The 144179-nt window shown below is 37.4% G+C and overlaps 1 long non-coding RNA gene and 1 other non-coding gene across 2 annotated transcripts; one reads left to right on the forward strand and one right to left on the reverse strand.

The window, feature by feature from the left end:
• Window positions 1-1862: 1862 nt before the first annotated feature.
• LOC141943182 (uncharacterized) lies at window positions 1863-78518 on the reverse strand. Its single transcript, XR_012628874.1, has 3 exons — window positions 78449-78518; window positions 76613-76693; window positions 1863-2045 (listed from the first exon to the last, which is right to left on the reverse strand). It is a non-coding gene; the product is annotated as an uncharacterized LOC141943182 (long non-coding RNA).
• Window positions 78519-141945: 63427 nt separating this feature from the next.
• On the forward strand, window positions 141946-142017 carry TRNAG-UCC (transfer RNA glycine (anticodon UCC)). The gene has a single exon. It is a non-coding gene; the product is annotated as a tRNA-Gly (tRNA).
• The last annotated feature ends 2162 nt before the right edge of the window (window positions 142018-144179 follow it).

The following is a 144179-nucleotide window of genomic DNA, read 5'->3' on the forward strand; positions in this document are numbered from 1 at the left end:
CCTTTCAAATGTCATTGTGCAGTGTTATGTGATGACGTGACTTTTGATCTACTTAGAGGAGAGGAATCATATTACCTCATTTACTATCTTCCTTATCCCTTGTCCTAACTGTGGCTGTATTTAGGCCCACTATAATTTCAGGTTAAGCAAATGGAATTGGCTAAAACCCTTTTGAAGACTGGCTTACCTATTCTGATGGAGAACATAATGAAAGCATCTGCCTACAGCTCCAATTGCACAACAAAACCATGAGGGTATGTCTGTGAGTTTAGAGCAATGAACAAAGATGCTTGGATGTTAGCGAGAAACCACACAGAACAATACTAAAAGTATCAGTGGTCTGCTTTCAACTAGATGACTGTCTGCAGTGCTGGTAACATTTTGCATGCAGAAATGGATAGCAAAATAGAATTCAGAAATGACATCAAAAACAATTAGAGGTTCAAAAGCTTTCTGTATGAGGAAGTATTGAAAACATTGGAACTCATTAGAAAGGTGAGAAATCAAAGGAGACCAGACTAATGTAATGACTGATATTGAGAAAATAAATCAGGAGCTCTCATTTAGTCTTTACAATAAAGTAATTTACAATAAAAGAACAAGGGGCATTCAATGAAACACACCAGATCTAACACCTATTAAAGAAAATATATTTTCTTTATTACCTTGTGAAAACCATTGTAACAAAATGTTACTGAGGCCGAGGGCTTAGCAGGATTCTAAGAGGTAAATGTCATATGGGAACATCTGCAGTAATGCTAGCTAGGAAGGCTCATTTTTGAAGGAAGGTAAGCCTTTCGCTCTTCATGACTTAAAGCCACAGGAAGAAACTTTTCACTTTGTGATGACAATTATTTAATTGAAAGATCTCATACAATTTCTCCCAAAGGACTCTGTGTTGCTCATTATGGTCTGACATGGGGTGGTACTCTCATGCTTCTGTGGAACAAATTTGCCATGGAGTTAGCTGTTCACTGAGTGATCAGGCCAATGTGTCTTAAGAAGTTATCACCTCTCAGATGGGAGTTACTGACCTTCAGGTTACATTCAGTAACTAAACTTTGTGTGCTCCTAGTCCAGCACAAAATGTGGTTTAAGAGAACCAATTTTCATGTTACATTTCAGCAAACATAAGGACAGGTTTAGTCTTCCTTGCAAGTTACTTCACTCAGATGAGTGTCAGCAACTTCCCCACACTGATTGATAGAGAAGTGCAAAGCTATTCGACCATTCCCCACCTTTCTAAAGCACTTTTTTCCCCAGTGGTTTATCAGTTTAAAAGTACTGAATCCTAACTCTAAATAATTCTGAGTTAAAAAAATCAAATGCAGACTTGTTAATAATATATATATGTTCACAGATATGTATGTAACTATGTATATACCACTGTGTGTTCATACATATATATGTGTGTGTGCATGTACATATATATATACACACACATATTTACACACAGAAGATATATCTTCATAAATTTACTTTCCTTTTAATTTCTTGTGGGCCATTAATAAATACCATGAATTTATATTATATTTCAACTTCAGTGTGAAAAGTCATCTTATGATCCATTGACTTTATTAGTAACTCCTCTGAACACAGGACTGCAGATGTCAGGTTTTATAGAGATAGGGTGTGCAACCTGAATTCAGTCATCTTTTTAAAAGATAAGACTGTCTCAGAGGAAGAAATTCTTGCAAAATTAGCAGTGTCAAGAAACAAATGTCAAGTGGTAGTTACATAGCTTGTTTGCTATGTGGTTTATTTTGAATGCCTGTCTTTTATTTTTTTTATTTTTCTAAGGTAAATCACTACATGCTGGCTGAGATGGGAAAACTGGGCTTTTTTGAGTAACAGTATGATAATAAACCTCCCTTTTTCCATTTTTTTATTCTACACACAGTTACCTACAGAATTTGTCCAACCAATAATACTCAGAAAAAATGCCACACTTATCAAGTCATAAATTACATGAAAGGAGACTCCTTGTTTTGAGTTCATTTTGGGTTGAAGTCCTTATTTCCTAGGTGGATGAAATTCAATGAGACCTAAAAAAAGAAAAAAACAAGTTGTTATTAAAACAAACAAACCTCAAGAAACAAAATAGTTTAACATTTAATCTCTCTTACCATAGCAAAAACACATGCCCAGAGCCCCTATGTCTCCCTTCTAACAATGCAAGGAGGTCTTGAAGGATGTTTACCATTCCCAGGAATACAGAGCAAGAAAAGATGTTATGTTTTCTCTCTGATCAGGGAGAGTGTGACCTGAGACTGTAATAATGACAATCTGGTTAGCTGGGAAGGAAAATGCGAGCAGTAAATCCTACAGATTTAGGCAAGTACAGCATTAAACTTTTTCTGGAACCCAGACAGAGGACACTGGATAGGGCAGATGTGCTGTGGAAGAGGGCAGTGTCAGTGTGCTGTGTCAGGGGACTGTTTGTGGAGAAGGAGCTGTAACCCCTGGCTGGGTTTATATGACCTGTGGGCACTCCTGACAGGGGGTCTGAGCTCAGGGAGGCCAAGGGCCAGGGGTGCTGAGGAGCTGCAGCCCCTGGGCTGGAGTGATGATTACAGGCAGGGGGCTGGTGCCCGGCTGTACCCCACCCTCCCTGCAAACAAAAGGCCAGCAAAGGCTGGGAGGAGACTGCCGGGCCCAGTGTGTTGCCTTTCAACTCCACATAGTCAAACATGTTGTGGCTTGTTGACGCCCGGGTGATGCCTGGTGCAGGCTGTGAGGAGGGGCTGCCGGCTCAGCATGGCTGCTCCCCCCATCTCCTGCCAAGCCCTGAGGGTGTCCCTGCACGGGCTGGGCTGGGCTGGGCTGGCCTGGGCGGCCTTGCTGCCCCCCTGCCCCGTACATCCCCCAGGGGACAGCTGCTGCTGCGGCTGTGGAAGAGCTTGAGTCCTCTCGGGCCTTGCTCTGGTCAGCTCCCTCCGGCCTGCTCACCCGCCTGGCAAGAGACTGCATCTTCTGCTCCTCACCTCACGCGCTGTTCTCCCCTGCTCAGGCAGGGCCCGATACATAAGATATGGTATAGTTTTTTGAGTTACAGCTTTTTATTAAAAAAAAAAAAAAAGTTCAGTGCATTCTGTTCCCTCTTTCTGTTTCCTGTTATAAAATAGGACTTAGTGAATTGGTACGCACTGTTTTTTAAAAATCACCATTCTCTATTTTGTCTGCACCGACATGCCTCCCTTTCCTCTCAAGTTCTCTGCTCACCCCTCATTTGTGTTTTATCAATTATTTCAAGTGTGCAGCATAGAAAATAGCAGAGTAGCCATGAATTTTTCTAGCTTGAATTTACATGTGTGCAGGCAGGGCACCATAACAGTATTACCTTCTGCACGAACACCTTGAAGACTGATTGTTAATGGCTAGGGGATACTTCAAAAACATTCCAAAAGCAAAATATCTCTGAGCATGACAGTCCAGCTAAAAGGGTGGATTTTCATAAGGCTCTGAACATCAACTCAGTGCTGAATTTAATAATTTTTACACATAGAATGACTGTGTGTTGGGGATGTTGATAGACCAAAAGCAAAGAAAACTGTGATGATTACTCTCAGCCCTAGTAGTTTGGGTCATTGTGGAATCATGCTGGATGCTTCTGAAGTGAAACGAAAGATGAACAGCACAACACATTTGAACTATTGAAGTTCCTGATCTTGCTTCTCATGAAATGAGATAATAGCTAGAGAATACAGCAGAAACAAGATTGGGACCTAGGAAAAGGAAATAATAATAATAAAAAAGCATTGGCACAATCCTGGGTGCTTTATGAGAACATGGGTCAATGAGGACTGAGGGCATTCTCAGTTAATTTATTTTCTAGAGAGGTTCAGGGTTTCTCAGGAGTAGCAATGTGAAGATTACCATGTTAGAGCTGGCTTTGGACTCTTCTGGTGGCCAGTGCTGAACAGTGGTAATGAAAAAAGATGCATACAAATCTGCAAGTGTTCAGACCCTTTGATACATGGAAAATATTTATTTTACTGTATTTTTATATTTCTTTTTTTTTACTAACAGTACTAGTATTATTTACTGGTTTCTGACCCAGAACATAAAGGTTTACAGCCTTTTCCCTTTGCTTACTTTTTAAAATAATTCTGCATATTTCTTCTCAGGCAAAGGCCACATCAGTGGAATGCATGATGATACAGTGTGAGCTAAGTTTATCACGACAAAAGATGCATCAGTTTGAAATATTAACCCAGTACCGCCTTGGAGGCAGTGAATAATTAGTTTAACCTGGCAACGAACAATATAAACTTAACCACAAAGATGGTTGGTGTTATCATGTTTTTGTAATGCAGTAAGGACACCAGGTTATCATGATTATAGCAGCAGGAGAGTTTGTAGAATGAGCTCATGTATAAATAGTTGCTCAAAACCACTGTGAACATTTATGAGGCTCATTATTTATCATTAATTATTTAACTGCAGGTCCCCATGTGGGCAGTGAAATCCTGCTGATTTACTACTTATCAGGAATAAATTACCACTTACAACTTGGGGTTTTCATGATTTTCCTTTTGTCATCATAAATGAACTTAACTAATAAGACTGTTTCCTTCTCCCTGTTAAACTGACTGCTGGCAAGAGGCTTTTTGGCTAGTGACCTAATATGAGACAAAATATAGGATAAGTGAAAAGCTGTGTGTTTTTATGAAGGCTCGCATTGTTTGCACTAGATCTGAGAGCTCAGCAAGGGATCAGTGTTTGCTTACATTTACAGTGTATTTGTACAGGACCAGATTTTTGAAACTGTTCAGCAGCCACAATTAAAGCCAGATTTTTGTCTGAGGAGTAGTTTCAAATTTGCCAGCTAACTGAAGTTATTTTAGTACCTAAATGAGGACCAATAACTAAATCCCATTTCAGCACCACTCTGATCCTCAAAATCCCAGCTCAGCGGCTGTCTAACCATTTAGGTGCCTCTGTTGCTGCCAGCGAGTCACTAAAAATGCATGTATTTCACAGAATCACAGAATCGTCTAGGTTGGAAAAGACCTTGAAGATCATTCAGTCCAACCATTAACCCAACATTGACAGTTCCCAACTACACCATATCCCTAAGCGCTATGTCGACTCTACTATATGCTATGTCGGCTCTACTCTATTTCTACTAGGAACCACATACAGAAGTAAATCCTAATATCCTGAGACAGGTTTCAGCCCTTCTTCATGCTTCAGCCTCATCAGGATTCAAAACCCACGTTGTCTTCAGTGGATCTTTTGGCAGGTTTTGTGACAAGGAAGGCATAACCTGATGGATGACGGTACTCTACAGTACTACACCTCAAACAACTGGCACCCAGAGATACACAGATGATTTGCCCATTTGCGCATGCGTGCCTGCATATGTGTGTATAGAAATTTGGTTTATCCCAAAGCCCAGAAGTTGGTACACTGCAGCCAAGAAGGCAGGTCTGCTTTGCTTAATTTGGCCTGGATGCTTCAGTACCTAGCTTAGGAGTGAACCCCATCAGGACTTGCATCCTACCCTGTAAGCACACCTGTGTTGTAGTAGAAGGGCCGCTATAGCTGTTAACATATCTCTACATGTGGCTGCAAACTTCTGCTAACCCAGGAGGGTGTTTGAACAACCAAAACCCACCCAAATCTCTGACCCTTCTCATACAGGCTCCTTTAATATGACTACAACCACCTGTGATGGGTTCTTTGATGTATGAAGTACACAGGTTTTATAAAAAGGCTCAATTTTGTTTCTGTAGAACACAAGGGTATGTTTTATCTGATCCAAATATTGTGTTTAAAATTGTGGTGTCATCTACATTTATTTCTTTATATATATATATATAAAGCATGTATTCACACCATATACACAGTATATATATATTTTCACCTGTACATACATTATATATTTTTAACCTATTTATACCTACACAGACAGACACAGACACACACACATATAATGTAGTGGTTAAAATGAGGTGTTATATGATTCTATGCCATTCTGGTCCCTCAGATTTCAACCTTTTCCAGGCATGGGTGGAATACATTTTGTATTTCATTCCAGATTTTCATGTTTGGCTTCACAATTCCTGTGTCAACTACTTCCTATCCTGACGTAATGTTCAAAAAACTTAGGTCACAAACTCATCTCAAGAAATTTCTCATATTGTCTAGAATTTAAGAAATCAAGGAGTAAAACAGATGATGCATTTTAATAGTGTTATTCACATATAAATTTAAAAAGGTGCTTTTTTAGTTTAATAGATGTTGTTAATAATAAATCAAATATTCTCCAGCTGACTCAGTAACATGTTACAACACTAAGGAATGAAATGCCAACTCTGCAAAAATTAGTGCATACTTATTTAGGATAATTTATGGGATACTTGGAAGCTATGTTGTTCAGAATTTTTTTTTTTTTCATTTGTGTATGATGCTTTTAAATCTAATTTGATTATATACCTGTTGGAGGAAGTGGCAAGATTTAGGTAATTGCACTAAAAATGTCATCCTTGGGACTAATTATGTGTATAAAATTGTATGCTGGTTTGGGGCTTTGTCAAAAAAGTGCCCATAATGTATTACTAGGCTCATCTCTAAAAATATTGTGAACATTAGCAGTATTTTCAAAGGAAAAATATGTCACTACACTGTACTGGAAGACAAGATTTTTACAAGCAGACTTTAATATAGCATTTGTGATAATTCTGTTGCTGAACTGAATCTATTTTCTTGCTGTTGATCAGAAAGTTTTGGCCCCCTCCCCTTTCTTCTGCTAAATTCAGAATGCATACACAGCTAAGAGGAAGCATAACCTGCTATATGTAACTTTAGACACTTGTAAATGCAGGGGTTTTAGCCCTTTCTGCATGCTGATGTGGGTACCTCTTTCTTATTACCTGTGAAGACACACACAGGCCATCCCTGTAGAGTTTCTCCTCCCACCACAGTCAAATTGATGTGAAAGGTCTTGCCAGTGGGTTATTTAAATCCTGATATTCTGTTCTTGCTTGTCAAGAATGCTGGGTATAAATCTCTTGGCACTTATCATTCTACACTGCCCACTAACATTTTCTAGTACTTCTGTCTGTCCTCATGACATTTCCTGGAGAGCTTAAACTGAAAGTGCTAATTATTAATTTAGGGCTAGATTCTGGCTCCTACAGCCAGAGGCATGCTGGAGGGAATGCAAAGGGACTCCGATTTGTTATATGCATGTTCCTTACCACTGAGTTCCTCACATATCCACTCCTTGTCTCATATTAGGAAACACTCATTATTTTTTTTAATCAAACCTGTCCACATCAGTTATGAGTTCAGATTATAAATGAAAAAGCAGACCGTTAAAGTTTGAAATTATTTTTTTCAAACATGTAAGTACATTTACTCAGTTTGAACAATGAGTTGCATTAATCACTGGTAATTTTTTTTTTTCACATCACAGAGGGGATTTAGCTCTTGGAAAATGTTTCATCATCTTGAAACCCAGTAAGGCTCAGTGTTATTATGTCAGTATAACAGGTTAACCGAGGCATAAAGGTGAAGTGACTTGCCTAAGGTCATGCAATAGATCAGTGGCAGAGCTGTAAATCACGTACAGGGTCATTTAAATCCCTGCAAAATGCCTTGCTCCATAAGATTTTCTTCCTCCCTCTTGTCAAGTATAAATAGTTTAGGCTTTCTTTGGCAGGAAGAAAGCCCTCTACTCTTTCTCTTAATGTATTCCCAAGACAAAGTATATTCATTGACCTGACTCTAACAGGAAAACTTTCAGGCCAAACAGAAAGAGACTATTTTGTTCAAAGCACTCCTTGAATTTCCTGCAACTTCACCATGGATTGACTTACACATTTTTCCAAACCTTCCTATTTGTTAGGCCGCCAGTTCTTCTTATTTCCCTTGTCTTCAAGTCTCTTCCTCCAGCAGTGTCCCTTCCTACTTTTCTGCTGTATCAATTACTCCTTCCACTGGCAATTTTTTCCTATAATTGTCTCTTATTTTATTTTCCAATGTCACCCTTTATGCATGTTATGGAAAATTAGAGGTTCTGGTTACGCACAGATTATGAATTGTGAGAAAATAACCCCCCAAAATATATAAAGAAGCCCTCTGCCTTTTACCATCTCCCCCTTTATATTTTTCTCAAGAGCATCCTCTGAAAAGGTGCCTGCTCAAGAGTTGTTTGAGAGAATGAAGATAAAAAGAGAGTGAAGAATCTACAGCTGAATGCTGTAGATTTTATAATAGCTAAAATCTCAAATGTTTATGCAGTTGTAAATATTTCACTGTATTCTCTTTCCTCCATGCCATATGAACAAGCTAGATATCTGATGCCTGCATACCACTCACTGATTTTGTTTTCATTTAAGATAAATATTTAAAAAAAAAATCTATAGTTCAGTGACACATGAGGGAGGGGAGAGTGGTTTTGTTCAAAAGTTGATGCCATAAAGTGGAACAGTATGTGAAGGTGTCAGCTTTTAACAGAAAATGGATCCTCACATGGCAGAGAGAAGAAATACCCATGAGTCTAATCTAATGTATAGTCATTGCTATGAATTAATGGCATTGTGATGGTATGGTGGGATTTTTTTCTCACTAGGAAAGAAAGGTGTATAAACAAAGCCTCAGAGATTAAATAAATATAAAGTAGGTACCAGAGATGCCCACTGTTCTTTCAGGCCCCCTGTCCCCGTGTGAGGTCAGGCTGGTGGGTTAGGGAGACCTGAGAACGCCAGGCTCCACCAGAGCAATTTTGATGATGAGGTCCAGTCTACTTGAATGGCAAGTATGTGTCTGGATTGGAGCAGTTATTAGATAGAAGGAAGGAGCTAGAAGGAAGATTTGATTATCTCTTCTCTTTGAGGAAGCACAGCCAAATTTCGATATTGATTTGGAATTTGGGGATCATTTTATTTGTTTTCCAGTTTCTGACTGCTCTGGCAGAAACTTTGAGTGAAATACTTGGTTTTGTTTTATTTTTGTCAGCACAATCTGGTGTTTTGTTTTCACCCCTGCTGTATTATCAGGCATGTATTTATCTCTCCAGGGCTAGTCTATTGTAATGTTTGTATCTTAGACCACTTGGAAAATTAAAGCATTGCAGAATGTTGCTACCTGGAACGTACACTGAGAGCAACAAAACAAACGGTTTGTATTTAGTGGTGTTGACTTGCTATAAAGTCCTTAGTATTTTGAAGCCTACTTCAGAGTCTACATTTCTCCTACTGAGATAAAGCCACAGTTATGGACAGCAGAACTGCTTATGCTATCATTCCTCTGGTATTAATATAACTAGGCATTTTCACAGACATTTTTTAAGGGGAATTATTGACTATGGAAATTTGCCAAAACAGGTGAATCACAGAATGCATTTCTTCATACACTGGTGAAAATAAAGGACACCCATGGAAAAGAGCTGATTATTCTGTTTTTCCATGTGTGATTGGTGTATATATAGAGAGAGAATACAGAAGTATTTTTTCAGGTGCTTAATACATCACAGAAATAATAAATTGAGGAAATTACTCACATTAGTAAGCTTTCACATGCTTGGCGCCACATGCTTAACTACACTTAAAGTTTTTTATTCCCAAGCAACCAAAGAAGGAAGTTTATACTGCTCCTCTTGACAACATTACAAAGTTTGCCTTCCTTGCCCTTCTTGCAGTCTTAGGGTTGCACAATTATTGTCAATGAAATGCTAATGAAACTTTTACAACTTTACTAATGAATCTTTTATTCTGTGTGTTTGGTTTGTATCAAAAACTGCTAGTGATGGAAGGTGTTTAGAAATATCTATGCCTGCTGAATAGGCATGAAAATGCCCCTTTCAACAGACAGAAGGAAAACAATTGGACCACTCTGCAGGTACTCCAAGAGCCTCAGCCTTGGCTGAAACACAGATTAGGTGCAATCATTGAGAAGGTGCTCTAGATATAAATACAGTCAACAGCAAACTTTGTAAGCCCCATATGAAAAACTGTGCTGTTGTACAAAATATGCCCCCATTATCTGGCATTTTGAAAGAAGTTTTATTTTTCCTAAGCTATGTCAACAGAGCCAGTGATTCAGAGTTCAACTAATCCTTATTTGAATGTTTATGGGGCTCCTGGGTGCCAACATTTTTTAGTTCTAATGTTTAATATTTATTCATGTTGCTTAATCACCAAGAAAATTCCCATTAGAAGGGGAGGCAAAAAACTGTTAGATCATTTTTGTCTAAACTTCAGCACTCTGAGAATAATTTGTAAAGCTAGTAGTCTATGGGGAGGGGTTTTCTGATATGATATGTTCAATTCCACCTGCATTTTAAAAAATACTCATTGGCCAGATTATCACTAAATCTTGTATAACATGTACAGGGTAAAACTGTCTGAGTTTTCAGGGGCCATAATGAGTCAAAAAATATATTTTGAGGAAACTAGTTTTTTTTAAAATTTGGGCTGAATTAGAAAAACATAACATCTACCAAAAATTATGAAATAGTTCAGAATATTGACTATTTCATAGATTCTACAAAATCACTGAACATTTGAAGTCAATTACATCCTTCCCAAATGAAATGAAGTATCTTTTTTTGACAAGAAAACTTACTAAAATTAAAATCTGGGTTGACCTAAGACAGGTGTTCAGTTTTGATTTAGCAATTTAACCATCAAAATAAAAATAATAATTTATTCTCAAGGCTTTAAAACCTCTCATTTTTGCACTGCTCCCCAATGTTCTGTAGGATAGCCCTTTGACTCATATGAGATACCTTGTATCATAATAAACAAATAAAAAATTAATGCTCAGAATTCATGCTTTAATTCCATTCCTAACAATAAAGTTCTCCAGATATAAAATGGAGACAAGCCACTATTTGTACCAGAAATTCAATTTCTCATGCAGAGGGACTGACAAGTCTCTGTGTCTGAAATCCCAGATGGTTTCTCTGAAAGCTATGACTTGCACTAATCTTAAACAAGAGGAAAGCAGAAAAAAAGTTTAAATTGCAGGGTTTTTTATTCCCAGTGGAATAACTGTAATCGAAATAGCAACAATGATAAATTAGATTCTCTTAGTGCCATGCTGGGCATTGGCTGAACATATACTCTAGAGATGCCAGTTACAGTATGGGATTTACATCATGTTGTAGTGCAGAAAGAAGTTGATACATTTTCTTTAGAAACTAAGTTATTTTCTGCATGCCTATATATATAATTGATATCTGTATTGGGTTTGTGTAGCAAAGTTTTAGTAGTGGGGTGCCACAGGGGTGGTTTCTGTGAGAAACTGCTAGAAGTTGCCCCCCCTCTGTTGTCTAACAGAGACAATGCCAGCTGGCTCCAAGATGGACTCGCTGCTGACCAAGGCCGAGCCCATCAGCGATGGTGGTAGCACCTCTGGGATAACGTATTTAAGAAGAGGGGAAAAACCTGCGCAACTCCAGCAGCAGTTGGGAGAGAGAGGAGAGAGAATGTGTGAGAGCAACAACTCTGCAGACACCAAGGTCAGTGAGGAAGGAGGGGGAGGAGGTGCTCCAGGTGCTGGAGCAGAGATTCCCCTGCAGTCCGTGGTGCAGCCCATGGTGAGGCAGGCTGTGCCCCTGCAGCCCTTGGAGGTTAACGGGGGAGCAGAGATCCACCTGCAGCCCAGGGAGGACCCCACGCTGGAGCAGGTGGATACCTGGAGAAGGCTGTGACCCTGTGGGAAACCCACGTTGGAGCAGGCTACTGGCAGGACCTGTGGACCCATGGAGAGGAGCCCATGCTGGAGCAGGTTTGCTGGTGGGACTTGTGACCCCCTATGCTGGAGCAGTCTGTTCCTGAAGGACTGCAGCCCATGGAAGGGACCCATGCTGGAGAAGTTCATGAAGAACCGCAGCCCATGGGAAGGACTCATGTTGGAGAAGTTTGTGGAGGACTGTCTCCTGTGGGGGGACCCCATGCTGGAACAGGGGAAGAGGGTGAGGAGTCCTCTCCTTGACGAGGAAGGAGTGGCAGAGACAACGTGTGATGAACTGACTGCAACCCCCATTCCCCATCCTCCTGCACGGCTTGGGGGGAGAAGGTAGAGAAATCGGGAGTGAAGTTGAGCCCAGGAAGAAGGGAGGGGTGGGGGGAAGGTGTTTTAAGATTCGGTTTTATTTCTCATTATCCTACTCTGCTTTGATTCATATAAATTAAATGGATTTCCCCAAGTTGAGTCTTTTGCCCATGACAGTAATTGCTAAGTGATCTCTCCCTGTCCTTATTTCAACCCATGAGCCTTTTGTTATGTTTTCTCTCCCCTGTCCAGCTGAGGAGAGGGAGTGATACAGAAGCTTTGGTGGGCACCTGGTGTCCAGCAAGGGTCAACCCACCCCAATATCTTTTGCTCAGACATCTTCCTAGATTAGTCCACGATGGGGCCTAACTTGCAAAGTCCTCATTATTACAGATTCATTACTGCTATGCCTGGAACCCTCTTCCCAATCTCTTTTTACAGTGACGTTTCTATTCGCTACTTGAGAATTCAAGCTTACTTACAAATCAGAGCTGTACACCCGTCAACACTTGAGGGTAGACCTCACTCTCTACCAGTCTTCCTTACTCAGTCCCAGCTTTGCTTTTTCTTCATTCTTGTTATGACATGACTGATGAGTCTTTTTTGTAACTAGCTCTTCTAAATGGTATGCAAGGTAAATTGTGAAGTATCCCCCATTATACTGCTCTAAAGAGAAGTAGATGGTCTTGCTGCACTTATGATAGTTTAGTAGGTTTTCCTTTACTTTCAGCCCCCTGTACTTTCCTAGGAGTGGAGCAGGAAGGAGAAATATGTCCTGCATATGGCCTTAAATTGGGTGGTGACTGCTCCTTACAGATACCCATATTCTTTGGCTACCATTTTAGAAATTTCACCTTGTCTTTTTTATTGTGGTTTCTTTCGTAGGGGAAAACTCTTTCAAAGGGATTTAGTGAAGGCTTTGTGTAGGACAGAAAGAATGGGAGAATAAACTTGTTTCCTTATCTTACAAAGAGCAGGTCAGTTGCATTGAAGCAATAGTCTGGAATTTCCAAAAGGAAGGTAGAGTAGGGTGTAGTCCTCTTCTGTGCCTTGAAGCTCCAGAGCAATTTTATCTTGCCAAAGCATGATACTCTCAGTTGTGCCTACACAGCTTGACTGAGCCCTGACATTCCAGGTTGCTCTAAGAAGGGAATCTGTCCTTGTTTAATATGTTAAATGTTGTGCCCTCTGTATTCTTCTATAATTGACCAAGTTTTAAGAGGGACTTTGTGAACCAGCAAAAAAAAAAAAAAAAAAAAAAGATAGGAAAATATCAGCAAGCAACAAGGAGGAGTTTTAGACTGGAAGTCTGCACAGCTAGGATTTATGAAATGTAGTTAATAATACTACATCATGTATGAACATGTTGTTGACTGACTGGCCTCCCTGGATCTGAGTAATATTCTGTTTGTACCAGACACTACTGTTCTTCTGGACTAGCGAGAATGCCTTTCTGCAGTCACTGTGAAAAATAAAACATGCCAAATAATTACAGTAATGATGCAAAGAGCTGGGGATGCAATGTAAAATTTTGTATTAAATCAGAGTCAAAAGTGCCTCTTGGCCTGGCCTGCTAATGTTTTCTACAACCATAAAATTTGGCTGCAATTGTGCAATACAATACTGGTGAGAAAATGCAAAGATTATTACCATGCTCTCTTAAAAGACAGATCCTAAAGCTGGACAACTAAGGTATGTAAAGCAATGACAATTTATTTCCCTAACTAGCTGAGAAACACAAAAATATAGAAACACACCCCCCTAGACCCCTGTGATTATGAAAAGGAGAGAGACATGTCTATGTAAATGGTGGAGAAATCCTAAAATGTTTCACCTGGCAAATGTCCCAAAAGAGGAGGGCCCAGAAACCATTTTTCCTTGTCTGCCTCTTGGCAGGAGGTTTGCCGACTTTCATTTTGCACCATGGAGATTATACTTCTTCATTTTAGTGGAGGCCACAAGGCAGCCGTGCCGATAAAAACAAACAAATGTCAACCTCATCCTCTTGATGTACCCCACAAGGCGCACACAAATTAGTAATCAGAGTAATGAGTTCAAGGTCCCCAAGGTCCTTCTGACCTTTCTATCCCCTTTCTCTGGCCTCTCCTATGGTTCAGACAGCTAGAGTCCAAGTTTTCTCCCCGCCCTCATCTACACATTTTGTAACACACAAAAATTCACCCCAAAACGTACTGTTACATTTCCTCCCAAAGCCAATGACCTTAGAAAACAGACTTAAAAATATAGAAAGCTTGCCTGCTGAAGATCTTTTTTGCCTTTTCTATGCACATGCACATAAAGGCATACATGGTGCTTTCTGGATGACAGAGTGATCCTGAAGGACACACAGGTTTTCAGGAAGAGCTTGGTAGCTTCAGGCAGAAACGATCTACAGCTGTACTCCCTCCATCAACTCTTCTCTGCTTTGCCTGCAATGATTGTGTTACTGTCTCAGTAGATCTAGACAGTTCATGTAAGTAACCAAAAAAAAGTATTTTTTTCCTGGTAAAGTTGAGTAAACTCAATTTTGTGCTTTACTGAACCATTTAAAGTTACAGAAGTCTTAGAGATCTTGCTGGTGTGATTGTTGCCTAAAGACCATCTCTCTTAACAGTCTGGTGTTTGCCTTAAATGTGCTATCAATTTGAAGGAAAATACTTGCCTATTATCTTGAAGATACACTCTCTTGAGTCCAGAAGTGCTTGTCAACCTCCTAGTAGTACACTATGATATACCTTTTTATCTATGCTTGTTTCAACAGTATATGGCATATTGAAAAATATGGAGTTGATATTTGACAGTGGTGGTGGAGGGGCCTGTGGAGTTACTGTGAAATACTGTAGCTAAATACAGTGTGCCAAAAATAATGTAATTTTGTATAGCTACATATTGGTGGCATAAACACAGAAAGGTGCAATTGCTTCATCTCCTCCCTGGTTTACTTTGCAATCTCACTCGCATAGTAATATTTGCTGATGTGAACTCTCTTTCCAGATCTACCAGGAATTTGACATGAAAGTTGCTATAATGAGCTGATGATGACAAGTTTAGCAGAACAGTATAAACTGAAGTAACTGGTTCATCAGCATTTTCGTTTTATATTATTATTGATGAAGACTGATTAGAAGAGGAATGTCCTTTGAGTTATTCACATATGCTATGTTCAGAAATGAATATTTATTCTTTTTAGTGTATATACTGGATTGCCTAACTGTCTACAGACACAAACAACCACACTTTAATTTTTCTTATAGGAATAGAAAGGGGATTTGAGGAAAAAAAATGGAGAGGCCAAAGATAATGTAGTTGGTCACATCCAGAGAGTAGTGGTCAATGGCTCAATGTCTGGATGGACACAAATGTTGAATGGTGTCCCTCGGGGGTCCATATCGGGACCAGTGTTATTTAAAATCTTTATTAATGACGTGTTGGGATCAAGTGCACCATGAATGAGTTTACAGATGACACCAAGCTGAGTGGTGCAGTTGACATGCCTGAGGGATGGGATACCATCCAGCGGGACATGGACAAGGTCAAGAAGTGGGCCCACATGTACCTCATGAAGTTAAACAAGGCCAAGTACAAGGTCCTGCACATGGGTTGGGGCAACCCTCAATATCAGTACAAGCAGAGGGATGAAGGGATTGAGAGCAGTCCTGTGGAGAAGGACTTGGGGGTACTGGTGGAGGAAAAACTGTACATGACCCAGAAATGTGTACTTGCAGGCCAAAAAGCCAACTGTATCCTGGGCTGCAACAAAAGAAGTATGACCAGCAGGTCAGGGGAGGTGATTCTGCCCCTCTACTCTGCTCTGGTGAGACCCTACCTGTAGTACTGTGTGCAGGTCTGGAGTCCTCAGTACAGATAAGACATGGATCTGTTGGAGCAGGTCCAGAGGAGGGCTATGAAGATGATCAAAGAGAAGGAGCACCTCTCCTATGAAGAAAGGCTGAGAGAGTTGGGATTGTTTAGCCTAGAGAAGGCTCCGGGGAGACCTTATTGCAGCCCTTCAATACTTAAAGGGGGCTTATAAGAAAGATGGGGACAGACTTTTTGTAGGGCCTATAATGATAGGACACAGGGTAATGGTTTTAAACTCAAAGAGGGTAGATTCAGACTAGATATAAGAAATAAATTTTTTTATGATGGAGGTGGTGAAACACTGGAACAGCTTGCCCAGAGAGGTTGTAGATGCCCCTTCCCTGGAAACATTAGAGATCAGGTTGGATGGGGCTCTGAGCCACTTGCTCTAGTTGAAGATGTCCCTGCTCATTGCAGGCGAGTTGAACTAGATGACCTTTAAAGGTTCTTTCCAACCCAAATCATTCTATGTTTGTATGATTCTATGATTCTAGTTCAAAAAGACATTTCTGAGTCACCGTCTGTCTACATTTTTGCCTGTAGTGTGGCCTTATAAGAACAGATATGTAAAGTGAAATAGGGGGTGCAAAGGATCCATGTCCACACCATGACTTTCATGGGGATTTATTTCAAGCCAGTTTTAATCTGAACTGGTGTACTGAATCACCTTCAGGTGTGATTAGGTATGATTCTGGAACGTACCTTCACATTTAATTTTATCCCCAAAGAATCCAGATTGCTCTTGCTGATGGGATCACTCACTGATATGAACCAGTTTTGATGATTTTCAACCATTTGCTTTAAAAGACACCATTTATCTGAACTAAACCAAGAATTGGACACACCCATGAAGAGGTATATAATATAGCAACATATTTGTGGTTTTACTCTGGCCAGCAACTAAGCCCCACCCAGCCTCTGGCTCACTCCCCCCTGGTAGGATGGGGGAAAGAATCAGAAGAGTAAAAGTGAGAAAACTCCTGGGTTGAGATAAAGACAGTTTAATAGGTAAAGCAAAAGCCATGCACGCAAGCAGAGCAAAACAAGGAATTCATTCACTGCTTCCCATGGGCAGGCAGGTGTTCAGCCATCTCCAGGAAAGCAGGGCTTGGTTACTTGGGAAGACAAACACCATCACTCCGAATGTCCCCCCCTTCCTTCTTCTTCCCCCAGCTTTATCTGCTGAGCATGATGACATATGGTATGGGATATCCCTTTGGTCAGCTGGGGTCAGCTGTCTTGAGGTGGCCCCTCCCAACTCCTTGTGCACCCAGAGCCTCCTTGCTGGAGAAGCAGAAAAGGCCTTGACCCTGTGTACGCACTTCTCAGCGGTAACTAAAACATCCCTGTGTTATCAACGCCGTTTCCAGCACAAAGTAGCCCCATACTAGCTGCCATGAAGAAATTTAACTCTATCCCAGCCAAAACCAACACAAACATATATACATATGTTGTGCATATAGCAACACTTATACATGTGTTGTGTATGCAGCAACACAGAGTATGTTCACATTACACATTTATCCTGTGCCTGACCTTGGACTTATATCCTAATGATCCTTGTGGTCCACTGTGTTTGGATTAGGACACTGTTTTTATTTGCTGTCTTCTTGTTGGGGCTGAATCTGGTTTGTGAAGAAGCTGTGCAATCTCTACTCCAGTAGAGAAGATCTAATAGATATGTTTCAACCACAGGTTGAAAGACAACTTAATCAAGCAGATATCCATTTCATCTGACAGGCAGCAATTAGTACCATAGCCTCTTAATGGTCAGTTGGTTACAATTTTTGTGTGGTTTACTGTTGCGCTCCAGGTGGGAGACAGCTCAGGCTCCCTGGGGGGAATGGGCTGCCTTCTGACATCTTACCCTTAGATTTTCCAGGGGTGTCCAAAGACAGTAAAAGGCACTAGAGCAAAAGAAAAGGGATTTAATCAATCACCCATAAGTGTAGACTTATGCATGTAACTAAATTACAGAAAAAATGTACCAAAAATGAAAGAAAGCTTCCCTGAGACTTCTCTCTCCCTTCCTAACTTTTGTTAGCACTGGCTGACCAGTCAGAACTGGGAAGGTTTCAGTAACTAAAACAAAAAGCATTCAAAATGTAGGATCTATTTGCAACCATCACCTTCATTTTGAACTTTGACAAATAATCTCAGTTTACTTCTGCTATTACTATTCTATTTATGAATTTTATTTAAAATTATAACATACCAAGCTTTGATACTCCCCAGCAGAGAACTTTTATGATACAACCTGTATGATAAATGATGTCATATATATATATCCAGATCTTTTTGTCTCCTACAGAATGTCCCTCTACAGCTGGTAAGATGTTCCCCAAATAATAATAATATAATGGACACAAAGAGTTAAAACTCCAGTGTTGGTAAATAGTTCAACATCCCACTAAGCATCCGAAGCTATGACTTATCACAAACTTATTGTGTATTGCTACTATGGAGATTTTTAATGTAGCAGATGTGGTTAATTATTACAGGAAGCTGAAGAATTTTATATGAAGTTTTTGCAGGCTGCTAAATGAAATTAATGATTTTCTGATTATCTGTTTTCAGTTAATAAATTGGATAAAACTTCAGGGAGTCTATAAAAGAAAGCTGAATTTGAGAGGGTTTATATTAATCATGATGGGAGAGCTACAGTTGCTGGTCATTTCTGTTACAATGGATGATAATCAGTAATTTAGGAATAATCTGGTTGAAACAGGAGAGAGAAAATATGAATTTATGTCTACAATATGATTACCTGAACTTTCATATTATCTTAAAGCTTTGTAATTCTTGTTAAAAAAAAAAAAAAAAGCAAAATGGTTCTTTTAATTATAGTAAAAACTCTGATAGTAGTAGAAGAGTTTAAGGACTCTTTACTTGTAAGTAAGAATTTAGTTTACGTGCATAATATTGTATTGCTATTCAAATTATAGAAGGATTGGAACATCTTAAAACTATAATATTAAAACTACCTCCAAAACTGCCTATTGAAAACAAAACTTTCGGAGAAGTTATATTTATTTAAGGTTCCAATATTTTTGTGAGGATAGACATGGTATTTTCAAAAATGCTGCAGAATATTATCCAAAACATTGGTCTTCCACCTAAACACTAAAAACTCATCCAAACATGTTTTTATCTCTATTTTACATTTTTTCCAGGTTTGAGACAGTTTGTGTTTTAAGTCCTAATTTAACATCAGTTTTCTAAACTAACTGAAATATATTCCTGTAGAACTACATATAGCAGAACATTGTTTCTTTCCCAGAGCATTGTGCTTCAATATTGCAACACATGTAGGCTGAAATGTACTCCTCCCATCATAAATCTTGATTATCAAAACATTTTGTTTTGAGATCACCCCCAAAGACTGAAGGAATAGCATTTATGTCCTTATTTAGAAGGTGAACTGTGTTATGTGGGGACTGCCCCTTTGTGGGTGTTTGTACAAGGCCTGTGCTGGGGACAGTATTGGTTTCAATAAAAGAAGGCTGCCTTTTAGATCTCTTTCCAGTGCCTCTATCACAGCTCATGCGGCACCTTTGCATCTCTGTGCTTGTTGAGGGTGATCCATTATTCCACCCATCCCATTAATTCCCCCAGCTCCGATTAACTTGGTGAGCTACTTGGTGCCAATACCTCTTTAGACTGTGTTTGTTTTGTAGGTATGTTATGCAGTCAAACCATTGAAATAAATCAGTGCTTTATTACAGACTTTATTTCAAGCTAAGAAACATCTCATTAGTACATTAATGTTCCTTAGCAGGAGTGAACCATAGAATGTAGATCCTGAGTTGAGGAGCAGTCAATGATTTAGCTGAATGCATGTCAGGAATGATAGGAATCACCAAGTGTAGCTGCTGTATATCAAAAAATGCCTGTAGCCAAAAGTCTTAGAGTAAAAGTTCAAAATTCACTAGAAGTTGGTGAGAGAAGGTTAGTTTTTCTATTTTTCTATTGGGAAAAATATACTAAATATGTTATAGAAGTCAAAAGCTTGCAAATCAATAGTTAACTTTTAAATCAGTCCAAACATGGGGAAAAGCCAGTGGACAGATCAGAAAAAAATATTATTGTGTTCACTATGAAGAGATGAGTGGTCTAGCTTTACTGGTTTCAGTGGATCTAGTATATAAGACATATAATTTAACTAGCAAAGAACAGGGTGAATTGGCCTTTTTGTAATGTAAATAGAATCCTTATCCGTCTGATTGTCGTTCTGGACAGTAACATATTCCCCCAAGTTAATAAGCTAAACATAACTATTGATGTAATAGATCACAAAACCCAATGTTCACTTTTTAACTTCACAAGAAAAAGGGATGGAAGCCATGGTGAGCCAGAAAAAGTCCCAGTGCAATCAAGGACCTTGTGTCAATACGCTGATGTAGGAGTTCAGTTAAGTAGGAGTGAAAAAGTCAATTGTTTTTCACAAAAGCGTGGTCCGATGTATCCAGATAATGCTTTGCTGGCCTCCTCAATTAACTGTATTTTGTGCTGTTTCCATTTTGGTTTTCAGTCTTCCCATTGTGATCTGAATCACTGACAGACATTGGGAAAAGCTGAATGGGACACCAGACCTGTTGGACAGGTATTCTAGAGTAAAATTGTCTCCCATTCAAACCAGAGATCAGTTCTTTCTGCTACTGCAGTCTTCCTTTGTAAAAGAAAAAATCTCACCTTGACTCCTTCTGCCTCATGTTCCCCCACTGAAGCTGGAGACCCTGTTGCCTGTCTGCCTTACAAGGCAACTAAAGGCATTAGACTACAAATACTGTCAGTTGCTGACTTCTATAGCAAAGAGGATTTAAGACATAGACAGTACATCACATCAGCAAAGTAATTTGTGCTAGAATGAAGGAAATCTGAAACCAGATTCATAGCTGCTGCTACAAGAGAAAATACCTCCCTTGACTGCTAAAGAAACACGTGTCCTTTTGTTGTTGGAGGATGTAGCCCACAACCTGGGTCAGGGGTTTATGTGGATCCCATGTAACAGGAAGGGTGAGAAGAACGCGTATCCCGTGCAAAGTAATTACATTCTAGAGAAATCCAGACAGCATCCCATCACCAAAAGCAGTATTAGCTCATGGTCAGAGTTTCGACACCTTGGCCAGAAATGTTCATTTGATTCCTGTTGCCTACCTCAAGAGTGGGTACTCTTAATTACTGAACTAGTGGGTAGGGGGAATGTAGGGAGGAAGGGACCATTTTTACATTGCTGATTGGGAAAATGCACTTGAGAACACATCTCCAGTCAGCCTGGTAAATACTAGTTTGTGAGTTGACAAGATTTGTCACGTGCCTAGTGTTCAAGAGATTTGGTGGTGAACGTGTTCGGAAATAGGCTTCTAAGCAAAAAGAAACATTATGACAGTGTGGGTGCCTATGGACCACAGCTCGAATGTTAGGCAGTTACATCTTAGAGTAGGAGTTTTGATAAAGTCCTTTTGCTGAGGTTTATGGATTTGATTCTAGATTAACTGATAGTGTTGCATATTTGCTAATGTAGTATAGTATCAGCATGTTGTACTTAAAGATATATGTAACATATGCAATGCCAGTACTATATATATCAATAATATTATATATAAGGTTATAGATATATAGATATAGAAGACAAATAAGACAGATTCAAAGATGGCAGCCAAGCACATCTATTCAAATAGTTTGAAGAATTTAGCTAAGTATAGTGAAAATAATCAAAACAATTTATGTATGTGTCAGCTCATGGCTGCACTTGAAACACCCAGTGTATGGGGCAACTGGACTCAACACTACCTTTTGTTTCTGCAAGTAATCATTTGTTTCAAATCAATCATATTTAACCACTGAAGAGGTATTAGTATGAACAGATGGAAACGTGGGAAACACAGGCTACCAAAAGACTTGAAACAGGGAAATGGTTATTCTTCTAGTGAAGAAATAAGAATTAACATTGGTCAAGCTACTTTTATAGTCAGACATGGTGGAATATATTACAATAAAATTAACATGGAAAAGGCAGAAGATTTCTCCTTCTTCCTTCTTTCTTTACCAGAGAGGAAATTAACGATTTTCACAAACTAGCAAAAAAAATACTGGGCCATTCATATTTTAATGTAAAAAAAATCAAGGCTGGATGCTTCCCTGACATTCCTTTTAATCAAAGAGAGAGAACTGCGTCTAGTATGGGGTAATATTTTACAGCAGTCTTGGTATAACGATTCTTTCTGTCCTTAGAAGTCCTTGAATTTACCATCTACTGTTTTTTTTTTTTTCTTCTTTTTTTCTTGAATTCGCTAATAACCTAGAACCTCTCACTCTTTAGTGAAATGGGAAAAACCCTGAAGAAACTGGACTCTTTTGACATGAAATTAACACATGGGCTTATTTCAGCAGCTCCTGTATGAGATAATTCTTTTTTAGCCACAGTTCTGAGACAAAATACTCTCTTGTCTAATTGCTAGAGCATTTACCCTAGAGATGCTGGTTCAGATTCCCTCATGTGAAATAGAAAATATCCCCAGTTTCACAGTGCAAGCAAGTGTACTAGCCACTAAGTTAGAGAAATAAGAGAATTTACCTTTCCAGTTTTTATGAGAGAATACTGACCAGCCATACTAACTCTTGGTGAATCTAGGTGAAGTCAAAATCATTCCTTCAGTTCCAGACAATAGTACCTCTTTTCCAAAGATTACTCTGTTTTTGCAAGAGATCTGAGATTATTATTGTTTTTTAAATCAGCTTTTGTGTATCACATCTTTAGGGCAAATCTGCATGGCCAGATAGGTACAGAGAAGCTCCTTTTCTCACATCCCAATTTGATCAGATATTTGCTAGCTCTAGTACAGGATGTGAACATCTATCTTAGAGACATATTCTTCAGAATGACAGAAATGAGATGCACAGCTAGCATACTGTCCCTCCTCAGGGTAGGAAGAAGCTGACTTTTTTTCTACCTGCATGTATTCACATACACATCTGCTTAGATATCTAACTGTTCTCATCCATCACATATGGAAAACATGTGCTTATTTTGACATGGTAGACTCCATTCTACCATGGTGGTAGAACTTCTAACAGTTAGATCTTAAAATGTTCTCTATTGAATAGCTGTGATTCTTCTGAAGAAGCAGGGTTAGCTTTTCAATGATGTTAAAAGGGCTACTCAATTTCCTCTCGGAACCAGGATTATGATGAGCAGTTTTTTTGAGGTCATGGGTGAATGCTCTTCACAGAATAATAACTGCAAGATATCTTCTACCTTGTGAAAAATCAGGTGTACAACACAGACTGGGACTGGTTCAGTAAAATTCCAGCCTAGTGTATGTCAGAAAAGAGGAAAGGACAGATCTCAGCAGGATTTCTGTAACTTAGCCAAATTTCATTAAATTAATTGATGGATAACTCCTAAGTGATCAATTTAGCCAGTTTGTTAAATTAATTATCGGCAGAAAGCATATAATGTCAGAATTTTTACAGGCAGTTTAGATCAAATTCTTTACAAATGTACAGTTGTGCATAAATCAGAATCCTTGCAAAGAGCCAAACTGTGCCATTCAAGGGAAGTGTGTGCCAACACAGGGTCTCCAGCTGGACAGTGGGAAGGTCTTCTGATGTTGCAGTGAATTGCTTTCCAGCTGGAGCACAGAAGGAAAAGTCAACCTGTTACTGCTTATGGCTCCTGATCAGGATTCCCCTGGGGGGCTATGACTACATGCTATCCTCCAGAGCGAACTTAAAAATTTGTTTCTCACATATATTCTTTTTCCTGGGATGTCCAGGCTAACTAACATTTTCAGAAGTCTTTTTTCTGCTTTAAATCCTTTTCTCCTGAATTTAAGCTATCAGTAAAAGAAGGTAGTCATTATAGAACATAATTTGCTATTCTGTGGTATTTTTCACAGAAGGAATATATTTTTATAGCATTGTTCTTTGACATACCGCCCCTCCAAAGTGCGTGTAGAAAAAGAAAAAAAGGCTTAGTCTTGTAAAATGTTGATCAGTGTTTCCTCTGTGAAGTAGATGAAGCTATCTGTTTGAATATGGACTGCTTGCAGGGTCTACTCTTGAACATGTATACTCTCTATCTTCAGTTCACAGTTGGACTGCAGAGTAATGGCTACTTCTTGAGTAAAAGGCTTTTAAGAACTGAAATTTATCTCAGCACAGAAAAGACCAGTTAGAACCCCTGAGTTTTCCAAACAAAGAAACCATTTTACTTGCCTCCATTTTCCAGTTTTGAGTATGTATTATTTCTTAACGTTAACTTGCTCTAGCAAGAAGTGTTTTTTGCCTGAAAGCAAGCCTTGCTCTGTTTCTAGGGTTACCAGAGTAATATTTAGGAAAAAAAAGAAAAAAATGTAGCAAACGGCAGACCATACCAGTACTCAAAAGTTTCCAGGTCTGTTTTGCAATACAGAACCCAAGGGTTTTTGATAGGGTCTAAATTTGGCAAAATCAGCTTTCCCATCCCTCCCTAACTTTATTTTCTGTCCTCTGACTATTTTTACTCCACGTTTCCCTCTGTCTCTGTGGATATAGAGAAAAGATCTATGGATAGGAGTCTGGGAATAGGATAAGAAAACTTCCTGCAAAAATTTAATGTTGTTACGTTGAAAACAAAACCAAGAACATAACACTGGAAATGAATATATATCAGTATAAATGTATGGGGACTCTATAATCCATTCATTCATGTTAATGAATAGGTCAAGTATGTTGTCTAAGTCACAGACAAAACAAGAGCCTGTAGTCTCATCTGTATTTCTTTACTGCATGCAATGTTTTGCTGCTATGCATAAGTCCATTAGGAAATGGGTAAAGATCTTATTCGTGTGCAGAAGTAATAAAATTGATGTTAGCTATCTCACGTAGCTTCAGCTACATGTGTTCAGGCTGGTGAGCTTTATAGATCTCATTTGTAGGCAACCACCATCTCATTCAAACTAAATATATGAAGCTGAGGAAGGTAGTCACACCATTTCTTTAAGAATTTAGGTGCATAAGTCACATGTGTAGGCTTCCCCACTCTCTGTGACAGCAATGAAAAGCAGTAAGAGGCAGTTAAGTACACACAGTTATTTAAATCAGGTACTTACTTAATGCCTAATTTAAACAGCTTTGTTGTAATTCCTGGAGGCACCCAACTGTCTTCCATTATCTTAAATGAAAATTGAGGATCTGAATCTCTTCATTAAGGTGTAAACATGAAGTTAGAAAGGATAGTCCCCTTTTCCAGTTAGTCCCCTTTTGCACTAGATTAGTACTTTGGAGATGTGTTTTTTGCTGAGTGCTGTGGCTTCCTACAGTACTGTACCATGCAAGCTACTATGCAGTAATTGTTGGTTTCTTTAAAAAGGTGGGTTTTTTTTAAAATAACATCATTATTGGCACTGGCATTTAAAAAATCTACCAAGTTTCATGAGATGATAAAAAAAGGTGATGAAAATCAGAGTGCATGGCCACTTGCATAAAGTTTCTTTGTCCAGCAGGACTATACTTTGACTTGACTTGAATATAAAATGTACAGAAATATCTGCAAGGCCTTAGGCTCTTCCATGTGGTTCTAAATGCAAATTAAGATCAAAACATCTGTGTGCTATTTTTTATTTTATTGAAAAGATACATACTGTATTCATAACAAAATGAATGGTTTTCAGCATAAAGTTGGAGAAATACTTTGTCTCTTCTTAGCAGTATGCTGATACTGTTTTCCACATTATTTCTACCAATGTTTGGAAACATGAATTGGAAGAAATAGATGTATTTATTATGTGATATTACCTGAAAGGTTTTAGACTTCAAAAGAAAATGTTATCAACAGCTTTTACCTTCATACAAATTTGAAAACAGTTTCAACTGATGTAGATTGTTTTAAAAATTTCTGCTGACATTAGGACTTGTTTAAAAATCTTAGTTTTTTTCACTGAAAGATATGCAGGAAATCCATCACTACTCAGTATCTCTGTAGGATTGTTTCTTTACTGGAGGCAAGTCTCCAGCTGCTGTGAGATTTAATAACACCCTAGTTATGATATCATCAAATAGCAAAACCTTATGGACAGCTGGAACAATTTTTACACTAATGCTGTAATTAGATACATAGAATTGTCTTGGTACAGAAAATTACTTAAGGATCAGGCAAAATACAATGTACCACTTACTAGCCAAAGGTCAAAGAACTTGCTTCCAAATCTGCCAGCCTGTTCTTTAGATGAATTGTCTGGGAATACTGGGTCCTGGATAGTTTCACTCAAGTCAGAACTACAGTTTCCAACTGAAATGATTTTTTCTTGCCGTGCCACCATGCTTATACCATAGCCCAGTAGTTCAGTGTTGTTCTTCTAGATGGAAATCTTTGCCTTAGTTTGGATGCATTTCATTACAGACACTTTAAGATGTTTTCTTTTTCTGAAAACAAATAAAAATATTTCACAAGAAAGTGCATGCAGAAACATGAGCTTGTGACCAGAAAGATTAAAAGCGCATCTACGTGTCTGGGTTGATTATACCCATTTGATATGCAGACTTGCTCACTCCATAAGCTCCGTATCAAAAGAGTACAGGATGAAGCCCTTGCAAGTAGGTTATGCATCTCAAAGACTGCCATTTGTCTGGTTTGGTTCATTAGTTATTGAATTATTGATGGTTCTTAGAATCATAGAATGGCTTGGGTTGTAAGGGACTTTAAAGATCACCTAGTCCCAACACCCCTGCCATGAACAGGGATACCTCCCACTAGACCAGGTTGCTCAAAGCCCCATCCAACCTGGTCTTCTTCATATACTTTTGATAAAAGTGTATTGGTTCAGACTGATTAAAGGTGCCATTTGGAATGTGAATTCTTTCAAGACCAAAATGGTGTTATATAGCACTACTATTGACAAAACTGCATTTGGCACACAGATAAGATTGAATCAGAACTCCTTGAATGATTTGAAAAACTGAAGATGTAAAACTTGGCAAAATTGTAAATTTTTTAGGAATTATATCTATAAGTGTTTAATAAAAGAATAGATTCTAAATCTGTTCTAAATTCTGAAGAACAGACCTGCCTGTGATGTTAGCCTGAGTTTTTAACTGCTACACTAATCAGAAAGGAAACTATTCAAGCTTTTTATGAACTGCAGTATTATTTTTACTTTGTCAATAGCTACTTGAATGAATGTGAAATGAGTTAAAGTGATTTGGCTGAGATTCAGTAATGCATGGGAAATACTTAAGATGCAATCAAGAAGACTGCAATCAAAATGAATCCAAGTAAAATAAATACCCATCCCTCTAAGTGGCAGAAAATATAGTAAAATAGTGAAGAAAAATATAAGTGCAAAGATTAATAGGGGGCCCTTAGATAGCTAATTTCTTTGTGCAAGGTGTTGTACTCAGACTGCTGATTGAAGTCTAAAATGTAGAAGCATTTTAAAATTGATCTTTGTTTCTCTCTGAATAGAGAAAAAACAACTCCCTTCCAAATTAAGTATCAATTTTCCAGAAGATAGAGAACAGGGAGATAGAAGTGAAAGTGGTTGATTTCACAAAAGATAAATCAAAGAACGGCACCAAGAGGTGATTAGTTAAGTTTAGACGGTAACTAGGTATGTTTCTGAAGGACTGCACTGAGAAACAAAGTGAAATTACAATGAAAAATAAAAGTACATAAAGCACAGAAAAATTTGGCAGATATCCCTTCTTCTACTGTGCACACAACCTGATGAATTTGTGATGTTCCTAAAGTCTTGAGCAACATTTGGGGTTCAAGGAGGTTCCTCAAGTCTTCATGAATTCTTCATCAACCTCTTAAATCTACTCTATCTCCCACATGGTATCCCACCATTGAGATCATGACAGATTTCTGAGTAAATCCTGCCTTATTTGTGTCTCCCAGTGCCAGAAAAAATGCTTCTGAGAAACTGACAGACTGGGAAGAGCTGGTGGCCCTGGATATTAAAGGGAGAGTTTATATATGGATATGAAGCTGGACATCCTGGGTGGAAAACTCGGTGCCATAAACCCCAAGTATCGTGGTTCGATATCTGACAGCTGCATAATATCCTGGCAGTTTTTTACTCTCCTAACCTACCAGCTGTCCAACTAAAAATGGAAATGATTTTTGTTCCTGAAAGACTAACTGATTGACAGAAAATGCAGGAAGGAGTAGTAGGCCCCCCCTGTGACTGTGGCACCCCTAAAGCAATGAGAAGGAAAGTGATGAGATCACAGGGATACTGCCTCTGCTGGTATCAGGGAGATTTCTCTTACCCAAAAGGTTGAGATGTATGCCTAGGCATGGGAGAGAACTGGGCTATGATTTTTATTGAAATTAAAGAAGAAATGTGCTACCCCAAAGAGTATATATTTTTCTGATGTGTAACCCAGAAATACATGGTATACTGGATTATATATGTTCACCATATAGCAAGCAATCCGAGATCTCTGACACAGTGTATGTGTATATTAGTTTCGGGAGGGTAAAGATATAAACTCACTGGAGTCTCTGATTTCCCTAGGTAATAAAGTTATTTGGGGAATATTAGTTGACAGCTACACCCACTTGCAGTCATCAGTTCTGCAAGGGCTGGTACAGAAGTTTAAAATGCCAGTATTCATCTCTTTCTCTCCCCTAAGTCTTCATTATAATGTATCTCACTATTTTTTAGAAACTTTCAGTCTACTTTTTGGCAGATGTGACAGGCGGCTGTAACATTGATATCATCAGTGTTGTTCATCCTACTTCTTTTCACAATGATTCTTAGCACATATTAATTAACAGAAATAAGAAAGGTGCAATCAATTTATTTAATGTAGTTAATTAAAAAGAACTTGGAAGCTGCTATCAGATAAAATTTGGTTTGTGCAATTTCATTTCTACAAATTTTAATGAAAATCTTTTCTTTTTTTTAACATAAATGTGCTTTTCTTTCATTAACTGAAATATTTTAGGGCACAGAGGAGAGAAGCTTGAACAAATCTTATACAGTTTAGCAAGATATAAAGTCACCCTGTAAATGTAGAGTTTCTGTTTTTCAAAACTCAGTGTTATGCAGGGAGAGGAGCAAGGAGGGAGGAAAGGCTTTGAATGCTTGTAAGAACTGGGTTGCCTTTTCCTTACATTTGCTTACCTATTAGTAGTTATTAGTAACATTTAAAAATATGATTTGTAAGATATACTTATGAAATGTTACTTGCCATATGCACAAATATGCCACAAGTTAATTAAATCTCATGCATAATTTTAAATAATTGAGCTAAGTACAGGTGGAGAGTTCAGTGGAACCAGTAATGAAATCCTTAGTATAGTATTTAATTACCTCCTTGTGTGATACAACAGCAAAAATTTGGCCTTACAAAGTGATCTAAAGGTCAGGAGATTCAGCCTGCATTAGATCAAACATAGTGGCAGGCAGATCAAGAAACACAGATGAAATATGGAGGTAGTTTATTTAAATGAATGCTTTAGCTAGTCTTGTGCAGTAGGTCTAGAAGGGAGATAGACTTTTCCTAATGAAATCGGTGACCATGTGAGGGCTTTGCAGTTCACCTGCAAACAAACTGAGGCTGGAAGGATATACTTCTACCAACCTAAAAGAAAAAGCACCTTGGACTGTGTGTTTGTCACAAGAGCTGCCTGAGATTTCTGCTTATTTCTCTGTTGGAAAAAAGTATTTTGAAAAAGCCTAGGTCCTGTTAAAAAGACTTTTGTCTTGAAATTTAAGCTTTTTTTTATCATTTGAATGGTCACAACTAAAGTGGCACATTTCAAAACTGGAAAAAAATCTTCATTGATTAAGTTAAGAGAAGTCATGAGCAGTAGCAAGTATTTTCTTAAGTTCTGAATTTGATCCCAATGCTGAATGGGGATTGTCTCAAGTTTAAGAAAAATATTGAGTGGTGGCTGCTTTCTGCGAGGACAGCAGAAGGTGGAGATGGTGAACTGGAAATTATGAATTCACAAGTGGGAGGAGAGGGAAAATAAGATTAGATGATAGCAGCTGTGTTTCCTTTTCTAAATTTTTAGATTGAAATTACTGCTAAAATGGATTGTTAAAATATATAAAAACTTTTACTGGGTGCTTATTTCTACTTCTATGAAATGGAAGTTTCTAAAATTACCAGCATCACCAGCTTCTTTGCAAATGCTTGCTATAACTACATGGGTGTAAGCAGGTTCTTGTGGGATGAATGTGTTTGTATGCATGTACATGAATACTACATTGCCATATTTTGTGCACTGGTCTAATTGTACTGCAATTAGCAGAGCTAAGCTGTTTATAACAGCTAGGAACATGGTACATACATACACATTGTACAATTATGATGTCTGTAATAACATAGTCTGCTTTAGGCATGTTTTATCTTACTAATCAAAGCCATGAAAGTAAATGCAAAAGTGTAATGCCATCACAGACTTTGAACTACTGAAGGGCTGTTACATTCCTTGCATCATAAATATCTCCTATATACTAAGCTAAACCCTTTGGACTGATGCAGTATGGCAAAATAAAAGGACCTTTTTGCATTTAGTCTAAAAACCTTAAATACGACAAAAAATACAGCATTAATGTTGAATTTTCTGGTTTTAAAGTCAAGAAATGAATTTTGTAATTTAAGTCATACATTTGTTTCTAAAATTTATCTTGCTACTTTATTGCTTTTGGAAGCAATTTGGAAGTGTTGGGTGCCTAATGGTCAATAAATCATATAAGGAATATAAGGAAAGAAGAAAAGCATCTTTGTTCTTTAACAAACATGGTAGAGGGTGTAAAATGACATCATTTTTTAAAGAGAAAATACCTAACACCAGAAAAGTAGTTACAGCTTCAGGATCTGATAGTGTCAAACTGCAGTGAGGTTAAAAAAGTGAAAAATTATCCAAATATATCTTCCATAATCTGTTGATTTCAGAAACAGACCAGGGCCATATTCACAACAGACTTCTTTCCATTTAACTCTTCTCTTTACATTATGTTATGCCATTGATGAAATATAGCAACCCATGCAACACTCGTCAGGAAAGCAACATTTTAATTGCAAGTAAATGCAAGTATGTTAAATCTAATCTCCAAAGAGCAAATATTTACCAAGGGTTTATGATCACAGATTGACTCGTAGAATAAACAAAGTGTACAAGTATCACTTGTCTACATATGTATTTGACTTTTTTTTATTTAAAAAGAATTACACTACTGAATCCAAGTACAGCAGTGGCTCAATACAAACCTTCACTGCTCTCCAATCCTGCAGTGCTAAGGACCACACACACAAAAATGTATTCTTGTAAGAGAGAAACCTTTGTAAAAGAGCCTTCAGCAGTTGAAGACTTTATGGGTCTTTGTAACACTTTAAACAAAGCACATACATATTTTGAGCTTTATTTCATTAGATGTGATCAGTGGTTTGTTGTGTCTATGTAGATGGTTATATGAATTTCATACTACTGAAAGAATTATGTAGTTCTTTTGGTCATTCAAATCACAAACAAAACTTGTATGAAAATTATTTGCTTTTCAAGTTTGTTGAAAATTATATGACAAATTTATTAGTATTTTGAAGATAGATTTCAATACTGACTATCATGTATCATACCACAGATGTTATACACTACCTAATTTCAGAAAAGATGGACTATAAAAGCCAGCACAAAGATAATTAAGTTGTATATTTTAAAAACATGGGCTTAACTATCCTGAACAATTATAAAAGCAACACAAATTAGAATGACAGGAATTTATCTTTCTGCATTTAAAATATTTGGAATAGAAGAAGCTCTTCAGACAGCTGAAACTACATTTATTCCTAATAATCATCACATAGGTGAATCAAATATTTTGGAAAAGAAAAATAGTTTTGTAGACCCTACTGATTTACAGGATAAATTGACAATGTGCTATTAGAGGAATCACCCTGAGAATTTAAGAACATAATGATAACTACTGTGATGTAGTTCAGTGCTTTATCTGAATACTATAGGTAAATTCTTAATTAGGGATGGAAAATGACAATTAAAATTGACAGTTATCTCCTTGGAAAAGAGACTAAATTCCTCTCAAGATGCTAGAATTAAGGCTATCACCAGATTGAAATCTTTCTAATCTTTTCAATTTGATATTTGAGGGATAGATGACTAATGAAAGTTTCTATTATTGTGTTGTTAGGGAAATAACCTAAAATGCTAAATTAAATGAAAAACAGATATTTGGTAATTGATATAAGGAAAACACTCTGTCCTAAAACTTGGAAATATAAGGTTGCATGCTCTCACGGACCTCAGCAAGATACATAGAATAACTTTATTTATATGGTATTTTTTCTTTGATCCTAGTATCTAAAGACCAATCATAGATGAGAATAAGTAAGTTTGAGAAGGAAACTGGTATAATTTACATTTTCTTTGTTCCATTACAGTGTCTATCATTAATAATTTGGTTTCTCATTGGACCAAGATTTTCCTTAATGCTAAAAAAAGCTACAGTTCAGATACAGTGAGTAAAGAACAACAACTCTAACACCTTTTAACATTCATCCACTCTCAGTATAAAAGAGTTGGATACTAATTTACATGCTGAGAAAACAGAAAACTAAAGCTCTTCCAAAGTAACAGCATCCCAGCGTGACTTTCCCCTCTCCCTTGGATAGGATATATGATGACTATGATGAATTCTGCTCCTCTCACTCAAAAGAGCACAAGACCTTTTAACTCCAACCTTTCCTGGCAATGCCAAATCCACTCCCTGGAACAGATTGGTGAGACAGAAGAATGGCCCAAGTTCTATTCCTCTATCATGGCAGCGGCAGTGCTTCCTCTGGCATGATGTAGCTCCAGCCACCTCTCAAATACATGCTCCAATATAGGAGATGGTGCTATTTTGCACAATTAAGCCCATAATCATTGTGTGATCCAGTGAATAGCAGTGTCCAAAGACTTTGTTAGAGCATATGAGATATCTATAGCACAGAAACATTACTAAATCCACAATCTGCAAGGCCATTTTCATTTTGAAAACAAATTATTGTCTTTCAGCCATGGGCAGTCGTATGTGAAAGGCCACACTGTAACTCTTACGCTGTTTCCAATATTTTGCCCACATCTTTCTAAAAGAGTTAAAACCAGCTGACAGCTTCTTCATGTGTGCCTCATCAGATTACCTGTTCCTACTGATAAAAAAGGGGATAATAACCAGATTAAGTTTGTTAGGAGACAGAGGGAAGAAAATATGCTGGTTAGTAATTCTGCTACTGTGGATAATGTGTCTTCTAGATCCCATTAAGCAAGACTACCGGTTGTGCTCATAACCCAGAAAGTGGTTTTAGGATAAAGAAATCAAAAATGAACGTGTCAGGATCTCAGGACCTGTTTTGCTGTGGGGCAATATTTTCATGATGATGTTCTCACAGTCAGTCAACAAATTGTGCTATTACACAATATGTAGTTATCATAATTGAAGAGGTTTCTTTTGTTACACAATCTGTTGACTATCCTGACTCAATGCCTGTGAGAGAGTTAATTTTTCATGTTGGCTTCTTCCACAATGAATTACTGTGAGCAGCAAGGAAAGGGACAGTGAGATTTGTGCTTCTGTCTGAACTACTGCAAGCTACGAACATAACCTAAAAATCCTGTCTGTTCTTCATTTACCTATTCCTAGAAAATATTGCTATTCCTTCTCTTTCAAATTGCTGCTGCCTCCAGAAAAATGCCATACATTGTGCAACCAGCCTGTCTTACTGGTTAGCTGGCAGGAACAAACAAATGCTAAACACACATTGGTGACCTTAGGAGTTTTCAGCAATCTTCATAACTGCTAGATCTTATTCTCCTGCACTGTTAGTCACTTCAGACTCTTCAGGTCAAGGCAGTGAATCAGCATAGCTGGCTCTGAGCTGGAACGTCCTGCCGGCCAGCTGCCGTTGTGTGATTAACCAAAGGCACTGCCAGCACAGAGGCACCAGGCAGTCTACTGGTTTTGCAGACTAAGGGTGGCAGTGGTTGTAGCACTGAATCAGTCATCCTTCTCTGTCAAGTGGTGTCACTTAAACCACACAAACTCCCAGATGATGAAAACCAGACTGCACTATTTGAAGGCACGTCGTGTTTGTTGCTACTCTTTATCTCCACCTGCTGGAGTTTATTCCAAACATTCCCAGCTCCAACGTCTCTCAGAAGGTCGAAGTACAAAAGCTATCGACATGTTATGCAAATACTAGCGATGGTTGTAACAACACTTTAACTAGACATGCACATAAATTTGTGGATATGAGCAACAATAACTTCAAAATGTTAAAATGTTGCAGACTGACTTTTTCTGAATCAGTACTTCAGCTTTGCTTTCGAAAGGAGTTTTAATTGCTATGTTTATGTTTTCCTGTTACCAAGTAATAGAAAATGATAAGGATTTATAAGATGAGCAAACCAGAGCAAAACATACTCATAAACCAGATTTTTTTATGTTTGAGGGGGATTCCAGTTTCTGCTAGAACATATTATGATTTAGCACTGTTAATTTTGTCCTTAAATGATAAAAGATAATGCTCATTTATGGATATTTATGATATTTAAAAACAAACACTACACATAATTAAGAAATCTTTTAAATTGGGTATGTTCAGAAAAACTGAAATTTCTGTCTGTATTTAAATAGATCCCAGAGCTTGGATAGCTGGATGTGCAGGAGTCTCAGTAACAGTATTTAAGTAGGAGAAAGAGTTTAATTAATCAGTGGTGTTTCTTATGTATGGAACTTTGTGTGAAGAAAATGTGAATTGAAAGAATAATTTTTTCACATACTCTGACAGAGACTTATCTGTGGTTTATTTATCTCTTGTAGAAAAGTGAGTTCTATTGCATAGGCTCAGTGCTTTGGAATTTTCCATCTCCTCTGCTCATACATTTTTTAGGACACAGTTTTATCATTACAGTAGAAGATAGCTGTTACAAGACATTATGGTCATAAGAGGAGAAGTTATTCAGTACTGATGGTTGGTATGAAAAGTAGCCTTTAATCCAAGCTTCATATTTATAGTTAGTTCACTGGTGTAGGATTAATACCAATAGGTTCAATCCTGCTTGCTGTCTGGGGAGGACTAAGTTTTCTACTTCATGGACCCAGGCAGTAAGCACTAGGCTGTTACACAGAATCACTGCAGGTAGTATAATGTTGTCCATATTTCAGCCTGACTGGATGCAAGTGGCAAGTATGCGAAGTATTCTGACTACACATAGAAGGGCTCTCATGACTTGGTGCTTCCTTGTTGATTCTGCCTTTGGGGTATTTAGGGGGAGTGCAGATGGAAATATGATTAGGGACATAGATATCTTCAGAGTTGAAAACATGATGGCAAGACTAAGTGTATGGGTCTCCAAAGTCTAGAAACATTGCAAAGCAAGTATCTTGAATAACCTCTTTTAGTCATGTAAATACTATTGGTTACATATGTTCTAAGTACCATAGGAAGTGATTTGAGTTTGACTCCAAGACTCTTATAGAGCAATGACATTGGTTTTGGATTTTTTTTAGCTTGCTTGATATGGGAGATCATAGAATCATAGAAAACCAAGTTGGAAGGGACCTCAAGGTTCATCTGTTCCAACCTTTCTTGGCAAAAGCAAGTTCTAGACAAGATGGCCCAACACCCTGTCCAGCTGAATCTTTGAAGCGTCCAATGTTGGGGAATCCACCACTTCCCTGAGGAGATTATTCCAGTGGCTGATTGTTCTTGTTGTGAAAACATTTCCTCTTGTGTCCAACCAGAATCTCCCCAGGAGTAACTTGTACCCATTACCCCTTGTCTTCTCCATGTGACTCCTTGTAAAAAGGGAGTCTTCATCTTCTTTGTAGCCACCCTTTAAATACCAGAACGTGGTGATAAAGTGTTCCCTAAGCCTTCTCAAGGCTGAACAAACCCAATTCAGCCCCTCCTCATATGCAGGCTTCTCAGTCCCTTGATCATCTTTGTGGACCTTCTCTGGACCCTCTCCATCCTGTCCACATCTTTTTTGTATAGCAGGGATCAAAACTGAACACAATATTCCAGGTGTGGCCTGACAACTGCTGGTAGACATGTCAGTGTACATGCTGAAATAAAAGAAGCTTAGAATATGGAACCTGATTAAGAGATCAGCATTAATGGAGAGATCAGGAATATAGATTTTTAAGTAAGAAAGAAGGCAAATTTTGTGAACTTTTTCATCTTGTCAAAAAAAACAAGAAAAACTTTCATAGTTGGAGAGACTAGAGATTATCAGGAAGTGGAAGATATTATTTTCTCTAGAGTTGCAATATGGATTCACTCATGACTAAGGTTCAGGAGAGCTTATCAAAATTTATTTTCTCTGGATCTGAATCTGCAGTGAATTAAACTCTTTGGAGAACATGCTCAACTAACACAGAATAAATGATACCAATCAATCAAGTTTCTGTGATCAGGAAATGCATTATACTATAGCATTCATGTATGAGATATGTATTTTTCATAGCACATCATTCATACACTACAGAACATTTCATTTTGTTATGATGTATCATTTAAAAAAGAGACTCTGGAATGTGATGCTACAGAAATTCTATTAGCTTATGTATTCACGTCTGTACAATGACTTGGGATCTTCAGATAGAAATGTTTAAGTGCAAAATTTTCCATTGAAACCACTTCATCCTATATAAAATACAGTCCAAATTATATAAAAAATAAAGAAGATACTTTTCAATCTATATATATATATAATTTCTAATAAAACCTATAAAGCTATAAGCTTTTTTTTGGGTGCATTATAATGTACATAAATTGTTTACAAAATTATAACAACTACTGTAGGAGTTTTAGGAATATTATTAGTTTAAACATATGGCCTCTGTAGTTTAGACCTTCCTTTTCTACAATGTCAGATTTTCTTCAATGTGTTAATTTTGTCCATAACTGAAAACAGGGCTAGCCAAATCTACTCTTAAATAAAAATCAGAGGATGGATTGAGTTTCCTGAATTTAAGTATATAGAGTTATTTAGGTTTTGTGATGTCTTGTGCCTGGCCTCCATTTGACACTCTAGATAGATAGATTATTGGGTCCCTGATGTCTTGTGTCTTGCCTATAAGATCAGATTTTACAGATGATTTAGAGACTCTCAAATGGCACTAGGTGCTCATGTTTAGGCAGCTGAAGTATTTTCTGGGTGCATTGTTAGGCTATCAACCAAAGAAGGATTCAGTTTAATACAGCTACGTCTAGGGGATTACTTGTAATCTAAGATCCTTATACAGTCCACAGAGGTCAGTCATTCAGTTCAGTTTCCTAGAAATGGTCACCTAGAGTCAACATGAAATGCTTTAGAATATCTCACCTGGCTTCCACATTTTACTCTAGAAGAAGATGGGTTTTCTTTGAGTCTTATCTATCAATCCTCCATGGATATCTTGGATTCTCCAGTGCATCTCAAATTGCACTAGAAATCTATGTTTCAGCAACCTATCCTGCCCTTAGTTGATTCAGATGGCAGAATCTGCACAGCCACCCAGCTGATCAGATGTTGGTGTCCACACTGAGTTCTGAACAGCTCTCCAGACACCTCTGTGTAGGCACTTACCTTCATCTGTCTTCAGCTGTGAGCAGAGTCTCACCTCCTATATTTCCTTTAGAGGTAATGGGAGATCAAGAGACAGTTGATCAACATAGCAGTTCATCTGGAGGGAACTTAGATGACTTCATCTTAGGTGGCTAAAATTAAGTGAAATGAATCACACTAAAGAGTTATATTAATTAAATTCTTGTTGTTATTTCCTTTCTATTAAGAAATCAAGAAGGGAAGAAAGGCAGGAAGGTAGGAAAGAGAAAGAAAAGAAAGAAAAAAGAAAGAAAATAAGGAAAAGGAAGGAAGGAGGAAAGAAGGAAGGAAGGGAAGAAAGAGAAAGAAAAAGGAAGGAAGGAAGGAAGGAAGGAAGGAAGGAAGGAAGGAAGGAAGGAAGGAAGGAAGGAAGGAAGGAAGGAAGGAAGGAAGGAAGGAAGGAAGGAAGGAAAAGAAAGAAAGAAAGAAAAAGAAAGAAAGAAGGTTTCTGACTGTACTAAGCATCTACACACACATGAACACTCACGCACACGTGTATGTGTAAATATTCATGTGTATGTACATGTGAGTATTTCAAGTCATCATAAATACAGAAATAAACACTTTCAAATCATTCAGGATGTATAGAGACATTGACCCTGTGTTAGTGTCCTGGAGCTATTTACTTACTCTCTATCCTAAGCTCTTTTTTTGAATAAATGTCTCCTACTTCCACAAGGAACTGAAAACCACTTAACTAGCTGAGATTTACAACATTTGTGTACTTATCTGTAATGTGCTTATTAGACTCATTTCAGTGACAGGAATAAGTTTATCACTTGCTACACATACTATAGTGCTCATGAATGTTTAGTGTTAGTATTTTCATGTTTCATTATAACTTATATGTATAGGTATTGAGAAGAAGAGAAAATTTATTTCAGTAACTGTGATCTACAACTAATGAGAACATCTGGGATGTCTTAAACATGGTAGATACTGACTAGAACTGAAGTTTATGGTATTGGAGTGGAAATGAGAGTAACTTGTCTGCAAAGTAATCCAGAAAAGACAGATGCAGAGACGTATAGATGCAACCTGTCCTTCAAGTATGAGCATACACAGGTTTACAAGAGAAAGGCTCTATTGTCCCATACGTGTACAGGTAGTATTGACACACTTTCTACTGTCCTGTAATCCAGACCATGTAACCTTACAAAGAAATAGAAATGATTTATGACATTATGAGTCAATATGTGACAAATGGAAATTGTCTGTAGTTTATCAACCTTTCTTCCCTATATCAGTTATAGGCAATTATTCTTTTCAGTGCTTTACTACAGTGAAATCTTGCTGTAGATATCAAAGGTGACAGGAACATGAGGAAGATAGTAGTAAGGAAGCAGTAAGTGAAGATGGTATCACTTGTTAAAGCACAGTTATAATTGGGGAAAAAAAGAAAAGAATCCTACAAAACATCATTGAGAGATACTAAGAACTAAAATGTATCTCTCTACTGATAATCATGGGCTCTATAGAGAGATACTGATTTTATGTCAGGGTAAAATCTCTCCTTCTCAATCCCTCCATGTTCCAAAGGATACTTTTCTTTCTTTTTTCCCGTGGCTGAAAGTACCTTATAATCTCTCTGCCTCTTTCCTCTTCCTCTAATTACATCTCCTCTACTCCACAGTCATCCACTATCTATTCTTTCAAAGATGGTCTAATTGATATATATCTAACTAAACTCTGAGCCATTGGTCTCTACTAGTATTTAGTTTTTAAAGTTATTTCAGACTTAAAAAAAGGCCTGTGTGCCTGAAAGAATGTCTAATTTCTCCAGCCACGCCAGGTGGTAGAATAAAAGGTACTGTGTCTGCCTACAGACCTTGTCTTGCTTTGTTAGAGGCCTCCTATGGAGCACCAGTGTGAGTTCAGAATTCCCTCTACTCTAACCTGAAGTGCTGGGGAGCAATTTTTTGACAAAGCATTATGACTCATTAGTGACTCAGAAACTGAGCTGGCTCAGACATGCCCTGGGGGATTTATATCAAGGCATTCAATATGATTGATTCACCTAGTACTAAAAGCAAGAAGTTCCTCAAGGTACGTGACAACCCTAAGAACAGCTTCTTAAATTGTCATCCCATACGACTCTGTTATGGCTTTCTTCTTGTTTGATGTTGTTGGTGTCCCCTTAAATGTCAACTTCCCATTCTCAGAATTGTTTTTGAGATATGGAAACCAATAGCATCAGTAAAATCTAAGACTATGAAACTGCTGTCTCAAGTTCAGTTCTTTGGAACCTAATGTAGAAACTTTTAAGAAAAAGAATGGAAAATTATAATGAATTTCTAATTAAAAAAAAAGCAAAGGAAGAGATGTCACAGCTTTCCAGGTCTTCTTTCCACAGTGTTAAGGAAATAATAGTCAAAACTAAACTATTTCTTGTTTTCTTTTAGAAGCCATCTGAATATAATAACTTATTTAGGAAAGTGCTATTTAGCAGAGAAAAAACTGAACAACAAACTATAAACCAGGGGAATAGTTTTACTTTGCCTTACTAATCACCCCTTTTAGCTAGAAAGAAGGAAAAAAAGTGCACTAAATAAATAGAATCATCCATTTCTACTTAGAGGAACAATTATTAGTCTAGATGCCTTTTGAGTTTCCACCATCTTTAGACCACAGCTACTTCAGACCATCTGCACCTCCAGGGCCTCTCGTGAATCCTCTCAATGCTCATAAACTGACTGTGGTAAGTCTGTAGGACTCTACCGTAAATCTAATCTGAGTGTGTTCCTGAAAAAGGCAGGAAGAGAAATACTGCTAAATAAGCTATACAGGACCTGCCAAAAGAAAAGAAACAAGATCACCATCTCACAGTTTCATTCCTCCTATAAATTCCACCTCTGCAATATACAGGCTGACTTTCTTGAAAGGCTTTTGCAAATGTGACAATACAGTTAGTTTAAAGGGTTTTAAAAATAGAAGTTCTTGTCTTGTTATGACAACGGTAAGTAGAGTTATAGCTAGAATTTAATATCATAGAAGGGTGTCAATTTGTCTGTACAGATATGTATATTTTATGCATTTGTCCATAAAAATGAGAAAATATGAATAAATTGCAGAAAACTTCATAGGGCTCAATGTACACTGGATAGCCATTGAATGAGGATGAATCTTATGCAAGTACAGCTATATGGTGTCTGCTGCTGCTTTAGCAATGTGCATGAACTCAAGGTTTCCATCAGAGCCCAAGATCAGACTGAGATCTAGTTGAGACTAAAGCTATAGCAGAGTAAGATGAAATAATGAGTTGTTGAAATTATTAACAAAACTGGCACTGATTTCAAAAGTATCATCTTTTTTTACTAAATTTTAGTTTAGAAAATAGTAATTAAAAATATTAGCATTTTCTCATGGCAAAAAAATGTACAAAAACTTTATCTCACTCAAGCTGCTCCAAGGTTACCTTTATTGTGTTGGTTTTATGCCTTTTTCTTAGTACCACATGTTATCATTCTAAGGTGTTTGGTTCATTTTAGGAGACTACCTGTGCTTCTCTTCACCGTGTCATTGTCCTAATTCTTCTTTGCCAAGATTTGATGTTCCAGGTGATCAATACTTCATTGAAAGCAAACACTTTATTTCCCTGACACCTTTGAAAATCGGATAATAAATTTAATTGTGGCAAAGACAATTAGGAATAAGCAAGTTCAACAAAAGAAAAAAAATGTTATAAATTAACGAAGATTCAGACCATCTTCTTTGAAGATTGAGATGTATGAAAATATGGTGCTCCTCCATCCATGTATGCCTGTGTTAGTGAACTAAATGAGGCGAGGGCAAGGAATTGAGCACTTTCATGCTCCATACTGTTTCATTATTCATATTTCCTTGGCATGGTTTTGGCTAGCATTATTATCACTATGCCAGACAATGCCTGGGTGATGATAAGGGGACAGCATTCCCTGAGGACAAACCAGTAAAATCATCCTGTTCTGGGTGGTGTCATAGGTGTTGACATGTTTTCTTTGCCAACACACCCATTGATGATGGAGAGCAGAGAGAGCTCTTCTGAGTGAGAGAGCCTAATTGAATGGGAGTCACTCACTCATAGCAGCCCTCACTGTCCCTTAAATAGCAGCCTGGTGGGAGGGGATTTATGCAGGAGATGTTTTAGGACATTTGCAGTCAAAGAGGGTTTGAGTATAAATTCCTGCATTCCCGGAGACTACCCAAAACATGAAGAGGAGGATTTTGAGAAAATACGTTTCTGAAATGTTTTTCAGTTGAATCCATACATTTAGGTAGACAAGACTAGGAATTCAAGGGCTACAGGAGAGCAGGTAAAAGACTCCTGCTTGTTAGCTGGGGAAGGTCAAGTGTGCTTTTGGGATTATTTCAGATTATGGTGGTTTTTTTCTGTACTGTCTAATGAAAAGTTAATATATAAAGAACCTATGGAGAGGGATTTAGAAATCTACAGCTCTCCACTCAAAGCCATTTCTTGCTAGACTGCCTACTTGGTTCTTGCCCCATTATTCCCGAATAGATTGCACAGTGCCTCTTTTCCTCCTCTTGAAATTTCCTCATATCCTTGAAGTGAAGTCTGTAGAGGACTGTTTTAACATAGAGCACAAAAGAAAATTAAATATATGAAAAATATATGCATTTCTATTTTGCTGCAGAAACACATATGATTAGCCATTAGAATTTTTGCTAAGTTAGCAACTTGTTTATATGCTGTATATATGGTATCATCTTGCTGTGTACCTTGCGTGCTAAATTGCAGTGTTGTCTCTCCATAATCCAGGTTACTTTGTTCATGGAGAAATAAGACAAAAATGGATTAATATAATCTTGTGTTAAAAATGTGCTGAAGATCTGCATAGTGAGAGCCCCTAGGAGGATGGGGAAGAAAGAAAAATCTTACAATTTCGTAGATTTATGTGATGATGTCTGCAGCTTTTGGCTCAGGGTTTATTTTTCAAACAAATCTGCAATAGTAATTTCCATTCTGAATGCTCTCCCAAAGCAGTGTAGTTATTGGCAGCATTTCAATATGCATTGAAAACTGAATTGGAACTAATATTTTATTAATTTTTGATACTTAAAACCAGAATCTGGAAGATTATTTGATTGTGGTAGCTGTAGAAAATATTACACGTCTGAGTTTTTGAGGTCATATGGTACATACTTAGACATTATAGTGATCTGTAGTTTTGGAATGTAGAAATGAACTTTATAATTATTTTACAAGTGAGAAATTGTGGGAAAGTGTACTAAAATGATCCAAAAAAATTAAGATAATCAGTCATATGGATAGGCAAACGGATAGGGGAGGACAGTTACCAAAATCTTGTTCATGCTCATAATGGTTCCGTATTCAAAAGAGTTCAGACTGTATTGTGTCAACCAAGTCACTGTGTAAATGAATTGCTATACCACACCATAAACTGCTGTAAGAGTGCTTAACTTCCTTCTGTGAAATGGAGAGCCTTCTTTTACTAACTTCTACTTCATTTCTGATTTTGATATATGTATAGCATCTGTATATTTAATCAGTGTAGTTCACAACATATTACTTTCTTGTTACTAATATAGCTAGTATTTTTTCTATTTTATTAGCCCAGGATTTTGATGCTGTTCAAATCAAAGCATATCATACAAATTGTGAATATGTTATCTAACTTACAGCTGCAGCAAATGATAAAGAATAAGAGAACCTGATGAGACTGAAGAAGTTAAATTGGTATAGTTGTTACTGTGTATTATTTCTATTGCTGCAATACATTGATGTTACACAGTTCTAAATTTTAATCCAGCAACAATTTCTCTTTTTGGGTGTAGAGACTAAGCAGATTTTCATATATTTGACTTAGAATTAAAGTTTCTTCCATTATGATATCTAATGGATGTGAAGTTATGAAGAAAAAACAAAGTAAATGCTGAAATGTGACTTTGGAAAAGTAATCAAATGGCTGTCTAATCACTAAGTTTTTCTATAAATCAGGAATGAAGTGTTACATTAAAAAAGTAAAATTTAGTATATCTTCAATATGGAAAGTTTTTATTTCAAGATAGTTTCAGTTTTCAGCAAATTGCAAATTTTTTGGTCCATGCTTCCTCTTCCTAGTAAATTTGTGCTTCTCAGATGCTGCCTGATGTAAATAACAAACTATAAACTACTCTTGTGGTCATATGCAATACACACACACTTAAGATAATCTTCATCTTGTTACATCTATATGTGTTACCAAGTGTAAATGTCACAGTGCATTTAAATTACTTACTTTACTCTTGCATAGGTACTCTTTGGGTGCAGAGAGTTATATTTCAGTTTGCTTTCCTGCCACTGACAAGAAAATAAAATAATGTTGTAAAATACTAATGATTACACAGTTTGACTTATTCTAGTTCACAGAGAAAAGAGAAAGATGGTGTGTAGGTCTTCAGCATGGAAATGTTTCTCTTATTCCTGTGGTCTTTCTGCTGAATTCCACTGATTTTGATTTCTGAATGCCATTTTTGCTTTCAGTATAAGAAAATTCAAACAGTTGCACTTGATTTTAGCACACACAACTCCATGTTTAAAACATAAACATTTGTATAGAATCTTTAGTGTCAAATATCAGACAAATTGGCATTATATTACACACTGGGCTGTGCTCCATACATATACAGATTTCACTACATAAAATAATATCCCCTCTACTATGTAGAAAACTGCAAAAATTCCCTCTTCTATGAAAGAAAACTGAATTTTGCAGTCGCAAACCCAGAATGAGAAGAGGCTAGAACATGGCTGGATTACAAGAATTTATTTGTTCAAGAGTTTTTTAAACCAATAAAACAAAAGAAATGTGTTCAGATATTTTCATGAATACGAGGGATTCTTTGAGAAAAAAAAATTCACACTCTGAATTTATTAGGAAAGATGATAAATATCTTTTGTCTGCCCAGCAAATTGAAAGAAAGTGTACAGTGGCAATCTGAAGTAAATTCTCTGTCCAGATTTCTCAAGCTGCTGAGTAGTGTGGTCTGAAGTGAGAATAGTGAGTTCTGGTACTTCATTAGAGTATTTTTCTTCTTACCCCTTCTTCCTTGTTTTAATATTTTAAACCTTGTCCAGCATAATTCAGGCACTAGGTTACATAGATTGGGATCTTACATATTTTCACAGGACTAGAGGGAAAAAGAGAAGTCAGTGTTGCTGATAAGAAATCATGCTTCAGATGCCAGAGAAGATTAGAACATGATGAAGAATGTTGGAATGGAAAATTAATTTAGTGGCATTACAGTAGTTTTGAAGAAAAAGTTAGGGAAAATGTACATTAATTTTGAAAATAAAGACTTCCTTGCACAAGTTGTATAAGTTTATGTAGAGTTTTATGCCTTGTCCTACTTTTGGCTTCATATATAAAATACAAACTGATTTTGAATCTTGTTTAGTTTTTAAGGTTAGAGGAATTTTTTCTGCTCCCATTCTCCATTGCTTTCCAACAAAATACTAAGAAAATTAGACTCATCACTGTTGCCAGTTTGACAATTTTAACCAGGAAATATTTCTTGCCTGTGAGCTCTAATTTCAGCAAATTGCATTTTTATGTGTGCTGAAACACTGGAACAGGTTGCCCAGAGAGGTGGTAGATGCCCCATCCATGAAATGTTCAAGGTCAGGCTTGATGGGGCTCTGAGCAACCTGATCTAGTTGATGTCCCTGCTCATTGCAGGGGGGTTGGACTAGATGACCTGTAAAGGTTCCTTCAAATCCAAAGTATTCTATGAGTCTGTGATATATATTTTTTTAATGCCATATCTTTCATTTCTTCATGATAGCCTACTTTGCCTGCCCTTAACAATCACCCTAAAAATTACAATTGGGAATGAATTGCCAGAAACACATGTCTTGCTTTAAATGCTGTGATTTGAATAATGTGCAAGGCTGTTGGTGAACTGGCTACCACAATATTTTCAGTATTAGAAGGTGTTTGCTGGGGTTTTGTTGGAGTGTTTTACAAAATACGAATGTCAAGACATTTCTCAGAAAATGAGTAAAAGGTTAATTAACTTTAAAAAGAATATTTTTATTATGTTTAGAAAAATAAATAGCTATGGGTTTTTTTGAAAAACATGTTATTTTGCTTATGCTTCCTTACTTTCTATGTATGGTCTAGACATCTGTATGTGAAGGTCCAGAAGCCACTTGTATGTTTTACATAAATCACAGATACTGTCATAGGCTTTGGCTCACAGGATTCCTGATTAGGAATTCACAGAGGGGTACTAGAAGTCTTGCTATGTGCTCTGAGCCTCAGTGATATAATCAAGCCATCAGTCAAATAATTTTTGCCTAGAACTTCAGCAAATGTGTGTGTGTGTGTGTGTGAAATTCCAGTTTTTGTTGCCATTGATGCATTAATTTGCTGAGAGTAAATTACTTGTCACCATTAATATTAATGCAATAAACATATCTATCTTTAGCTAAGTCTAAGGTCCTATAAGATCTCAATATTTACGCCACTTTGCTCCTTTGAAGAGAATAAAGTAAATCTTTTTTTGTATATTAAGTAGCTCTTCCTAGTATTGAAATGCAGCACTTCCTAGCACAAGTAACTTATTATTGTCATCTGCCAGAAAAAAAAAAAAAAAATCACCAAACCCAAAATCCTAACAATAGCAGCAGCAGCAGCTGGAAAGGTAGCTAAAAATACATGTTTAACAGTGTATAAATAATTGGCCTGTACACAGAGACTCTGCTAACAGTGGTGCTGACAAAACTCTACCCCAGATAGTTAACAGTTTGAGATGAATTATCAAATCTGAAGTTTTTGGATAGAGAATCTTTTTAGAAGTGTCAAAGTTTCTTAAGAGTGTTACTGCACAATACTCTGAACTGATCCTTCAGTTTTAGTGTAATACAAATAGTAAGTTATCATGCTTTTTAACTCAGATTGGTCAGATGATTATAAAACTATGTGGACATAAGATATGCTATTGTGTTTCAGACCAAGCGTTTGTCTAGCTCTGTATTATACTTGGATAGTGGTTGCCTTGATAAGAATAAGGACAAACAAGTATGTATAATGTATTTTTTCAGCTATTTTCAAGTCAAGTGATTTCCTGTCAGTAAGGTTGTTTGTCCATTTACCTTGTAGAGCAAAGATCCCACCAGGTTCATCTGATAGCTTCTGGGTCTTCTGGAAGATGAGACAGTGAATCTACCATGTCTACCAATCTCCATCCCATTCATGATTTTGTAGAGCATCTCTTTTTTTTTTTTTTTTTTTTTCTACAACTATGTAATCGCTCCTTTTACAAAACCTTTTATAACTTTTGACATCTTTTTTGTTATTCTCTGGACCCTTTCTAGTTCTGAGGTTTTTGAGGTGCATATAGTGTTCATGATGTGGGAAAACACATGACATTTTGTTTTGTTCTCTATCCCTTTTCTAATAATTCATAATATTTTCTTTTGAGTACTGCACTGATATTTTTTGGGTCAGTCTATCATACAGCCAGGTTTTACTGCTGAATTGTAATGATCTGCTTAGAAACAATGATTTTATGTGTGCAGCTGCAATTTTATTTTTTTACATGCATCGCTTCATGTTTATCTGCATTGCATGTCACCTGTCACTTAGATGCCCAGTCACTGAGTATTTCTATGGATTTCTTCATAGTCTGCCCTCATTCTTACTACCCTGAATAACTTGATGTCATCAGCAAACAGTCATTTTGCAGCTCATCTCCTTTTCCAGATCCTTTAGGAATATTGTCAATAACAAAGTGTTTGTGGCACTTCCCTTCAAGGGTAGGAAGTAACCGTTTATTCCCAACTTCTATTTCCTACCTTTAAATCAGTCCATGGTGGTGGTATTTTTTAGTCATTGTTGTGGTTTGTTTTTGTTTTTTGTCATCATTTTATGAAAATGTGGATACACAGTATATGTGATGCAGTGAAGAATTAAGTAGTTCTAATTTCCCCCATGGAGATGAAATTAGTTCACACTGAATTCAAGTTTTTCAATGTTAAGAATATTAGCATTAATCTGTATTAACATTTTTCTCTCATCATACAGCCCAGTTGTGCTTCAGAACTGAAGCTTTCTGAGCTTGTTTTGTTGCTGGGAATCTTAAACATGACCACAATAAAAGTGGTAAGAAATCCTTATACTAGCTTTTGCTTTCCGCAGTTTTAAGTTGTATCTAGTTTAAGATTCTTTAATTCCTGTTTCAGTTCACTGCTTTCCATTCCTACAGCCTTCCACTCTCTCAAGACCCCAGAAATCTGGCGCAGATCATCCGTCAGATTGAAACCAGCTCCCACCTCTATATTTCCTCCTCAGTTGACAAATGCAGCTGGGTTTGCTTAGCTGAAGTGGTAACAGTAGGGCAAGAACATCTTGGTTTACAGCCACTTGACCTTACCTGTACATATTTGTAAAACCAGAAGACTACAGAAGGAAATCAACCTCTGTCTTTGTAAATTACTGTACAGGATAAGAATCTCCAGCTAATTCTGTGTCCCACACATTTTTTTTACACTTCCTTGCCATTAGCCTCCCTTTCCATTTCTCCTTCTCAGCCCAGTCCCTTTAATTTTCACAATACCTTTCTTCTGTTTACATTTCCCTCTGCATTTCTATAATTCAAAACTCTTAAATCTTTGTTAAATTAAGCTAACACAACAAGCTTCCCCAAAGTCACTTTGCCCACTTCACTCCTATTTTTTTACCTTTCTTTCATTTGTGTTTATAGATGTCAGCACCTCTGCAGCACAGTCTGTCTTTTGGCACACTTCTGTGTAGTTTCTTTTGCTCTAAGGAAGAGGGGTGCTGAAGGACTCTCCCATTACCAAGTCTAATATAAGAAGTTATTATGTATGAACAAGTTGGCTGACATATTGGTTGTCTAGGGAGTTAGAAAGGAAAAAGGCAATTTAAAGTTTTATTAAAGAGAAAATTAATTTTAAGATTCCAGAATGGATTAAAAGTAGAGACTGGAAAATTAATTTACTTGGATTAGAAGTAGTTGTGGGGAAAAAGAGGTATTTCTGAGAGGAAACCTTTGTTTATTTTTGACTAATGAAGTTCAGACTTCATTAAAAGTTCATTATGGTTAGTTTTTAAATAGTGATTAGAAATTCCTGGCTAAAGAAAAGCATACAAGGCCAGAAAATAACAAGCACTATCTGGAAAGGTGCTAAATTCCTATCACATCCATGCACTGAAGTCAGAGCTGACAACTAGATTCTGCTCAGATAGGAGCCACTTGAGATTAGAGATAGCATGGAGACATTGCCCTCTGTCAGTGTTCCTTTTGCAAAGATGGGGAATTTGATCTATAAATTAATCAAGAACCCTTATGAACATAGACTGTGATATGATTTCTCTACAAAATATGCTGCTTGGGAAATTCTTATACTTTCTTGCAGCCTTGTCAAAGTATGAAAAAAAGACCAAAAGAACCTCCTGTATGGACTTCTGAAATGGATCGCTGAATTTGGTGAGATCAGGCACCCAGCACTTCTTTGATGAAACTTTCTGTAGATGTCACTGAAAGTTTAAACCATAACTTCACAGGATGTGGAATCAAACAAGTGAGAAGGTACTTGTAATTAGTGATCTGCATGGAAGAGAGAGTTCCTTTCAGCAGGCAATAGTCAGGCAAGGTAAACTGCATCTCTCACTTGAAGAGATATTGTTGGGAAAAAGCTGCTAGTGAATAATTTTGATCAGCTGAAGACATTTCAGAAGGTGGAATAGCAGGGCTTTGTGGGAAAAAAAATAAAGATTTCTAATGGATTAAATCACTTGATATTTATATGTGAAGGTTTTAACATGTATATATACATGTTTATATTGATCTTGCATATATCCTTGTGAGCTATGCCTGAGTATACTAATACAGGAAAAGTGTATGTGCGCACACACTGTTCTACCTCTTTCATTATGAATCATGGTAACTTGACAGCAAACTCCACATTTACCATGATGAAACAATATGAAAGAAGGAAGAAAAACAACCTTCTTCCCCAGCTTTGATAAAATCTTTGGCTCACTCACTACAGATAGAATTCACCGCTTTTGAAGCCAAACTCCAGCTGTGGGTCCATCATGGTCCCTGTCTGACCCCAATTCCTACATTATATCTGCCAGCCCTGGTTTGTGTCTATGATACCCCAGCCATCTCAAACAGAACTACATGTCTGTATTTAAGCATCTGACAGCCACAAGTTAACCTGGAGTAGCCAAGAGGATAATGCAGCTAAGTCTAAAGTAGACACCTATGCTTTAGGTACCACTGGCTATAAAGTGAGTTTAGACACCTGGTGTGTATGTAGAAATGCACATAACAGAATCACAGAATCATCTAGGTTGGAAAAGAATACTTGTTTGTTTAGACCAAGATAACTTTTTATTTTTCTGCCACACCTAAAAAGAATTTTCTTAGACCGTGATTGTAATGTTGAAGACATTGAGGTTAATAATGAACGCCAACTGTAGATTAAGTTCTTTTTTAGTTTGATTTAGTTCTTTTCATTAAGAAATATAATATTTTGACAAAACACAGTGCCATATTTAGCCCAATCTTCCTACATTAGATACTCTGTTGAGGATGTAATACCTGAGTGGGAAATGTCAGGCTTGGCAAGAGGACACCTAATGCTGTCGTGAGCTGCCTGATTTCCCTATTCGAGTATGAAAGATGAGAGGACGATTGCTCCATGAAACAAGTCAGTGGGATACTGTGGGCACAAGAGTGCATCTGAGTATCCTCTTCCTCTCCTGTCTGGTGTTTACATAAATGACTGAAGGCTCTGTATTAGATATGATGGCAGCTGATTGTTTGCACTACCATGTCCCTGGAGTAGACCTAAACCTGGACTAGGAGTTTCTCTCTCACTTCATTACTATTAATTTATCCAAGATATTTTAAAAACATTTTTCTCCACCGGAAAGTGTTTATAAGAACATCTCCTTTTCTCCTATGCTATGTTTGCCTCTATGGAAGTATTTTTCCTTGAAAGAGCAATATACACAACACGCTGAAGTTTCTTGGGTCCCTTTCTGTCTTTTTTCCTCAACATATCATAGCAATGTACACAAGTTCTTTTATTGATTTTCCAGAATTAGCTCACCCTAAAAATAGAATTTTGTCCTAAATGAACACTCAGTGCTATTAACTAACAATTCTGACTTGCCAAAATTTTTCAAGAGGAGATGCTGAAGATACTCAGGGTTCAACACATAATATAAAATCTATGCTTAGATAGCGTAGATAATCCATATACCCCAAAGTGTGCCACATGTTGCTACTGAAAATCCTGAGCAAAACGAAGTAGCTAGAGCAAAACAATTCACAGAAACAGGCTAACACCTTGATAATGGTGGTACCCAAAGGGGAATGTGAAAACCAGTGATATCACTCATTTCCTGAAGGGGAAAAAAAAAGAAAAATAAAACAAAAGGAGACTAAGAAGGTGTGATGAGTATTAAGTAAACCATGTTTGATGAAGCAACTAAAAGATTGTGACAAGCAACAAAATGTTAAAAAAGTTAATTCAAGGAAGTACTTTACAATTTTTTCCTTTAAAAATGAGAGACTCATAGTGCAAATAGGATTTAAAGCATTCTGCTGCTCGCATGTAGTCTTCCCTTGTAGCATCTGTTAACAATGAGTTGTTGCAATTACAGCTCCACCCATTAATAGAATAGAAATTTGTACTAGCTGTTTTTCAGTTAGAACAAGGCTTTCTCAGTGACAGAAGAAACAATTGAATGCAACCTTTAATGGGACAGTGTTTCCTCTCAGAACACCATGGGATATGAGGTCTCCCTCTGTAGCTTTCAGTTAATTGCACACAAAAGACTGCAGGAGATGGTATTTGTTTAAAATTGTTGCTGGCTTTGCAATAAGAGATGCCACTCCTAATTAAATTGGAACATGCTGTAATTCTACATGGGAAAGTGGTGATGCCAATACAGACCCTGAAACATTTTGGGGTGACAAATGCTAGCAATAAGAAGGCATGAGCATGAGCAGCAAATACATGAAAGAATTCTTCCTATCAAACAGAGTTCCAGGAATTCATTTTCTGAAATAGAGACAATTTTAGCTACCTTTAGTTAAAAAGTCAATTTACATTTAAGCAGATCTGAATTTTCTTGGCTATATTCAGCTTTGGTGAAATGGCCTAAATTTCGTAAGAAATCAATATAGCAAGTGATTTGTGTCCTTTAGCCATCTGTGAATAAATGCTCAAAATCACCATCAAAATTTACATCTGTAAACCCAACAACCCAGCACTGTTATTTTAAGGAAAACATACATGTTCTCCAGCCTGCAGCTTAAGTACAGAAGGTTCTTTGGTATGTAATATTAAATCAAAGGGCAAAATTTGTAATTGAGGTAAGTTAAATCTAGCCTAATACTTAAAGCAACTTTCACATCTAAATGTTTTCTTTTGAAAATAAAGAAAGAAAGAGAAGAAAGAACATAAAATTTATTCTTCACTCAAGACAATTTTGCTATACCTTTCTTTCAGAAAATGTGTTCCTTCACCCAAATAAGAGAAATTACCCTCCTCCTCCTGAAAACCTTAGCAAACCAGAAGCTGCCCTTGTAGATCAGTAGATGACTTAAGTGTATAAAGTCTATAAAAGAAAGATAAATACAGATCTTCTTTCATTAAATTTCTTCAACACATCAGTGGAATATTTTGTTTCTCACAAGAGCTCAGAAACTATCTTCCAAATTTCTTGAGGGTCTGATAAAATTCAGAACAGCATTACTTTGTCATCAAAAACTTCAATGATTTCCTAAAACATGCAGGAGAGTTGATTACAATACGGAAGGGTACAAATAAAAAAAGTACATAAGAAAAGCTCTTTAGAGATAAGAAAAAGCAATTCCCATTTTGCTATAGAGGAAAAATGTTTTGGATGTATCATCTTGGGATGTCTCCTGTTCCTGGAACTCATTTAGCTGCTAAATTTAGTAATTGTACAACAAAATTCAGTCTAATCTTTCCACCTGAAACTCAGTCTTTCCTTTGCAGTCTCTCTGTTCCAGATATTATTTCCCTCTTTCCACCTGGTGTAAGCTCTTCAGAAGAAGTTTAGCATGCTCCTGGGCTCTAATCGGTTTGATTTCTATGAAGTGACATTTTCAATAAACTAAAAAATCTCAACTAGCATAATACAAGATGCCATTCCATTGTATATTTCAACAATCCACTTCAAGGATTAGGAAAAGAAAATGGACTGTTGAACTCAGATCAACTTAAAAAAAAAAAGTTAAATCACTATTTTTTCTGTAGTTTGTAAATGGTTGTCATCTATTTCACCACTTTTCATATTAACACCACTTTAATTAAAAAAAAAAAAAAATGCTCCCTTAAACATTGTGACAACTGCTTGTGTATTCTTCCTTACTGTGTGTGCTACTTTTTAAAAATGTTAATCATGAAACAGTATTAATTCAGGCTAAACTTTTTGACAGAGCATTCTTTGAAGTGGGTTTTAAATCTTGTAGATTTTCCCCATCCTGTGCCTACCCACCAGCAGCCAATATTTTGTACTGTGCCATCATAAAGTCAGAGCAAAATGTGCCTCATTAACTATTTCACCTAAATAAATAACAAATAAATTTCCATAATTTTACACTTAGAATCACAGATTTTCTACCTTCTGACATTCCAGCTCCTGTTACATGACAGTAACCTAAAGTTCAGGCCCATGGATACCTGTTTATTCCTTTACGCAGCTGCCATCACTTCCAGTTGCTAAAACTGGGGACTGCATGCCTTACATATCCATCTCTTTAGCTTCCTTCATTAGTCTATGGTGAATAGAATTTTCTGTGCTGAGAAGGATTTTGTATCTTTCTATCAGTATTATTTGTTTTTTTCACAACTCACCTCTAATTACTGAGCATCAAATTTCTAAACCAGACTAAAGATGCTTTATGAAACACGGAATTTAGCAAGTTAGGTCTTCAGGCAGCTTTGAAATTTGCAGGTTGAATCAGCAAATAATACTGAAATTCCACCAGTGCTTTCAGTAGCTCAAATTACTCCATTCTGCGGGTCAGTATCCTACCTCCATTATTCTCCTCATAAAAACCTGTGAGAACAGATGCATCAGGAAGTATGTTTTTGAAGTACATTTTAAGTATGTTTTTAATCTGCCCACTGGTCACCCACAATGAGAAGGGAATTCTACAGCTGTTTAACTCCATGTCAAGAATATCCTGTGACAAACTTGTTCAAATTTCTATTCAGACCTGGGTAGAGTTAAGAAACATCAACTCTGTGTCAAAGAAGGAGTGAGAAAAACTCCACTGTGATAAAGCTCATTATAAAATTAGTGGGACCCTTACCATTTCATATACCCTGCCAGGAATGCCTTTGCTTCCTTCAGTTCCTGTTAGAAACTCAGTGATAGTCAAATGAATTCACTCATTATTATGCTTGTAATAGATGGAAATACACAGTGTATATTTGTCAGAGGCTTTTATATGGAAAAATGATGCTTTGCCAAATGATTTTGGATTTTGACAAAACATTTTCATTAGTTTAAGAAAGGAGAGAAGAAATAAAAATTTTTGGCTCAACCAGAAAGAAAATTTGTGTTTTTAATTGAAAACAACTTTTTCCTTCAGAAATCTGATTTATTTAAAAAATGTTTTTAGAATAAACCATTTTAATCTGATAAAATGGTGATAGATGTATGTGATGTTCCTTTAAAAATAATACTTTTTGTTCCAAAAGTATCTTAAATCTTTAATTTTTTTCCCAATACATGGAAAATCCATTCTTAGACCAGCTGTCCCGACATCAAATTTGATGTTTATATATGTTTTTCCTTTATTAGATAAATTATTAATTAATATTTCTTATTTACTTTCAGTTTTCCTCAACAATTAACAAACTTCTTTTTTTAGGGACTGTGGAAAGATAAGTCTCTCTTAATCTAACAGGCCCGTTTAAATAAATAAACCCAGTTTCTGGTTCTGCTACTTTGTGGCTCTCAGACTATAGTGGCAAAATACAAAAATCCCTGTTGCTTGGACTGTTTAGTATTGCTGAAATACATAACTATGCAGTAAAATCTAACAAAAAATAGGCACCAATACAAATGTGTGCATGTGTGTAATTAATACCTCTGTGAGTTTAACAAGAGCTTCAATGTACAATTTCAGGTTATAAGAACAAAATTTCCCTATGGACAAACACATTTACTCACAATCTAACAATTCATAAAATAAATGCTGCTACAAGATTGTCTACTAGAGGGTGCATCACTAGCGAACTTATAACACAATCCTGTCTTTTGAAAATACAGTGCCCACGTTATAGTTTCTGTGGCAAAATGCAGTTGTTACTTAATTTATCTTGATTTGAGAATTCTCTTGAAAACAGCTTCTGTATTCCTCAAGAGCTTACATTTCCTTAATAAATAAATATATGTCATCAGGAAACAACTTTTCTCCCAAGACAAATCATCATGTTTTTAAGAGTGCTTAGAGACAGAGAAATGAAGGGGCAGAGTTGAATCATAACACATTAACAACAGACACACAAAAATCTGTGCAAACACAGGGCTGCTTAAAATGCACTCTTTGGAGCTTCGCAGAATATATTAGGTTCTCCAGCATAATGGCTTCTGCTTTAGGTATTTCACAGTTAAGCACAATATATTTCAGTGAAGCAGGAAAATGCTAATAATGGACACGTATATACCGAATTAATTTCTCAAGGGACAAGTCTGTTCAGCTCAGACTACTCAGGCATCATTCCTTCTAGACTTCAGCTAATTAATGTAGTGCAATTTAAGAAAAGGTGGAAAGGATCATATTGATAAGTGTCAATAGTGTACATTCAAAACATCTATTATTTCTCTTCTGTGTCCTTGGAGGCCTGAAAAAATCCTGTCCAGAAATCACTTCTAGTTAATTGCTAAGCAGAAGACAATTAAAAAAAAAAAAAACCAACAAAAACCCCCTCTTCACTTTTGTTGCTATTTTATCTGCATTTCCTTCCCTGACTCTCAATCTATCAGAAGCATATAGAGAACCAGCACATACTCTTTTTATCTATTAATTGCAACACTGTTTCTTCAGTAGTTGGATCATCATCTAATCCACTTAGACATTAGAAGAATTATTATTTTTAAGTAGATTTTTTGTGTATCTGATTGTAGGATGCTGTAGAAAGCTGGTTTGCATGAAGCATCCTTCATTCTCAGTGGTTTCTATGTAGAAAACACATTACAAAATTAGGAGATCCAGGAACATTAAAACACATAGGTGCTCTAAATCTTTCTATAAACTCAGATCCTATCAATAAAGAAACTTTACTTGAGACCTAACATCTAGATTTGTTTTTTTTCCAAGGTTAAAGAGACTCCCTTTGTCCTTTGCTCTAACTGTGGAGACTTGAAATGCTTTTTGTTTAATTAAGTGACAGACTAAATTGACCAAGGCGATCAGGAAGTGTTTTGATCCAGATTATTGGAATGGAAACTATACTCAGCTTTCCCAGTAACTTATAAGCCAGCATCCTTCTCCATTAGATCTGACAACTACAATTTACTCTGGACCTCCTGATGCAGCTTGTCACTGCCAACAGGCCAGTATGTACATGGCCAGAGGTTACAACATACTGATTCATTAGGCTACAACCATGAATCTGCCACTTCAGAGAAAAGGCCCATCCATCTCTCTACATTTAGCTGTCATTCCTGCCATGAATGTAATGCTATTACTGAGACAGCCAAGTCCATTGCTCATGCCAGATGTTGTTAGGAATTCAATCCATCCTATCTGTGAACACTAGTCCCTTCAAACAACAAGATGTTGAGTGAATTACATATTGAGTGGTGAAGTTTTTTGGCATTTAATTATCCAGCTGAAAGGAACATGCTTAATTGTTACTGCAGTTACTGGTTAGTGACTAAATAGAGGAATTTTATGAAGCGATGGTAGAGCATCGGCAGCTGAATAAACGTTTCACAGCACTGCAATGGTTATGACAAAAAATCCTTATGTCTTTAGTGAACACAAATGGCTCTCTTGTTGAGTAAAATGAACAGGTTTTATTTTTGTTTTTAAGTAAGAAAACATGTAATTATTTCAATAAAGCAAATTCATGTTGCTCAACCTCCTGCTAACCAGTTTTGGCCCTTCAAGCAGGAATGTTGCCAGGGTGTACAGGGGTAGCAGCATAGTGCCAGTTATTGAAGTGCTAAGGCTTGGACAACAGGCCCAAGCCAGAGTTGACCTATAGATGAATCCTGTATATTTTATAACTGATAACCATTGTGCTAGTAGGTATTGTATTAAGTTATAACAACCTATTTATGCTGGTGTAAAAAGTGCTAAAGCATTGAAATACTGCAGCCTGAACAACAGGCCCCAAGCTGAAGCTGTTAACTTAGCATGTAGTCATTAATAAAATATGTAAACTCACTAGTGAAAGACAAAATATAATCAGTAGTGAGGAGAGAATGTATTCAACTTTCCTTTTGCAGCCTTCTTCAAGGCTGAGAACCCAAGTATTTGGCCTTGTTAGAAACTCCCTTGGTTCACCCCCCGAGCCCTGGCCAAGCTTTGGGTGGAATCCAACAGGAGAATGAAACCAGATATTTTCCGCTCAAAACAAAGGTGCCAGCTATTCTGGCTTGTCGATCTCTGGTATATAAGGCTGGGCCTGTTTGCAGCGACTTTGGATGCCTCACCTATGGGTGGACGCACCGCGTAGGATTTCCCACTTGCCGGGACTGGCTCTCCAAATCCTTGCTGTAACTGGGGCTCCCCAGCGTCTGCGGATCTGGATGATGATGATTATATATGCAAGTGGTGATGTATTTCTCTTAATTACTATTCTCTCTCTCTCTTGTGTAGTAATGATTTGATGCATTACCCTGTATTTTCCTGTTTGTTGCTTTAAGTGCACTATTCTGATTCTTCTTACTGCATGTTTTCTGTACTACGCTGTTACATTACTTGGTTATCACTAGTAAAGTACGCCTACTCTTTTCACTCTGGTGTCTGAGTTTAATTGGTATCCTTAATCAGCAAAACAGTTATTCATACGTTCTCAGATATTTATGCCCCAGTAGCCAGGGCAACATCTGTTAGGACTGCTGCGTTCAGCAAAAGGGGTATGTAATCTGCTTGGAGATGATGTGATTCTACAGAAGTCTGGAGACCTAGGAAACTACCATGTCATCTCTCCTTACAACTGCAAGGCAGCAGAACCCAAGAACATCATTTCACATACCACATTGAAGCAGGACTCTGAAACTAAAATGGAGTTAAGTCTCATCCTTTCGTTAGGCTGATGAAAACTGTCCACATTAGAGAAATAGTCTTGTGCTTCTGTACTTGCTCAAGCTAAAGAAAGAAATATTATGAGTATACATGATATTTTCAGACTAGCTAATAATGCTGTGTCCTCTCCATGAACGTTCTATCTAGTAATATGCCCAGCTACACTTCAGAAATAAAGCCTTGAGGAAATTGAATCAGGGCTTGGGACTTTATTAATTTATCTATGTGAAACTTCATTCTTATTTATAAACATAAGAAAGCAAAATAAGCAAGTGGAAAGGCAACTGTTTATTACCCTAGATTTTAACTGGAAAATAAGACACACTCAGTGTGACAGAAACAGAATAAAGCTGACATTTTCTGAGAGTAAACATGGACACTGCCTTTGTGGTTTATTTTATCTGGCTTAATGATATAGTCTGCAATCTAGGAAGTAATCATCCCATTCATTCACTAACAAGTGATGCTTGGTTCATTTACCAACTTTACTTTGTTGCCAGGTAGAAAGAAATTATTTGTGATCTTTATATTCCTTTGATGGGACCAGTTTGTCTAACACTGTTGAACTGACTATATTTCAAGGAGAAAAACAAGTACCTAGACTGACTATCACCAGAAGTTTTTTGAAAGTATTTGAACTAAAATTATAGTAAATTTAATGATAATTTAGCATAGTTTGTCAGAGTTTAGACTGAAGAGGACTGAGAAGCTTATGCAAGACTTTTTTTTTTTTTTTTTTCAGTTTATATATAATTACTTAAAAAGGACAATGACTGATAACTTGATCTAGTCTAGGAGAATGTTTTTTCTGCTCCTGCTCTTTATTTGGTGAGACTAACGGCCTTCAGAGCTGAAGGATCCCAATTAGCAGCAATATGTGGCTCCACTAGATTGGCACTCTTGCACATTAAGACCTAGACTTAAATAATTTCACAGATTCCAATGGATGTCACTCACATCAGTGCAGGGAATACTATTCTTTCTTCTACTTTAATGCTTCTTTCAGAACCTTTATCTAAACAAGAGCATTTCAGTCAGCTGCATTGGCTACTCTTTTCCTAATTCTACTCTCCTAATTCTTCCCATCTTAAAAGCACAACAATGATCGCTTGAAGTTGGCCACATCTAGGGGTTCTCTTTGCCAGATGTCAGTTCAGTCCAGCTTGGTAAATACTAAAACACCTGACAACTGACTCACTGGTCCCCTGCTAAGTATTAAGAGTTAATCTGTTGACAGCCTGATACCTGACAAAAGAGTGGGAACAGGTATTAATATAGTTAACTATTTAGGGTTAATAATCCATTTATACAGTGCCTTCTGCAAGACCTGATCTTGCAAGCTGGAAAGTAGTCTTAACCTTCTTTTGCATTAATGAAGTTTAGACCCATCAGGTGCTGAACCATGACAGCTTTGCACCCTATACAATACAGTCTGCAGTGCTAATCTTTATTTATTTGGTTTTAAAAATTCATAACAAGCATCACAGCACCTTAAAAGAATTTATGTAACTTATATAACCACAGCACCTTAATGAAGTGTATACAACTATCTCCATGGATTCCTAAGTGTATGAAGTACAGCAGTAATAACCAGTATGATCTGACCTGGAATTTGGCTTCACCGAGGCTCACATACAAATATTTGCACATGTGATATTTAAGGTAAGGACAGAGTCACAGTAAGATAGTGTTCCATCTCACAGACAAAAAAAAAAATGAAGGAAATGAAGGGACCTAAAAATTATGTTATCACTTACGACCCCTATGAATCTATCTACAAGTTTTCAGATTTCTATTCCAGTCATTATTATCCAGTCACTAAATCTACTTGGAAGTTAACGTACAATGTTGTAATGCTGCTTTGTAATGGAGATAATTGATAAATGACCTTTGTGATTTTCCCATTTCCACCATTTTCCAGCTTAATTTATTATATTTATAAAATTTATTTAATTTTATTTACCTATTTATTTATCATCTGTGGCTGATTTAGGTGAAATGAGAATTGTAAGACCGTGGGAATTTTTTTGGGCTAACACATGCAAGGTCATGGAAATAAAAGAATAACATTAATAGACCTGCTGAGTTCCTCTTCAGTCTCTCAGATTCAGGTCTTGATGATATATTGTTGACACAGACATTTGGACATTGATTCACTAACTTCATTTATTATGGAACATTGCTAGTGGTCTCTCTGCAAACAACTAGAAAATCTATTGCAAAAACTATTTTTGTCAACTGAAAATTTAGCTCACATTATCCATTCTGCCTTTGACTTTAGTTTCTGTGTATCTAAATTGCAAAGTATAGTGTGGTAGTTGGATAATGATCTGAATATCTTTAGTCTTTCTCCTGGGAAAAGAAGAGCTATTTCTGTAAAGGACAGCATAGAATCCTATAATGACAACCAAGCTCATCCCCACACTTTACAGAAACTATCCTACATAAATAATTATTTCAAGAGTAGCTGAAATCACAGTGTATAGCCTACTGCATTTTAGAGAAGTTTAAAATTATGAGGTGTTTGTAAGACAAGATGGCTTTGAGAAATCGACGTTCTAACTACTTATGGCTAAGAGAATATTATTGACCCAATGTCCTGGACACTTACAGTTCTACTTATCTAAAGTTTGCCTAGAAAAAACTATTCTGAACTTTTCAGGATGAAAAAGATACAGCCTTAGTTTGTATTATCTAAATGCAGCTCCTTTCTTATGAAATGGCCTTTCATTACAAGGCAATGTTAAATGCCTCACAGAGCTCTTCTGTTTGTATACAGTTTAGTTTATTACAGTTTGAGGCCTTAATTATGGAGTAAGTATTGCATCCCTAAGAAGTACCATTAATAAGTGATTCCTAATTGTGAAAGGTATAGCTAAAGAATTATCAGTGTTGCATTTTTTTGAATACCAGAATCATCTCATGGTTTTCACTAATTATTTCACTTTCTCCTCAGTTCTTATGCAGGGTGAATGTTACAAACAAAATGTATTACTGAGCATTTCTTCAATTTTGTGTTCTTAGCTCTCTTTCAAGTGTTTAATTTTGGCTAAAATCTCTTTTCTGTCTTGTACAATAATAAGCATTCTGTTAGTAATGCACAAACAATTAGACATAAATAATTCTCCCAATAAGCAGAAATCTAATCAAGTCACTTCAATACAATATGGCAAATACTGACAAAAAGTCCCACAAGCAAACAGATAAAAATGCCTAAAGAAATTGAATGGAAGGGCTATATATATGAAAATCAGGTAATAAACCATAGATAGAATCTAAACATGATTTATGAAAATGATATCACTGAAGGGAGAGGGGATGTCCTGAAGCTATGAATAGACTTAGGAAAGGAAATTCTATTGTTTTTCACAGGGACTCAAGTTTCCATGCTTCCCATGTGCTTTAATTATTTTCCCATCCAATAAATTATTTGCAAATTATTCACTCTATTCCAATTAACTGCATCTCCCAAATATCAGTATAAACTAACTAATGCTAGTGTCAGTCGAAATTGGTCTTAAAGACTTGAGACTTGAATTTTAAAGTAAAACAATTTATGCTTAGCAATACAGTTTTTTATTGCTGAGGTATTTTCTATAAACTTTTCTAATAAAATCAGATTAATCTGGTCAACGCTGGATGGCTCTGAGGGTAGATATTAAAGCAACATTTTTTAAATGCACCATCAAGTGTTTACTCATTCAGTGTGATCTTATTCCCTATAAGACTAGCCCTATTACATGAATTTCAGTGGCTTGTGACTGGTGTTGCAAGTCTGGTCACCTTTCTCAATTCTGAGGGCATAACTGCAATCAGGATGCTCACTGTGCTTAACATTTTGGTTTAGGATGCAGTTTAGCAGAAACCGTAGCAGAGACAACATTTTTTCAATTAACTGTGATGCAAATTTTTGTCCTCTAGTCAACTGTACAGTGAGTGTAAAGGGATTCTAAACAGCTAACTCAAATATATATGTCTACAGTGTAGGCTCTGCATTAGTCCTGTTAGATTTTCATCCAGCTTTTGATAATTTTGGCATCAAAGATGTGGTCAGTAATTTGTGGCACTTCATTTTCTGGCTACCAAGAAAAAATGTTTGACCTTTAACAATTCTCAAAGACGAGGCCATGGAGGAACTTACCCTGTCATATCTTCAGTTGAGACTAATGAATGATTTCTGAGGGAACCAAGAAACCCTTTGGCCTATTTCTTAAAACCAGTATGGATATAACCAATATTATGTCTGAAAAATAGCTAGAGACTTTGCCTGTTGTGGGATGTATCAATGCACGCTCTCTCTGTAGGAACACACGACAACCATGATCCAGCAGAACTCCAAGTCACACCTTGAACTTTGATCATTCAATAGGTTTAGTAAAATGCTTACACTTTCAGGATCAAGTCTGATGCAAAGCTCTGATGTGAATGGGAGAAGTTAAACTGATTTTGAAGCGTTATGACTGTGCTTTAAGCATAAGCAGCACTGGTATTATGTGTATTGAATAATCTGACTTGTTCTTCTCCAAGTACTTGGGACTGATACTTAGACTGTAGCTTATTAAAAGAAAACTGTCCCTGCTGACAGCTGCTGGGATAAACAGCAGAGGGAAGATGTATTTTGTGAAAGACAGGTCCATCATAAATCATTCCTTCTGGCCATCTACTAGGTCTCTATGCAACTAGTGAAAAATGTACATTTAATTAAGCTTTGAAACTGGGACCTCAAATCACGTAACGAATGGAATGTATCTGTTCAGTAAATCTGTAGATTAGCTATTCAGTTTTTGAATATTTGATTTATTTTGTTTTTATTGCAAAGTGCAGGGGCTCAGGTTCGAGCTATTAGTTAGAAATAGGTCAGTGCATGAAGACATAAATGAGAAAAATGGGTGATTAACCTCAGACAGTTATAAGTTAAGGTGGGAAAACTGGGTTTGTGTACTCCATTAATAATACCACTTGGTGTTAACTGTGATGTTAGTTTTATACTAAGCCACTTGTCACTTCATTAAGGCTGCAGTACGAATCTAGCTATGGTTTTCCATAGCCTGACAGCAGTGTGGCAATTAAAACATCCTTGTGGTGCAAAAGGCCTGTATTCACTTTTTTGCTATAGAGTTCATATTGGCAAGAAATTGTTGAAAAAAGAGCAGGAGGGTGGGCGGGTAGCAAGTGAGACTGAGGGCACAAAGGAAAGAAACCTTTCAGAGAATTTGCAAGGAGTGAGAAAATATATTCAAATATATTCAAGGTAGCAGTGGCTAAATGGCTACAGCCCAGATGACAGGACTGCAAGTGGTTCCCTTGGAAACATCCTTCTATTCAGAGAAGTAGAAGAGTGTAACTGGCTTTTAGGTCATGCAGACCATCTTTCCACTAATGAAAAAAAATAGCTGAAAAACATGAAATAATCAACATCATCTACAAATATAAAAAAAAACTAAAAATCCCACTTTAAATCCCAAAGTCTTGCATCCTAGGATGCAGGTTTATTCTTCCCCCTCTACTTGGTGGTGTGTCACATAAAATTAGAACATAAAGGCTACTTTGAGTTAGGGCCTCTTATCTCTCATTTGGATATGTGGGGGTTCAGATTAACGCAGACTGAGAAGCTCTCTCTGTTCCTCTGACCTGTGTACCAAACATGTTCTTTTTCTAGCTACCAGCTACATAGTTTAAGTAGTCATAATAGAGAAATCTAAAATATATCTCAGATGACATGCTTCTGAATTTGGCCCTGTGTATAAAAAAAAAAAAGGGGGTTATAACCCTTTCTAGAGAAATTACAAGCTGAGAAAGCAGAAAAATCCTTGCATCAGCTGGTGCAAGGTATGCTTTGAGCGATATTTCAGCTTTCTCTTCAGGGGTCTATAAATGCACCTCAGTTTTGAAGGACATGTTCCTCACTGAACAGGATTTTTATTGAAAAGTAATTCTATTCCGTCCAAAATTTTTAATAATCAGAAGTTTTTCATAAATAAGATATACTATTTTTTTTGTGACTAGTCACTGTTATTAATTTAGTTTTATTGTTTCTGAAATAAAACTAAACTGATTTATAACCACTGAGAAAACTGCAGAAAAAGAAATTTTCTGGCTTATAGATCATATAAGATCTATCTTCTGAGTCCAGCAGAGGGGAGAAAAAAAATAATATCCTGGAAGCATAGGATAAGTTTTTCTAGATGGGATGGGGTACCTGAGGAACAGGCTAAATTAGTCATTATAGAATTCTTTGTGGATGCATCTGGGCAGCTGCTGCAGCTACCTGAATTAGGTCAGGCACCTTCCACATTGCTGCTAGCTGAAATCTTACACCTGTAGTGTCATGTGTTTTTTCATTTTGAGTATTTATGCCTCACTGTAGCTATGTAGACCAGAGGAGGATTGTTTTCTATTATGTGACTTTGTTGAATCTACACAGCACTTATTTATACCTGTCTTCTGAATAATTTTTCTCATCTTTGAATTATCATCAAATCAGACCTAATTTCTGCTACCTTCATGGTATGTATTCATAAACAGGTGGCTCACTGAGGACACAAAACACCTGTGCTTCCTTCAGAGTGCTATGGCTTTGATTTTTTTCTTGCCTGAGTACACTGACTTGAGTGATTATTTATCTTAGCTCAGCAAAGCTCTCTCGATACAAAATACGTCCAGAGCACAATGTAAAGCAGAAGGGAAAATTTCAATTATAGCATCTCTTTCACCAGTTTCTTCCAACCATCATGGCACTATGTTTTAGATCTGGAATTTTTTTCAAGAGCAGTGAATGGTGTATGGGTGACAAAATATAACACCAATAAAATCAGTGATAGAATTGCCATTGTCTTCCATGAAGGCTGAATTTTCTCTATGTTGTGGATATTTATGCAGGCAAATAATATGGTGGATACAAGGTACTTTCTACACTTCAGGAAAAAGTAATCGTTTCATTCATGTTTCCAAAATGTCAAGACAATAAAGAAGCAGCTCAGAAATGATGAATAAATATATATCTGGAAGAGAATAAATATATACCTGGAAGAGAAGATGGTCACCTATGGCTGTCCCAGGGCTGGGTGGAGAGCTGAAGCAGGTAGGATTAATGCTGATCTCCCTCTTGCCATAGTCCTATGTGTATGGTGTCCACAATGACTTCAGACTTCCTGGCCCATCTTCTCTGTAGCTATTTATTCCCAGATTTCATCCTAGTTTGAAGTCTGCTCAGCTTCTTTAATGCAACTGTTTGTGACACCACTTTGTAGACTGAATAAATGATCTGATCTAAGATTGTCTTTTGAAGGACAGAGTACAGGACGGGAGGGAAGAAAAGTCACCAAGGAGAGGAATACTTAAATGTAGCACTCCTGTACAACGGAATTGCATCCTGACACAAAGGCAGCATTCTGTAAATATATGACAAGTTAAAAAAAGGAGAATCACTGGCTACTGAAGTTGCAGGATTGCACAGCTGAATAATGCTCATGGTCTAGAAAGGGCCTTCCAGTACTGGCAACGAGAAAGGTCAAATGTGGTGCCATTTAAGGTTAAGATGGCTTCACAGTGAAAAAGAGAATATTTTAATACTGCACCAGTAAAAAGAGAACAGATTTTCTTTTCTCAGACTGTGACTTACTATAAGCATTTGTAGATTCTTGCTGGGTGAAATCTTAAATTCCATCTAAATGAAACATTCATCTACTTGACAGTTTGTGGTGAATAGCAGCTTCTGTTTTCTGTCAGTATGAATTATGCATGTTTGGAAAAAACTTCCAAATTTCAATTAGTGAATCTTAATTTTCTTTCTTAGACCAGATGGACTTTGTTAACAAAAGGATTGTATCTATATCTAATGGAACCGCAAATTGTTTTAATCAATTTCAATTGAGATAAATATTTGAAGCATTAAACCTGTCTCCACTACTTTTTTTAACAAAGTCAATTCTGGATATCAACAGCACACTGCTCAGTTTATTACTTTTTTATCCAATTAGAAAGCAGAATCCCCATGCACTAATTGGCAAGTACATAAAAGAATCTACATGTTGCTTAAGCAGCAGAGGCAAGGAAGTTTAATTAAGTTGTAACAGGCAATTTGTAACTAATTATATTTGGTGTTAGATGGTGCTGGTTTACTGGCATAGAGGGGGGAAAATTCTTGTAGAGCTTATTGCAAGTCCCAAAATAGATAAAACATTTTTCTTATAGTAATGCCATAAGTTTTAGTACTGAATATTTTACAGCCTTTTTGAACTGGTTAACGTCTTCAAAACACTACAGTACTGTGCTTATTGGGGAATCTAGGTTTGCACCAAGTCCCATGGTATTCAACAGGAGTCTCATATTTTTTCTCAGACTAAACATTTTTAATTACACAGTTCAGTTACTTAAGCTTGTTCAATAACTTTAGTATGTTCATTTATCTCAATACCTTCAGCAGTTCTCTCTCTTGCTTGTGAAATACCATTTAGCAAATATATATGAAGTTGTGAGTAATTTAACATACATACCTAATTTCTTGAAATTTTGTTAAATCATAGAATTTTAATTTATTTTCAGAATTCATCTAGCAGATACTTGGGAAGTTTTTGCAGGTACTTCAATACCCAGAAATGAGAAGCATTCATTTTGATTGGATATATGCTTTTGACCTATAGCTTGAATAGATTTACACAGACTGACTCTTAAAATGACATTTTAGTGTGAATTTTTAAATTTAGACATTAAAATTCTTCATTCAGTTGCTGTCCAGAAATATATTTTTTTTGTTATGAACATATATGAAAATTAATATTTTCATGATGATATGTGTATTAAGTATATATAAATGAACAGATAAACATTTACTGCATTCTTTTGGTAAGACTGCACAAACAGAGTTTTAGCATTGGCTCAAAGAGGTGCACTAATTCTCATTTTCATTAGTGGCCTAAGCAAAATGAGTTTGTAAATTCAATACAGCTCCATGAGTTTCCATTACATAGATAGGTATATGAAGGACATGAATGTCAAATCAGAGAAATTAAACCTTGAAAAATAATGATTACAGACATATCTTCTAAAAGTAGCCACTCAGGAAAAGCTTTCAGACTTATCTACAGTTGCTTAAACAGTAACTGTGTGATCTAGTGTCTATAAACTGCATGCATGAGATTAAAAAGATTCATTCACAGCTAGTTGCCTTCAGTCCCACTGAAAGAGTATGCAGCAGCAGAAGAGGGATGTTTGCATTGCCAAGCCTGAGGACTTTTAGGCTCCCTATACAGTTAACAGAGAAGGTTACATTTAGAGGCGATTCAAAGAATTGAAGTGGGAATCCTAATTGCTGCCTAATACAGGTATTCTGAATAGCCTCTTGAAAATATCCACCTTTCTTCACCGAGTATGGGGAGCCTAATCACTGAGGTCAGGCTCCTAAAGCTAAGGGGTGTGATTTCTTCCACCTATTCCTAATAACTACACACTGTGGCAAGTACTATAGTGAACAGGTGACAGACAGAAAGCTTTCTCTGACTGCACAGCAGATGTTAGGTCATTATTTCTCATCAGGAGAATGGTAAAATCAGAACAAAATACTTTTCTGCAAAATTTGTAGGTCATCTTTACAGTATATATCATATATATGCATACATAATATATAACACTACACACAAGCATCAATAACTGCATTTTCCCTCTCAGTTTGTCATGGCTGTATGGATCATTTTGTCTTCTTAATGGGTTTGTTGTCCAGGCTAGTATACTTTTGTGTCTATGTTGAAAGAAAATTCCCTAATCCTTTTTGAAGACTAATAACATCTGTTATGGTTTTGAATTATATGGAAAGACATTAATAGATGCCCAGCACGAGTTCCAGTTAAGTATCAGTTTGTGTAAACAGAAAAATAAAAGTAAAACAACAGCAGCAATGCATCTGTTTAAAGAGCTAATGCAAACTACAAGTACTTTAGGACAGTAATGTAGGTTATTTTTCAACATTTCCTGTTTGACACATAACCATATAAGATATGTCAGAAGCTTGATTCAGCTGAGGTGATGTATACCAGCCCTTTCTTTAGGGAGAACAAAGCCATGAGGCACAATCTTTCAAGGTCTGGGGGGAGGGGGGCAATGAAAGGCTTGGTGTGGGCTGTTAATTGTGATACATTGCTTCTGTCCTCTGGAAACATGTTCTGAATGTCTTACACTATTAATCATTCTTTTATTTGCTCAGCATACATCACCTCAGAAATAAAAAGTGATCCAAAGTCACAGATGAAGAATACTTCTCATACTGAAGTGGAATATCAATAGGTAAGCCACTCCTGAGTCTGCTGTTGTAACAGGAACAATTACAAGTTCCACAGCCATAATAGCTACAACCTAGTCAGAAATAAGTGTAGTCATGTGAGTAGCCAGGCACTCATTTAGTAGTTAGGTTTGCTGGCTTAGGCATAACTTTGTGAAAATATGGGTCTACTGATTCTACACTCCTCAAAGTTACGTGCCGGAATATGGAGACTTGTGGAAATCAGGTTCTACTTTGCTGATTTACACCTTGCTGCAAGGTCTGTGCATCAGAACTTAGGTGTCCTAAGAAAAAGTTGTTTAAAATATTAAGTACAAAATGTTAAAAATATTCTAGGAGAAAATGATTCGTGCAGAAATGCTTCTAATCCTATTTTTTCCCCTCTGTAAATTACAATTTTTTTTGTATCCAGTTCTCTTCAAATGAAAATCTAAGGGATTTATGATTTGGTCTCCAAGCCTAAGTGTGTACAGTAATTCTAGGTTTATAAGCATGATCTACCTTTGGCTTTTCTTTTCTTTTTTTTTTTTTTTCTTCCCCCCATCTGTTATTATTACTATTAATTATTGTTATTAAATTGTTTATTCATTTATTTAACAAGTGCTGGGCTCGTGCTTGTGCAGGACATTAGTAAGCAGAAGGTACATCAAACAACAATCATCTACTGAGAAAGTACTGTAGGTTAAAGTCGTGATATTAAGACACTTTCTATTTCTACCCAGTATGAAGTCAGGCCACTTCTATGAACCTACTTATTAACACTACTTCTATGTATATGTAAACATCTAATGTAACAAAAGAATCCCAATTCTTAGCCACTGAAATTCGTGATTATCTGTAACAGTGGTTCCAAGCTTTCTAGATCAGCAGCTCACCTGTGATTGAAAACTATTTACCACAACATTTCTCCTGCTATTTACGGGAAGGATAGAGGTAAGACCTCCTGTGTGTGTGTACTGTGTAGATCATTTGTGCAAGTGCAGTAGGTGTCTGGACTCTCTGTGCAAAACAAACATACTGTACATACCCAGCAAAATTTCTCCATCCTGGGAGTGCCTTATAAGATATGAAAGGCATGATGCACCTGAACTGCAGCTTGCTCTTAAAGGACCTCTGGGAATTAAGATGATCAGGCAACTGTAATCAGGCCATCAGCTGCAGTATAAGTACAACAACAAAGAGCTGGTCAAGAAGAATAATGGCAATGGAAGTTGTGGAATTTACAGCCTTCATAAAATCTGTACACTACATAGCCAGGGAACAAAAAATGTATCATCAATTTGTTTGTAACTGAAGCACAAATCTCTCCTTAGCTGCTTGTTTTGCTGTTGTGTACTCATCACTGCAGCAGTATTTTCACTGCAACAACACATTCTCCCATGCTCCTGCATGATGCACTATGTATGTAAAATTATGTATGCTACATGTTTCATAAAATTTGGGTGAAGTCTTGATGAAAAATACATAGTTCTTCTTGGGACAGCTAATGAAACTTCATCTCACCAGTTCCTAGCCACATGGGACTGATCTACTCCTTACTGAAAATCATTAACAGAGTTCCATGGTGATGAAATTAAGGCATGTGGTTTTGACTGCCAGTTTGCACATAAAAATAACTGATATCTTATTGATTTAAGAACATAGCCCTGTTGATAAAACATTACATTGTAATTTCAGACTGAGATCTTTCTTTTCTTGGCCATGGGCATTCTGTGTCAGGAGCCAGTGACTTCACTTCCCAAAGATTGTCTTCCTTCTCTCCTTTCCTTCCTGCATTTGACTGTTGACTCAGGACACAGACTCTTTTAGTTGAAATATTTCATATACATCTCTCTTTTAATACATGTCTGGTCTTGATTAGAGTTTCTAGATACTAACATACTGTAAATAAATAATACAAGGAAAAGTTAGGATTGAATTGATTACAGTTTATAAAACCATTTTTGTGAATAAATGTTGCCAGCATCAACAAGAGGTAGCAGTGCCAAATCCATCAAAGTACTGACATTAATTAGAAGCAGATATTTTTCTTAATTTCTTGAAAGAGAGAACCATGGCTTATTACATATTTTGTATCAAATGTACAGCATATCTGTTTTCTTTATGAAATCATCAGATAAGCACAAGATGTGAGCAACGTTGAAAAAATACATTGAATGTATTTAAATTAACTATTATTGAATAAAATAACAAGATCAGAGATGGAATGGCTGATCAAGTTCTGGCCCCTTGGAAATATAAAAATCAGTTTAGTACAGAATTTAAGATTAGCCAGTAGCTTGGGGTATTGGTAATGTTAACTGCTATGAATCCTGTTAAATGTTGGCAGTCATCTGAATTTTTACACAGGCTAAACGGTAAAGAGCATTATGCATTTATTTTATCCAAGCTTGAGCTAAACAGAAATTCTTATTTAGTGAAGTTCAACTCCTTGTAGGACAATGGGAGATGACAGTGGGAAAAAATGGTGGGCTGGAGTTTTGTGTGTTTCTGTGCCCTTCTGTGTGACTGTTTATCTGTTCATATTGGCTCCTTGGGAAGGAAATAACTGTCAAAGGACAAGGAGGGTTTATCATCAAGAATAAAAATAATTATTTAAAAATATCAAAGAACTCTTTTTTAAATTAAAAATCATTTAAACATGCTCACATTGACACAGAACATGCTTATGCTTTCCTTAAAACCGGGTACAACTTTTCAGCATCTGTCTGTGTGAATCTCACACAGCAGAAAGGAGAGACAAGATCACACTTTCATCCAGCCAAGAGCAGATCTTAATTTTTTAGGTAACAGCTGGCTCATCTGGCACATGGGATCAGAGCAAAACCTCCATTTTGTTCAAAAGAGGGAGGTAAAGTGTGAGAATAGAGAAAATACCTCTTTGTGGGTTTCCTGTGCTCACAGGAGCCTTCCCAAGGTATAAACCTTCAATACCTCACCTTCCTCCACTTCCCTAACCAGACATGGAATGAGGTAACTTGAAAGGTTTATCCCATCTGAGTAGATTCTTGTGTTGCAACATCTGAGATCTGAACAGAGCTCCAAAATGCTGTTTTGACAAAAGTCTTTTAAAGTAAGCCACTTTCTCACAAATACTGTTACAAATTAGAGAAAACTCAATTCACAAGACCTTTGAGAAAAACAGGACACTGAGAAGCTCTTCTGACAGCAAGAGTGAGCTTTGTGTATTTTGTTAACCTTTCAACATATTGGTTACAAGATTTGCTGTAGCCACTCTGACCAATTACAAAACAAAACAGTACCACAGTAAAACTGTCTGCCAAGTGTTGTGAAATATAGAAATGGAAGAGCCAAACCCACAAAGATCCCTTAGGCAATACAACCTCCAGGACAGACAGGTACGCAGACATCTGGAAATTTGAGGAAACACACCTTTAAATTTAATGAGTTTATGACCTGATTTTTTAAAAAAATGCAGAATAGTGGAATATTTTCAGAGTAATCAGTCTTCATGACATAAAGGGATTATAAATACAAATCAAAAGAAATCAAAGTATAGTTGGAATGAATTAAAATATTTTTCAGTTCAACCTGAAAATTTGCTCAGTAGCTTCACCCTTAAAATGAATGAATGATAATTAATTCTATTTAGATGTATTGGAAGTTTGGATTCATAAATAGTAATAATCATTATATTGCCATACATTGAATATATTTCTCTTCTATTTGAGTGAATTGTCCAGTTGTTAGTCTGAAAAAAACAAATCAATCCAGAAGTCTTTTTAGCCCTAATCTGTAGAAAGTTTTATCTCTTCTTCACTGAACCATAATCACTGAAGAACTGTCCACACTTGTGAATACAAGTGGACAAAATACTATAATCCTTTTTTCCATACAAACATGTTCTCCCTGTAGAGAAACTCAGTTCAAACTCACCATTAGATTGAATCCATTGGATTAGACACTTTAAAATGGGCCAAATTACTTACCATAGGGAAAACCTGAAATGTTAGTCATTGCAGTAACAGAAACACTAAACAAAACTAAATACTCTTACTGTGTTGGGCAATGAGGAATTTTTAAAAAGTCTCAGTGTTTACTCAGAGCTGTTGAATGTTAGCATAAACAAACAAACAAACCAAAAGCAATTGTGTTTCAAGTTAGTGTATTTTTGACAACAATGATTTTAAGTAGGACTTTGTACAGATAAATAAATATGGGTGGTGTTTCAGTGACCTCCCTGTGGTCAGTCCTAAAGTGGACAGGTTTCATATCCTCTGGGGAAGTAATCAAGAATTAGTCAGCATAAACAAATTTACATCAGAGAAGCTAGTTCAATATACTGTAATAAATGTAATTTTTCTTAGATCTTAAAATTTTTTAAGACTGTAGATAAAAACCCCGTGAAATGAATCAAAAAATGTTTTAAGTAAGGCTGTGACCCAACATTCGCTGAGAACTACTCAACTTTTTCTGTTTGTGTGCATACAAAACTGTAAAACAATCATTTATCTTATTCTCAGAAAAATGTAACATATGAAAGATAATTAAATTTCTTCCTCTTATAATTAAATTTGTCAATCTAAAATATCCACTCCTGACTTGTTGCTAAAATAGAGTCTATGAAAGAAGTTGCTCACTTCAGTTGCATGGTCTTTTTCTAAATGCAGATAATCATATTCAGCTAGGCTAAATGGAAACACAACAATTCTTGATCTTTCTATGAAGGAGTTACCTGGAATAATTTGTTTTTTGTATCTTACTTGTCAATTGTCAACAAAGACAGTGATAGCATTAATTGCCTTATCATGCTTGCTTACTCCTGCTGGAAGATTTTACATTCCATTAGAGTCCACAAGCCTTGGCACAGATTTCTGGGGTTTTTTATATGAGATTATGAATACTGGTAAACTGCTTGTCAGGAAAAGTATAATGTTACCATATTTCATCCTGTTTAACAGGCTTGTTGTTGCTTTAGATTCACTGTGGGTTATGTTAAAGATGATAAAAGAAGCATTTCAATTACAGCTTGAACTCAAGCCACTTCTTCCTTGAGGTACACTGCAAAACATTCACAGCTTAAATGTAAATGTAAAATTTGTGAATTACCTTAAAATATCTTCTCTCTAAGCATAAAATACAACACACATTATTTACTCTGTAAGTCCATCAGGTTGAGTATTGAAACAGCACTCTGGTGATTCAACTGATGCGACAGGAAATATTTTTCCTGTACTGTTCTTTGGCATAATAGAAGTACTATTTGGGGTTGTTTGGTTTTAATTTACTCTGTTATTTGGACCTGTTACCGGTCTCATTGAATTCTCTGCTAATTTCACAGTGATTTCAATCATACGACATTGGGTCCTCATATAAGAATACCATTATGTAACGGTATAATGATGCACACTTCCATTGTAAATAATAATATGGGGGAAGAGAGGACTTCTATTTTCTGAAATTTTAGATAGATCAAAAATATTAAAGCTTGAAAGCAAACATGTATTGTTTTAATCAAACAGTCTACAGAAATATAATGAAAAAAATTTAGAATGTGCATTGACAACCTTCTCATTTCATTTTATTTCTGAGGGTTTTCTGAAGAGTCACAAGGTAAGCAAGGACTGAAATTTGAATGGGCAGTAATCCATGAAATAAAGTAACTGTCTTTTCTTCTGTCCTCCATGAGGAGTGGTGCATTCATAAAATGCAGCCAAAGCATTCTGCTTTGGTTAAGTGATAATATATGGAAAGCGACTGTTCAAATATAAGGGAGACCCTGCAAGAAGCTTGTTGACAAAGTACACCTCAACCAGACTTACTTTCAGTGTCTCTTTTCAGTATTTCAGTACACCACAAGGTAGTGGCTCCTCAGCAGGAAGCTGGGAATGAAGAGACCATAACTGGATGGCTTCACTACCACTAGCAATGGCACATCTCTTCTGCTCCGAACTGAAAAGCAACCATTCTATTGCACTGAGAGTTTATGGGTTTGAAGATGTCTGTTACACTTCAGGTGGAATCAATATTTGCCTATATCTGTGAAAAGGAACTTGGGTATACAATTTAAGGAGATGTTCACTCAGTTGTTATCAGGATATCGCTGGCAGTTGAACTCATGTTCTCTCACTAGTTGCATGCAGATAATTGCAAAGAAGATGAGGAATGACCAGCAGCCTTTGGTGGGATTCATTAAAGATTGGACATCAGGACAACTGCAGTGAAGTCAGGAAGCCCAGTATAATAAGAAGAGATTAATATTTAATCTAACATATTCACTTGGCCAAGTGAGGTAAGCAGATGTTTTTTTTCTTAATTGATGCATTTCATACAAATTCCATGGAAAGCTTCTAGTTTATACAGTAGGAAAGCTTGCAGAAAAAACACACTAATAAGAACTTCTTGATATCTCTTGTAAATAGCAAAGCAAGAAATGAAGAATCCCCAAACCTGCTTCCTTTTACTTTTGAAGTCTAATGGATGATTTCTTTTGAAGAAAACTAAACAACATTTTGCAACCAAATCTTTTGGCATAAGAAAGATTTTACATCCCCTCATATACATTAAAAATCAGAAATTTGTGAATGATGATTACTTTCCTTGTTTGCAGTATTTATAATCTTGTAAAATTTTGAATATCTCTTGGAATTAGCAGTAAAGGAAAGAATTTCAGAAATTACAAATAAATATAAATTTTAAAAACTGAAACCCCCCAAACCTCAATGAATTTTCAGAAACATTTTGAAAATTCATTATTTTGAAAGTGAATTTGAAAGTGAACAAATAATATAGGTCGAATTGTAAAGACTTGAAAGAATGAATCAAAAAAATCTTAAGCATTTGCTCTGACTCTACTATTCATGACAAGCATCCTAGAATTAACATAAGATCTTCAGGATGGAGCAAAGTAACAGCTGGAAAAATCTTGGAACACTGAAATAGTTCTTTCTCATTGCTTAAGGATTTTAATTTATTTGCCATTGATGTCTGGAACTGTACAACTAACCTTCTTAGCTGATGTACAGATATTCTATAATGTAATAGATCATTTCTTATATTAGTATGACTACAACGACTTGAATTATAGATGAATATCCAACCAACATCTGGTCTAAGTGATACATAGAACTGTATTTTATAACCCACACAGTACTTTCTGCTGCTAATACCTATTAAGTTACATTTTCTGGCAGGCAGATTATATTTAGTTTTAGATTACTTCATAACCTTAATATGTGTTCTCAGTTTTCTTCACTATCGACACTGGGAAAAAAATGCTTATATTCTAAGTCTCATTTTCATCACCTAACACTTCCTTTAAGTTTCATTGTGTATTTAATCTTATAGGGCATATGGCTTAGTTACAAAAAAAATAACATTGTTACCTTTTCTTGATGATCTTGCCAACACTGATTATTCAAAATTCAGATTTTTTTACCCTAAGTAACATTATGTGTTCCTGCATATACATATAGTGAAAAGCATAAGTAGTTCCTTCAGTACTAAAAGACATATCAGCAGGTTCAGGATAATGAGGCTGATTCAGTAAGACTAGACCTTCAAGCTACATTTTCCATTCAATGAATACACATTCTCCTTAAAACTACAATGACACATGCATGAATGAACAGCAATGAGGTGGTTAATTCGCTAGGAAAAGAAAGAACAGCTGTGGGCAGCTTATGAAAAACTATGTTTGACCTGTCCATCATGAAGACATTTGTTCTTTAGTGCTGCAGGTGGCAGAGTTACTAAGAAAATCAACTTAATTCAACACAATCTTTGGAGTGACTTGTTTTCTTGATAGTTTTCTGAACAGTGTACCTCTATGTCAAGTCATGATGGTTGCTGCAATACTTAAAGATCCTGACTGGGAACCAAAAGTTCATTGCAAAGAAGAGCATTGTGAAGGAGACATAATGCTCAGCATCTTTTAGCATATGCAAATACAAACTAGAATGTAAGATTAGGACACAATTGAAAGAAGCATTTCACCATTATAGAAAATAGTACCAATAAACACACTGTTGTTACTAGTTCTAAACCATTATCCTTACTTTCTAATAGCTAAATCTACCAAAAGGCTTTTGTTGATACACACTTTCTGTAAGTTTAAAAATTACTTACAGATTTAATTTTCTTTATCTTGTATTTCACTGAAATTTTGGTCATGCTTACTACATTTAAACAGTTAGTCTGCAGGTCCTCAAGCCGAATTCCTATGAAAATCAGTGGTATTATAGCAGAAAATAACATGGTCAGTTAAACACTGTGGGAACATCTTTCAGTTATTCATAGCTGCTGAAAATGTATGCTTGAGGAGCTCACATAATTCAGACAAGCAAAAAGCAAAATATAATTTTAATTGACCATGAGACAGGAAGAAGTAATATGTTCCCTTAACTCCTTTCTTAGAAGTGGCCTCAAGAGGCAGCAGAGACACCTGACAGATCTTTTATGTTCTACCTGCTGCTGACTATTTGACTCCTTTCTCAATCTGCACACCTATAAAGACCCACTCACACCAGTAGCAGGGAGAGACAGAATATACAATGCAGGCATTGGAATATGAAGCCAGGACATAAGTTGTGTAGGCTGCTGAATCTCTATTCTTTTAGATCAATGACTATTACCTTTCAGATGTCTTCAGGGACTCCCAACAGGGGTCCATGCACCTCTCTGTGAGTTATCAGTGTAGTGTGGCCTTAATGTATCTGGTCACAAACAGAGGAAGATATTGGGTTAGCTGAGAATGATGGCAAAACTGTGAAATTTCGTATAGTAACTATACTTGCTTGCCTCTCAAACATGAGAATTATGTGAGTTATAATTTGGTTGAAAACATTAAACAGAGAAAAAAATTTGTTTGAAGGTTTTTTTTCTTGACCAGTTTTGGATACAACACACAAAAAAATCTATTTTAAGTGAAATTTAATTTAAGGAAATTAATTTAGTGCTCTTTTTCTCCATGAAGCAACCATGCCAAGAGAAATATTCTTAGTGGTCCAGGGCTAGACAATTGGTAGACTTAACCTGAAATACATATAGAGACATAAAAAGTCTGGTTTCAGCCAGATGAGCACAGTTCAGTTTATTGTTGTGTTTACTATTTTAACACCCAAGGGAAAATACAGAAGATAGTCTGTATCTGCACATTATTCCAATGTGCAAGATGCCTGCCCTAAAGAATTTATCATATAAGTAGACCTGACAGAAATAGCCATTAAATATATGTCATAAAGTAACTTTAAGAGGTCTACTTTTTCCTAGGTATAACACACTTGATAATGTGTCTGTCCTCTAAAAATGAAGTTTTACATTTTGTTTAGAGAAATGACTTTGCACATTTTCTCTCTTTCCAATAAAATATTTTTGTTTTGCTGCTACTTCCAGGGTTTTGCTCTAGGTATTGAATTATGTTTGTTGGTTTTTTTGAGCTGTAACTCTGAAAGGAAAATACATCAAAAATCAGCATAAAGGGGAACTGATTGAGTGCTATAGTTGCTGGCATACATTCAAATATGAAATGTGCTTAAAGCTTGAAAATTATTGCAATTTCATTTTAGTGATATGCACAGAACTGGTAATGATGGGGTTAAAATAGAAAAAAACCCATAAATGTAGGTAATAGAAACGTGCTGTTTTCACACAGGTGATAATGAAAATTCTTTAGACCTCCACAGGTGTAATTTAGTCAATTAGAGCACAAATTGAACAATTTCCTTATTGTTAAAGCAAATAACTAATATTATGTCTGTCCCATCAGTTGAAGAAAGAAACATATAATTATCAGCTCATCAACCTATGGGCAATTTACCAAGCCTAAAATAAACAGGTTGTAATTCTCTGTATTCTAATAGTGACCAAGTTATAAATAACTTCTTTTGTATGAGTAATGGGCCGTCATTTGTAAATGACAGTCTGGACAACTCTAGGATTACCCTTCCTTATTCAAATGTAGACACAAACAAATTGCTTAGAATCTAAGTAAATGCAAAGATTAAAATAGTGTGAGAAGCTTTTCTTTTCAACTACAGATGTTAATCACAGGTAAACAAAGATCTTATGAAAACCTGATCTGCTATGTATCAGGTTTAAAGAGACGAAAAAGAGCATTACCAGATATCTTTTTGTTTTCTCAAGATACCTGTTTAATCTTTTTTACTTTATTTATTGTTTTCTTCAGATGGGGAAAGAGAAGAGGCTTTATCTCATATACATGGATTTATTTGGTCTCTGGGACCACTGGTATAACCACATATCCATTATGTCTGTTGGTTATGTTTCATGGAGTTCACATGTCTGTGGCCAAATAATGTATCCCTTTCCTGCATATGCCTGTTCTATGTTGGTTATAATTGAGTGTTGAAATTTTCTTGTCATGTTGCTGTTTATAAAACAGTCCCATAAATATCACAGAGTATATCGTATGATCTGTCATACCATATAAAAAGTAGGTTTCTTCTCACCTTACGTTAAAAATCTATGGTACAGAGTCCTTTGCCATCCAATCATCTTTCATTTCCGGGGGAAGAAATAAGCCTCTGTGAGCTGCAATGATCAGAGAATTCAAGATGCAATGAAGGAACATATAGAATCTATTAGAAGCTGATAAAGCTGTCTGTTCAACTGTTATACAGGCCTGTTAAAAGCTAGAACACACATAGCTCCAACATTTTATAAGATGCAAGCATCATGGTACAACATTCAGTTGTGCATAGAAATCTGGGCTCCACACTACCAAGGTCATGAAGTTACATTGAAGAACCCCAGTTTCTTCACTCCCTGTGCCAGTGCCGTTTCCCTTTGCTGGATAACGCAGAGAAGCGTGTTTGCACAGTAGTGCAAAAAACCTACCATGAGTGGAGAATCCAGGTTAGAAGTTCATGCTCTTTTATTGATTTGGTATGCTATTTTAAGAAGCTAATAATGGGTATGTTTTCAAAGCTGCTAGGCACTTTGTTTGCCACACTAGGACTATTAGGAGGTAGTGGATGCTCTTTAAAAATCAGGGACTTGGACCCAAATCCTTTCTCAGTTATTTTGGTGCAGTCTCACATACATCAGTAAAAGTCATAATCAAACAGAGAATTACTAAAAGAAAAGAAAGAAGAGAGGCTAAATGGGTGAAAGGTCTCTACTTTTCATCAATTCTAGTGAAAATGGCGCATGCTGCCATATCCTGTAATACAGCTCTTCAGCATGCTTCAAATCAAGACAGAACTAAGCTGAAGCCTGATCATAATTACTCCTTATTTCTTTCTGGAACCTTGTATTCACAAGTCTCCAAACATCTTGCCAATTAACAAAGAGAGGAATTGAAGATGGAATTTGGAGACAACAAAATTCAGGTACCTATATGTCAACAAGGTATCTAAGCTCCTGTTATCATCACTGAAGCTCTAGTCAATACAGTCACTGGGCTGGTAGAGTTATTTAGATCGCCCTGAAACAGAGACCTACATTGGCCCAGACTATCTATTGTACAAAACCCATGCTGTTTATTTACTGAAAGGTATGAAAGCTACTGCCTGTATCTTCAGCACAACTGGATCCTGAAGACAAAACAACCAAACCCCTTACATAAATGGGAACAGCTGTGATGTTGCATATGTTGGATGATGATGGTGAGTTTTTAAATCAACTAGTTCTGTATGGATATTGAAATGGCAAGCTAATGAAATGAATGAAAGCACAGGTTAACAGAATGGCACACAGCTTCATTTACACTTCAGTTCACCTAAAGATATTTTAACTACCTACTCACATTAAGTAACTAATTGCAAGTCCCAATCTACCTCATTGGCAATTCATTTGAAATGCAAGTCGGTAGTGCATGCTTTACTATTCACTAGAAAACAAGGAAGCATTAATCTTGCTTTATTTGTACCTGTGAGATCTCATGCCAACATTTTCAAGTGTAAAAACTCATGGCATATAAATTAAGCTTAGCAGAAATAGAAAGCCACCTTTTGATGAAAATTTGACGTTTCCCATACATCCTGGTCCCCAGGCAGTTTGTATTATTTCTTTGTCTCAGTGAAGAGCCTTAAATAACTGTATTTTGAACAAGAGTTTTCAGATGAATTTATGCTTAAAATACGGAATGTTGAGGATGTCCATTTCAAATGGTTATATGTTGAAAAATGATGTTGTCACGTTTACTACCATTCTGATACTAGCTGTTCTTAAGCTGAACCTGCAAAGGCTTAAACAGAGCAAGAACAGAGGGAAGTGAGGAGAAATTTATTGTCATTAGTGTTCTTTACATTTTTTGAAAGCAAAAAATTGTATCTTTTTATTTCTTGAGCACTGTGAAGACAGAGTTTTAAAAATAGTATGTTAAACTCGTCCTTCAAACAACTCATGCATTCACAGAGTAGATATTTTAATAGATTTATTTAACTATCCTGTAGTATAAAATGAAGGATCACTAACTGCCCTTTATTGTAACTCTATTAATATTCTTCATGGCAATAATTAATTTGATCATATTGATTTTCCTACAGTTACGCTGCTCTTTCCTCACCTGTGGCAGGAAAGATGTGTCCTTTATCCTAAAAATGTCGAAAATGTTGCATGACTGGTTTCTCACACAAGTAATTGCTCATCAGAGATATTTTATATATCTCCAATTCATAGGACAGTGAAATAGAGGCCTAAGAGTAAAAAAACTCTGGAATAGTTTTTATCTTTTCTTTGTGTTCTATAATTTTTGCTCTAGTGTCAGAATAAATTGCCAATGTTTAAAATAAAGGTGTGTAGAAAAACAAATTTTCTTCCCCTGTAACAGTAATTAAAACAGTGGAAACGCAAAACAAACAATAACGTAAAGAAGCCTTGGGCAGCATGTAGACTAATAATTAATTTTATTTAGGTTCAGTTTCTCTGGTGTGTGACTACCATGGGTAATACATTCAAAGGCAGCTCTTGTCTTGCAGTTTGAATAGTTAAGAAATTAAGAACTTGGATAGTGTCCCATCCACCACTTTTCTCAACTTTTTTTTTAGTGCTTTTTGTTTGATACAGTTTTGCAGATTTTGCTTGCAGACAAACGTACAAAGAAGCAGGAGTTAGTGAATCTTAGGAATCTTCAGCTTAAGTTCCTATTCAAAACTGTTCTTCCCAGATATCTGCTTTTTAGGGAGCACTTGATTGTTCTATTTCTCTTCATTCTCTTGGTTTATTCTTCACATTTATTTACTTTTTTGTTCTCTGAATTTCTACAGTCTATATCCAAAACATGATGACATCTCCAGTTTTGACAGTGATACTGTGACAATGAATACTTTCTAGTTTGTGAGCTTGTGAACATTCAGATTTTTTTGCAAAAACTAGGAAGATCAATGGAACAATACCAGTAAAGATTTGTAATGACAGTGTATGTTGCAAAGAAACTGAATTTTGCTGTTGAACTTTGATCAAGTTCTACTGGTTATTTGACTGACTCCAGCAGAACTTGTGTTCTTATCTGACAGGTTACTCAACTATTGATTGGCCTCCAGATGTACTTTGTGCCACTGATCACAACCCTTTCAGCTTGACAGTTCAGTCAGTTTTCAGCCCACCTCACCACCCACATATCTAACTCACACTTAATTTGCTTGTCAATTAAGATATTATGGTAGACAGTTTTGAAAATTGAAACCCTTACTAAACTCAAGACAAACACCCACTGCTCTACACTTGTCCACCAATAGTCATTTTGTCACAGAAGAATAGGACATTGGTCAGGCATAATTTCTACTTTCTAAATCCCTGTTGACTGTTCCAAATCACCTTCTTGACCTTAATAAATTTGGAAATGGTTTCCAGATCTATATGCTCCATCACCTTCCCTGGGATAAAGGTGAAGATAACCAGCTTGTAGTTCTCCAGATGCTCCTTCTTGCCCTTCTTGAAGTTAAGAGTGACCTTGCATTCTTCAGGAATCTGCTCAGACCACCATGACCTTTTAAAGATAATCAAGAGGGGCTACTGAATGGTATTGTCCAACTCCTCAAGGACTTGTGTATGTCTGGTCTAGTTTTGTTCAAATTCTTGTCCAGGCCTCCAGGACTATACCGGTTTCTTCTTTGCTCTTTTCTACACAGTCAGCTCAGAAGATCACATTGCTTTTCCCTCATTGCTAAAAATTGTATTTGGTCATAAAAATTCTTCTTTCAGGCAACACATTGCACTGTGTGCCTCTTGTTATGACCTCCAAATTCATTGTCTATTAATCAGATCTAATTGTTTTACATCAGAACTATCTGTATTTAAGCAGGTATCACAAAGAGCTAAGAACCTGAGCTCCACATCAGCACTGTTTTAAAAAAATCAGGTTATTTAATATCAACATATGCCTTACTCCATTTTCATCTTCACATATTTAACTAAGTTATTATTGCTATTATTAACTGTGGCAGGGCAGAAAGAGAGTTAGAAGCTCTGAGTTCCCAGATGCTAAGAAGAGTGACAGCAACATAAATCATCATTACTATACCAAGAACTCACAGTCAAACAGAGGCATCAGCACAAGAGTATTCAGACAACTAGCAACCAAGGGACCACCAAATATGTAACCACAATAACACAAGAAGCTTGCATCCAAGACAAAATCAATTATTCAGGTATTCAGACTACACAGTTAATATAGATCTCTGGTTTGTAGTTGGGTCTAAATGAATGCATTTCCTGGAATTTATGGTAAAAGGCTATCTGTTCCAGGCCACTTTTAAAACTTAATATGGAAAGACAGTTTTTCCCTCCTACTAAGCCAAATCATATATTTGATTTCGTAAGAGACCTCCTACCTGTTTTTTGAAACATTCCTTTGAAGTTTTCTGGTGGCTGGTAGTGATCATCCTTTGGATTAAACATTTTTTACCAATGTCTTTTACTGATGATGAGAAATGTCTTCTATTAGGGGTACAACTTTGCTCCTCACTGCTCCATCATGTTTGTATAATTATTACCTCTTATTTGAGAAACTATGCCTTCTTACACTATGGTTTGTAATTTTGGATGCCTAATCCTGTCACTGCTAAAATGAATCAAAGCTCTATTGAGTGAATCACCAGGATTATTTCTGATTTGAACAAATCTTGACAGTTACTGCTTTACATGCCTAATCTGATTCATTTGCTCTACTTTGGTTACACATGCTCAATTAGAAATAAAGAAAGAAACAAACCAGTAAAACTAACCATTTAATATGTGGAGTATTCCTTCAGAGCTGTGGTAGGCCTTAATGAGGTATTTTTCTAGAGCCGTGGTGGGCCTTGCACTCAGTGTCTTTTACAAATAACTCTGGATTAGACAAAAGCAAAAGTGATAGAAAATAGAGCCCCCAATAACAGAATGTACTTTTATGTGTATATTGCCTTAGTAAAACATGATCACACTAGCAACAGAAGCATGCTCTTGACATGATCAGTTTGATTTTGATAGCCTCAGGATTCACAGGATATGCTTGTAAATTGTGAAGCCTCAGGATCAGGTGATAACCTCAGTCATAAAATCCTGGTGTCCAGTGAAACCCTTTCAACATTCTTGCTCTTCCCTATAAATGAAGATTATATATAGGCAGATATAACTAAAACTTTTTCTGTTCTCTGAACTAATTAAAAACTTTCCTGAAGAATATTTTGTAGGAAATCAGGTAGTACGATATTTTCTGACGGCATAAAGAAGAAAAATATGTAATATTATTATAGTAAGTAAATAAATTGCTTAGTATGCATGAATATAGATCTTTACTCATATTGATTAATATACTACCCTGTGAAGCAGCTTTATTGATTAATGGGAATATAAATGGGAAAGCACAGTGTTTTAATTAAATTAGAAAGCAAGGGACACAGAAAATTAAAATGCATAAAAAAGGTCTTGGATATTTTTATAGTCATTCATCTTTTTCCATGCCTAATCAAAACATAACAAGCTAATGTGCCAAGAAGACATAAGATTGATTAACAGCAGTAAAAGGACAGGTAAGTATGTCCAATCTGCCCAGACTTCTTACAGTTGCAAATAACAAATCTCTTCTTGGAGTGAGTGGTTGATCACACTCATTGATATGAATATAACAATGGCTGCATTAGGTCAAATTAAATGTCCACTTCACCTGTTATTCCCATCTCCACTCCGTCTGTGGATGTTAGTGATGTGGTATCAGTAGGTAAGAAGTACCTCTGGGGAAAGCTGGACAGAAATTTAGAAAGTGGTGGGGCAATTCTGGCAACTGTGGGAATGCTTTGGCTCCTTGGTCCTATCACAGCTCCATGACTACCCAGCACTTATAATTTTCCCAGACACCTTCAAGAAGTCTCAGGTGCTGTTGGTGGCATGTTCATTGCTGGCTGTGCCCTACCTGAGGAGTAGGGGGCCCCTCTGATTGCTTGCTTTTGCAATTTTGGTCTTAGCCCTTTTTTTTTTTTTTTTTTTTTTCATGCATTGTCCTCAATAATTACTTGATTCTGTGATTCTGTGGTTTAATCTACAGCTGTTGGTTTTTTTTTACCCTTTGATGCTTTCTCTCTTTTGGAGGTGGATGGAAGAGGGCATCTAGTGTTTCTGGGAATTAAATAACATCTGGTAATTGCTAGAAATAGAACATATGACATTTTTAAATGGACAATGACCTGTATGAAAGTGTTTCTTCTTCCTGACTATAGCTTTTTCCACTGGTGCCAGTGCCACTGTACAGATCACAAAGCCTAGATTTTTTTCAACACAGTTGTGTTCAGAATGTTGATAACTATATATCAACAGTTTAAGTGATTTTGAAACATTATAAGTTTACAAAAATATGAAGAGAAGTTTGCATTTTCACTCCAGCAACATATACAAGTCATCAAAATAAAGAAACATATTCCAGAAGAGTTTAGTTCTTCTTCTTAACATAATAATAATAATAACAACAATAATAATAATATTTTTATTATTAATTAGTAATAATAATAATAAAATTACTCATTCCTGGATGGAAATGCATTTGTTCATTTCCTTTCATGAAACTTTTTCATCCCAAGCAGAATTGTCCAAAATACTAAAACAGAGCTACTTAAATACTAGAGTCTGTAATGTGATGGTTCTGCTTTCAAAGCACCAGGATTTGAGAAGGGTTATTCTTACCCTCTCCAGAATAAAAAAGTCATCCTATAAGGACACTGGATATAGCTCTATACTTAAGCTCCAAACAATTTTTTTAAAATCAGTGTCAGGATATCAAGAAAAAATTGGATATATATTTCTGAACCCCTGGATGTAGTGCTTATGAGTCAGAAGGAAAAAATAATACTTAAAAAAAGTAAAGGAAGAGTGCAAAGCTTAGAATAACAATTCTAAAATTTCTTATAGAAAAATGTATTTTCAAAAAACATTAAACTGAAAATATTTCAGTCTAGAAATCTCTAACTTTGGATCAATTCTTTGAAAATAAGAATTAACATGAATTTTAAAGTTATTAACAACATTATAAAGACCTAAACTGTGAAATAGACTCTGTACAATAAAACAACACATTGGCAATACTTCAACTTCTGAAAATAATGACTATGGACTACCTTTCAGAAATTTCTTTCTGTTTTAATTAACCACCAAAACCATGGGTGGATTTTAGTCTTGAAGCTGTAAAGTAGAAACACTTGGGTCTGCTCCTGTAATCTGGGGTGCCTGAAAGCTGAATGCTTTACCATCACCTTAGCATCATATGTGCATGTCCAGCTTGTCCACATAGCAACTCCATGTAAACATAGCCTGGTGGAGCAAAGAACTGGAGGTGATTATGGGATACCTTGCAAACTGTGAGAGACTTCATTCTACACCATAAAATACTGGCTAAAGACTATAAAATTACTGCAATTTGGCCTCACTGATCCATTTATTCTCTCTGATATTAAAAAGTATGTCACGTATATGGTTTCATAACTAGCTCAATGGATTATAAAGACCATGGTACTGAGAGAAGGAACATGAGATAAAGGGAGCTAAAGCAGACTTCAGATTGGGGACTCTTCTCTGTCACCCAAACTTATATTGCTCTACTCAGAGACCCTCAGATTTGCTCAAACTGGAATTAACTCTATGCTGATCTAGCTTTCCCTCTCAGTACAAAAGTGATAGCCATAATGTACAATTACGGTTCTCAGAGTGGAATTAAGCCAACAAAACAGGTTTCAGTTAGTTTTAGGACTGTGTCAGTCATTTTTGGCTTGCAACAGAGGTGATGCTGATCTTCTTATCATGTCTTTTATCCCCTACATCTCCCTGTCAACACAAGCCATGTGAAATGTTCTAGAGTCTGAAGTGACTGTCTGCAGGAACACTCAAAATTTATAGCAGGAAGCTATATGTATAGGTATTGCTATATGTAATTTATAGCATGTAGTCTGATGGAAAGGGCTGGAAGACCCATGTGATCCAGGCTCTCCAGGGTGTCTATGGACACGCACAATCCTGATTCTCATAAATCTGTAACTGTAAAACCACTCTGTCCTGTTTACATTTGGAGTCAAATGTCCTGGTAACTTTTTATTCAATGCATGCATCCTCCTCATCTATAATACTGGTAGTGATACTACCTACTTAATAAATGCTATAAATGGAAGCTGCTTCATGAAAAGAAAATGCACCAGGGGACTTCATGCCCTAAATTTTGAACAAAAAGAAATAAAACAAATGCTTTTTACACTGGAAATGTTGCTTCTTAAAGTAATTTCTCAGCACATGATTACAAATATAATTAATTTTCCAAGCGATCACAACAAAATCAAACACCTGATTAAACCATATTGTTTGTTACATGAAAATCCTAATGCTAGAAAATCAGATGCTGAAGACAAAAGGTAATTTGGGGTCACACTGTGTGTTTTCAGTTACTTTCTCTTACTTGTTTAAAAGGAGATCTGAATTGCTTATTCAGCCCTCTTACTTAATAAGCTATCATTTGGATTTTCAATAAGAGCAAATAGATCATCTTAAAGAAAAGTTTCTGAAAGTCAGAAACAAGCACAGAACACCCAGAGGCAAGAGGTCTGTAGAATGTTTAAAAGGTAGCTGGAGGCTAGAACTAAAGCTCTGGAATCTGATAACCAAAAGCTCTAGTCTGACTAATAAATGTTTAGGGGATAGCCATGTACTACACAAAAACAACCAAACCTAAGGCTGAAAAAAAAAAAAATTATTGTCTATTTTTCTTAATATTAATACCTTGTAATATGATTGTTCCAGAGATTCAGATGTTGTATAAAAACACTGGAGAATGGGTTTTTTAGCCTGCAAAGACATATTATTTTTTGTGTTTGAAAGAATGTCATAATTCAAAAGTGAATTGTGCTTTGCTAGAAAAACACTGCAGCTACAACTGTTATGCTAGTGAGCTGGATCATCACTGTCTTTTCAAAGTTTCCTTCAAATGGTGCTGCCCTTTCAAGTCCCATTCACATCGATCTTTCCCTGAACTAAATGAAATGACAAAGGTAAATTACTTGAAGACCGTTAAACTATTTCTTCTCCTACAAAAAGTAATAGGTTCATTTGTGGTCAGAATGCCTTAATGGTCATGTTTATGAGACAGGGATTTAGAGAGAGTGATCTGGGAAACATCTCACTAGGGAAGTCATAGGAAAAAAGGACAATAAGATTCAACATCTGGTTAGCACTTTGTGATGCCTGATAGAACAGTGATTGCATCCACCTTCCTACGAGAAATACTCAGGAAAAGGCTGACAGACATACACTTGGAGTCAAAGCTGGTGAAACAATTGTGGTGACTCCCCTGGCCCATATCTTGCTTTCCCATTTATTTCTATAAAAGTTTCAAAGAATCTTCCTATCTAGACTATCTGTCTGCTGCCTGCATTTCACAGGGCTCAGAGCTGGCATCGTTCAGCTCTAGTCCAATAAGCAGGGATCTGTCTCAGCCTTGCCAGCTCTCCCAGTGGAAAATTGTTTTTACTTTGGATTCAATCTAATCTACCAGGACATTTTGACACTAGTTGGAGTTTTTTCAGTTCACTTACTGAATTTTGATTTAACTGCTGCAGTAAATTTTGTGAGTAAGAATGGCAAGGTTGTATTTTCTGACCTTGTTTTTCTTAAAGCCAATTTGAAAACTTCTTTCTGTCTTTATAAGTTCAAACTTATCTATGTCTGTAATACAGAAAACTAATCTATTCAACAAATGTTATATTTGAAGATCAGAAGATACAAGTTGTTTGGATGACAAATGAGCATGAATATGCAATGTTGAAAGCACCTAAATGTAATTTTTGCTTCAAAGGTAAGCTATTGTGACGCATAAGAAGCAATCCAAATGAGTAGTAAGAAATCTTTTTATTTGGACATCTGATGGAATACAGTATTACCTGAAGAATGTACTTCAACTTTCATAAATAAAATAAATCAGAACTTATCAAGAATTTTTTACTAAACAGTTTTGCACTGCTGTTTCAATGTTTCATGTGTAAAAAATGCTCTTTTATTATAACTAACATTCTTTGCAAAAATGGGTCAGCTCTGGCTAATTTAATAACTGATAAAATTTGAAGAGATATTTAAAGTGTTTGAAGATTTTTTTATGATATTTTGCTAAGAGAAACAATGTCTGTTTCATTTCCAGATAAGATGCTTATAATACAGTATTATGATTATGAATGGCTAAAATAAAAATAAGACATTGAAATCCTTAGAAAAAAATATTCTAAGTAATTTGAAGTGAAATAATCTTAAGAATATATTCAGCTATTAAGAGAAATAGTTACACAAATCATTGACTGAATCAAATAAAAGGGAGGGAAGTGCAGCAAAACTAAACCCACAGTAAACAAGTAAAATATAGAATCCCACAGGACTGATGACAGCTAGAATAAGCATGCATCTAGGAAGCCATATGGGGTTGCTCTGTTTCTGTCTTTTCTGGTAGCACCAAGAGAGCTACTGAGGCTCAGTTCTGTCTGTAAACCCAGTAGGGTGGCTGATAATTTCTGTAATCCTTACCTGGGGAGCTAGGGAGGAGAACCATTGCTGCAATCCTGCTTTCCTGAGTAAACGTTTATGCATAGAAGAAGGGGAACATGTTAGTTCAAGTTGCTCCTTCTGAATGTCTGTCCTACTTCTTGTCCTGTCCTTTTTTTTCCATGCAGCTTGCTATCACATGTATTGTCAGGGGAAAAGTGGTCTACCTCTTTTTACCTCTCTTGCCTGCACAGAACAGAGCACCTTTCACACCTGTATTTGTTTTCCACATAATCACATTTCTTCACTTTGGAAGAAGTTAGGAATACTTTAGGCTGGAAATGTTTTTCCCATTACATGTTTTTACAGGGAGAATATTGATTTGTCAAATATGAAGGCTTTTATAGAGATGCATATTTATTTCAGTGAAAGTTTTGTTAGAAGATCTTCAACAGAGTAAATGTAGTTGTCTAGAACTTGATGGTCAGTTGAATTGATTGAAAAGGAATGTTGGTTCATATCTTTGCCTAACGTATAATCAACTGATTCAGGAATGAGTGTCCCCTAGCTACTTACTTCAAAAGAGTTTTTTTTTAATTTCAGTGAAGAATTAAATTAAATTCAAACAACAACTTAAAACTTCATATTTTCTTAGACTGGATTTGTGGTACTACTATACTAATGGTTCATTCCAAAATAAAATTTTATCATGTTAAAAAAAAAAAAACCAAAGCATGGGTAATAAATACTTGGAAGTTTTCTAATATATTTTTCTTTTGTTTTACTACTTTACCAGGTGAATTATTTCTTCTTCAAACCTTCTCATTGCAGAGGAGATGTTAAGACTAACTGCTGTGATATTGTTAGAAAAAACCACGCTGCTTTGCTTTTGCACAATATTAAATTATTTTTACAAGGTAAATTCTAGGAGAGAATTTGGTGTCAACACTATATAAACAATAGCTGCCCTGCAATTGCTAATCTATTTCCTTCATTACTGCTGATGTCCTGAAATCTGCAGAACACCAAAACTGACAGAAAAACAACCCATTTCCTCCAAACTTTCCTGCTGAATAATTGCTTCCTATGTTTATCTGATATGTGCTTCCTGTGGGCAATTTCCATACATTTTTCCTGTGCATGGGATTTTTTAAGGACTCCAAGAAAAACCAAATTTTGCTGAGTTCCTCCTCAAACTAAGAGGTTATTGAACAGTTTAACAAGAGAGAATGAGCTTTAAATACCTTTGAAAATATTTTCTTTAAAGATTTTAAGAGTATTTTTACTAATAGTTTGGTCATAAAAATTTACATTGCATTCAGTTTTTACAGGTGTATCAACTTTGCCTATTTATTACCGCTGTTATAAAGAAAATAGTTTTTAGTCTTCTTCCTTGTGTACACAAAACCTTTATTTCAGCCCATTAATTCTGAAAGAAACTATTGTGATATCTAGGTACAAAAGAGAGCCTTTGTCTTTATAGGAGCTTCAAGAACTAGACATGTTCTCCTCTTCAGTTGTGTGGGATGGTAGGAAAGCTTCACTGTTCTGAAAATCCTCTTGCTAGCATGCCCTAGACATCATCACAAAGCCAACATGGAACAGGGCTTGGGGATATAGATCTTCTTCCATTTTTCCCTGCCTCCTGAGGCATTCTGAATTACATGAAGGACTCACAATACAGATTTGGTGTTTCTGCACACACTCATAATACTAGTTATTTTGGCTAGATGCCTACCTGCACTCTTCCTTTAACAACCATACAAAAAGAAGTGCCCATTTCAAATAGTAAGTTTTATTAAATTTTAATGATTCACCTGCCATGTACCAGAGCTGTGGCTTTGTCTCTGGTGGTTGTCTAATACAAGTTTTTTCAAGAAAACTGAAGGACTTGTGGCTCCCATGAGGTATTCCTTGTTTTATGGGTCTTGCTGTTAATGTTGCTAGCTGCTGTGTGTGAAAAAGCTTTTCACTAACATTTAGCAGAACTGTCTTTAATATATATTGGCCTCCAAATGTTTTTTTTTTCTGGGAGCTATGGCTTCTTACACATATGAGGAATATGAGAAACTCACTAGTGACATCAGAATCTCTGTATGTTACAAAATTTCTTTGGGATTCTCCCAGAAATTCTCTGACAAATGATTACATCTGCAGGTTGTGTGAATCTTAATGAATGGGTAGATGGTTAATTCAGCTGCCAATCAGATGGCAGACTCGATTGTTTCCAAACTCCCAGGTTTTAGTATCTTAGGTGGGAAAATTCTGATGTTGGTTTATGGTGATAAATGACAGACCAATTGATTAATTCATATATTTATGTTAATCCTTCATCAGAATCAGTTTTCAAGTAAAAGAGGAGTACATGATTCATCTCTTAGTGGAACAAAATTGTAATTTCACAGTACCTTTGCTAAAATGAAGTTTTCCTTCTTGATAGAATGAATCACTCTCCACTGTCAGAATGACATCCAGTATTTGGAGCTGGAGCACAGATCAGTCAAAAAAATATATTTGCCTACATATATACTTGGCTTAATATATTATTTGAAAATAGTCTTTTACTGTATATTTGCAGAACCTTGTAAGTCTTACAAGCATACCTATGTTAAGTGTTTGGTGATACATGCTTTATGTAGAAGAAAAGCCACAGTGCTTTCAGCAATGTGTCTTGTCCTGTAACATTTTCATGATGTTCTTTGATTGTGCTGAATGCATTCAATGAGTGAAGCTTGTATCTGTAACAGGGAAGATTTTCATTGTGAAAGAACTTGTAGAATAAATGGAGAAACCTAAATCAATTATGAGAGATGGCTGTGTTTTCAAGACGCAAAAGATGGAAGTTTCTGTACTGTGGAGAGAGGGGCACTTAGCTCATGTTGAATGACAAGACCAATTTCTCAATATTTCCAGAAGTGGGTGGAGCTTCAACAGAGGCAGTGTTTTGATCAGATTCTTCCACCGTCTATCCAGTATAAACTGGAATCCTAAATATGCAAACTTCTTAAATTACATTTCTCTTTAGAAGGGGAAAAAAACTCCTTTAGATTAGGTTTTTATTTAAGAAGCAAAATCCTAGTGTAGCTGTTATAAATCAAAACTCAGTTATTGTGCAGTTCTTATCTTTATATTTGTATTAAGAGGGTACAGTGAGATACTATTGTCTCTAAAGAAAATTGAAACTCTTGCCTAATTTTAGCATTGTAAAAAGAAACAAATGGATTTTAATATTTTAAGCATCTAGACAATGAATGAATCTTATTAATATCTGAAGGTTTTTTTAACTATTCCCGTTGCTGACATTTCTCCCTGTGGTTTCATTTTAGCATACCTCTATCTTTAACACAAACCCCCAGGACAAATGCAAGAGTGGCTGGATTTGATACAAATCCAAAAGTACACATATCTCTCATTAGGGTTGAAGCCTAAATAAACAATATAAATTGTGAAGTGGAACATAAGATTAACTTCTGAGTTTCAAGGTTCTACTTTGGTAAAATACCTTGTGTGAAAAAAGAAGACAAGATCAAACAGGATTAAAGAAAATAGGTCAACTGAATCTGGGATTTCAAACATTAATATTCATCATTCATGGTTGCATGGCTATTTCATGGGGTCATTACCTTGTGAAACAGCAGAGCTTATGTTGTTTTGATTGTGTGTTTTTCTATCTTAACATATTTGGAAGTCTTTCAAATTCAACTGTAGAACTGTTTTACATAAGTTTATAGTTCTGTTACATCCTGTACTTTGGCCCTCTCATTTAAGGAATACATTCCCTTCTCATCAATACTCACACAAAATAACTTAATAGAGGTTCTAAAAATTTCATCCTTCACTATGGCCTTAAAAATGTCTTTCTTGGATTAGTAGTTTTTCTTCCTTCCTCTAGTTTTTTAGTTCCCTTTTTCTTTTTTTTTTTTTTCTCTCTAAAGAACAAAATGGATGTCCTGTAAGTATAAATATGCTTAAACTTATCTTTGCCAGCTGTGTTGACCTAGTATGATTTCTGTATTGCCTTGGCTAAAATGACACCCAGCCTGATTTGTTTTAGGTCAAGTATCTTCACACTAACTTGCTCAGATCTGGTAGGCGTGAGTAAAGGTATTGGGATGGAAACATTGCAGTGTAAAGTAACAGAATGACCGTGACTTTGACAACAGAAGTCACTAGTGGCCACCATCAAAGGTGAACTGATTATAAATCATGCCATATCATTTAGTAAAAGTCAAATATTTAAAACATGAATCAAAGGTTATATTTCTTGTGTGAACTTCCATGACAGTAGGTGTTACTTTTGGGGTACATCCAAAATTTCTTGGTTTCATATTATTTTTGCACAGTATTATAGCAAATGGTTGCAACTAATTAAAATAATTAGTCTTTTAGTTATTCTCATAGTGCACTTTGATTTTCCACTCTATGTGTTACATGGAAATAGACACTTTTATCCATTATGCTACTGCTCTCTCCCCACAAGAATGACCCAATCTATAATTTGATTGAATCAACAGCAAACCTTTAATTGGCTTCAAAACTGTTTGGACTTATAGTTTACACTTTTTTTCTGGTAGTCAGTAAAAGGGAAATTGGTATTATTGTGGCAGGTGCATCCGCCCAATGAAAGCAGAGCTTCTTGGCTGCTGAAGTTCAGCAGCTCCTGGCTGCCTTTGTTCTCAGGGCTTCGTGGTAATTGGGGCCTTTGGCCAATGGGAGCCGCTATTGACTACAGGTCAGATTTGGTCTGGGTATAAATGGAGTCCCCTGGGGGAGCCATTTTGAGCTCGTCCCCTGGAGCAGCATGCTGCGGTTGAGGACTCTCCCCTTGGGTCAGGATGCTGCCCAAGGAAACTCCTCGAGGTGCCTTGGGTCAGGATGCAGCCCTGAGCAGGTCCTCGAGGTTGAGAGCCCTCACTTGTCAGGTGAGTGATAAAGCGTTTTGGGTTGCCGTTAAACCCTAGGGAGTGGGGCTTTGTTCTGCGTTTTGGGTTGCCGTTAAACCCTAAAAAGTTGTTCTGTTCTCCTCTTACAGACATTTGAACCTGTAATTTATAGAGAGCTAGTTAACTGTATTAATAATTAATTTTTTTATTTTTGGTGGTTGGTTGCTCACTTGGGAGCTTCTGTAACAATTGGTGTAGTCGGCAGGATGTCGATAGAGGAGTTATTACAGAAATATAGTTGTGCCCCTTCTCTCTCAGAGATACAATGGGCGAAAGAGAGGTGGTTTGATCTGGTGGAAGTTGCGAGAAAGTTGGAACAAAGCCAGGGAAGTTGGCGGAATAGCGGAAGTGAAGGTAAAATGTGAGCCATATTAGGTGCCTGCCTGATTCAGGTGCAGGATTATTTTGTAGCAGTGGAGAGAGATGCCTTAGAGGAGCGGTTTGAAATCGATCATTTAAAGACAAAATTATTATGAGAGAGAGAAGGAGCTTATTAGAAAAAAAAATTGAAATTATGCTGGCACGAGGAAAAAAGCCCCCTAGTGTTGTTCAGATTCAAAAGTTAATTACCAGTGTAGATCTTGAGGAGTGGGATGGAGATATTTGGGGAGAGTCTGATGAAGGTGGCTTGGAGGAAATAAAGGAGTTGGAGGAAAGACATGTGCGACCTCTCATTAAAACAGAAAGGCATACAGGTCCACAAGGTGGGAACCCCCGAACCTCTGTCTGCACAACCCCCTGGATGGGAGCTGAGCTTGGTGAGCTTCAGGTTAAATATTCGCGTAAACCGAGTGAAACTGAAACTGAGTTTTTGTGGAGAGTTTCTTTGACTGGGGGGGAGGGGGATCGAATTTTGTTGAGTGATGATGAGGCAGGAGGTTTCTGGGGTCCCGGAGTGTTTTTAAGTGACGGACCAGCGGGTAACCAGTCGATAACATCTCAAGTGGCTTACTGGGCTGGGGGGGTGGACCCTAAGGAGAGGGGAGAACCTGTTACCATTAAAGTAAAGGGACTGTCGGAGCTGGCAGAGGGAGTACAAAAGGCGGCTGGCATTCAGGCGATGTATGAGAGGGGGCGGTGCGGAATCCCGCTTGCAGCGCTGGTGGATCCCAGCCACCTTAAACCTCTCATCAGAGGACTCCCGGATGCCTTAAGGTCCATGTCCAGTCCCTCAGAGAAAGGGTGCAAAGACCTATTGAATGTAACCAGCGAAACCCCCCGCCCTTCACCTACACGTGGGCAGAAGTGTTACATGATTTGGTTACTTATGGTCGAGAAATGGGCTGGACTGACCCGGGTGGGGGTGAAGGTGGAAGCCGGAGGGTTTGGCAAGTCAGTCGGAAACTCCCCCCCGAGCAGCGTCCTCTTAGAGTTTAAACTGCCCCGGGATAAGTCAGGTCAATTTTATGATTCAGGAAGGAATCATCTTTGGTGGAAGGCGTTGGCACTGGGGGTACCCGGGGCAATATTACATGGGCAATCTACTGGTAACATCTCAAAGTTGATGCAGTTGCTGGAGGGCAGAACTAGAGAACAAAGGAAAAATTTTAGGGTTTGATGTTCTGGCAGGTAAACAGTGTTGTTTACCACACGGCAGTGTGGAGTTTTGGAGTTAGGGGGACAGAAGTTACCTGTGTCTCTCAATATCCACTGCCAACTGCTGCCAAACAGGGTATTTTTGACATGATTCATGATACTGGAAAAAGATTATAAATCTTACACATTCCCCTTAGAATTCTCCGGTGTGGCCAGTCCGCAAATCAAACAAAAGGTGGCAATTATCAGCCGATTATGGGCGGCTGAATGCCCATCCAGGCCTTTTGTCAGCTGCAAAGCCTGGCTGGGCTGGGCTAGGCCTGCAGGAGCCACCCGCCAGGTCTGGGACCGGTTCTTTGTGGTCTCTCTGTCAGAAGCAAGAGATGGCTTTGGTCCCACGTGGGACGGCGGGCAATTTACATTTGCTCAAAAGCTCGCTAAAACCATGCCCTGAGAAGGGTTTAAGATCTCTGGAAACCGCCCCCCCCGTGACAGTCGGGCAGTTTCTCACTGGGAGGAAGCCCTGTGTGCAGTTAGATCATTATTGCCGCAGACGGCAGATGGAGAAGGAAACTGCCGAATCAATTTAATCAGGTAACAGGAGCCACTTTACTGCCGGGGTGGTCCAAGAGTGGGCACACAAGGCATCAAGTGGGTGTTTCATACACCATATTACCCTCAAGCTAATGGGCATAGCTGACATGATTGGGAAGCCTTAGGGAAATGTGGAAGAACTCACCATATTAGTTCACAATAGATAATTACTAATTTTTAACTTGATGCCCGGGTTCTGATCCGAGGCCTAGTTCTGCTTTTTGTTAGGATCTTGGAGGAACAGATGACTTCGACATCCTGCTTGGCCATATGTCCAATCAAGACTTGGATGACGACGTGGTGGCGGCGAATGAATCTTGTGAAATTGGCAGCATTCAGGAGAATGGGATTGGACTTAGTGCTCTTGTGTTAATGTCACTTTAGGTCAAAAAATGAAGAAAGTGGCAAGAGACTTGAGGCAATTGTTGCTATATTAAGCATTAACTGGATATGTTTGAATCTTCCTAATTGGAATGGTTAATCAGCTTCCTTCAATTTTGATTGTAATACATTGTATGGTTGGAGGGTTTTAAGATTTGATTGTATAATCATCTAGGGATGACAACCCACAACGAGTATGGAGACTCACCGGGACTGCACTCCCTTTTAACCTTGGAGGCAAGAGGTGACTGCACCACCACTTCAAGGAAACCAGCCGAATCATGGCTGTAGTCACAGGGTGGATTGTGGCAGGTGCATCTGCCCAATGAAAGCAGAGCAGCTTGGTTGCTGAAGTTCAGCAGCTCCTGGCTGCCTTTGTTCTCAGGGCTTCGTGGTAATTGGGGCCTTTGGCCAATGGGAGCCGCTATTGACTACAGGTCAGATTTGGTCTGGGTATAAATGGAGTCCCCTGGGGGAGCCATTTTGAGCTCGTCCCCTGGAGCAGCATGCTGCGGTTGAGGACTCTCCCCTTGGGTCAGGATGCTGCCCAAGGAAACTCCTCGAGGTGCCTTGGGTCAGGATGCAGCCCTGAGCAGGTCCTCGAGGTTGAGAGCCCTCACTTGTCAGGTGAGTGATAAAGCGTTTTGGGTTGCCGTTAAACCCTAGGGAGTGGGGCTTTGTTCTGCGTTTTGGGTTGCCGTTAAACCCTAAAAAGTTGTTCTGTTCTCCTCTTACAGACATTTGAACCTGTAATTTATGGAGAGCTAGTTAACTGTATTAATAATTAATTTTTTATTTTTGGTGGTTGGTTGCTCATTTGGGAGCCTCTGTAACAATTATATAAAGAGCGAGTGGGATTTGAACATTAGGTAGACCACTGAGGAAGTAATACTTTGCTTATGTTTTGTGTCATACATTACTAAATAAAAAGCAAACCCAAGAAAATTTTGTACATAATAACAGATGTACGACATTCACTATGTTTCTACATAATTAGTCATACTGACACCAAAGAAGGTTTCCATGACTGTAAATGGAAAGGACTATATTACTTTCACAATTATCTCAGCTTCTTTCATGCTCTGATAGACATTATTCCTGACAGTTATGAACATGGCCAGGATCAGAGTTTAGGTGGTACCAGTCCAAAAAAAGGGAAGGTAATGCTTGGGGTGTCTGGGGACACATGGATTTAACAGATCATTTTGCCAGCTAACAGCAATTAGACTATAGAAACATTAAGTGATCATCAGTAAATTCTTTTACATACTCTTGCAAGTGTCCTGCTCTATTCTGACATGTTTTCAGTCTGTTTTCTGGTCAATAATTCATAAAGTTTACATGCTATTTTTTAATTTAATGACTCTTTTTTTGTCAGTATATAATAGTCTGGGCTCTAAGACTGGTATTCAAACATTTCATAGCATTTCCCCTTCTCTAGTCCATCTCCAGCCATAAACGACCTTGGGAAACAGTGAAAATTGGACAAATGTAAATCACCATGTTGAAGGGCATTAGGGTAAACAGGGACTAAATTTAGATATTCCATATTTGTCAAGTTCATCAGCCTAGGGCTTAAAAACATCATTGCCTTCTTCTCTGGAAGATATCTGATAAAGGTAAACAATCTTTTTGCTTTGGGTAGGCTTCTCCAGAATGTGCTATGAAATAGGTAGAGGAAAAACTAATTTCTGTTTTCTGAATGATCTTAAAATACTGTGCTACTGAGTCTGGTCAAAGCCAAAATACTTGGAGGAATGAGCAAAAGTAGAAATGTGTTATAAAAATATCCAGGAACCAAGAGAACATATCTTGAATTAGGTAGCCACTGAGAGGGCAAGTTTGTACTTATGGAAAGTTTAAGTACCTTTTGGAATAAAACTAATGTTACTTTTCAAAACCTTCCTGTACATGCAAACGGACAGAAACTTGTTTCAATTTATGAGGGAATAACCTTGCAGGATTTGTCCCTGCAAGGGCCAGTAAACAAATGGGATGAACAAGTTTTCTTGCTCAGACCAGATGATGCTGTATGGCTTGCACCTATATAAAGTCCTTGCTCCCTTTAAGAGAAGTTACTTTTGTTCATGTTGTCTCCTAGCCTTTTCCAACCCCTGAGCTATACTAAGACACTGCCTGGACAGGTCAAGTATTGTGCTGGGGGCATGCTGACAGTTAAGCAGTGTAATCATGAAGCTGTTCTTGAGCTTGTTTCTGTACCATGTACATGCTGGTAGTAAAGACCTGGCGGAAAGACAGAGTTCACTGCAGGACCAGGAAATAAAGAGTGCAGCACACACCATAACCACCTTGAGCAGAAACTGCAGCTGTTCACACCTAAGGTAGATGGTTGGGCCAACTGGCTGGTTAGCTCTGCAGTGGAGTTGCATGCTCAGAGACATGTATTACTCATCATGAGGATTAATGGCTCAAGTTCACTGTATTTTCCATATGATCTTCACTGAAAATAAATGAAAAGTTTTTGTGTTAGATTAAGGTGGAAATTACTTTTGTGTCTTGAAAAACTCTCAATTTCCAATGCTTCATCCTGACTCGAGGTAAAAATTCCAGGTCTGCCTTTCACTTTTCACACACTTCTCTGGGAGTTTACTTGGATGGCTTCTATAAGTACCTGTGTGTATGGATGGATAAATAACCACAAAACTGCTGGTGAGGAGAGGAATAGTATGAGAGCATGTGAAAATCTTCCAAGAACTGAAAAGCTCTGGAGACTACTGATCTTGTTAAATCTGGAAGAACTGATAAACTCAGGACAGCAAGAGTTGCTGAATCTGTCCAAGGTCACCAGCACACATTGACTCCATCTACATTTATAACTCAGACGACACCCAAGAAGATGGTGGCAACTATATGCAAAAAATATAGCATTATATATGTACACCTGAAACAACAAGGGAAACTGAAGGAATTTCTGAAAGTCATCCAGAAGTCACTGGTGCATCGGTACAATGGTACTAATTATGTGTTATTAAAAATAAGCTTGATTCTATTAATAATAACAGTTTAATTTTTAAAAAACCACCACCATGATTTGTGTCTCCCCAGATCTGATCATTTGTCAGGAAACAGGAAATTTACAAAATGGATCAGAAATCGATTTCTTATCAGGAAGTATTTAATACATTTAATACTCCTGCTATTACCAAGCCATTTAGAGGGGTTAAAAGTGTGACAAATTTGGCCTATGTATGAATATGTTCCCGATCATGACTTTTTATTACGTTGCCTTCAATATCAGTGGCAAGAAGATCTGGGGAAAAAGTCTTGAGAAACAGGTCACATATAGAAATGCTCTTGTGTTTTTTGTGATCACAGAAGTTGAAAGATGCAAAATACAGGGGTTTTTTATTATTATTACACTCTGGTTAAGAACCAAAGGTTAAGACATGTCCTTTGGAATGACATCCAGTATGCAGTGTTTTCTACTCATCTAAAATGTCATTTGTTAACTGGGTATGTTTCAATGCACTTCGTCTCAAGAGCTGTGTTTTTTGTTTGATACAGTACTGTATGCAGTAGATAAAGCATTATGTGGATTGCAAAACAGCTCTGAGCCAACATTTTAAACTGTGGCAGCACAATAACCATGAGTTGAGCACCGAAGAATGTGGCAGGTAACCACAAGCTATAATTCTGGCAATTACAGCAATGATATTTTGAGAGACTGGATGGCTGCAGTGGTATTTTTATATTCCCTCTTAAGGTCTCCCTTCAAAGTTAACTTCTCAGTTTTGCTTAGCTGGGCTGGCATGAATGTTTAACTTATACTGGAAAAGTTATTCCAACCCAGCAAGATGTTTAACTTGTATGTCCTCTCTCTGTTTTCTTATTCACAAGTTAGTATGTTAGTGCATGGAAAGGAGATGCAAAACCAAGATTATGCATATGATCTAGGATTTAACAGGTTTTTTTCTTCAGTATTTGTATATCTCTTCTAAACATTTCTATGATGGTTTATTAACATCGGCAAAGAAGGTAGATACTGTGGATTTTGCAAAAGAAAACAAAAAACCTAGCATTTTCCTCATAGCTGCATATATAATGTATTCCTTAGGTAGGAAAAACAAAACAAATATTATTTAAATGACAAGTGACCTCCATAGGCTGCAAATATACTTAGATAAATAAAACAAACTGTTACTTCTGGAAGAGGTGTTGCTGCCACAAATTTAAAGTGGTAAAACACAGTTTAGCTTATTCATAGTAGTTTGGCCTTAGAGACAAAAACTGCCTCATATAATTTTGGCTTCAAATGATCAGATGGAACAAAAATGAGTAAACAGTACAACTACGTAAAAACCTCATTTAAAGTGATGTCAATATCCTCATCTTTGAATGCTTGTGTATTAGCACACGGTCATTTGTATCAGCCATTTTACTCAAGGCGTACCTACTACCAAATGTAAGGCTCTCCATTTCCTCCTCTCCACCTCCATTTAGTGAAAAGCCTCATGAAAATGTGCTGCTGCTTTTCACCATCTCCAATGATCAACTTGCTTTTGTCTAATTCAGTCTTGCTCAAAAATTGTAGCTACAAAATTTGAGCATTTAAATTAAAATCCTTAGCTAAGTTTCATAGATAAACTGTTATGCATGATAATTATTCTTAGCAGATTTTTTTTTACAAAATATGACATTGATCTATTAGTTGAATACCTTAACCTGATGTTTCATCTTTGCTTGAGTATTCTATTAATAACCTCCCATACATGTGTTTTTTTGCTGGTCCTTATCTAAATTTTATTGCTAAAGCAAATCATATTACATTTTGTTATAGCAATTTTGGCTAATTATTTTTTAATGGTCCAGTAAAGGCATGATGCATCATACCATTATTTTTCCTGTAAAAACAGGAACTCTTTTAGTATCTAGTATCTTTTTTCTCTAGTAAAAATTATGTGATTAAGTGGCCTGAATATGTGTGAATATATATGAAGATGAGGAAGCACAAATGACAGTGCCTCAGCATAGGTGGCTGAAAGTAAAAGGCAGGATTCATACTTGCCATGCAAAGGCACAGATACATTTGACTCACTGAGGTGAATCAGAAGATAAACTGGCTTTTATCTACATGTTTTGTTCTGAGGTATCAGATTCTTTTAACTATTTGTTAAATACAGCTACCAACAGGTTTTCTTTCCATACAGTTTTCATCCCTCCTCTTGTGGAAGTCTGGGAAACACCATGTGGACCAAACTAGTATTGCACCTGTAAAATGACAGGATTTGAAAACTGCTGATTTTCTTTCCTATACTGACAACATGGTTTGTTTTTAACCATAGCATAGTCAGCTTCTATTTTTAAGCATTGCCTGAGTTGAAGTAGAACCAACACATCAGTGTAGGTATAACAACACCCTAATAATTTCCACATGTGGTATTTTCCTCACTTATTTCTTAAACTGAAAAATGCTCAACTCCCACAGAAACCTATCACTGTTGAATAATTACAAAGTTGCCACTGATGTAAATCTTTCTATGAAGTTTCATATCTTAATAAAATATACAGGATATATAGTGTGTCAGACCTTTGAATGCTGACACAAAATATCAGGTATGAGTGTGCTTACCTTGAATTCTGTCCCCCCCGGACACTCTGACATTACTGAAAAATCCTGTGTAATTAATCAGAGAGCAGCAATCAGCCAACACAATTCGTGAAGCAGACATTTATTTCTATATAGGATTATCTGTCATTGGCTTCTAAGAGAAATGTATTTAGAAATTGCCTTGAGTTCTATTTAACACAAGCTTTCCCTTCTAATACCTATGAGATTTATCAGTAAGAATAAACTAAATGAAAATGTTTGTCTGCAATGTCCGAAGGGACTATCTTTTCCCATTAACTTTCTACAGTGCTTGGAATTTTGGAGGAAACCTTTAGGATCTCTCATTGCAAGAGAACTTCTTGACATATCATATTTTTAAGTCTACAGGAAAGCTATCACTGTCCTTTTTGCCAGAATAACAGTGAACCTCTCCTTGCTTTAATTACAGCAAAAAAGATAGGGTCAATCTCATAAATAAATTAAATGTTGATTTATTTATGTGCTTAGTTATATATACTTTCAATAATAGCAAAATCAAAGTGAAGTAACAATATTTATATAGAAGCTAGATTATACCAAATGAGTCCGTTGTATATTTATGTAATGTTGCCAACATCCTCTATGAATCAGCATAGTACTGAAACTGATAGAGATATGAATTTATATCCATTGCCCTTCTGATCCTGCCCATTATATATCATGCAGACAATTTTATATTTCATAAAACTTGGCAAATTCTCATCAGCGTATGCAGTACATGATTTTCTAACTGTAAAATCTGCCTTGGAATGAAATATGCCAGTTAATCCATTTCCATCTGTCTTTATTTTACTCACCCACTGGATCATATCCCCCTCCTACAGCATATTATTTTTTAAATAAGCAAACTCTCATTGACAAGGAAGACCATAATGGCTCTGTAAGAGACAATGTGGTCTGCTGTGTCAATAGTCCATGTTTTATAGCTTCTGAATTACACACTGAAAGATCTTGTTGCTTCAGGGGCCTGAAGACTGAACACGACAAGTATATCTGCTTGCATTTACTGGAAATTCTTTCATTTTATTAAGAAAAAAGGGAAAATGTTAATAATTTGACTTTTATTATAAACTAAATTCAGACTTCTTCAAGATATATATATATACACAACCTTATTTTCCAATAAAAGTTCTGTCTTTTTTACACAGATATTCTGATTCTGACTTATTTTGAATCTTGCATAATAACACTGTGTATCACTGCAAAATGAATTGAAAACATACCACAGTGTATTGGTAGTTTCACATCCACAATGGAAAACTCCAAGAGACACATAGTGGAGCCAGACTCTATAGTGGTTATTTTATTAGGCAACTTAAAATAATTTGTGATATTATTTCATCTTTAATAGATCTGAAACTTTATCTGTGTAATTATTTATAAAATGTTAATAGGGGTGCAACCTAAGGTAATCCTTGCTAAACTGTGGTTAACCTCATTTGATCCAACCTTTCTCTCTTTTGCCCTCTCCATTTCTCCTTACTTATAATCAATATCTAAATGTCTCCTGTTTAAAAAACGGTTATTCATAAAAGTTTATCCTGAAGTCACAGGAACTTGAATGGAAGCTACTAGAGTGAATGAGAAATAAAATAATATCTATGAAAAATGTTGTCACAAAATCCCAGTAGATACGGGAATCCACTTTGTTCCAAGTCTGATTGTCTTCTTCATCTGGTCATTCAGGAGCATGCAAACTGGAGAAATTGCTCACATACGATTTTCAGAGATGACTGAAAACTTCTGGGCAGTTTATTCTCTGTGAGGATGGCTTTCCTCATCCTGGTGGAGGGAAAAGGTCAACTGTTCCCCCTCCAGTATGAATATTGAAATCTTTCCAGTGAAACTCAAAGTTTCCATTATAAGAATGAGAGTGATGTTTCTCTCATTGTGTCAGATCAATATTTTCCTCACCTCTTTGAGTATCAGCAGGAGAGATCAGCTAGTAGAAAACACTTGGAAAAAAACATGGAGCAGCATAGGAGGACCATAATAGAGTGAAACTTGATGGCAAATATTTAATGTTTTGTTTAGACTGTAAGGAAATGAAAAGTTTTGAAATTCCCACACAGAAATGCATACAAAGATCTATTTCTTCTGCTCAAATATTATTTTCCCAGCCAAAATGCAGTAGTTTTATGCCTTCAGATTTTTAAGGGAAGATGAAAATATATTGCAGGAATTAAATAATTTTTGTAAAGTACTAAGTTAAAAATAAATTTTTCATATAATAGTATTTAGGCTGATTTTTTTTAAAGAGACTTATTATTGATGCTTTGTTTATAGAAGTCCCTTAAAATAAAGACATGTTTCGGGTAGAAGTAGGAAAGAAGAGGAAAATGTTTTGGTCTTAACCTTACCAATTAAGCAGTCATCTGTGTTTAGTGTGGTTTAGTGGTGCTGTAACCTCCTGATGTTATGAACCTTTCTTGTCAGAGAACCTCTAGTCAGAATGGGATTGTATCTGTCTATTTCTTTTTTGATACCTATAGATTTCATGCAACTGAAATAAAGGTTATCTCCACAAACTGTGAATATCTGAGTTTGGTATTGCTTGTAACAATAGAGGCCATTACAACTCATAGCAGCAAATGTTAGTATATGCAAACTAAATGGTTTCTCTTTATTTCATCCTTGGGCAACTGGCACATTCTTTATGTGCCTAGCCACTTAGAGAACATGTTATGTGGAAATGGAACTTATTAACATCCAGACAAATGTGTCAGTGTTGATTTGTAAGGTACAGCAGCCAAATTATCTTCATCAATCTATATTAAACAACAGTTTTTAAAATATATTTTTGGTCTATGAAACTTGATGTTTCTTGGGAGTTGCCAGTAGGACACATTCTGGTGATGTGTTTGAAAATGTATGTTGCATTGTAGCCCTGATCCAGTAAAAATAAAAATTCTCCAGATACCATTTTCTGTAAAACTGACCAGGGTAGTTATTTGTTAATTTTTTAGTCCAAACTGTATTTATACAATATATTCACAAAGACAAGATGTAATATTTTGAATGTCTCTACAAAACAAAATTGTTCAACCTTTCTTTTAATTCTAACATCATAGAATGAAGTAGTAGAACAGAAAGAAGTGGTAGAAGCAAAAGCTTTAGTAAAATTTAAAGACCAGAAATCAATTTTCTATATGATTTACTATAACTGTTATTAATTTTGATTTCACATCTTTTTCAATTTATTCCCTAGATATAGTCCTGACCAATACATTGACTTAAGTAGCTGCTATTGTAGACAGATGTTAGTTCAAATCTGCTTGGATTAGTTTTCTTGCAGAAATTTACAGATATGGACACATTATATGGGCATATAAGTTTTCAGATTTTAATGTATTACAGATACACTTTAAGCTTTTCAGGCCGTATGTTTGAAAACATTTCTGCATTGTGTCATATCAATTTGCCACTTGAGAACAGAAAGGGGGAAATGAAGAGTTACTGTCACAATCAGCTACTACAACACATGATTTTGTTTTAATATTAGAAGGTTACATTCAGAAAGGCATATGATTTTTTTTTAAACTCAGGAAATAAGGGAAAGGTGTTATGAGTTCTGAGCATCTGGTTTCTGTTTCTAACTTTGCTATATTTCTAAAAGTCATTATGTACCAGTTTATAGGGCTAAGGAAGAACAAATGATATGACAGAGTAGCCAAAATGAATCATTGTGTTCCCCTTCTAGCTCCCATTGTTTTCAGAACTACTGTAGGGTCCAATTACAATTTTACTTGAATACTTCTGGCTTTTCTTGTTCCCTGTTCAGGAAAAGGGTGAACAGGGACACTGTTGTTTGTATTGTGGTAGGGAGGTAGTAATTCATCTTGGACAAGGCTGCAGTAACTTTGCAAATCCTTCCCCCCTGCCCCACCCACTTCCAAAAGAACCCCACCTTTCAAAGAAACAAGGGTTTTAGTAGAAGAAAAAGGTGGGGAGATCATGTTTTCCAGTTTCCTTTTTGATTCTATAAGTGTCTCTCCTAATTAATATATTTCTGTTTTCTGCATCAGAGCTGATATGTTTACATTCAAGCAGCTACTAAGGAGAATAAAACTTGAATGCACTTTCAGACCTTGCACTGAAATGCTGTAAAATGTATGTATTTTTTTCATTATTCATTTTTTTATTTTATTTGAATGTTACTTGCCTTTTAAAAAATCTCATCTCATAAAATTCTGTGGCACCCACTTTGGTTGCAATTGGGAGGACATGAGAAGATAATGAGGTCTGAAGTCTGTACTTGTGGGTCTGTTCCATCTGAAGCGCACACATTATGATTCAGTGTGTGCAGGTTTTCTGCCTCCCTATTTGACAGATTAAAGATGAAGAATGAAGCAACATAAAGGCTGAAATCCAAAATGTAGATTCTTAAAACTGACGCTCAACTTTCACTTACACCTGGAAGCCAGATTTCAGTGGACATATCCAGAACTGTCCTTGCCCTGTCAGTGCTGTGCAACTGAGTGCTCACAGGCATCACTCTATACATCTCCTCTGAGAGCCCTGAGCCTGAAGCTTCTCTCAAAACAGCTTGGGTAGGCAGGACCTTATAGAAAACACAGAAGTAGAAAGGGTTTGTCTTTTTTTAATGTACTTCTTGCCAACTAGTCCTGTGATGGGAGCACTCAGAGAGGCACTGCAAATTCAGGTTCAGCTGCTTTCTCTACCTGAAAGAGATGTGCACACAATTTCTGACAGAGTACATCAGGCATCTTAAGGATATTCTTTTAATCCTGCCTTATAAACTGCTGTGAAAATCAGGTGCTCTAACTGTTTCCCTGAGTAAGAAAGCAGTGATTAGAATGCTTATCAAGCTGCTTCAGGTGAACACACAGGTCTCCTCAGCCTATTGGCTAATTTAGGTAGCTCAGCAGATTGGTTTTACATATATCTCTCTCTTAGACGTTAATTATCCTCATTCGCTCTGTGGATAACATAAGTTATCCTAAATAACAAGATGATTATGAGTAAGAAAATAAATTATTTAGCCCAGTAGCATGCAAATTAATTTGCATATTTTGTTCTAAAATCACCTGCTTTAAAACATATTTGTATGTCCTCAATGTTCCACAATCGACTAAACCTTGAACACTTTGAAATTGCTCATACAAATAAAATTAAGAAAGTGAATAAATCCTTACAACAATCTGCCCCCCTGGTTTCAGATATTTAAAAGCAAAGATTAAGATGGCTGCTGAATAAGCAAATTCAATACATTCCTTCTTTTGGAGACATTGTACTTGTAGTTTTCTTTTTGATAGTTTATTTTAACCTTGTGTAGCCTAGGCTAAAATTCTGTGTTTTCACTTTACTAGCGTAACAACCAAGATAAGACAGTCTAAATTGTTAACAAAATAACTCTATCCTGAGGAAAGAAGAATTTCTATGGGGTGTGATGCCTTCTCCACAAAGATGACCTTGGGTAGTGCTATTCCCCCAACCTACCCCCTAAGTTCAACTGTGGTCTCCTGCAGATTATAAGACTTCTTTGTTTGTTTGACTTATAACCTACATGGTTTGTGGTTGCTTTATTTATTGAATTCTAAGGATATTTATTTAGAGTCTTTTTTTCTTTATATAATTCTCCCACAGGCTAAAAATCTATTGAGTCATATACAAGCAGTCACCATGTACAAGTAAAACACTATTTTATAACTTAAAGTGAGGATCTCAATGAAAACTTCACATAAACAGAGAGTTTGAGTGAAGTTCTAACAGCCTCCAAGCAGGCTATGCATTGTGACAGGTCTGAATGTAGAGCTGAACTCCAGTTAACATCATTTAAGCTAAGGAGTGAGTGACTCAGGAAGGCTATAGGAGGTCTAGCAAGAAAAATAACATCTGTAAAGTACAGGAGTAAATATAGTCAGTGCCTCAAATACATGCATTTGGCAGTAGCTAAACTTCCTCCCCTTTTTCTCTGTGTGAATGTGACTGTATCCACAGTGAGAAGAAGACACAACTGGACATCTTCTCATGTGTGCTGAAATACCTTACCATGGTTTTCAACTCATTACAGAAATGCAGGCTCAGATTTTTGGCTCTGATCAGCAGGCTTCTCTCTCACACAGCACTTCCTGAGCTGGTACTTAAAGTAAGAGCAAAGGGACACTTTAGTTCCTCACATAGCAACTAATCTGAATTTCTCTAATTCCCCATCTTTAATTTGTGCCTGCCTTAATGATCCTTAGTTTTAGTGTTATATTCCAACATCCCTCTATTCTACTGGGTCTGCAATCTACCCACTCAGTGGAGCCCATGAGACAACTGAGATACTGGTCCTGGATTAGAGGAATTTATTTTCAGGCATGCCTGTGAAGTGTCAGTCATGCTGTTAGCGCTAGATAATCTGAAACTGGCAAATGTGAGGAAATTAAATTTAAAGCTGGCACTTCATCTTTAATTCACTGTTCTGCATTCTGTAATGATATAATTTTACAGCAGTGTGAATTAAGGTTGGAGTAGGATCAGACTTTAATCTGACTTATCTGTTTTTTGTCATTTTAATCTAGTTTAACAGCATGTTTAATTTTGAAGACTTTCCTAGTTACCTTAGGGAATTGCCTTGTAGTTCATCGCAGTATTTGATACTGAAATCTAAAACCAGATGTCATCAGAATCTCCTTTCTTCTACCTGGTAGCACTGATATTAGCACACATCTTGGAGTACAGTGTCTCTGCAATAGCCATAGGCTGATTGAACCTTGGACGTTCAGCACCGTAAACAAAGGCCTCAACTACATTGAAGAGAAACTTTTTGAACTAATAGCCTGTTAATGTCATTGATGCCAACAACAGACGGTGAAACAATCGTTAGCACTAGGGCAATGTATTATATATCTACATTCTACCAATATGATTCCGCTCATATTGTTTTCACAACTGGAGTTTATTCATGAAGTAAAGGCTCAGTATATTTTCCTAATTTGACATTTTGTTGGACAGGCTTCCATCTGAACTCAATAGTGGATTTATTTATACCCCCTAAATGTTTTTTCCAGATCTTGTCATCAGTACAATTGTTCAAAATCCTTACCCCATGACCTCACTATATTTTATTCCACTTCATTTTTAGCTGGACAAGGGGAAATTCATACATTATCCGTGCTGGCTTTCTGTCTGCTTACATAGTCAAAGCCACAGTAGCAGAAGGAGGGTGATAAACAAAATTCTAAAAATCAAAGGTTTTACCACGTGTCTTGATCATAGACCTTGTCAGTGAACATATTTTATCACTTATGGACCCAGTGCTTTACTTAAACTTGGATAGCACAGGCTAGCCAAAGGGAGCATGAAGCAAAGAGGTGAAAGAAAAGCTGTGTATCTTGCCAGAGCCCATCGTGCTGTTGTTCTTAGTTTCTTGGTAGCTCTAAGGCAAGATGAAAGATCATCACCGCTGGAGACTGTAGCCAAGGACAGTTATGAACTTGCATTAGAAGTAGCCTGTGAGAAAGCATCTTTGCACCTCAGAGGAAGGGAACTAACAACACTAGTAATTCCTGTTCTTTGTTTTGTGCCCCACAAGTAGAGAGAAAACAGTGGGTGAATCTTTGAAATGAGTGGGGCCTTCACAGGCTTCACAGGGTGAAATTATTTAGTATAAATTGTTCCATGAATACCTTAAAGATACAAATATGCCTTTATAAGTTGGGGGTTAGTTCTTAAAAGAACAGAAAAAAATTTCTATGTATGTTAGTTTAGATTTATTCACCAAGGCAAAGATGGCTGTCTAGTTTCAAATGAAAGCTACGACCTGACATTCGGTTGCAGTATTTACTTCTGAACACAACAAAGAGCTATTTAAACATGAAAAAAATGGGATTTTATGAACTTAGCTTCAGAGACCACGTATGAGGATGTTGGTGTACATCTTCCACTTACATTTATTCAAAGACATTTTGTGCCCTCTGGTGACCACTTAGAGCTCCATTTTGCAATATCAGCTGCAACTTTTTTGATATGAAGACTCTACTAGGGCTATTGATAAGATTTTCTAGTCACACGTTGGGATAAAAAGCAGGGCTAGCTCTTTCTACACTCTTTTTTACACTAGATGTTGTATTCATTTGATAGATTTTCATCTGAGTCATGCTGGATTTCTCAATTTTATTTTGGTCCTGTAATAAAAGCATCTAGAATTGATCATATGAGGTAAAATTGGGAAAGAATCATTATGTGAGCTTTTTGTTATAACTGAACTACCTCTCAATGCAAAAGGAATTTTATCAATGTACAAAAACCATACCATAATAACAGCAAATCTTAAATTGCAAGAAGATAATTTCCATACTAGAAGATCATTAAATACATCCTGTTCAATACACTTTTTACATACAAAACTTGACAAAGTCAATGGGTCTCTTACATGTAAATATCTTGTCCTACTGTGTCTTATGTTTGGAGGCGTTGCTAGAACCAATATATAACGACATTTGGAAGTGAAACTGCACATTTCAAACAGCATGCAGAAAAAGTTGAAACCAGGCAACAAATCACATCTTTTGTTGCATATAAATAGGCACATGCATAAAAAGAGTGATCAAATCAATAAGTTAATGTAATAGTCAAAAAATTTTGAGGTATTCTAAAGAAGCACAAAATAGCTAGAATTTATCTGGATAGTTGGGGTTGTCATCAATACTTTTGCCAAAGTTGTCATTTAGTAATAAGAACTTACTTTTTTATTTCATACAAAAATAATCAAAAGGAACATGGCATGTTGTCATACCACACTGAGGCATTGGTCCAATACTGTGGGGAGAAACCATCATTAAATGTACTTTCCTCCTGAGATTTTCTTTTGCCATGCAAATATTACCCTAAAGTAGGAGGAAGGACAATTGGTCCTTACTCACAATACCATGACTTTTCTGTATCATTGTAATGTAATATTTTTGCTGGCAGTAGCTCTGATTAACAGTCTGATATGTCTCTCTCTAGGCAATTCAAAGCCCCATGAGGTCAGCTGAATGGCTCTTGCTGATTTTAGTAGGTTTTGGATCAGGCCCTAAAGGAAAGTGGTCTGGCATACTAAGGCTAAGAAAAAACCCAACAGAACACAGGCAATATCTGTTCCCAATTCTGCCATGGATATAGTATTGCCTTTTGGGCAAGTCTCTCACTTTAAAGAAGTGATAGTCTATTTAGTTGGGATAATAGTAGTTACTTAAGTTATTAAAATGTTTGGACAATTAATTAATGTTTGTAAAAAGTTTGTAAGTGAGTTAAAGGTCTTAGAAAGTGCACAGAATTTTAGTATTGTTAGCAGGTCTATTTTTAATAAATCCCCCTTGATCATAATTCATTATTCCTCTGAGAATTCATCCAAGGCTTTTTAGTCAACACTTTCTCCAGCAATCCATATTAATTAGCAATATTGGTCTGTTGGTTCTACAGTATTTACCATTTTTCCCTCTGGTTTCAGAACACTGTAATTAAAGCATTCCTAAGAGAACTGATTAATGAATTGACCTGAAATGCCTTATTATAGATCCTACACAAAACTTACTTTTAAAATGTACTACAAAGTTTTGTAGAGTTTAGCTGGAAATCACTGGAGCCTGGAGCCTGATTCCCTCTTCCAAAAACATGAAAGACAAAAAATCGGAAAGTATAAAATCTAAATTTTCTTCTACCTCTGTGTGTAAATCAATCTCAGGAAGTGCAAGATTACAGAGGGTGACTCATGTTAGAGAGTGGGTTTTGCTTATACAAAAGATTAGTTTCTAATCCTACTATAAGAAGGACAGAAATATATTTCTGCTCTCATCTGAAACTCCAGCAATTTCATTAAAGTTCTCATTATGGAATTGACATTTCATTCTTTGTTTATTTATATCACCATTTGTGATTTTACTTACCCTCACCCCTGTCTGCTAACTGTATACAAGTAACACTAACAGGAAACTTTAATAATCAACTTTCTTTTTCTTGTCATCACCAAGAATCTTTCTGTTATTTTTAAGAACTAGAACTCTGGGTGTTTTGGGGGGAAAGAAAACATAAAGATCCTGCCAGAAATCATCCTCTAGTCTAACATGCAATTTGTAACACAGGCAGTTTGGTTATGCAGGCGTTTTCCTTCTCACACTTCTCCAATTAAAATGAATGAAAACCATTCCTTTCAATATTTTTCATATGCTGGGTTCTTGTTATGGGATAAAGAGAGAAGCAAACAGATGTTTATGGAATTGTAACGGTGGAAAAGAGAAAGGGCCATTCATGGCTGGATTTGGAGAGGGGTGAAAAGGGTGGTAATATAATAAGGTGAAGTAAATTTTCTTTATGCCTTGGGGAAATAAATGACAGCAGAGTAAACTCAATGTGGGAGCACACAAAGTTTGCTTATTTAATTTATGTACTTATATATTAAAGTTTGAATTAGTTATCAATGTTAATGTAACTTTAAATGTTATGCCTTTGGACTATGCTCAGGAGAGGATTGTTTTTCATTTAACCATGTAGCTAGAAAACTGGATTACTGTGAGATAAAGTTCATATGTAGCTAAATAATGCATTGCTTTGGTGCTAATAACCAGATTCCATGGAAAACTGGAGTTTTATGAAAAACTGGCAGATACTTGATGACCTCTCAGTGTAATAAACTGAAAATTCCACATACATTTATGGTAGCCTACTGAAATGGTATCATTTTTCTATAAATAGACAAATTCTATCACACTACCTAGGAACTGGAAGGTGTCCAAGAGTGTAACATTCTTCTTAAGCATTATAAAAAAAAAAAAAAAAATTCTGAAGCTTCCATTCACTCTGGCTAAACGTTAAAAAGTCAGGATAATTTTTTGAACTGCCCTGATTCACTGAATTTACAAAACCAGTCACAGATTTCAGGAAGATGAATGAGAATGAGGTACCTTGTGAACCATCCAATATCAGAGCTGAACACAATGCCTTATTTTTCCTCCCTTGAATCCACCCATCCACTTGTTCAACATATACACAGCTCTGCTCTCTGAGGTTGGTATTGAATGTTCTTCACTAAATCCAACAGAGTTTAAGCTTTTCTTGAATCACAGGAATAACTCAGTATAGTAAATTGCCTTTAGCTTTGAATTTGGCAATATAATATTAATGGGGTGGAATTTTGTAATCCTTGATTTCAATAATAATGACTCATATGCTTATAATTAGGTATGAATTAAAGTCCCCAAACTGAAAAAAGGAGAAAAAAAAAAAGAAAAAAAAAAGGTTGTGAAATTAGTAGTTCTGTGTGAAGGCCTGAAGACAGCATTATATGATTAATCCTGATCTGCTACGTAAACTGTTTCATATCTGTGCTTTGAATCTAATTGTATGTTCCAGAAAGGCACAGAGTGGTGAATATGAGTAGAAATGCTAAGATGGATAAAAGACACACATAAAACAGTTTGCTAATTGAGACCTACAATCTCTATTGGACCAGGACTTATTTTCCAGGAAGGATTTTAGGAGCCCAGAAACATGTAAAAATTACTCTTTAAATGTATTTAAAAAAAAAAAAAAAAGCTAATTGGAAATGAGACATACAAAGTAGTTGAGGAATGTTTGAGTTATCAGGGTTCAAGAAAAGATTTCTTCTCATTTAGCTGTGCTAACTCTTTACTTTCCTAGTAGCCCTAAGGTTTTATTCCCAGAACTCCAAAGATTAATAACTTGGTTTTAAGACATCACAAAAGAAGGCCCCAAAGCTATATGTCATATGTCAGTTATCAGATTAAATTTATTGTCAATTCTGGTTTAACATAATCTTTTTCATACTACTGAGCAAGAGCTTAGTACTAATATCCATCCAGCAACAGTGAAGTAACTAAGTGTGCTACTCATTAAGTAAACCTCAGAGTTGATGTTTCCTACATCTGTGCATTAGAAGTATATAGTTTTACAATGTGGTAATTAATTTTCTTCAAGCTGAATGGTGATAAGCTCTGCAAGTCTGTTGATCTGCTAAACAGAAACAGGGCCATTGATTTCAAGTTCATGAGAGAAGATACAAAAAGACCTTAAATAATTTAGTATGAAAATAGTTAAATTATGTTGTCACTGTTTTTTTTCTGTTTCCTCCTATGGGAAACTTTTTAAAAAATAGCAATTCAGCTGGGGAAACTGAAATTCAAGACGCAGGAAGAATTATTTCAATTGTATGTCGCAATACTCGCTCTATGGCATTGTTAAATATTTCTCATTTTATTAATTGGAATGACCCCAAGAAATAGAACCAGTGACTCCTGAATTTTCCAGAGAATGAATCTTTTCATTTGAACTAATGGTGAGTTACCCCCAGAAAATTGAGTTTGTGTTCATAATGAAGTTATGAAATCTACTGCTGAATTCATTAAATTGGAACAACTTTTATTTCATTATAGTAACAAACACAGCAAATTAATTTTCTCAACTAGGCATCAGTATGTGTTTTTAACAGAGAACACTATTATGTGTGAACAATTAAAATCATTTACATTTGGAGAACATTGATTATGAATGATGTTATTATCCCATTAATATAGCAAAACCAATCAAAACTGAATGTTAAAGAGTTGAAATTGTGCATTTAAACTAATAAGCAAATTATGTGCAGATGTAGACAGGAGTCTGGAACTTTGGTATAAAATGTTGGCTGTGACTGGCACATACGATTAGCAAATTTGCACTGTCCCTTAAGGTCTAATTAAGCACTATACACTGTAAGACAGAAAGCTCCATACACATAATTACCCATTGTGTGCTTGCTTATCTATTTAAAATATTACTTTTGTTGTATTTAATTATGTGTGAAAAATGATGAATGTCACTTTATCTGTGTAATCTTATCAAGTAATCACTCTTCCTGTCAAGAAATGCCAACAACATTTTAATTCTTTACAAAGGAACACAACTTGAGGATGTAAAATTACATTTTTTAGGAAACTCTCATCTTTTATACATTGTTATGATTTTGTGTGTGTGTGTGCTTCCCCCCCCCCCCCCTAACAACATCCTTTTGGATAAAGGAAGAGCTGTATGTAATTGGATCTTTTGTTTTTACTAAAATAGGAAACTAAAATCAGGTAATCCTACAATGTAATATGGATACCCTGTAGTAAAGAAAGGGCAGGTCTCTCTTCAGTTAGGGTTCTTGCTCCCTATCACTTTCAGACTCCTAAAGTTGTTGCATTTCAGACTCAATATTACTGGGTTTAAAAAAATTACTCTCATCTGCAGGCAGCAAAAAACTCAGTGAAATTATGCATTAATCCAGTAAGATTTCTAATATTATCCTTGAGGATTTACCTTGCCTGAAGCTATTCAGCATAAGTCTGCAACAAGGCATAGTGGGGGAAAAAAAAAAGAAAATAATCAAAGCAATAATAACTCTGCTTAATAAAAACTGTTTACACTGGCAGCTATGAAAATAATCTTCACAACCTTGATGGCTAGATCCACAGGAAGGCTGCTGCTCTATCACATGATCCTTCCAAAGAAATTTAGGTCTCATCACACTATCACAGGAAAATGGGGCTGGAAACAGACCTTTGGAGGTCATGTCCACTGTGTTGCCTGAAGGCAGGATCAATGATTCCTGACAGATGTTTGTCTGACCTAGTCTTTCTGAAATGGGTACTAGAAGGTTTTTTTATCTCTGTCAGTTCTTAACTCTTGCAATTGCCTGAAAGTCAATAAGGTGGCTACTGATGTGTCTTGCCCAAGTCCCCTTCCATCACTGTGTGATTTCTCATGTATTTCTCTAGTGTGAATCAGACTTTTGCCTTATTCCAGTGATGGCATTTAAGTCTAAGAAATGTAATGGCCTTCATTAATCAGCAAATAAAAATGTTCTTGTAGGTGCTAAGGACTCTATACACTTTGGCTATAGGAGAAAAGGATATTCAGATGAGTGGAAGGCTATGATTTGAGGTCATCATACTCCAATAAATAACACCTGAGTACCTGAAGCAAAGTAAGTGTATGAGAATCTGTGTGTCTTTTTTTTATGCAAAACCAACATTTATACTCACTTTGGTGGCTAAGAAAATATTAGTAATTTACTCTGCCAAGAATAACAGTGTATTTTATATACACTCAGGTGAATTATATAATAGAAAAGGGGGAGATTTGTCTGCTAACCTTTAGAAATGCAGTTTTTGAAAAGCAGAAGATCTTATTCACACAGATGTGGCTCCAGTTTGCAGTACAGCTCTGCTGCCAGCCAGCAGGTGCATGTGGAAGCTCACAGAGAGAACTCCTTTACACCCAGAAACAAGAGATACATGTGCAACAGATAGTTCTTTCATTGTCCCTCATTCTCTTGTTTTCTCACTTGCTCTTCATTTATCCACAGCAAGTTATATTTTATTTGGTCACAACATTGCCATATTCTTCCTTCAAGCTGCCATGCTATGAAGAAGCATGCACCTCATTTGGGACAGAACTATCTAGACCCTTCCTGATGCAAGTCATATTTGTCATCTTGCCTTCTGTTTGTATTCATCTGCAGATGTACCAGGAATTGTCACTGAGCTCTCATACCAAGCAGCCAAGCTTTGGTACCTTCCTGACACAGAGCAGATTATGGATCTGTCTGGATGAGGCAAGGGACACCCTGTTATGACGGGAGTTATGGAGTACTTGGACTGTAGTCACTTCCCTATCTCTTCTCTCAGCAGCTGCCTGTTGATAACATGGGTTACCTTCAGCTCCTGCATGACCTACCGTTCCAAACCACGTAGTGGATCAACTCAGTCAGTTGTAACATCCTACTTAAAAGAGAGAAAAGGGAAGTTCATTCTAAAAGAGAGAAAAGGAGGTTCATTCTTGAGGGGAAAGATGAGGGTTTTTTTCAAGCAGAAATTAGACAGGAGTTAGTCTGTTATCACTTCATGCAGAAAACTTTCTTGGCAACACTATAATTTGGGTGCCAAAGATGCAATGTTTGCATACTGAGTAGACTATTAGTGGGGCTACAGTTTGACTAGCTGTGAGATCACAGTAATCACAAGATTCAACAAATTACTTTTCTTCTCCTCATTAACTTTAGCTTTTGCCTGGATTAGTTCGAACCAGCTGTAATTCATCTAGGCTTTGGTCTCCTTCCTGCACTAAGAGATAACTGGTAAACAGCACCATCTGCATGGAACAAGAGAGCTGAGACTTTTCTTTCAGTTGAAGATTGCTGTATTTTCATTTTGTTGTTTTTTTTTTTTTTTTTTTTTTCTGCAAAGCAGCACCAGCTGAAATTAATCTTTATGATGAATAAACAATTGATTCAGTCCTTGTGAACACCCAGCAGGATTAGTGGAACAGGAAAAGATTTACACTAAGTAGGCGATAGCTCTCTACATCATGCAGTCAGAAAATACGATTGCTTGTGTATGATGTTATTGGTACTTGCTGGCCTGGTGGTCACATCTGCAGCACTTATGGTATCATGTCAGAATGTCAGCTGGGGTGAATTAGTGTCCTCTCACTGTGTCAAGCACAATTCATCTTGCTGTTTGGAATATTTCTTTCAGCAAGAAAATATACAAATGACTGTAATGAAAACAAGCATAGCTAAAACATATCCGTGTTCCTGAATGGTTTTTATCTTCTTTCTAAATCTGAAAACAAAGCCAAAATATCTCTTCCTCTATTTCTCTCTCAATTTAGATTAATAATATATTTGTAATTGTGACTGAGGCCATGTAGCAACATCAGGGGAGTTCTCATGTCAGTGATTGCCTCATAAACTAAGAAATTATTTTCTCCCTAGCCCAGATTACAGTTGGATAAATTCAATAACAAAGTGGGTCAAACAGATCAACTCAGAAGCTGATGTCAGAGAACAGCACATGGTAAAACAGAAATAAATTACTTACAGAATCTCTAGAATAATTTAAACTATCTTCTCATCCAGCTGCTCTGATTGAAAAAAAATAATTAAATTAAAATAGTTCCCTTTGGTATTTCTGAATCAAATTTTATTAAATATAGGCTCTGAAATTGTTCGCTATCTCCAATTTGTGTGAATAAAAGTTGTTCTGTAAAATTATATTTGAATTTTTAAGTAACTTTAAGTAATTTTTAAGTCCTGAATTTCAAGAGTTTGTGTGACTACAGTTCATGCACAAAATTGTTGACTATTAAATATCACAGTGATTACACATTACTAAAATGCTAGAAATACTTGCATTTCCCACTAGAAAACATTTACAGTACAAGATATCCTAACTCAATAGTTCCTATCTTCCCCATCCTTCTGCTTGATAGATATAACTACAGAGAAAGGACAACTGGTCATTTCAAATGATTATCTAAGTAAACCAAATTACATATAGTAAACTCTTTAGTAGGCATCAAGGCTTTCTCAGAAAATTTTTAATCAGCCCCTAAGTGTAAACAATTATAAAAGAATAGGGGTATTAAGGCATGGAGAACTTAAAAGGAAATGGAATGCCTTTCTAAGAATTTTTCAATGAAGAGCTTCATGAAAAAAAGCTAAAAATAGAGTGTTCACAGGAAAAACCCATTTGTTTAGGACAACCTAAAGTAAGCAGCTATTTTACACTCTTAGCTCTTTAGATTCTTAAGGAGATTGCTAACAAAAAAACCCTAAATAGGTGAATCATAATTAATTTAGAAGTTTCTGAATTTTTTAAGTTTTACCAACCTACAGAGGATTTCAGAACACTTGTGTAGAAGTCTGTAGTAGTCTGACCAGAGGCCAGACATTTGCTGATTTCCAGTGTTATAAGAGGCAGCTCCAGCCTTGACCTTCCCCATTCACACAGAATCACTCCAGATCCAACAATCACAGATGTCATTCCAAATGGGATTCGTTACTGGGATTTTTTCTGTACAGTGTGATATGACACAACTGAAATACAGCTCTGTATAGTAGTAACAAAACACCACAAAGTGACAAGCTGTCTATCAGTCCATTTCAAATACTATATAACCTAAGTTATTCTTGGGATTCTTGTTCTTGGTTGCTCTTAGTTACCAGCTTTCTATCATATGGTTGTCTATGACTATTAATAGATTTTATTTATAGGTCACCTATTTATCATACCATCTTATCCTAGGTGTTATTCTTGTCTTACTTTCAAACATCAAGATACAATAAGCTAGCTACACCAGTGTGATAACTGCACCTGCATTCCTTTTATACTGACCATTATGCATCATATTTGGCAGACATCTAGATCTGCTTTCCATTCAGCTGGCAGTTAAAAACAAATTTCCATATGTAGCTGCCATAATAGTGGGTCATTTCTTGCTATCCTTGACCTATAAGAAGGAATGGCATGATACCAGGATCCAGAAATAATTTGCTTCTCTTCACTTTGTCACTAATTTCAAACAAATTGTTTAAATTACATTTGTATCATGCTCTGTCTAGTTCCTGGATCCATTAGAGACCTGAGCCCTCCTCCTCTGCAGTTGCTGTCTTCAGAGGCACCTTCTTCCTTGGATGAGATCATGATGAGCCCATTCTTGTCTTTTTAAACTTGTACCCTGCTCCTTTTTACCTATTTTTTTAAACTGTGTCCTCTCCAGTCTCTGTCTTCTATTTATTTTCCTATTACCTTTGAGCTGATTTGATTCTTGTCTCTCACAGATTTTACACACTTATTTACCCATTGTAACTCTCAAAATCATGTTGGCCATACAAATCTATGTGTTTGCTAGTTTTGCTTTTATCTTTGATCTGGAATCTTAGTCAGACTTTCAGTTCATGAATGTGAGATTGTTAACTTGACTTGGGTCTTTATCTGAGGCAGTTAGGGTTCCTAACTTCTGCTTCAGTGGAAAGGCTGTTCCTTGATGTTTTTTTAAAGAAGTCTTACCCTGATGGGCAATTCCCAGATAGTTTCCAGATGCCTTCCTTAAAACAGTTTCAGATTATTTAAATTGTATTCCTTGTATCCTGCCTTTGCTGTTTATATTCTCAGTTGTGCATGAGCATAGCAACTATATATAAATTAAATGCAAAATTGTGCATTCAGTCTTGCAGAACCAGAAAGATGAATGCAATGTTATGTGGTAGCTGTTAACCACTCTTTTTGTCTCAGCTTCCTATCTGATATCATACAAAGCCACTCAGAACAGAATAAAAAATACATAAAATAGGAGGTGGTCCAGTAAAAGATGCTGTAAACCTTCTTCCCTGCTGGCACTCTCTGTTGTGGCATGTGCCTTATTCACTCCATGGAAGAGCAGTCATGTACTTGCTCAGCTCTGGCAATCCTGCTGGGAGCATATCCACATGCAGATTTATGTGTGAGACTAGTTACTGTTCTTAAACCACTGTGAGTTGCTTGGAGCCAAATAGAAATGTTAATGGCAGTAATGGTTAAAGCCTTGTATTTGGATGAAGACAAAGATGCAGGCAGGAGTTTGAGCTTGTGAAGACAGGGTTGTCTCTGACTGAAATAGAATCAGGATTCCTAAATCCTAACATCCCTCACATCCCTTCCCTGCAGTGAATTGACAGCTGTGAAACAAGGATATCTCTCCACATGCTCACCAAATGACCAGGCAGATATTCGCTGGAGTGCTGTAAGATCCCAAAGCTGATTGTAAGCTGTGAGGATATCAGTGTGATTCTTCGAGAGGAGATTTCTTATTTTCTTGAGAGAAATTTAGGGAGCTGTATATCAAACACTGCAAAAAAGATCATCATGGTTGCAGTGCTTGGATCCAACATACAGGCAATGTTAGAAGTAGGTTTTTCAGAAAGCCTTAAGTAGTTACCCTTTCTTAAGGCATGAGTACACCATGTTTAATTATGTGGTCACATATTTTTCTATTTTCTTCATGGGAGATGAGTGTTATTTGTGCATTGGCAGATAAAACAAGTGATGGTATGTTTTCTGTGACTGACTCTTCCCTTACTGAGAAGACTCAGATACCACTTATCAAAGGGGCAAAGTGTGAATTCCAGTGTCGGAGGTTTTCAGGGGAAAGGATAAATAATGTAAAGAAAAAAGTTCTTCAATATTTTTTCTGAATCTAAGATATTACATATAGTATAAGAGGAAGAAGTCAAGCTAATCTACACAGAATTTGTGGGGATAGGACACGTTCCTTCCACATAAAAGATACATATACTAAATTTAGAAGTGGAAGAAGACATAACCACAATAGGTAGCAGATGTGATGGGGTAGCTGCTAACATGGAAAACCCCTCCAGTACTCTAACCACAGATTATTTTAATTTTCAAAAATTCTGAAACACAGCATCCTTATTAATGTTTTGATATATTTTGAAATTGTGTAGTTGGAGAACAGTTTTTGTGTTTGTAGGCAAGATCAGCTGATGACATAAGTTAGAAAGAGTGTGGGAATGGAAGTTGATGAGAAAGGTTGCAAGATTACTGCTGCATCCTGCAATCTATGATGTGACATATGGCATAGCAAAATAGAGTGTCCGCAGTCTGCTTTGTAAATCTGCTTCATAGGCACAAATTCTTTCTGAGTCAGAAAGGACTCTTGTGTGGGATCAGTTCTATGATTCCTTCACGGACTTGGTCATCATCCCAGAGACCAGTTTGTGATCAGTGAGATGTGGCTCATGGGCTAAGCACTGGGAAATGTGGTTTTGGTGGAAGACTGACTATCCCTTTTTTTTTTAATAAGACACATTAAAATAAAGTTTTGAAAAGTTATGAAGGAAATATTTTGATTTGTACTTTGGACCTTTTTTGAAGCGTCCAATTTAAGTGCTACCTAGTATACTTTGGGGAAATGATTTTCAGTTTCTCCACTCTTTCTGGAGTGAAAAAACTAAGAGTATTGAACTACTATTTTATGTAGAGATTATATTGAAAAATCTTCAGCAAAGAAAGTAAGTAACTTTGATCTATTCAATGTTAGATACAGAAATCTCTATGAAATGAAAACATACTATTTTTCTGTGTAGTTCTAACAGCTAATAAGATCAGCAAATGAATAACATAAAACTATTAAATATTGATAGATTGTAGTTTTCTGTATGTGTCTCAAACATAGTAAGCCAGCACAACTAACCTCATCCTCATACTCATAAATAACTTTACACTCCATTCAGTCTCTGACATCTCTGTTTATATTCAAGAATAAAGTCACATAAATGATTTACAATTGAATGGGTAGTATGAAAGTTCATTGACAACTCACTGGAAATTTCTTTGTTCAGAGGTAGGGTTAGTTATACTTTTTAGGTCCAGGTCATCTGAATTTACAGATGTTAAAAATCAAATATGCGTTATAAAATGTTCTGTTATATTCACATTCTATATAAGGAAGGTATTTTAGGGAAGGTGGGATGGAGGAAGTGAACCTGCTCGGTACAAGGCCAAATCAATAAAAACTTCTGGAGTCTAGTCTATATTTTTATTTCAACCCATTGCTGTCTTGCTAGTTTTCTGAGGATATTTTATACTTTTTTGATATTTTGTTATGTAGACTTATTTGGACTAATTAGGACAATGATATCTTTTTTGTTGTTGTTGTTGTTGTTTGGCATTTATTTTTGTCTTTGACTTACTTCAAAGAATTTGGTTTATTAATGACAGGATTACAAGTTAACCATTATTTCAGGGTATTCAGAGTAATGATACATTGTCGACACTGTGGTTGTTCTCACAGGAATAAGCAGCAGTGAGTCAATAATTAGCTAGGTAGGCTTTCACTAATGTGATAAGGCACCTTGTATCTGTCAGAGAATATATTTTCTAAAGGCTGATCTATTATACTTAAACTTGCAATCCGGTGAAAGAAAACTCATTTGAGGCCTTTTTGATACTTAGTAGTTAGCAAGGTTTGACCGGACAATCTAGCAATGTGTGTAAACTTCTACCTAATTAAAATGAAATGGCCTGATGCACAAATTCTGAGAAAATACATGCTCAAGCTTCGCAACTTTTATGCTCCAACTCAAAACTAGACAAAACATATCAGGTTGGATATAAATTCTCCTTTGTGTTTCATCTGTGACTAAAAAGTCAGATTAGAACTATAGGAATTTATCCCATGTGATTCAGAAATAAGGAAAATGTGAAACTCATGAGAACTGAAACCAGCTGTTCTTCTACTTCCTTTCACTGAGTGTAGAGTGACAGATGACATTGTTTGTAGAGGCCCCATCCATCAGATTTAATGACCTCTTATTAAAACTGTGCTTAAGTATTCAACAATAAGCCATATATTTAGTCATCTTAGCACAGCACTTTTCTCAGGAAAAAAAATTTCACCTGTAAGAGGGAATAAAAGCCAGGAAATTAGGACTCTAGGAAAAGTATTGATTTTAAAATACTGTAAGTGAAGGCAAAAAATGTTTGTTGGTACTTGTGATCACATCTATACAAGGTTGTCCTATCTATTATAGTTGTAGATGTCTGAAATACTTAATACTTTTCCAAATAACAAAAGTTCCATTCTACTTATAGCATAAAACTGGCTACAGAAATCAGTGGCTATGAGGGAAAAGGTAAATGATTTAACCAGTGACTGTGTTATGATTAAAACTGATACAGCATAGAGTCACTTTACCATCAAAAGATTTTTGACACCTTGATACTGGAAAATGTCTTGATTATACTAAATAACAGATGATATTGCCATCTGCACTAGTTTCAGCAAGATCATAGGCATCAACAAGAATATGAAATTTGTACTTGTATTATAAATCCCACTGCAGCGCATTCTTTTCTTTCCCTGTTTGGATTCATGCCTTCTTTCCTTGCTTCTACTTCTAATTTTCTCACTTGGGTTTCAGTTTTTGAAAAGCAAAAGGTTCATCCCTGACACAGGCAGTCTCACACCACTGCAATGCTAGAGCAGCTCATAATGTCATAAGGTTTTGTACCTAGCAGTACATATAAATGTACAGCTTGTTCTTGGAAAGAGGTGAAAGTAGTTTGCTGAGATAAACCCTCCAAAAGTATATCTCCCAGAACTCAGACAGATGTCCAGCAGGCAAAAATTCAGCTGAGTTAAAATTTGCATATTATAAATTTCTTACATGAATTTTTCAGCAATTTCTAGCAAGGCAGTTTAAAATAAATAAAATCATATCCTCTGGATAAGAAACAGATCAAAGTTCGAACTAATGTTCTTAACAGTCCTTTACAACTCTGGAAGGAGGGGCTTTCCACTCAATGATCTCAAAACATTAAACAAAAAACACTAAGGCTTCTTAACATGCCTCTGAAGTAAAGCTTCTTAGCTTTGCTAAGACAATGTAAAAGAGTATGCAGTTTCCATTACAAAAATATAAAATTTCACAAACAATTGTTATTTCTTATTCATAAAAATATTTTCATGAAATTCTTCTTTTTTTTTTTTTTTTTTTTTTTTTCCCAGATACTAAAATGTTTTGACAAAATTCTTCACCATTTTTGGACAGTCTCTCTGATCACAGGATAATTCAGGTTGGAGGGGACCTCAGGAAGTCTTTTGTTCAACCTCCTGCTCAAATCAGGGTTAGCCATGACATCAGAGTAGGTTACTCATCTTTAATGAGTCAGGTTTTAAAAACCTCAAAGGATGGAGATTGCAGACCCTCACTGGGAAACCTCCCCTGGCGGAACTTGAGGCCATTTCCTCGTGCTATCACTTCTTACGTGGGAGAAGAGGCTGACACCCACCTCTCTATAACCTCCTTTCAGGTAGTTGCAGAGAGAAGTAAGGTCTCCCCTGAGCCTCCTTTTCGCCAGGCTAAACAACTCCAGTTCCCTCAGCTGCTTCTCATAAGACTCGTGCTCTAGACCCTTCACCTGCTTCATTGCTCTTCTTTGGATGTACTCCAGCACCTCAGTCTTTCCTGGAGTGAGGGGCTTAGAACTGAACACAGTATTAGAGGTGCAGCCTCACCACTGCCGAGTACAGGTGGACAATTGCTTTACTTAGTGCTGCTGGCCACACTATTTCTGAAACAAGACAGGATGCCATTGGTGTTCTTGGCCACCTGGGCACACTGCCAGCTCATATTCAGCCAGCTGTTGACCCCCAGGTCCTTTTCTGCTTTCCAGCCACTCTTCCCCAAGCCTGTAACATTGCATGGGGTTGTTGTGACCCAAGTGCAGGAGCCTGTACTGATCCTTGTTGAACTCCTACAGTTGGGCTTGGTCCACCAATCCAGCCTGTCCAGATCCCTCTGAAGTGCTTTCCTACCCTCAAGAACATCAACGCTCCTGCCCAACTTGGTGTTGTCCATAAATTTACTGAGGATGCACTTGATCACCTTGTCTAGATCACTGATAAAGATATTAAACAAAAGTGACCCCAATACTCAGCCCTGGAAGACACCACTTGTGACTGGCCACTAACTGGATTTAACTCCATTCACCACAACTCTTTGGGCTTGGCTATCCACTCAGTTTTTACCCAGCAAAGCGTACACCCATCCAAGCCATGAGCAACCAGTTTCTCCAGGAGAATGCTGTGGGAAATAGTGTCAAAGGCTTTACTAAAGTCTAGGTAGACAACATCCACAGCCTTTCCATCATCCACTAAATGGGTCACCTTGTCACAGAAGATCAGGTTAGTCATAGAATCATAGAATCATAGAATGGTTTGGGTTGGAAGAGACCTTAAAGATCATCTAGTTCCAACCCCTCTGCCATGGGCAGGGACACCTTCCACTAGACCAGGTTGTTCAAAGCCCCGTCCAACCTGGTCTTGAACACTTCCAGGGAGGGGACATCCACAACTTCTCTGGCCAACCTGTTCTAGTGTCTCACCACCCTCATAGTGAAGAATTTCTTCCTTATATCTAATCTAAATCTACCCTCTTTTGGTTTAAAGCCATTGGCCCTTGTCCTATCACTACATGCCTGTTGTGGTTTGAATGTGGCCAGGAGCCAAACACCACGCAGCCAGTTGCTCTCCTCATTTGATGTATGTAGTCCCCATGCTGCTGCTCACCACTCATGAGAGTTGGATTAAGATTATGTTTATGCTGTACTATGATTTATGGTACCATGAAGTTGTCAGTCCAGGGGCTATTTACAATTGTGTTTGACACCCCCCATGCTGGGTGCCAAAAAGCACTTCTGTGATTTGAACTTGGCCAGCAGCCAAAGACCACCCTTTCCCCTGCCCAGAAAAATGGAGGACAACAAAAAGGAAAAAACTTGCAGATTGAAATAAAAAACAGTTTAGTGATTATAATGTAACAAAAAAATAACACAAAGTACAAGCTGGTAATGCACAATGTGATTGCTCACCACCTGCCAACCGATACCCAGCCTGCTCCCGGCCAGCAATCCCAACAGAATGAAGATCCTGCCGTGCTGACCCAAAGCAAGAGAGAACCTGCCTCCTTTATATAATGAGCATAGTGTCACATGATATGGAATACTCCAATGGCCAATCCGGGCCTGGCACTCCAGCTGTGCCCCCTCTCAACTCAAAGAAAGTTAACTCTATCCTGGATGAAATCCAGGTTGGGCACTCCTGCTATGCTCTCTCCCAGCTCAAGAAAATTAACTCTATCCCAGCTGAAACCAGGACAAAGCCCTTGTAAAAAGTTCCTCTCCAGCTTTCCTATAGGCCCCCTTTAAGTACTGGAAGGGTCCTGTAAGATCTCCCTGGAGCCTTCTCTTCTCTAGGCCGAACAACCCCAACTCTCTCAGCCTGTCTTCATAGGAGAGGTGCTCCAGCCCTCTGATCATTTTTGTGGCCTCCTCTGGTCTCTCTCCAACAGGTCCATGTCCTTCTTATGTTGTTGGCCCCAGAGCTGGACACAGTACTCCAGGTCGGGTCTCATGAGAGCAGAGTAGAGGGGCAGAATCACCTCCTCTTACCTGCTGGTTGCTCTTCTCTTGATGCAGCCCAGGATACAGTTGGCTTTCTGGGCTGCAAGTGCACATGGCTGGGTCATGTTAAGCTTCTCCTCAACACCCTGAAGTCCTTCTCCTCAGGGCTGCTCTCAATCCATTCTGCACCCACCCTGTATTTCTGTTTGGGATTGCCTCAACCCATGTGCAGGACCTTGCACTTGGCCTTGTTGAACTTCATGAGGTTTGCACAGGCCCACCTCTCAAGCCTATCAAGGTCCCTGTGGATGTCATCCCTTTCCTCCAGCATGTTGACCATACCACACAGCTTGGTGTCGTTGGCAAATTTACTGAGGGTGCACTCAATCCCACTGTCCATGTTGCCAACAAAGATGTTAAACAACGCCGGTCCCAACACCAACCCCTGAGGAACGCCATTTGTCCACTTGGACATTGAGCCTTTGCCCTCAACTCTTTGAGTGTGACCATCCAGCCAATTCCTTATCCATTGAGTGGTCCATCTGTCAAATCCATGTGTCTTCAATTTAGAGACAAGGATGTCGTGCAGGACAGTGTCAAATGCTTTGCACAAATCCAGGTAGGTAACATCAATTTCTCTTCCCTTATCCACCAATGCTGTAACTTTGTTGTAGAAGGCCACCAACTTTGTCAGGCATGATTTGCCCTTAGTGAAGCCATGTTGGCTGTCACCAATCACCTCCTTATTTTCCATGTGCCTTTCCATAGTTTCCAGGAGGATCCACTCCATGATCTTGCTGGGCACAGAGGTGAGACTGACTGGGCTGTAGTTCCCCAGTCTTCCTTTTTTCCATTTTTAAAAATGGGGTTTATGTTTCCCCTTTTCCAGTCAGTAGGAACTTCACTGGACTCAAATATGATGGATAGTGGCTTAGCCACTTCATCCGCCATTTTCCTCAGGACCGCAGATACCTCTCATCAGGTCCCATGGACTTGTGTGCCTTCAGGTTCCTTAGATGGTCTCAAGCCTGACCTTCTCCTACAGTGGGCAGTTCTTCATTCTCCCAGTCCCTGCCTTTGCCTTCTACAGCTTGGCTGGTGTGGCTGGAACACTTGCTGGTGAAGACTGAGGCAAAAAAGTCATTGAGTACCTCCACCTTCTCCATGTACCAGGTAACCAGGTCTCTCATTTCCTTCCATAGAGGGCCCACATCTTCCCTAGTCTTCCTTTTATCACTGACGTACCTATAGAAGCTTTTCTTGTTGCCTTTGATGTCCCTGGCCAGATTTAATTCTGTCAGGGTTTTAGGTTTTGTAACCTCATCCCTGGCTGCTCGGACAATTTCTTTGTATTCCTCCCTGAATACCTGTCCTTGCTTCCATCCTCTGTAGGCTTCCTTTTTGTGTCTGAGTTTGTCCAGGAGCTCCTTGTTCATCCATGCAGGCCTCCTGGTGTTTTTGCCTGATTTCCTCTTTGTCAGGCTGTATTACTCCTGAGCTTGAAGGAGGTGGTTCCTTGAATATTAACCAGCTTTCTTGGGCCCCTCTTCTCTCTAGGGCTTTATCCCATGCTACTCTACCAAGCAGATCCCTGAAGAGGCCAAAGTCTGCTCTCCTGAAGTCCAGGGTAACGAGCTTGCTGTGTGCCCTCATCGCTGCTTGAAGGATCTTGAACTCCAGCATTTCATGGTCACTGCAGCCAAGGCTGCCCTTGAGCTTCACATTCCCCACCAGCCCCTCCTTGTTGGTGAGAACAACACCTTGATGACTCCTCTATCACTTGGAGAAGGAAGTTATCATCAATGCATTACAGGAACCTCCTGGACTGGTTATGCACTGCTGTGTCGTCCCTTCAACAAGTATCGGGGTGGTTGACATCCCCCCTGAGGACCAGGGCTTGTGAATGTGAAGCTGCTCCTATCTGTCTACAGAGAGTCTCATCCACTTGGTCTTCCTGGTCAGGTTGCCTGTAGCAGACCCCCACTATAATGTCAGCTGTCCCTGTCCTCCCTTTTATTCAAATCCTCACCCATTCTTTGTAGTTTTCCTCCTTAAGCTCCACCTCTAAGCACAGAAGCATGGGAGACCTTGTTGGGGAAGGCTAAGACAAAGAAGGTACTGAGTATCTCAGCCTTATCTGTGTCTGCTGTCTCTAAATCACCTGGTCCATTCAACAATGTTCACTCATTTCCCTTATCCAACCTTTTAGTATGAACATAGTTGTAGAGTTTCTTGTTGCTCATAATGTCTGTTCAAGTTTCAACTGCATCTGAGCTTTTGCCTTCCTAACATCACCCATATATAGCCAGGGATTTTTTCTAAATTACTCCTGTATAGCTTATCCCTGCTTCCTGCTCCTGTATGTTGCCTCTTCACATTGAAGGTCCATCATGAATTTCCTGCTTAGTCAAGCTGTTGACTATATATGTCTGTGTTTTCCTGAGTATCAGGATAGATTGTTGTTGTGCTTGGAGGATGCTGTCCTAAAAGACCTGGCAGTTTTCCTGAGCTCCTTTGCCTTTCAGAGCTGTCTCCCTGAGGATCCCATCAACCTATTCCTGAACAAACTGAAGACTGCTTGCCTGAAGTCTAGGGTTTGCAACCCACTACGCTCCTTCTTCATCACCCTCAGGATCTTGAACATCAATATTCAGCAGCCACTACAGCCAAGGCTACCACTGTGCATCACATCACCAGTTAGTTCTTCTTTGTTGTTGAATAACAGATCCAGCTGTGTAGTACCTCTGGTTGTCCCATCCAGTACCCATATCAAGAAGTTGTTCTTGACACCCTCCAGAAGCCTTATTGACTGCTTTTGCTCTTCTGGAAAACATCTGGAAGGTTAAAGACCCTCTGAGAATCAGGGTCTGTGCTAAAGTGACTTCAAATCTACTTTTTTTCTACTTTTTTTTTTTTTTTTTAAACGATGTTTTAATAATCAAAGTTCCTACCAGGGAAATAAGAGAAATTTGTTCTAGGGCTGATTTTATCGTGAAGGGGTTTGGAATCTGTAGCTGCCATGTCATAGGAAGTTTCCAACCTCTAGCCCATGGGGAAACCATACTATTTCTCAAGCTTTCTCGTGAAGTGGGACATTCATGCCATATACTTTCATGCACTTTAAATTAGTCTAGGAAAGGAAGCACTATTACATCCCCTGAGCACTGTAGTCCTTATCTCTTTTGTATTGAATAAACAGTGCCCAGATCACTCCCAAAGTGTGTACACTAACTGGACCAACAGTGGCAAATCAGTAGCAAATACTATGTTTGGCATAGAATTTGTAGCCAGCACTAGGTTACCTTGTTTACAAGCTTAGTACTAGACATGAAAAGCATGTTACTTCTGCATAAGACTATTACAGGGAAACCAGGCACCATTCCTGTCACTGCACAGAATACAAAGTGCAGTTTTTGCTTTCTTTGAACAGCAGTGTCAATAGTTTCAGTGAGATCTTAACAGTCAGCTACTTTTTATGATCTGAATCTCAGTTACATTTAGAAATTTTACTCATGAATAGTACTGTTTTCCATCTTGATTTTTTTTTTCTCCTCTCTTTCTTTGGCTTCAAAAAGAAATGAAGAAATAAAGTGAGAAGCATTCAAAATAAAATGAAAATAAGACAAGTGTGCCCTCTGCTTTAAACCTATTTAGTTAGCTACAGTCCCAGCAAGAGTGAATTTGTTCCATTGTTTTCTATTTTCTAGTTTGTTCTTTGATTATTGCATTTCATTTCATACATAAGCACTATGGGGGTTTTATCCCCATCTACAGTATGCAGGAGGTTTGACTGAGCAGGGCCAGCTTGCTTGGCAGATCCTCTGGTATTGACTAACCAGGCGGCTTTTGCTAAATGCACGTCCCAGTGTTTGAAAGTTCCACCACCCATTGCTCTCAGTGTAGTTTTCAGCAATCCACTGTGTCGCTCAATTTTCCCAGAGGCTGGTGCATGGTAGGGAATGTGATATATCCACTCAATGCCATGTTTTTTTAGCCCAGGCGTCTATGAGTTTGTTTCATAAATGTGTCCCATTATCTGACTCAATTCTTTCTGGTGTGCCATGCCACCATAAGTCTTTCTCCTCAAGGCCTAAAATGGTGTTCCGGGCAGTGGCATGGGACACGGCATAAGTTTCCAAGCATCCGGTGACTGCTTCCACCATTGTAAGCACATAGTGTTTGCCTTGCCGAGTTTGTGGGAGCGTGATATAATCAATCTGCCAGGCCTCCCCATATTTATATTTTGACCATCGTCCTCCATACCAAATGGGCTTTAACTGTTTGGCTTGTTTGATTGCAGCACGTGTCTCACATTCATGGATTACCTGTGCAATAACATCCATGGTTAAGTCCACCTCTTGGTCACGTGCCCATCTATATGTTGCATCTCTTCCCTGATGGCCTGAGGAGTCATGGGCCCAGTGAGCCATAAATTGTTCACCCTTATGTTGCCAGTCCAGATCTACTTGAGCCACCTTAATCTTGGCAGCCTGATCCGCCTGTTGGTTGTTCTGATGTTCTTCAGTGGTCTGGCTCTTGGATATGTGAGTGTCTACATAGCGTACTTTCACAAGAAGATTCTCTATCTGAGCAGCAATATCTTGCCATGATTCAGCAGCCGGAATGGATTTGCCTCTGTGCTGCCAGTTGCTCCGTTTCCACTGCTGTAACCACCCCCACAGCGCATTTGCCACCATCCATGAGCCAGTATAGAGGTAGAGCCCTGATCACTTTTCTCTCTCAGCGATATCCAAGGCCAACTGGACGGCTTTCACCTCTGAGAACTGACTCGATTCACCTTCTCCTTCAGCAGCTTCAGCGACCAGTCGTGTGGGGCTCCACACAGCTGCCTTCCACCTTCGATGTTTTCCCACAATGTGACAGGACCCATCGGTAAACAGGGCATATCGCTTCTCATCATCCAATAGTTTATTATATGGTGGGGCCTCTTCAGCACGTGTTGCCTCTTCCTCTGGTGCCATTCCAACACCTTTGCCTTCTGGCCAATCTGTAATCACTTCCAGTATTCCCGGACAGCTGGGGCTCCCTATTCGAGCCCATTGTGTGATTAATGCGACCCATTTACTCCACGTGGCATGAGTTGCATGGTGCGTAGAAGGGACACTCCCTTTGAACATCCAGCCCAGCACTCAGTCGGGGAGCCAGGAGGAGTTGTGCTTCAGTCCCGATCACCTCTGAAGCAGCTCAAACCCCTTCATATGCTGCCAGTATCTCTTTTTCTGTCAGAGTATAGCGGTCTTCTGATCCTCTGTATCCCCGACTCCAAAACCCCAGGGGTCGACCCTGAGTCTCCCCTGGTGCTCTCTACCAGAGACTCCAGGTAGGGCCATTCTTCCCGGCTGCAGTGTAGAGCACATTTTTAACATCTTGCCCTGTCTGAACTGGCCCAAGGGCTACTGCATGAACTATTTCCTGCTTAATTTGCTCAAAAGCCTGTCGCTGCTCCGGGCCCCATACAAAAATCATTCTTTTTCTGGGTCACTTGATAGAGAGGGCTGACAATCGGACTGTAATTTGGAATGTGCAGTCTCCAGAAACCCACAACACCCAAGAAAGCTTGCGTTTCCTTTCTGTTAGTTGGTGGGGACATAGCTGTTGTTTTATTTATCACCTTCATTGGAATCTGATGACATCCATCTTGCCATTTTACTCCTAAAAACTGGATCTCTTGTGCAGGTCCCTTAACTTTATTATGCTTTATGGCAAAACCGTCTCTCAGAAGGATTTGGATTATTTTCTCCCCTTTCTCAAAAACTTCTTCTGCTCTATTACCCCATATAAAGATATCATCAATGTACTGTAAATGTTCTGGGGCTTCACCTTGTTCCAGTGCAGTCTGGATCAGTCCATGGCAAATGGTGGGGCTCTGTTTCCACCCCTGGGGCAGTTGATTCCAGATGTATTGGACACCCCTTCAGGTAAAAGCAAACTGTGCCCTGCATTCTGCTGCCAGAGGGATGGAGAAAAATACATTGGCAGTATCAATCGTGGCGTACCGCTTGGCCACCTTCAACTCTAGTTCATATTGCAGTTCCAACATGTCTGGCACGTCAGCACTCAGCGGTGGCCACCTTCGACTCTAGTTCATATTGCGGTTCCAACATGTCTGGCACGGCAGCACTCAGCGGTGGCGTGACTTCATTCAGGCCACGATAGTCCACTGTCAATCTCCACTCTCCATTAGACTTTCGCACTGGCCATATGGGGCTGTTAAAAGGGGAGCGTGCCTTGCTGATGACTCCTTGGCTCTCTAGCTGACGAATCAGTTTATGGATAGGGATTACAGAGTCTCAACTGGTGTGGTATTGCCGTCAGTGCACGTTGTAGTGGCAGTTGGCACCCGTTGTTCTTCAACCCTCAGCAATCCCACAACAGAAGGATCCTCTGATAGACCAGGCAACACAGACAGCTGTTTAATTCCTTCTGTTTCCAAGGCAGCTGTACCAAAAGCCCACCGATACCCTTTTGGGTCCTTAAAATACCCTCTTCTGAGATAATCTATGCCAAGAATACATGGAACGTCTGGGCCAGTCACAATGGGGTGTTTTTCCCACTCTTTTCCACTTAGGCTCACCTCGGCCTCCAACACAGTCAGCTGTTGAGACCCCCTGTCACTCCTGAAATACAAACGGGTTCTGCTCCTTTAAAATTTGATGGCATTAGGGTGCATTGAGCACCAGTGTCCACTAGAGCCTTATACTGCTGGGGGTCAGATGTGCCAGGCCATCGAATCCACACAGTCCAGTAAACTCGGTTGTCCCTGTCCTCCGCCTGGCTGGAGGCAGGGCCCCTCTAATGTTGATCATAATACTCGCTAACGACAAATGGGTTAGTGTGGTGTGCATGGGTTTCAGCCTCATCTTGATCACTCACTTCTTGTGAATACAAGTCAGAAGTTCTTCTGATAGGATCATGAGCAAAGTCGACCTTTCTGCTCCGTTTGGGCCCTTGATTACTGGAAACCAGAGCAGCATTTCTCCTGAAAGCACCACGTTCTGTACTTGTTCTTCTGTCCAGCTCACATACCCACTTTTCTAGGAGGTAGGCAGGTTTTCCATCCCATTTCTTCATGTCTTCTCCATAGTCACACAGGCAATGCCACAGCTTCCCCTGCGGTGTGTACTGATTCTCTCGAGTAGAGAAATGACTGCTCCTAATAGCCGAGATTCTGGTCTGAGCAGGTGGGGAGTAGGACATGTTCTCCTTAAGTTGCTGGACATCTTGAGATAATTAGTTCACAGCCACGATGTTGGGGGAAGAGACACTTTCTTCGTATTGTCGTAGTCGACGAGCCAGTTCATTCACTGTTGGTCCCTCTTTGTCTGTCCAGTCCATTACTGTTAATGCATTGGCATATGATGATGATGTGCTCCGTACAAAAGTCCTCCACATGGGCCAGGTGCATCAGACTTCATCTGGATCTGTGGCTAGCCATGCATTATCTGGGTCATAGTAAACTACCTCCCGCACAGCTAGCTCCCTCAAAGATTGAATGCCTCTTTCCATAGTGGTCCACTTACTTGGTTGACATGTAAAGTCATCCTTGAAGGGATACCTCTCCCTCACACTTGACAGAAGTTGCTTCCAGAGACTAAGATTTTGTGTCTCCTTTCCAACGGCTTTGTCAATGCCCCCTTCGCTAGACAGGGATCCCAGCTGCCTCGCCTCCCTGCCCTCTAGTCCCATGCTACTGGCCCCGCTATCCCAGCACCACAGCAGCCAGGTAATGAGTTGCTCAGTTGGCTGGCAGCTGTAATCTTTTCTTATGTCTCGCAACTCACTCAAGGACAAGGATTAGGTGACTATCACTGGCTCTGCCTCCTCCTGTTCTCGTGATGGGCCTGGTTCATCATCACCCTGTACACTGTGAGGGGATTTTCTTGTGTATTTCTTCTTCTGTATGGGAGCGACTGACACTGTCGTGGGTTGGTTCTCTGGTTCAGCTGCAGCGCCTGTCCTCGGGCTTGTAGTGGCCGCAGTTTCTGTTACTTGGTTAATCTTAAATAGTAGCTTAACCATAAACAAAACCTGAACCACATTCAGGAACACACTAGGTTCTAACAGCACAGCAACCATGTTTATGTCAACGTTCCAAAGATATTTGAACTCCCCAAATTTCTCAAACACAACTGTAAATAGCCCCAGGACCGATGACTGCAGGCTGCCATAGATGAGCATCACATAGTACAAAAAAAGAAACAAAACCTTAACCCAACTCTCACGGAAGGTATTGCAAATGAGGTGATAAGATCTTAAGGAGCCAAGTAATCCACATTTTACCCATTTTGTTGTTATCTCAAACAAAAAGAAAAACCTCGGGGCCCCATGTTGGGCGACAAAAACTGTGGAAGTTTGAACTCAGGCGGCAGCCAGACGCCACGTGGCTGGCCGTTCATGTTCCCCTCCCCCCTCTGGTGAAATAGGGGAGGGGCAAAAAGAAGAGAACTCGTAGGTTGAGTAAAAAGAAAGAATTTACTAAATATAACAAGAGAACAACAGTAACAATAGTGAGTCCAAAAAGTAAACGGGTAAAATGCGGCAGTGGCTTACCGAGCGCGGCGACTGCCCCCATCCCCCCCCAGCAACGACCTGACGAGCAGACAGACGGGGTTTGTGCAAGCCCCAAGTGAAAAGCGGAGAGAGAGAGAGAGAGAGCCCGCCCACCTAAATCCCTGGGCATGATATCACATGGTATGAAATACTCCAATGAAAATTAACTCCATCCTGGTCGAAACCAGGACAGCTCTTATGTTTATATATTCAATCTTAGTTTGTCTTAACTAAGTGTAAAAGAAGCTTTCCTGAATTGCATCAAGAATTTGAAACAATACAAGCTTTTCCCTCCAAAATAGATATGTATTTTGAAACCAAAATTTTTTCTAGAAAGCTTTCCCAACAGAATGACTAAAACTGACAGTCCTGACCAGGAATGGGTTAGATGATCCAATGCACATGTTAAACTTCAGAACAAAAGTCATTAAAAACACCTAGCAGAGAAATACCCACAATCACCTTAAATAGTGCACCCCATTTCCATAGAAGTCAATTTCTACATTGAAGTGCAAGAATCAAGTGGATTAATTGCCCATTTGTCTGTAAGCTTCTGGGATAGAGAATGTTGGTCTATTTAATGCATAAATACTCCAGAGTAATTTCCCCCATATTTATTTTCCACTGGTGCATCGATTATATTCATTTGACAGGGTTCTGGAAAGCGTCATCTTTTGGACTGACTGTAAAAATGAAATATACCAACCTTTTCAGAAGGTGACGGGAAAAAAGAAATCCCTACACAACTAAATGCAAGTACCACGTTATGCATATTTCCCTAAAGAGGCAGAATTTATTCAGTAATTCCTTACTATTCCCTTTCAACTCCCAGAAAGATGGAGATAGAGTAAAACAGAATCTTAGACTCCAGATCAGTGTACACATGTCCAACATTATATAACAAAGATAAATTATATAGCAAGGATAAATAAAAAGATAAACTATTTCTGTGGCCAAAATTAATCAGAATAACCTAGCCTAAAACAAAAGCAGAAACTTTCCCCTACAAACAATAGTAAGAGAAAAAAGGATAAAACAAATTGACAAAATAAATCTGAATCTTTGTCTACAGAGTCTGAATCCTTCTTCTACTAAAAAAATAAATTCTCATTCTCACTCAGGTCTTTGTATTCAGCCTTCACAGTCAAATGTTCCAGTGATGTTTTCTGATGTTAGGTGTAGGCTGTGGGTGTGCCTTGCCTTGCTTAAAAACATGCCAAGAAAGCAGTGTGAAGAAAGGAAGAAAAAGAGTGTGCTGGAGGTTAAAAAATATATGTACTACTGAAACTTTGTGCTTCTTTAATCATATATGATTCTAAACTGTGTACATGACTTCTACATTTTCAATCTGTAGAAATAAAGAGGTCCTTTTACTGCTCTTCTCTGTTACTCTATCTATAAAACTGATCATCTAGAACAGACATTGTTATGGAAGGGGCACAAGTATAAGGGTGAAAGTATGTGAAGCCTACCTACTTAAAGACCAGATCTAGCTAATAAATCTGGAATAGTGACAAAAGGCTGTGTACATGCCTTCTTGAATCAGGTACATGAATTTAAACACCAAAACAAACCTTGTTTTTTAATAATCCTCTCTGTTTGGGGTTAGAATTTTTTTTTTTTCTTCGTTCTTATCAAATGGAGCAAGTTCAGTGGCTTCTGTTTTCTTGAGGAACCATAGAGAGCCAGTAAAGTTTTTGCTGATTGAGTAGCTCATTTCTAAATATAAAATAATTTCTGAGACATGCATTGTGTTAATTCTGAAAACATCTAAATCACTGTTGAATGTCTTATATCTGCTCTGCACAAAAAATCATCAGTATCCATACATTAATGAACCTCAAACTTTGTCTTTCTAGATGATCTTCCCATTCTCAAAATAACATAACTGCCAATAAGAACAATTTAGACTGAGAGAAAATGAGAGTTGTCATTTTGTGATTTATCGTGAATTTAAAAATGTTTAGATTATATGAATGCCACTTTGTGTAAAACTTTTAAGTTCAAGCTAACCACTTCACATTTTTAACATCAATAGAAAGAAAAAGGTCCCTCTAGAAGGTGATTCACCAGCTTATTTTAGACACTTATCCCAGGCTGAGATGAATCATCCTCTGAAGGTGTCCATGCACATTTCTACATAGCATCCCAGCTTCTGAAGCCAAGTGAATGCATGAAAAAACTCTCAGTACAGATTCTCATTTAACTTCCTATCCCTTGATAATTCAAAGAAAAGCTAAAGAACAAAATCAATAATGGCTTAGGAATTATTTAAGATTTTTTAAACAGTTGTTTATTATTTTGGGGACAGTTGTCTGGTTTTCAGTTGATTTCATCATCAGGATGGCTAGAAAGAAGCTGACTGGTGAGTTCTTCATTTCAGTCATACTATACCAGCCTTGTCAGGATGCCACTGCATCCGACACAGTGAGCTCTCCTTTGCACTAAGAATCGTAATTCTTGGGAAAGTTGATTTTATTTTTTCAAGTTAACAGCTTACTATTAATTACAGCACTATGAATTTTACATACACCAGAGAAAGTAACTTATTGCTTGTCATTAAATTTCTGTTAGTTATTGGTAGAGAAAAGAATACTGAATGTCTTTTTGAAAAGTCAAACTTTTTTCTAGATGTTAATAAAAAAAGACTCAGTAATCATAATGAGAAATGATAGAATTATTAAAATTTTCTATTAAATCCAGAAACATGTCATTTTATTAACTAGAGCAAATGTAATTTATGACTGTTAGAAATCAAAAAAGCAACCAAACCAACAAGTGTTACAAATGTTAGAAAACATTTGCAAGACTTCTTGATGGACAGCAACAAGTCCAGAATTTTGAAATGCTATCTTTACAGTCAATTTTAAAGTATTCCTAAATTTGAGTTGTTATCTGATAAAGATAAACGTGTTTATGTGTATGTTATCTTTATTGTATGTTAAGGACTGATCACTCAAGGAGACTGACCTTGATACAATAAAGTATATAACTATGTGAATAATTTGATTAGAGAACTGCATTTGGCAAACTGAAGTCAGTATCTAAGACGATCAGGTTACACAAGAAAAATAGTAATAGTAAGAAAAATAGGTGAGATTTTCAAGCAAGAGCCTCATGAAGGTTGATTATTAATTTTTTAATTTAACTTATACTTGGTGTATCCTAAGTAAATGACTTCTAAAAACTTTTATTTTTTTTTCTTTTGGTGTATTAGGTCTAAATACATAAAGTTTTCAAATGGCTTTGAAATGGTCATGTGTCTATAATATTATTATGCCACTATTTGCCTAACATATTTTAGGCAGTTTTCTTTTATGAAACTTAGACATCTTTTATTTTGAAGATTTAATGCTGTTTCTTTACTGGAGGAGTTCATAAAACTTGTGGTGGCTAAAAGACAACTTCTGTTCAGATGGTAGTACTAAAGTGTTCTGAAATCTTTTGGGATATTTTCTTATTATTTTTAACCCTTTGCTCTAATATGGACTAAGGAATCCACTGGACTCACAGTATAAGCATATTATCCTTCCAGACCAGCTAAACCAAGATCTGTACTCAGGAGAAGCTTATTGCCAGAAAACTGGACAAATTCAGTGTTGATTATACCTAGGTTTTATACTTCATGTTTGAATAGCTTCTAGATTTCTACAGGCTGTGGATCTGCAGCACCACAATTTCACAATTAGCTGGGGCCTTGCGCTGTAAACAAAAAGAATATGAAGCATGCCTTGATCCTCAGCAATAACAGAGGTCACCAGCAGTGAGCAAGGCATGCCCTTTGCCAGAAAAGCAATGCTGCTGCACCTTCACTGAGCAGTCTTTGAAACAAGGGTTAATTGAGAGGTTAGTGTGATGATACACTAAGTAGTTGAAGATGATATTGCAAAAAAACCAGTCACATATGCAACTAATTTGGTGTAAACCCAAACAAAGGAAACCTTTACTAAGAAAGCAGAGAGCATGTCATTACATGTGTGGTAGGAATCCTTTTAATTATGCCACGGTAAAGTACTTCCTCTCTGCTCTATGCTGTAGGCTCATGGTCAACAGATTTGTTGCCTAGTGAATGAAATACAGATTAGGAAAGGCTACCACTGCATGCTCATCTTGTTCTGCTAAGATATAATAAGGGTTAATTCAATATGCTTGTTCATCAAGTGCTACTGGAATCTGTGTACATATATGTGTATGTGTAAGAAGGAAAACAAGAAATAATCAGGACAAACTTCATCCAGAGCCCCTGATTTGGCAGTGTGTGTGGTTTGTCTGAACATACAAGAGTTACTGAAGTTAAGGAGGCTTTGCATTTGGGAATGAAACACTGGGGTCAGATTTCAATGGATTTCCAGGTGCCTACAGATGTTCAGAAGTGTTTCTAGAATTCCTTAAGCAGGATAAGACTACTTTGACCTTGGGAATGTGGCTCTCTGAGTTTATCTGCAACTTTGGATGCTTAAATTCTTTAGAAATCTTGTGCATGTTTAATCAGCTTTATGGACGGAGGAGACCCAGGTGGCTGCCTTTCATAAAGCTCTTAGCCTGTCCTGCTTCTCTGTTCCATTCTGCCCAACCACGTCAGCTTCCAGCTTTCTCAGAGCAAGCAATCCTCATCCAGTTCTTTTTCTCAATTCAAAGGGGGCCCATCTCCCTGCCCAGTTCTACCACAGTTTTAAAATAATCCTCTTCACTCTGTATTGCCTTAAAATATAGGATGGTGAGATCACAAAGAAGACATAGTTAAGGCTATAACTTCAAGAAAGAGAAATATCATTCTTAGTAAGAAAAACATCCACACTACCTCCAGATTGACTTCTTTACTAAAGTTATTCAAATCTCCAAAGCGATAAGGTAATGATTTTCAAATGGTAGTCCACAGACTTACAGGTTCCATGGAATATTTCTGCAGGGAAGTATGTAAAGAATAGCTTTCTGTGATGATTGTTAAACCACATTCTTCAGTAATGTTGGAAACAACTGTTGCTAGGCTTAAATTTATTCTTCATGCCTTTGCAGTTTTACTAGAAAATATTTATGGTGTCTACAGATTAGGAAAAAAGCATGAAAATCATTACAATAAGGTATGTATTTTTCAGAAGTGATTATGATTAGTGAGTTTAATGTGTCCCATGGCATCATATTCTCAAATTATTAGCTTATTGGCTCAGGGCCAAGGACCCACGTAGAAGGGTTCCACATCAAGTGCACACAAAACCTGGTGCCAAAAGGAATGGTTTGCAGTGCATGCACCACATAACTGAAGTGTGCATTTGCAAAGTAATGCATGTACAGTGCATATCACATAAAGTGAAAATAAAGTCTCCATTGTTCAGTAGACCCCTGTTAGCTTGTTCTGTTAAGCCATAGTTATAAATATGGTTAACAGTACACACTCACAACATATCTGCAGAGCCTTCCAAATAGGATCTTGGCTGGTTTTGCTAGTTTTAAAGTAAAGTGTGGGGAAAATGAGAGAAGACTCGTTATCCTTACTATGGTGTAGCTGTGCTCTGTAGACTTTTCTCTAATGTTGCATAAAATTTCATCAGTAGAAACGCTAGATGATCCTGGGTAAAATGGCTAGAGTATGCACAGGACTGGGGCACCTGCTATGGACCTAGTCGTTCCTCAGATGCAGGCAAAGTGACAGAAAGGGTCAGGAATCAGGAGATCAATGGATGTCTAACCAATATGAGGTCTTACAACTTTTCTGACAACCATTGCAGTAAGCTAAAGACTGAAGACTTGAGACTCAAAAAGACCTGAAAGTCTCTTTCTTAAGAAACTGAGAGCTGGCACAGAATGTTTTCATCCATAAGCTTGCTGAGAAAAGCAAAACATTCCTGCCTGTTAAGAACCAGATCTGTCTGTAAACAGGCCATTCTCAGAAAAGAAATCACAGATGCCCTAGAACGCCCTGGATTATTCATAGGGTATCCTCACAGCATCTGAGTTTTGAGAATTTGTCCCTCTGAAGTAGTTTATTGGCTCTATCCACTGTAATAGAAAACCTTTCATCATACATTATGTGATAAAAATGTACTTAAGTTTGAATTTAAAAATTTCAAACTTGTGTTTCAGATAATCCTCTTTCAAATATCAACCTTTTGTAAATCTATTCAGTTTATTTTCAGCTACATTTTCCATGTGGTCTTGTGTTTCTTTGGATGATACTGAGAAGAGAAAAGCAGTAGCTGAGAGAAAGGACAACATATGTTGTTCATTATAATTTTTTCCACCTAATGTTTCAAACTAGAAATAAAAAGCTCATCATAGTTCAACATTAATGCTGGTGAGAGTATTTCTTTTACTAAAAATGGTGAAATAAGGATGCTTGCTTTATCAAACTGGAGCTGTTAGCTGGCCTTTTTTCCAATTGTGCTATTATCTGCAGTGCCATTTCTGAAGGTTTTAGTCCTTTAATTTGGAATTTCTTTTCAAGAAATCAGAACATTGGTAATATTTCACTGAATGATACCTTAGTTTTTTTCACTGTTTTTTTGAAAAAAACCCCAGCGTTTTCTAGTAGCCTGGGCAGCCGTAGTGAAAACTTGAATGTTTCCCTCAGTAGTCCTTTTTTTTTGTACTTGTAGTGTGCAGTTTACAAATCCTGTGATTAGACCAGGAGTGGGCAGAAACTGTAATAGAAGGATGGATTCAGCCAGGAAGACACACATAGCGCCGCGTTGGTGGTATAGTGGTGAGCATAGCTGCCTTCCAAGCAGTTGACCCGGGTTCGATTCCCGGCCAACGCAAGTTGCTTTTTGACACCTTGCTGAGCGGAGCGGCTGGTGACACCGGCGGGTGGTGCTGCCACCCAGAGACACCTCGACAGGCTGGAAAAATGGGTCAACGGGAACCTTGTGAAGTTTAACAAGGAGAAAAGTGCGAAGTCGTGCACCCCTGGGCAGGAGTAACCCTTATGTCCGGGGTGCCACCCATCCAGAGAGCAGCTTGGGGGAAAAAGCCCTGGGGGTGCTGGTGCACACCGAGCTGGACGTGAGTCAGCATTGGTGCCCTTGCAGCAAAGGTGGCTGAGGGTGTCTGTCCTAAGCTTCATTAGACAAAGCGTTGCCAGCAGGCTGAGGAAGGTGACCTTTCCCTCCTACTCAGCGCTAGTGAGGTCACACCTGGAGCAGTGACTGTGTCCAGCTCTGGACTCCCCAGTACTGGAGACGCATGGACATACTGGAGAGGGTCCAGTGAAGGCTATGAGGATGGTTAAAGTGCTGGAGCATTTCTGCTATGAGGAAAGACCCAGTGACTGTTTAGCCTGGAGAAGAGAACACAAAGGGGAGGAATCTTAGTGTATATAAATAGCTGAAGGGAGGGTGCAAAGGAGGATGGAGACAGGCTCTTTTCAGTGGTACCCAGTGGTAGAACCAGAGGCAATGTGCACAAACTGAAATACAGAAGGTTCTCTCTGAACATCAGGAAACACTTCTTTACTGTGAGGGTAACCAAGCACTGGCAGAGGTTGCCCAGAGAGGCTGTAGAATCTCCATCCTTGGAGATATTCAAAAGCTGTCTGGACACACTCCTGGACAACTGGCTCTAGGTGTCCCAGCTTGAGCAGGTGGGTTGGACCAGATGATGTCCAGAGGTCCCTTCCAACCTCAATAATTCTGTGATTCTATGATTGTGTGCTTCAAGACAAAGAGTCCAGCCAAGGCAAGAACGGAGGGCAGAGGACCAATAAAAGATGCTAGCAATTTCTCTAGGAGTGAGCATGGCACCAGGAGCTGGGCTGTGACAAGACAACCAAGGGAAGAAGTGTTATTCCAACAGAGTAGAGGAATGCATACAAGCCATGGTTCACTACAGAGCCAGTAGCTGGTGCCTTCAGGAGCCATCAGAAACACCAAAGTCTAGGCTTAAGTACCTCCCAGGAAGCCTCACTGTCTGACTGCCCCTCCAGGTCTCTGAAAGTGCCAACCACTTTTGGTGATGAAATTAATCACTGTCAATCACTTCTCAGAATCCTGTTGTACTTGAAACCTGACTCTTGACAACACTTTCAGATAAAATATTCTATTCCAAACTAATTTTGAAAAGAATTTGTCCTATATTTCCAAAACCTGTTTACATGACAATTGCAGACAGGACCTATTCACATGTGTCCTGGTTTAGCCAGGATAGGGTTAAGTTTCCCCAGCAGTGGGGGGAAGCTTTAGCCAGGTTATTCATATATCATGCTGACGTCACATCCTGGCGCGAGCGCGGGAAGAATCGGTGATCGTGTGGGTTGGCGCAGCCGGTTCTCTCTTTGCTGTATCAGTATATACTTTGCTCTGTTCATTGTTATCACTGTTATTGTTATTGTTTGTTGTGTTGCTGTTGCACTGTTTTATTAAACCTCTCCTTATCTCAGCCCTGGGGCTTTGTATTTCACTCCCTTTGTGGGGGAGGGGCAGCGGCCACGTGGTCTCGAACCCCGGCAGGGACTAAACCACCACAACATGAAAGACTCCCATCTATGGAAGAATATTCGATTATACTGAATATTTGCTTCTTTTGTTTCAGTCTCTCTTTTTTTTTTTTTTCCTTCTTTTTTCCTAAGAGGGACAAAATGCACTAATAGGTTTATAATAATCAAAAGAAGGAAAGGGCTAAAGGAGATGAGCTAGCTCAGGGAGAAGTTCTAGCCATTTGCACTTCATAGCTAACTAAGAATGGGTAATGACTAGAATTCTTAGGAGGAGTTGAGAAAGGGAGATACAGGCTGAGAAAATGTAGATAAAATAAACTGGACAGATTTACAAAAGGCTGATATTTGAAAGAAGACCAAATCCTCTGTCCTTCTTGAAGAGAAGAGGTTCTGGAAGCAGTGTATGGGTGCTATGCCAGCAGAAGGAAATGGATTGAAAATCAAACCAGAAAGGTTTTACCTGCCCAGATTCTCATTGCACCTTGTAGG

Source organism: Strix uralensis, chromosome 1 (genome assembly GCF_047716275.1).
Source record: "Strix uralensis isolate ZFMK-TIS-50842 chromosome 1, bStrUra1, whole genome shotgun sequence".
In the NCBI taxonomy this organism is placed as follows: domain Eukaryota; kingdom Metazoa; phylum Chordata; class Aves; order Strigiformes; family Strigidae; genus Strix; species Strix uralensis.